The following is a 144,179-nucleotide window of genomic DNA, read 5'->3' on the forward strand; positions in this document are numbered from 1 at the left end:
CCTTTGTCGGATGTATCCCTGCCTACTTGAACTGTATATTATGAGCAACTACTCCATTTCAGCTCTTTCACAACACCCTCCCTGTAATATTTATTATCCTCACCCCTTTCTGCCTGTATACGTGTTTATCTTTGGCTTGCTCACTAGAAGCCACCTCACATCCGGTTGGTAAAATTATTTTGACGCAAGACCAATTTGTGTGTCTCACGACATGCTTGTGTTCTTATGTCCGGTAATCGCTATAAAAAGCAGATAGAGGGACGCTTAATTTACAGTATTTAGTCACGACTTAATATTAGTGTTTGACCCCTATATCGCGTAACAGTGTTTGTAGGTGCGGCTTGTTTCACTCTACTGTATTGTTAAGCGACGCACCTTTTAGGATATTTACGGTAAATAGAAACGTGGACCAATAGGAAGTTGACTGGCTGATGCGTCATTGGTTAACGCTTCAGGTCTGGCGGTGAAAAACTGTAAAAAGGGCAACTTGCTATTCTGTAACCTCCTGTACTCATTGTGCCTATTTTTGTTTATTTATAAGCTCAGGTAGACACGTATACACACACACACATAGGTGAAAAATATTTGTGCTATGTTGTTATTCAGAGCTGATTATAGATTTGAATAAAGCTTCCTGAAAGATTTATTGAAAAATTTCCTTTAACTTGAATTGTCTCTAAAGGTTCTGCGTGTACCTACCTCATGAATATGAAGGAATCCTGCATGCTGTCCTTATTGAGACATGCTGCATGAAATACAGAAATATCAACAAACATTTCAACATTTTTTAAGTTCTCCATTTCAGCCAACAAGTGCTTTAACCTCATGGAAAGCAAAAAGAATGCTATTCTTGTATAACAGATTTATTGACACTAAGCCGTACTGTAAACAGAAATAAGCTGTGGACTTTGTGTACTTAATCTTTCAGTCATTACAATTCACTGTCCTTTATGAGTTTACCACGGTGACAGTGTATTTTCACAACCCTTTACATCTAATAAAGGCTATTCAAAGCAATCAGCCATAGATAGAATGATTCCATGGAGAAAGCTGGATGGTGTGTCATCAGTTTTCATTATCAGAACAAACCACTGTGTACGGTGAATCCATCTGCTCACGTATGTTTTGACTGATTGTCGCCAATTTGCCAAGACCAGACGTAAGCACAGAACAATAAGCTATCGCTGTTATCAACTGGTAACTTAAAGACATTTTTGTTACCTGAAGTAAAAATAAAAACTTGACTTTAGAAAAAAAGAAAGAAATAGAAACAGTATTTTTACTTAAAACAAAAAGAAAAACAAGAGGAAAATAAAATAAAAATTCACAGGAAATGCCTTTGTCCAACACAAGCAGGAGATTGTTGCACACTGAGGTTATCGTCTCTATGCGACTGAGCCAAAAGTCAAAAATTTAAAAACAAAAACACTTAAAAGTACAAAACTAAAATTATTCCGTTACCAGACAACCCCTTTATTTCATTGAGCAAAGGAGGTCAAATTATTTATCAACATAATGCCTTGGTACCCACGCCAAACCCATCCAACATGCCTCCATAAAATTCATGAGTGCACAATATTGTTAATACAGTGAGTATGGAAAATACAGCCACTCTTACTTGAACACGAGAGTACAAACAAGAATCAATAATGATGGCGTCCACTTTCTGATTATATCATATATGACTACTTCTATTACGATAGATGTAACATTCACAATGTTGTTAGCTTATGGCATGTTAAACTTGTTCAGTGATTGATCTCCCATATCAAAAACTATCAGGTTGGCATACATAACTTTCTTAAAAGGCAGTAGCTCAGTGTTCAATTCTAGCAGTAGAGACTATAAAAAGAAAGCATGTTATATCTGAGTCTAATGGTAAACATAGTCATGTCTATATCTTTATTGTAAATATTTGACATTGAGACAACAATGTAAGAAAAGTGTTTTGTAAAATTTCAAATTGTCAGACACAAGGCAGAGTAGTGAAACAGTTCCGCTTCATTAAAAACTACACATATGGAGAAACAAAAAGTTATTCGTCAAACAATAAAACTTGATGCAAAAAAAAATTAACATTTGACAGATTCAAGCTTGACAATGGAGCCCTCAGTTCTTGTAGGTATTGTAGCATTGTCAAGCAGTAGTGTGTCCATGTCGTCACTGCTACTTGGGCATATTCTCATCTTTCTCCAGGTATTTTCTTGCAACATTGATGCCATTTCAACAACTGGATGCTGGCTGCAGGTGCTGTTGAATTATTAGCCAATCCCTTCCCAAAGTAAGTGTAAACAGTTCAGCCATTAAGACTGTTTTAAATTAGAAATCATTGAGGGGTTTTGGGGGCGAGGGGGGTGATTTTCATAACGGGTCTCCCAGGCTCTCACAAGTCCAGTATTAGGACACAGAAGAGATTGGGTTGAGAGGAGAACCCATTTGTGTTAGCACTTTGTCTAGCCACTGAAGCGGCCCGTGCAGGTGCACTTCGATCCAGCAGGGGGTGCTGGTGACATCCTGTCGATGATACTCTGCTCCCCAGCCCTGTGGAGGGAAAACACAAAAAAAAAAAAAACTAAAGGTACACCATATTACACAATGACAGTGACTGATGATGTTTGCACTTATTAAATCAAGCAAAAGTGTGGCTGGTATTGTTTTCACCGTGTGTGTGTGTGTGTGTCTCATCATGACTTAATGCAGACTAGAGAAATCTACTGTAACAGAAACTACCAAATAGGTGTACTTCTTGGAGTACTTTGGTAGGCTGTTTTTCTGACTTTCTTATAGCAAAAAGAAAGTCAGGTTTTGAAGTGCTTGTGGTCTGACTCACAATTAGTGAGGAATCAAGAAATTACCGAGAACGTCTTCATTCGACTTGTGTACAGCATGAAACCCTTACCTTGACAAAGCTCATCCTAATTGTACACATCTTGGTAAGCTCATAGACGGCCTCAAAGCCATGGTTAACCGACTGAGCCAGAAGTTGAGCAAACTCTTGGTTGTTGAAAATCTTCAGGCTACATCCACTGGGGATCTTGCACACAGTGGTAGGGTGGAAGCCGTGGTGGTAATTACAGTTACGACTCTGAACAAAAATGCTGGTGTCGCTGAGGCACTCTGCATACACCTCCCCTCCCACATAGTACAGGTGCACTCCTGGACGACAAACAAAAGTGTAAGAACATTTAATCACCATCATTTCCTTATTTCCTACTCTTACTGGGGTTATTAGTCATACCTTTGCCAATGTGTCTGCGGGTGTTCTCGATTGTGGAGTTGCGGTTGACGTTGGACAGCAGTCCGAGGCAGAAGCGGTTTTTGTTGTTTGAGGGGTCAGTGAAGCCATCCACGAGCACACTGGTGGATGAAGCGTGGTAAGCCTCTCCGACACGATTGTTAAGTTCATAGTAGACAATAGAGCACCAGTGACTGGGCTCCTCATACTCCACTGGCTGCACATCTGCAAACAATAGGTAAGATCAACAGATGTTGAACATGGATTTGAAATGAATTCAGACAATCCAGACAGTACACGACTGCGTGGTTAAATAAACTACGAGATTTATTAATTATTACGGTTAAAGAGGAAAAGTAACCAGGAGCAAAGCTCTGTTAACCCAACTCATGTAAAACTACATTCAATGAGGTTACCTCAACTAGCTCTAAAAGACCAGTCCTAACATATGGTCTACACCAACAGTCTGGTCAGAGATCATGCAAGTTTAAATAAATCCAAAGCTGTCACATCTTTCTTATTTCTGTAGTACAATGATGTGATGCTCCATAGAGGCTCTAATTTAGTCAACCTACATAGACTCACTCCCGACTTCAGCTCTCATAAACCAAATACTGCTGGTAGACATGAAGTGTAGCGATACTTGTGCTTCAGTAAAATGTTGTTATACAGAGATTTACAAGCACCAGGTAAATCTCAGTAATGTGTGAACTGTTTTTGGCAAGGGCCTGAAAAATGTCAAAGCCCTGCATATCAGCTTAAAAAGGTTGTCAAAACACCTTTTAAATGTGGGCACAGCAAAACACTGACAGAGTCAATAGTCCAAGTGATATTAAAACATCTTTTCCTAAATATAACCATGAATGTAACAGAGAGCTGCTTCGCACTTATCCAATAAGAGTGTTAAGTTAAATGAGTCAAAGGACTTGAAACTGTTATGTTTAGGTTTAAGCATAATAGCTTATAAATAGGGGGTCATGACAGCACATTGGACAAAACGTTTGATTTAGTAGAGTCGTACCGCAGCTGCCCAACCTCACATAACCCTCCTAGAGACTTATCTGGGTCTCAAACACGAGAACTTTCACACATTTGACAAATGGGTTAACTTAACCACTACAACTGAAAGATATAAACCAGGTTTAATGGAAGATTGTGTAAAAAGTGTCCCATAAACTAAAACGGAGACAGCACTACTTGGATTTGAAGAGAAAAAAAAAATGAGGAAGAAACAAGACCTTTGTAAATTAAACTCTGTTCATAATTTAACAGCTAGTTAAAGAGGAAAGGAAACTTATACATGAAGCTGAGATATACCAACAGGTTTGGTATATTTTTGCTACTGTCAGTATAACTGTGAGCACATCTCACCACCTCTGGCAATGCTCTGCGGTACCAGGCTGCTGTTCGTTTCCATGGACTGGGGCTCCTGGCCGATCGGCTCATCAGGGGGCATGTAGGCTGGTGGTGGGGTGTCAGCTGAGACATTAAGAGAGACATTAGTGGGACCAGTTGCTGCTGCTGACAAATGTACTCTCTCTCTCTTACGCACACAAAATCCCCTTAGACACTCCTTAGAACAATCATGACAAGATCTGTACCCCGGAAATGGTGTCAGATTACACACATCCCTCATTTGCTAAGCCACATGCTAACCCATTCCCGACAGATGCAACATGAGCTTTTCAAGCCCTTAGTGAGGCATACAGGAAACAAAACATCTACTTAAAACTGCAACAAGGACATTTCAGTGGATCATGATGCTTGTCAGCATTCAAAAAGCCAACCAAAGCTTTGCAGGATAAATAACTTAAATCCTAAATTGCTGTTAAAAACAAAAAACAAACAATTTAAAAACAAAACAAAAACCACCCCTTTTTGCCAGACTGCCTTAAATCACTGGATGTGTCAGCAGATCTGGAGTGAAGCAGAGTCTAGACCAGTGGTTCTTAACCTTGTTGGAGGTACCGAACCCCACCAGTTTCATATGCGCATTCACTGAACCCCTCTTTAGTGAAAAATAAAATATGATTTTTTTCAAATTCAAGACATAGATATGTTTTTTATTGGTGCACAAAATGAGCGGTGCATGTCACGGTGGAGGGTCTGCCGAACCCCTGAGACCGACTCACCGAACCCCTAGGGTTCGATCGAACCCAGGTTAAGAACCACTGGTCTAGACTAAGAGCATCAGTGCTGGTGGATGGAACTGGATTCGCCTGGCTACATCATTTGTTTTTTCACCATACAACTGTAAACAGACTCCTCCCCCCCCCCCCCCCCCCCCCCCTTGCATTATGCAACTTGAAAAACAGAAATCCTGAGAGACCAGTGTTTATCAAAAGTCAGACATTTGTTGGCTACATGACAGTGACAATTCAGAAAAAACAATGGTTTGGCAACTTTCCCAGGGTTAGGTGGAGGAGTGTATTTGGTGTACCTGGGAGTTGGAATGGACTTGAGGGCCCCGAACTGGCAGGAGAGTTTGGATAAGTACCAGAGCTGGCTGGAGAAGGAGGATATGGAGAGTTGGGAGAAATGGAAAAAGAGCTGCCGCCACCTCCACCTCCTCCACTGCTGCCACCCCCATTGTGCGGCTGTTGGAAGGACTCTGGATAGGTGGCATTCAGGGGCATGTGTGGCTCGTTGTGGGTGAGGTTACGGAACTGTACCAGCAAGCTGTGCTGTGGGTTGAACTCGCTGTGCCGTGGTACCAGGACAGGAGGAAGCACTGGATGGAAGAAGAAAAATGAATTAAACAAGTGAGAAACTGCACACATGATGTATCACCATGTGGAATTCACAATTCATGAAAACTAAGTTTTTAAGGAGTAGGGCAAGCCCAAAACAATTAAAATTTACATGAAAATAATTAAAACCAGAAAGCAGCATAGATTAATCTTGTAGAGGCTGAAAATACCTAATGTGTAGAACACTGTATATGCTGAGATCGTTATTACAGTATTTTAATATGATTTTAATAATGCTATCAAAAATAACTGAAGGAATTCCAACCTGTATGTTGAAATAGAGATGACTGAACAACAACAGTGAGTCTTGAAATGTTATTTTTAGCTCTTGATACATAAGAACAAGATGTCCTTCACATCTAATTTTACCCTTAAAAAGGATTGAAGGTTTCCCTTTGCAAGATATTACTCTGACTTTAAGAGTCCAGGCTCCAAGGCTGAAATATAGTCTTCTCACCGACAAGTGATCTGCATCTTTGAACCGGTCAATACAGACCTTGCAATCCTGAACCAGTGTAGTATCAGAAAGCCTGTATCTTTAGGGTCATCCATGGGTGTGTAAGTGTATATGATGGGGTGTGGGAGAAAATGGGGAAGGGGGGGTTAAGTGATGTGAAAGTGCTGGGAGTTTAGTCTGAGTGGTTTATGCGTTTAGTACACTGCTTTCTGATGCCACACCCAATCTGGAATGCCTGAGGCATATAATCTAATAAGACTCCCAGAGCTAGTGATATTGATTTTCTGTGAAATGGAGGGGGCGGGCAGAAAAGGCCTGTGTGATGACAGCCTCCTGACCTTTGTAGATTTGTTTACCAGCTCTACAGTTTACTGAGAGATGTGCACAGTTCTAAATTGCTTTAATCCATCTTGTATTTGAAAGTTAAAAGGCAAAAAGCAAAACGAAACAATAGGCTAGAAATGTTAGAAACACTGCAAATAAACCAATTATGTGATGACTATGCCTCACAGAACACAGGTTTAATCGTATATACAACAACCATTAACATTACATGTCTGTTTAAATATAAAAGCTAAGGTTGATTAAACAGAACCTGTTTAAGGTGAGAAAAATTACATACCAGGGCTCTCCACTCTCTTGTAGTGATATGGGTTTATGCACACCTCCTTCTGTTTGGAGCCAAACGGATACTCGCAAATGTCCAGAGGCTTGAGCTCATGGTGGGACTGTAGATCCGGCCAGCGCCACACTCTGCAGTAGATAACATGAGGAAGACCCTTCCTGTGGGAAACCTGCAGCCGGCCGTCCAGTGATCTTGGAATGGTAACACACTTGCTGGGCTGTCCAGGGCAGCTCAGCGCTTTCTCCAGGTCTTCCATGGCACCCTTCTTCTTCTTCAACTTTTTCACAAGTGCATCAACTGCCTTTTCTGCCCATTTCTCTTCCTCGTCTCCCTGTTTCCAGCCGAGCAGGCGCCTGACTGTCGGACTTGTGAAGGAGAACAAACTAGACATGGAAGTCATTCTGCAAGTTGTAGTGCAGGTAAAAGAGAGGAACTTTCCTTCGCGATGACACTGGGCCTATGCAAGGGGGCCAAAAATCAGTCAGCAGGTAATCTCCAAAGAACGTTATTAACCCAACACAGTCTGTGAGCGTGTGATCAACAAAAGAAGTTGCTTGAGAGGGTAATATAAGTGTGCAAGTATGAAAAGCCAACACCGATGAGGGGTGGGGTGAGGGGAGAGGAGATTTTAGCCTTGTCTGACCAAGGACAGGAAGCAGGGGAGGGCCAGGAGTGAGCAAGCAGGACGCAGCTGCTGCTGCTCAGGAAGGGCCCTCCAGCAAGCTGTCCGGAGTTGGGTCACTACCACTGATGGAGAGGGGGGGTGTAGTCTGTAGGAGCTCAAATCAGGACTTATGTTGAACTGATACACTGCAGCAGGCCTCACTGGTGCAAGTCTGACACACGTCTTATAAGGAAGTGCTCATTTCTTGAGAACTACCAATGCTCTTTTGGCTAACTTCATTCAAATCGCCCACAGTCAGGGTTTCCTCTGTCAGCCTTCTGCAAAACACAAAAGATCAGAGAAAGAACACATGTAAAGTTTGAAATTACTGTTATCTAGATGAACAAGCAAGCCTTTCTAAACATTTTTATAGCAACTGTTACAGTTTTTTGTTTAATGACATGAAACAGTCTTTATGGCAACCCACTTAGAGAAGCACTATTCTCGATCCATGGGGTGGGGGTTTGGGAATTCAAGAAAACCCTTTGTGCCATTTTTGATCTGACACATTTCCACAGAAACGCCACCATCACTACTTAGAGGACTCAGTTATGTGAAACGCGTGCCATCTCAAACTCGAGATCAATCATGCACATGGAAAACACTTAACAGCCATATGGCCTAAAATGCATCTAACATGATCATTTGTCACACAACAAGCAATTCTGCAGAAAGGCAGCTACAGAGTGCTCAAGGCCAACTCCCCATTTAAACAAAATAAGGAAAGCAGTTTGGATCGGGACCAAAATTTAATGAGCTCTTTTTAAAGTGCCACCTCTTCAAGTTTCAGGACATTCTGCTTTTGGTGGACTCATGCTTAGAGGCAGACACACAGCTGTGATCACACTGGCAGAGGAAAGAGAAGAATAGATGCTACAGTCGGACTAACAATGATTGCTGAACTGACTGGTACAAGTTATGCCACATAAGGGAAAAACTCTTAAGGCAGCATGTGGAGAATCTACTTTAAAAAAATAAATAAAAGAAAATCTGTTTTTTGCCTAGTGAAGTCTCAGCCAATTTTTGAACTACTTTTCAAATAAATAACATGACAGTTGAGACAAAATACTGACCTCTCTCTTCAGTATTTGCACTGGGAAAGGAAAAAAAAAAAAAAAGTAAAACTAAGAGTTGCTGATTACCCCTCACTACTGATGCACTGCACCAAGATACCTTTGTCTCAGACTGCTCTAGAGATGTTGGGGAGTTCGGGCAATTATGACATATAACACTTCAATCCCCTTCATACAGACAGAGCAGACAGAGGGTCAACACATGCAGCCTGCAGCAGCAGCTGTTTGGGCTGTGAAACTGGCCTTAGTCAAAAAGGATGTAACCACAAAGAGCTGCTTCCTCCCTCATCCCATCTCTGCCCAATCCCTCCCTTCCAGCTAACAGCTGTCCAACAGCACTGCACTCACTCCCATTACTCATTGTTCTCCACACACATGAAAGCAGAGAGAAACATCCTAAAGCAGGACACACACACACCGAAAAAAAACCCATATCAACATGTAAATGTTGGGAGCTTTTCTGGAAGTCACCAGGCCACATTAAAGCAGTTCTTCCTACATGTGGATAGGCCTTTTTCAGATTCCAAGTGACACACAAGTTCATGGTTCAGTTGGTAAAGACAAGTAATCAATTTACACATCCAAACTTGTGGATAAACACACTGTAGCTACAAAGACTACATTAAATAAGATTTCTCATGCCAATCCTTCAGATAAAGCTGAGCTTTTCAAAAGACAAACAGTTCACGACGATAGCTTATTCTCTGTGTCAAATCAGTCTCGACTAAAGTATGTTTAACCAGATTCAGACAGATATCAGTGGGCTGATATTGGCCTATCACAGATTTATCTGTAGTTTACAGTACTGGCATGTTAATAACAACACCATCGGTTTCCATTTTTATTACAACTAGTTCCATGTGCGTGCGTGAGAAGAATAGCAACAAATACATCTACGCCAAGATCCCCCCCCCCCCCCCTTTTTTTTTAAAACACCCTAAAAATACTACCCACTATCAGTTAGGGTGCTATGTATTTTACAACATCGCACTTTGACAAGTACTTATTTGTTAACCCTCAGTAAAGGTGGCTTACATTCTTACAAAAATGACCATGAGTTTACTCTTTGTGGAACCAATTTAGTATGACAGGGATTGCTTGCCAGATATATAAAAACTATTAAAGGGCAAAAACACAAAACAAAACACTACAACACCACACCACTGGGATTTCTTAACTAGTTGTTCCCAAGTAGAGTTTCATTTCCCCAAGCATAAAATACCTTTTTTAAAATAGCCTAATATAACAACCAAAGGTTAAGACTTGTGGATCAGTCGTGTTTAAACGGGTAGTAAAATCGTCAAAATCCCACTATGACCCAGGGAAAACTCTTTATGAATCACAGAAAATATATAGGTCATAGATGCATTAAGAAAATGCATATACACATATGTACATGGATACAACATTTTAAAAAATACCATCTCCAAGCATGGCGGGAAACAATGAGATGTACTTTAATAATAGGAAGTGCACCCCAGAAGCTTCTCAAATCGTTGATAGATATTCATCAGTTTGGGCTGCTCTGGATTACACGCCTGAGAAATTCCTTTAATCCCGTTTAAAAGATGTCTACATAAAACGCACACAGCAAGCAAAACAAAAAGACAAAAAAAAAAACTTCCAAAAAACTGGAAAACCTGACAACACTACTTTGTTTAACAGCGTGTAATCCGTCTTTAACGCTTGTCAAACATGAAGTAACACGGAACAGACAATATGGAAGGACGATTCAGTACCCCCCCCCAACCAGAGAAAGAGAGAAAAGGCATTCAGAAAGACGCATCTAATTATACACAGACCCCAGAAACAGCAATAAAAATAGCTTTTAGTACTGCTCCAAGTGCTCCACGAAAATACACACGGTCACAATATAATATAATATCCCACTGGCATTAGCTAACTCTGGTATGTAGCAACTTGATGTAAGTAGCATCGAGATTTTGCTAACTAGCTTAGCTTGCTTTCACAGAACACATCTTGTTTAGCGTGAAGTTTTTAATTAAACACCTCATAACAACCATCTACATAAGAGTCTACCATAATCGTTTTATCATCAAGTATAACTTGGGGAGTCATCGTATTCAGCCTCTTAGTAGTTTGACAACGTTTACTTCAGCCTTCCTCCTCTTCCTCCATTCCAGAAACTTTTTGAACTTCTCACAACTGAAGCTAAGCTATGTTAGCTGTTAGCCAAGCTCTCCGAGGGGAACGGAGCGCCGAGCCTCTGTGTCCTGCTGATGTAGCTCCCTGGAGTTCAAGTCTACTCTCTTATTTCAACCGTTAAATAACCACATACCTTTCAACAATGCGTACGAATCATGACAGTGATCTTTCTTGCAAACATTTAGCCCGTAATCCCAACTTGTGTATACATTTCTTTCGTTTTCAGAGCCCCTTCGTTCCGTCTCTCCGTGCCATGTCCTCCAGATTCTGGAGTGAAATAGTCTGGGAAGGCGGAGTAAATATCGCTCCGCTGTCCCAACAAACTAGTGCTCGCTTTGGTGTTAATGTCCGTGAGGATTTAGTTTCTTACTGCGAAGACACTAAACATTAACACTAGTTTTAAACAGCTTTTAATGTACCACTAAGCATGACCCACAATCGCTTACTTTTCTAAAAAAAAAAAAATCAGGTCACTTTTCTTGAGTATAGGTCAGATTGTTCCAAGTGAGCTAACTTTTCTCCATCTTGACATTTGCGACCCGAATATCGAAAATATAACGTTAAATGATACGCCGGCAGCTAAAAACGTATAAGAAATGAAAGTGAAACGTTTCCATTTATTCTTTTCTGCTTTTGATGTTTAAGTGATTGAAGCTGGACGTCTTACGGTGGTCGTGCTGCGGCTCTGGAACGTCTCACAAGTTGCTGGCTCCACTCAGTCTGGAGGGCTGCGGTTTGTTGTGTATTGTTGTCCTTTATAGTCACTTGTTCGACACTTAGCCAGCCCTCGCGATGTTAACCCTTTGAACCTGAGGAATCAAAACAGAACTAAATATTCCACGACGATTCCCGTAGACGAACCGCTACTTTCTCACAGGACAGTGTCGAAGCTGCGGATTCTTCATTCAGTCTGCGGACTCCGAATGAAATGCAGTGCGCGTGCTCTGCCACTAGCGAGCACCCGACAACCTCACGAGGAATATCACAGCCTACTGGTTTGCTTTATAAAGTGGGATTCTCCCGATTCCTTCCTCCCATCCCATTGGGATAGTCACTTCAACAAAGAAGTGTTCAAGTGAGTTAACCAGACCTACAGCATTTGTAAATAAAAACGTAAGATATATGTATTTTTTAAAGGTGGATTAATACTTTTCTTCACAAACTAAAATAACTTGATCGTTTGCTGATTGTCAGGCTGAGCTTTAATGGGAAATCAACCACAGTAGTTTCTGAGATTTTTTTTTTTATAAGACTCAACAGTGAGCATCAGTGACCTTCAGTGGGCCAGCGTGGGCAGCCAAGTCTGAAGTCACCTGTCTATGAGTTGTATCAAAGTGTTACAGGAAACACTATAGCAGTGGGTTTGGGGACCACTTTATTTTGTTGCTGACATCACTGCTCTCAGACAAAACACAACATGCTACATACCATCCAGACAAGATTACAGGCTGCCCCTAAGAATCCGTCATGCATTGACTCTGTAATCCTTTGCATGAGGAAAAATGACACACTCCTTCCTTCTCCGGGCTCTGTGAACGTGTCCCTTCTGGCTGTAAGTTATGCGTTCAAACGTGACCAGTGGAACTATCATATTTGTTTTTATAACAAATGGTAACCCCACTGTCGAACGGTTGCCGCAATGCAGCTTGGAGTTTACATTGGTCTAATTCAGTGGCGTGCACAGACATTTTGGGGGGCAAGTGCTCCAGGGGGAAAAAAGGGCACTTTTTGCATATGTGGAAAACCTTTTCTTTGTATAATAAAAAAATCGCACAGGTTAAATGCAATTTGACTTTTATTTTCTCCTTTCTCAGCCTCTCTTTCCTAGGCATTATGCTTGCTGAAATTAGTAAATAAATAGACCAAAATGTATGAGAACGAATAAGACTGACTGTGGTCATTACAAGAACAGGGCAGAATGGTCGTTTTCACAGGCAATTGGGAACTGCCTATTTTTCCTTTAGCAAATTAATGTGTTAATGTTGCCAATATGTTACACCAAAAAAAATTAACATGTCTAACCAGTGCTTCTCAAAACTTTTAACATGCACCACCCCCAACACCGTACCCTTCAAACTACCAATAACAACGTCACTGTTCTGTCACAATCAGGTCACAACACAGTGCGTAAATGTCTGCGAGCATCGCTGAGTCAGTAACAACCAGTTAGGCTAAAGACTGCATCTTTAGACAGTTGGACGGTGTTCTAACTTTCTCACAGGAGACACCTACTAAAGACAGTCAAAGACATTAATTTCAATCTTACCAAAGTAGGACAGTAGTTGACGTTAGTTATGGAAAGGCTAATCCACAAAAACGGAGAAACGTCCATAATTCTATTATTCATAATCATGTCAAGGTTTTAGGTTTTTCTGCAGTTCCATCTCTAAAAAGTGTGATGTCTTCCCGTCACTGACTTCAGTTTGAAAACTTTGTATTTATTCACAGATTTCCGTGAGATCATCCTAAAATTTGTAACGAAAAATGGGCTCAAAAGAGCCCTCTGCCTAACGGCATGTAGCCTTAGCCTATAGCATAACGTGATATTTTCAATAGTGTATGCAAAAAGGTCGGAATTGATGGAGAGTGGGGTTGCCTAAATGGTTTAGGTTACATTTTAAATGTGTCGTTTTTTTTGTTTATCCATATGGATGGATGGAGGGGTAAGCTGGCAAAGTTTGTCATGTGCAGTTTCTGACAGGCTACTTCACAACAAAACAATTGCAGGTTGGTCTTAGAGGGCAAACAGAATAATTTCACTCGATTCATGGGTTACCTGACTGGTTGGGAAGGGAAAGAGCTGCCGTGTTGTCCGCCGTGGTTCCCAGTCGCTATAGTCAGCCTACTATGCCTACTCCAAGTAGTCCTGTGTCATGCCGCTGCTACACGCCTCACAACAAATGAACTGCAAGCGTGTTCACGTGACACGGTGACAGTGAAAAAGCGACAGGGTTCGGGTGTCTTTGAAGAAGGGGCACAAATCAAGCCATTATTTTCACACCTTTTTAAATCGCGCAGCTTTAAAAAAAAAAAAAAAATCACGTCTTTCAAAAGGGCACTTTTTTGGACTGAGGGCAAAAGGGCAAGTGCTTCAGCACCACCTCGTCTCTATCTGTGCACGCCAGTGGTCTAATTAAATATTCACAGCGGATGGTGACGTGAGCTCAGTCTGGAAATCACACTTACACTTAAGCTTGTGTATCAAAATGCAAGATATTCAAGAATCAAATGCATTATTATGTATGTATTCCCTTAATGCTTTCAAGGCAACTTCTTCAAATTCCACCTGCAAATCATCATTGTGTAATGCTATTGATGCTTTGCAGGAGGAAAACTACTACTGACACTATTACAGTTCATGTCATTCAGGTGTACAAAGCTTTCTTTTTTCTATCAAAGGGGATATATTCAGTTTTTTTCTATTTTCTTATAAATATACACTTTTCAGAGATTTTGGTCCATACTGGCATATTGACATCAAAGTTAGTGGAGCTTGATTGCCTGCACGTTTATAACTAGAAGCTCCCGTTCTGTTACATCCCAAAGGTGCTCTACTGGAAAGAGTTCTGGTGACTGTGGAGGCCATTTGAGCACAGTGAACTCATTGTCATGTGAAACCAGATTGGAGTTTTGTGACATGATGCACTGTCCTACTGGAAGGAGCCATCAGAAGATGGGTACACTGTGGTCATAAAGGAATGAATATGGTCGGGAACTATACTCAGGTACGTTGTACCACCTCACGGCAAAAAGTGTGTCAAGAAAGTTTCCTCCACACCATTAGACCCACCAGTCTGAAGCGTTGATACGAGGCAGGATGGAGCCGTGATTTCATGTAGTTTCATGTAGTTGGCGTCTGAACTTGCCATCCAAATATTACAGCAGAAATTGTGACTCATCAGACCAGGCAACATCTATTGTCCAATTTTAGCGAGACTGTGTGAATTATAACCTCAGTTCCTTGTTCCTAGGTGACAGGAGTAGCACCAGTTGTGGTCTTCTGCTGCTGTAGCCCATCTGCTTCAAAGCTGGACATGTTGTGTGTTCAGAGATGCTCTTCTGTATACCTTGGTGGTAATTTGAGTTGCCGGCCATTCTCCTCTGATGTCAACAAGACATTTTCACCCAGAGAACTGCTGCTCACTGGATTTTCCCAGCAGTTTCTGAAATACTCAGAGCAGCCCATGTGGCACCAACAATAATGGCATGCTCAAAGACACTTTTTTCTTCCCTGTTCTGATGTTCCATTTGAACTTCAGAAGGTTCTCTTGACCATGTTTGACTATGATGGTCTATTAGACATGGTCAAAGCTTGAAACAATTAGGTCAGATTAAATTGAAGTATTCCCTTCAAGGCAAAGGTTCAGGCTTCAGACAGTTTCTCAGCCCTTTGTGATGTAATAGAGAGATGTTCCCAATGGTGCGGTCACGCCAAGCAGTTTTAGCTTGGCGTGACTATATGAAAAAGTCTATACAACGAGGCAAACTGAAATAAATTTGCACAGCTGTTGGCCATACAGGTAACTCTAGGATAGCACAAGTTAAAACACATTTAGCTCTGGTGAAAAATTCTCTCTGGCCTGTGTTACGAAAAACCATCAGCTGGGATTTTCCTATGGGCTGCAGATTCTCTTCTGACGCCACCAACAGCCAAAATGTCACTGTAACTAGACAGTTACCAGTTGTACTCCCTTTTTGTCCTGGTGGCTGTCAGGGGCAAATATTTTCAGGTTTCCAACAAAGCAGACTTCACAGGAGCAATTAAACCTAAACTTTGCTTTGCAGTTGGTGCGAGTGCTGTTTAAACCTTTTTGTGAGGGGCAGCCAATCATAAGAAAGCGGGCTTGTGATAGCAGCTAAACTGATGGGCTGCACCAACTGAAATAATGATGATTTTTTTGAAACTGGGAATCATGCAAAGTCATTCTAGTAGTCTCCAATCAATAGATAAAAATAAATAAATAAATGGAGCACAATAGATCAGCTTCATGGACAGACAGGAGATTACAGATATACAAGTTGTATTTTTCTTATCAATAGGAAGTCTCACTGTTCAGTTAACTGGCTTTCCACTCCTTTTGTGGTTATAAAAACTTTTGTAGGTTTTGCTAAGCCATCATCCGTGTGGTTCACTCACAGGTCAGCTGCCAGTGCAAGCAGTTTGATTGACAGGTGATCAAACAGGTTAAGTATACACTGTTCAGGTAGTATGCATTTGTTCAATATCTGTAGGTGATGAGCCAGTCTTTTGAACTGAACAAGCATGTAGTGTTGACATAGTTTTGAGCTGAACCCTTATGTGTCACACTGTTCTCTTTGACTGTCTGCCTATTCTGCCCGTCACAGTCAGCTACACAAATCCTCTTCCACCTTCTTCAAAAATAAAACTGCACAATGCATCACTTCCTGTTCAAAGGTTTTTTGTTTTTTGTTTTAAAAACCAAGCCAACGTCAGGCACATCGTGTTTAGAACAGCAAGTGAGTAACATATTCATGAACTGGCGGGAAGCTGAATCACAGCTGTGTTTGAAAACACACAGCAGTAAACTTGGTGGTCGGCCTCAAGACACCAAGGCGATTTTTGATTGGTTGGAGAAATTAACCCGTCCTGAATTTAGTCACACGCAAGACGATTGAGATCTGAAGAGTCGGTTGCTGCAATATTAGAGAGCTAGAAAGAATGCCACCTGCGGATTGCTGGGAGCAACCATTCAAGGAAAAAAAAAAAAATACTGTGAAGCCATCACTATCATCAATTTCTCCATGCACATAGTAAAAATGCTAGGTTATGTTTCAGCCAGCTACTTCAAATTGCTCTTTTTAAATCTACTTTATTTATTTTTTTGAAGAAAGTAAAACTCAGTTGTGCAACAAAGAGATACAAATACATTCACCATAAAATGAGTAGGTTTATTCGTTGTTCGTCCTTAAATGGATACCAACTTTTATAAAAATGATTTGCTGTTTTGTGGGTGAGTTTAGGTATCAATCAAGCCACTGACAGTGGTGGCTAAACAGTGCAGCATTAAAGAGAGACAAAGCCCCAATCCAGGTCTTATGGTACATCCATTCAGCCTCCACGTACGGTCTATGTTAAAGGGGATCTTTTATGCTTTTATATGCGTGTGTTGCAAATAACGAGGCCATCTGTGCAGGTAATCACTATGAGCCAAAAACGTCAGTGCTCTAAATGTTACAAATGCACAATGCTATTGTACAGGATGTATCAAAAAGAATAATCCCATTTTAAAGTGCTTTCATTCAATGTTCACAGGAAACAATCTAAACATGTACCATTTAGAAAGAGGGCATTCGTGAGTTTCACTTGGTTCCTGGTTGGTAGCATAACAACAACAGTGGCTGCAGAGACTGCAGACATACCCACAAAAGTAGGGCTCAAGTTTGACTTTCTTATGGATATAAAGTATGTGTCAGGTGTAGGGATGCATTGAGCAGTTGTGAGCATTGTGTGATCAATTTTACATTCAGCCATGCACTTTAAAGATTTAATTTTCTTCATGTCCTTTACTTTTAAAAATATAGCTTTTGGAAATCAGATGACTCTTTTGATACACCCTGTTCTCTTAATTATGTATAATGTCAGAAGTGGATCGCCCTAATATGGTTAGGTCATTTAAACAGGTCTGGCCGACACACTGTTCAAATCTTCCATTTATGAGAGTCAGCCAGTCAGAAGATAGTGTGCTTAATGAGACAGCGGCCATAAAGGGAGAGGCAAAAGTAAAAATTTAGAGCATAAAAGGTCCCCTTTAAATTTTGCAAACTACTTCTGTGTAGCCTCTCACTTACTACTTTGGTTTGTACTTTTGATTTTTTTTTGCCAGAAACATTTAAACATTCTGCCAGAGTCAAGTGTCAAGATTACTTTAAAAATTACAGATTACACACTCAGTTGGTCTGTAGTTAATGTACCTGAAGCTCGGGACTTTCTTCCCCCTCCATGATTTTATTTTGTCCCTTTATACTCAGAGTGACAAAGAATGAAGTTTTGTTCTTTTTAAACAGAAAATTACAGTGATGAGTCAAATATGCTATACTCACAACAAAACATAACACTGGGGAAACAAAAGGAAACAATATATTATACCACACTCAAATATTAGGAAGGAAAATTACCAGTGTCTCGTGTACACACTTTGACAGCAGTGCAAGTCAGTGGATCGGGTTCATTTTGGTAAAATCTTCTAAGATCTGAATCGACAAAAATCAACACATTGCAGGTGCACGCAGTAGGCAGATTTAAACTAATTAAAATTGATTAATGTGAAAAGCTATTTTCCCGACTCCAGTTCAACAACATGTGACAGGTTAAGATAAGAAGAAAAAGTAACGAAGAAGAATTAAAAGCCCCTTCCTTAATCAAAGCAGCACTGGATCACCGACGCTAACACCACAGGTTTGATCTTTTTAGTTCAATTTCAAAATATTGCTTTTAATGATTTCTTCTCAGATATCACTAAAAAGTTAGTTAAACACTCGGAACTGATTTGTCTCCTCCAGTAGGTTTAGGTGAATGATGCCTCCTGTTATACTCTGTAATGATTTCACTGTGCTTCTGAGCAAATATTCACACGATACTTGAAAAAGCCTGAATGTTGTTACAAAGTTACAGTTTGAGAAGTTTTTTTCTGTATTTGATCAGCATCATGACACAGTTTCATATGAGGGCTCTCAATTACAAGAAAGGAGGCTTATGACTTCAGCTGAGGGTCACCGCCATGAGCTCAGCTTTTTGTCAGAGTGCATGCACTGACTTCATATTTGTGCGTGCCTTTTTTTTGTGAGCGCTCATGGCTGACATGCAGTGTTCACCTGTGCTGTCTCGTATAGCTTGCTCCACTGATTCACTGAGAGATGGTTTCATTTTTCCTTCAGCAACCTTCCAGTGGAATTCACCTCCCGATCACGCATCAAAGTAAAGAACAGACGGATTTTCTTTTTTCCCTAATTTAAACTGCTTTTGTGCTTCTGTGGATTTTTTCTCTCTACATGTAAAGAAATCCAAGAATAAACCAGCCTTTTCCCCACAGAGGTGCTGAGTGAGGTGTTGGCCTCAGCACTGCACTTGGTCCCCAGGTACTGTTTGACTGTTCGCTGCTGCTAAATAGTTAGCATAGGTCAAATGCAAAGAACAAATTAGCCCGCTGGGATTTTAAAAGTACCTAAATGATCCAGAATGACTACTTTACCCACAAACTGTGAAAAATCTACACATTGGTCATTTTTCACTCCAATGTGTAGATTTTCCTGCACAATTACTTCACTCACAAGCACTGAAATGTGTCCAGTTACACCAGTCAGTATACTGGAGGGTCAATCTGCTAATATAATAACATTTCACACCCAGTTGGTTGGTGATAAATTGGTTTGTATACGATCACCTGGGTGCGTTAGATAAAAAGCACTTGTTGTACAATGTGTAAGACGGTCGTGGATACAACTGATCAGTTACAATTCATTAAATGGTCGTTTAGCAAATGAAGGCACTGAAAAAAATGAGTCTGATAAACGTCACCACACTGTTCTGTAGTGCAGAGGTACATACATGTTCCTGCAGCATCACAGTTTCATGACAGTATGAAGAACATGTAAGGAACGACATTTCCACTTCATGAGGCAAAAAAGCTGGTGAGCCTTGACGTGAGGAGGCGGGCCGCCAATGTCTCCTTTGGTGCTGGACACTATCTGTCTTGGTTGTCTGACCTGAGGCCGCAGTCCGAGGAATCCTCAGAGAGAGTGTCTAGGACAGGATTGACAAACCCTTCGAATTCTGCAGTGTCCTCTGGGTGGGTGCTCACAAAATCATTCTCCCACTCCAGTGCGGTGGAGTCCTCGGAGGCTGAGGTCGGCCCGCTGTTCATTTGCTTGCCGCCTGGCCTCAGGGCTGCGCGCAAGATGTCCTCCTCTGTTCGAGACCTCTCCCACACTGGAAGCGCGCGATTGATTCCTACAATGCAGAGACATGAGGTTTGATTCTGACAGAAGAGCAGTAACTGATGTCAAACAGCAGAAGGTCCACGGTGGAAGTCACAAACCGCATGTATTACATAAGTGTGCTGCCTTGAAACGTACACAGGAAAAGACTGAAAATAAATGACAGATGTAGCAGCAGAGAAATGAAAACAAAAGAGCAAAATATGTTTTCAAATAAATTAAAATACTCTTGGAATTCTATGAAAAAGAGGGCTCATCACATCATCACTATCCTAATCAAACTTTTCAACTTCAGTCAGAATGTTCTTACCTTCCTCATCCTCCCACTCCAGATCTAGTGAGGTACCGTCATCGTTGGTGGAGCGGGTCTTGGTGGTGAAATCCCAGCTGCACTCTGTGTTTGGAGTCATCACATTTGTGTCAGACGGGAGTCCTGGGAACAAACAGAAAGCATGTAAACCTGACCTCTCATGAATATATACTCGCAATGTACAACAAAACGATTATCTTCTCGATGCCGATACAGCCGGCAGTCGGTTTTTGCAGTTTTCAACAAGTTGCAGAGGTCCTCAGAGCAACCGCAGCTCATTCTTCTTTGGCAAATCTCTCAAGATCCTCCAGATTTGATGGTCTTCTAGCGTGGACCCTGGTGTTCAGTTCACCTGACAGATTTTTAAGGCAATGCTTTTGTGCAGCCCAGTCAGTAACGTTCACTTACTGACTGGCTCACTGGAGGTAGTTCTTCACCAGGAGCGACACACGTTTTGGGTCGTTGTTGTGTTTGAAGATAAAGAGACGACCCAGACCCAGGTTTGTTTCTGACTGCTCAAGGTTTTCTTTTAAAATCTTCACGTATCCTCCTTTCTTCATAAGCCTCCCACCACTGTGTTCCCCTGTGGGGACGGTGTCCTCTGAGTTGTAGAACTCTCACTTTTTTCTCTAAACATCAGCAAAGTGTCTGCAGCTAAAGAGCTGTAGTTTTATCTCCTCTGACCGAAGGACGCTCTTCTAGTCTGGATTATTTGTCTCCAGGTCGTTCTTAGCACACCTCAGTCTGGCTTGAAGGCGTTTCTTCTGCAGAAGTTTTTCCTGGTCTCTAACCTCGCAGCTCATTCCTGTGCAGGTCTATAGTGATTGTCTCCTTCAGACTACAATTTCAAACTTGACTAAGTCATTCACGGGTGTCTTGGCAGTTGTTCTCTCACCATTTTTCTTTCTAGAGTCTTTTGCTTCCCACTGCTGCCAGGTGTGCTCTGTGTTGTGTGTCTGTCTTTACATTTCTTGATGATACTCCCCACTCCAGTTCTTGACACTTGGAAACACTGTGATAACTTTGTATATCGTTCTTCTGTTTTCTTTCTTTCTTCTTCTGCCAATTCTCTCTAAGCTGATTTGTTTTGTAGGCTTTTTTTTGTATGATGCTTTCTCAAGTAACAGCTTGAACCCTCCATCAGGTTTTCATACTGTGTATAAATCGAAGCTAGCGCTCAGTTTTAACTTAATTGTACAAGCTTTGAGCATTAAAGTCGCAATTAAGGCAGAATAACAAGGTCACAACCCCGGTCACTTTTGTTTCTCTGAAATATTTCGTACATTGTGTGCAAACAGAAATAACTAATGCTTTCTAAAGAAAACTAGTATGTTTAGATACGCTATGTTTCTCTGCCCTGTTTAAAAAAAAAAAAAAAAAGCACCTGGGAAGAGGTTGACAAAAGCCTTAAATTTCATATAGATGGTTCACTCACTGTTGCTCCTGAAAGCTTCAGACTGGGCTTTAACATTTTGGAGGTAGGCATCAAAATCTTCCCCAGAGGTTTGTCTGAAACCAAAGAGAATAAGACGTGTTTAGCAGCAGTAAAGCACAGGAATCCCTCCAGTCCAGCGTACTTTCATTATTTCTGCTGCTTTCATGTGCAGTGAAAACAAATGAAGACGGACTGGACAGCTTGGAGCACTAAAATCTGCTCTGCAGTCTACACACTGTCTGGCTGCAGCCGCAAATATAATGTGCACTTCATCACACAGATGTGTGTTTTGAACCTCCACAAAAAAACAAAACAGACATGGTATAAGACTTTTCCAGGCAAATTCAGCCATAAATGTTAATGACTAAACAGTCGATTAGCTAGAGGCTGCAAGTTCTGGTTTTCCAGTCTTTCTTCAACAAACACATCGTTACTTAAATCCTCCTGCAGAGTCCCATGACCCGAGTTTGTCCTCAGCTCAACAACTACGCCGTTGTCTAATGAACTTAACTGACTCACTTTCTTTGCTGGGTTTCACCGCCGGAGCCATCTGCTTTCCCCCGTGTCCTCTGGGCAGACAGCTGCTGACAAAAACACCACAGATCAAGTAAAAAGATAATCTCATTAGAAATTTCACAGGATTGAAATACACACTGGATTCATTTGAAAGCCTTTAACAATTTTGGCATTATCAAGGAAAAATGTGATCAGACATTTTTGAACAGATGAAGAAGAAAAAGAAAAATAAGCAACACCAAAGGAGCAGTGGAATGTGACCACAGACAAATGGCAGTCCTGCTAGTTGTCCTTTTTTTCTTTAGATCATTGGTCCCCAGCCTTTTTTGCACCACGGACCGGTTTATGTCCGGCAATATTTTTATGGACCGGCCTTTAAGGTGTCGCAGATAAATACAACAAAATAAAACCAGTAATGGTACCAAAAAAAGAAGATTTATTCATACCACACGGGAAAAGACCCCGGGAAACCGAGTTAGCGATAAAAACCATAAATTTCCCACCCGAGCCTCTTAAGGCCCGGTACCAAACGACTCACGGACCGGTACTGGTCCGTGGTCCGGGGGTTGGGGACCGCTGCTTTAGATCACATGAGCAGAAGAGTACATATGAAACCACCATAGTGATGAAAATTCCTGCTTGATTATTGCTACATGCCAACAGTCTAGTTTGTCTTTGTAAAAACGTGCATGCAGGGACTGTAAATATCAGCCCTTTTATGGACCTTTTTTCTTATTTCCCTGCTTGACCCTAGAAATAAAGCCCATATCCAGATTTATATCCACTGGCACCTTTGCCTTTCTACTGTAACGCAAATAAACTCCTCCTAGTTTGTTTTGCTTGCTTTGCCAACAAGGTTCCTGCACCATTTCAAAACCCAGCCTCAACTAATGACAAATAAGAGCAAACAATGCTGAAAAGATACGCTTTGACTTTGTTATACATGCAATAACTACTAGTTGCCATACTATTCAGCACGTCACTACCTCAAGAATTAAAAGCTTTTCATTGCTGCACATGAAAATAAAATGAACCTTTATTTACAGGTACAAAACACTGAAGTAAAAGTACAGAAGTACATCTGCTTCCAGCAGCCTGAAGTGTGTCAGAGAAAACAACCTGATTCACACATGTACATTTCCTGTACAGGGTTTCTGCCTGACAACAGCTGACAGCAAGCCCCCACGGTCCCACCATTATTAAATGACCCCCACCCACCCAGCAACCAAAGCAAGCTCATTTATTTACTGCAGTTAGTAATTTTAGGTTTAGTCTTCTTGCTGCTACATTATATGTAGTTGAGATCTACTATGCAATAAATATATATATATATTTGGCATTTTTTCAACTTTTTCTACTCTAATGTATCTGGTTGTGCTAATTTCTCCCCCGGAGCCGTCAGACTCTTCAACACTCAGTAACTGGACTGACACACACACACACACACACACACACACACACACACACACACACCACTACCTCAAGCTACTTTTTGGCACAACCCATTGTCATTGTTGCACTTTTCTATTGCACAGTCTGTATCGCTCTGTTCTGTCTGGTGTTGCAGTGTCTATGTTTTGTTTTGTTTTTTGCCATTTTGCACACTTTTCTTGGGCTCTTTATGTAGTCCTGTGTTGATTGTCTGTTATATGTCATATGTAGCGCCACGGTCTTGGAGGAACGTTGTCTCACTTCACTGTACCACTGCACTTAGTTGACATGACTATAAAGCCACTTGACTTGACACGGAGAAATGGCCACATTATGCTGTGACCTTAGTGCCCCCTAGTGTTTCACGCCCTGTAAATCCATGCAAAAGCAAAAGGATAACAACAAGTGGCAACTAAACTTACAGGCTTTTCTTTTTTTCGTACGAGTCTTGAACAAGCCTTCTCCAAATTTAACAGCCGACCTGCAGCAAAGTTAGGGAGACATAAGACCTAGGTTTCCTTGGTTTTAATGTCAGATTCTTCAAGGACTTCATTGATCCACGGGAAATCAACAATCTCAAGCAAAGACAAACAGTATACTTCCATGAGCAGACAACAGTGATGAAGGCTGAACAGAGAAAGGTGGACTTGTGCAAAAATAATCACTGTGAGCTGAAATTAAGATTGGCTACTTCTTCTTTTCCTCCTGCCTGGCTGCTCCATCTTCAACATCTTTTGTCCAAAACATCCACTGTCCCTCCTCTGCACATTTCCAAACCATCTCAGCCTTGCACCTGCACCTGAGCTGTCCCTCTGATGTACTCATTTCTAATTTTGTCCATCCTGATCCTGGCAGAAACCTCAACACCTCCAGCTCGGCCTCTTGTCACTTTGTCAGTGCCACGTTTCCAAACCGTACATCACAGCAGGTCTCACCACCTTGTAAAGATTCCCTTTCACTCTTGCTGCTATACGTCTGTCACAAATCACCTCTGACACTCGTCTCTACCTGCTCCACCCTTCTTCACCTCTCGTGTGCTTTGAATGGTTGACCCCAGGTATTAGAACTCATCCACCTTCACTTCCTCTGCTTCTTGCATCTTCAGCTTTGTATCTGCCTCCCTCTCATTCATAAACATGTATTCTGTCTCGCTTCATACCTCCACCTCTCCAGACTCTCTTCATAGATTACGATGCCATCTGCATTCCTACTGTGGTTATATCAAGGACACAAACCCCACCCACCAGTCCACAATAAGAAGTATTGAATTTAGGGGAAAGAGAGCCAGAAGGGCTTATTTCACTAAGGCCCAGTGAAAGACAAATATTGTGACTTATATAAACTTATTATATTTCTGGTCAAGAAGAAAAATGGAGCTGGAAATGATTATCATAGTCCCCTTTAAAATTACATTAAAAAAACAAAACAGAAAATTGAAATCCTGGGAGGTCTCTGCACAGAGGGGCCAGCAGCTTAGAGGAGGAGGAGGAGCTTTAGCCGAGCAGTAAGGTAAAGAAGGCAGCGCTCAGTACCGCCTCACCTCCTTCAATTTTCGTTCACGTGCCAGCCTGGCGGCCTCACGCTGGGCGGCATTTCTAGCCTCCTCTTCTAGCCTCAACTTCTCCTCTTGTGCCTCTAACTGAGCAGAAATAATGAAATGAAACAAACAAGGAAAAAATAAATAAATAAAAAAACAGAACAGAAAATTACAAAAACAGAAAAAACAATGCAGCAAATTAAAGGTAAGCCAACATAAGTTAAACACAAAATGAAACAATGAGGGCTGTTTAATCTTGACGTGGACAGGTGGCCTCACCTCGGCTCGCAGCTTTTGGTCTATGACGATCTGTTTGTCTGAGATGGCAGCGTAGCGGTGCTCTTTGAGGTTCTTGATCTCATCATCACTGATGGGCCTGGTGGAAAAACAAGAACACATATTACTCTTTTTGTTTTCTTTTTTCATGCCAGAGATTATTAGCTTTTTCTTTACATCTGAGCAGGATCTCTTACCTCGGGCAGGGCTGGGGGCTCTCAGCCTGCAATGCAACATACACAACATACTTTTTAGCAAATAGCTCTGAAATCCACTAAGAAATGCATCTACCCTGCTGCACTGACTCAAGAAGTGCTACTCTGGGACTGAGCGGAGAGTAATCGAGTTACTCTCTGGGAGGAAAAATGGATGACTCCCATATCGCAGGGATGGCCACATCACATCGTTTTCTATCCATCATGAGCCGAGCACGGCAATAATGGACGGTCTGATCCAAGGAGCATAATCCAGCTTTTAATCAGAAAACAGCATTTTTTCACAGACTTATTTAGCTCATAAAATCTAAACTTACCTCATCACTTTCTACCAGATTCTCAAACTGAAAAAAGAAATAAATAAAAAGCACAGTTAGACTCATTGCATTAGCTTAAATAGTCATTCTTAAGAAAGGTTCAAATAAATAAATAATGTACACACCTCGATTGTGTAGTGCTCCCCTGTGGTGCTGCTGCGGAAGTATTTTGACCTGCAGCAAAAATGAAGAGAAAAAAAATTAATTTCAAACAGCAGGGGTACCAAACATAAGGCCTGCGGACCAGAATCGGCCCACTTCCAAGTTCCAGTTTTTTTTCCACTATGTACTTTAAATTTTTATTTCTGACAAACTCAAAAAAAACCAAAACATTTTTGTGAATTACTGTGAATTGTTCTGTTTTAGTTGCAATTACTACAATAACTTTATTTTCTTTAATTTTATAGATTTAATCAAAATTAAACATTTCTGTCATTTACTACAGCAGCATTTCGTTATCATGTAGAAAAACAGAGACATGCTAGACGTACTACTAAAACTGCAACTTTCTTCTTATATTAAATGGGATTAATTTAGTAGTTAAACACCTTTACACTGACAGAAAGGGCTGTTTCACTGGTTTGGCCCACGATGTAAAATTACTTTGACATCCCTGATCTAGAGTATAATGAATGAGACAAATATAAATTAGCATCAGCACTTTTCACTTTCCTGTCTCTTCTTCATATTGTTAAAAATATACACCAGGTCTATTCCTGATGCTTAATTTTCAAAATACAATTAAAATCTTCAAAATAAAAGGCCCAGTGTAAACTAAATACTCATTTCTTGAAACCTCCTTAGTCTGACACAAAGCCTTGTGAAGGTCTTAAAATAATGCTAGGGACTCATTTGTGTGGTATTAATTTGATGTTTGAATTCACAATGCCAGAGTTATTGCATCATAAACCAGGAGCAGTGGCTTCATAAAGGAAATGAACTAAAAAAAAAAAGAAGCATGAACCTATAGCCAAATCTCAAAGCTCTACAGGCTGTTCCACCAGTTTCATGAAAGAAGTCTCAGCTGTATGTAGGTAAACAGATATTAGCATAAGCAAACTCTATGAACTTTGTATTGTGAAATTTCCCACATAATTATTGATGCGTCACTGTCAGGCCTGTGAAATAGGAAACAGGTTGTTGAGTGTTGGCTGTTCAGTTTGTGTTCAAATGTAGTCTGAATCCATTATTTTGTGTGACTTTTGGGTGCTGCTGAGTCACCACAGCAAGCAGCTCCACGTGTTTGATTTGGCAGAGCTGGATGGCCTTCCTGACCCAACCCACATAAGGACTTGAGGCTAGTTGAATGCTTTATGTGGAACAAACTGTACATGAGAAAGCTATATTACACAGATGTAACTTCCACTAAAGCAGCGTGCTAAATGACATCTGTACCAGGAGCCCTGACAGCCTCACCTGCCCTGCATCAAATACTGCCAATTAACATTATTGATTTGAGCTGTGACCTTTAGGATCTACAACAGTCAAACCTAAGAGAGAAAAAAAAGCTGTTTTTTTCCCTTCATTTTAATGACTGTCAGTGAGAGTGTGACTTAAAAACTTAAAACCAGGGGCAGATCTACAGGGGGGCAAGCGGAAGGGGGGCAACTGCCCCCCTGCTGTAGAGCCTCGCCCCAACTTCTATGTTCCTAAAATATTTTTCGCCTTTGCAGGATTGCTATCGTTTGTCCAGTGAGCACTGCAGAGTGTGAGCAAAGTTTTTCTACTTCAAAAATCACCACGCTCAACCATTTTAGTTTATACCTAAAAATTATCTTAGAACAGATAATGATACAATAAATGTTTTGTTGACTGCATTTACATATTGGGGGATTTTCAGATACCTCACTGAAGAGGACACCTTTGTTGTAATGCCACTTTGGGCTAAGTTACAACTACTACTGTGGTACGAAGTGTTAGCTACTGTCAGCTCCATTATATAAATCTATGGATGAAAGTGTGAAAAGGCTCGTTGCTGGTAGAGTGAAAGCCTTCTCTCACCTTAACAAAGCACAAGGTAAAGTCAGACTAAAAAGCATCAATTATTTACATTCAACTGGGTGACACAACAGCCTGAAGCTAAGGCAAAAAACAGGCAATTAATCCCAGCAGCTAGCCAAGCAGCCAAACTGTCCATATATTAGTTTACATGATTGTGTGTGAGCTCTCCAGAAGCTCTGTCAGCTGTGCTGTCATTATCAGACCTTAGCTAAACTACAAGTCTACAGCTAAACTACAGGCTCCTGACACTAGGGGTGGGGTCTTGATTCCCACTGGCACTGGCTGACTGCAGGTACCGTACAGCTAGAGGCTAAACTAGCTGGCCCGTATCTCTGATTTACAACATCACCGTCTGTAATAACAGCATCCCTACACAGCTGCCCAAGTGCTCACAGGCAGACTGCCGTGTCAAACTACCGGCCAACCTTATCAGCAAGCAGATAACGCCGCTTCGGGTGATGCTTGCATGCTAGCTAGCTCAGGCAGCTAAAGCTCACAGTTGACTCACCCCCCTCCTCGCTGGATCCTGTTGGTTTCTCTCCTGAAGAGCCCCACACAGTATGCCCAGCAGTTACCCATCGCATTGTCAAATGTTCCTATGATCCGGCTGCCTATCGCCTGACAGCTGCTGGAGCATTAGCGTTGGCAGCTACATCTCCAAACGTACTCCTCTCGCTCCAGCCACTTCCTCATCCTCCTTTCTTCCTCTCCGGCTGGTGACAGAGCTCAGATGAAAGTGAAACATCACCACCTGCTGTCCTCTACGTGAAGTTTTGTGAAGGGCCAAAATAAAATCCAAATAAAAAAATAAAGAAATGACTCAGTGAGAAAATAAATGTGCTAGAAAATAATGCAAATAATATCTTACTATAATGATCATAGGGTATGTATTTTATGTTCTCCCACTCCTCCAAGATGCATCAATCAGTCTGAATCAAACCTACTTTATATAGACTGCTGAGGGTACCAGTATCATCAACATATATATAGCTTTTGGGAATATATTTGATTCATTCATGATTCATTAATTTGTTTGCTATGTGTGAACAGACATTTTTTTTCATCTGAAAATATACAGTGGTATAATGGAGATTAAAAACTAACATGAGAAATTTACACATGTGTTTTCATACATGAGCGAAGCAATTAAATGTCACACACCTGAGAAAACCTACCAGTGTGGTAGGGGTATTCACTTGACAAATTGTTTTTTTTTAAGGTTAACTTTGTGTTTATTGGCTAGAGTGAATAACTACTATTTTCTCCCATATTTTTAATAGCATTTACTGTATGCAGTTCTGCTTTTTCCCCCTTCCAGCAATATGGGAGGCCCTTGCTGGGGGTCTCATCCTGTTAAAAGGGAGCTCTTCCTTCCCACCACTGAAGTGCTGCTCATATGGGATTGTCCATGTGACATTAGCTTCAAACTCTAATATCACATGGTCTTCACATAAAGCACCTTTAAACAATTGTATAAAGAAACTAGAAAAAGCTTAAAAAATGCTTAAACATGTTTGAAATATTCAAAGCTCAGCTTTCTAAATGATCTTAATTGCATAAGATTAGCAAAATATCAGCGAGTTTAAGAATAAAAGGCAACAAAACCAAAACGTTTACCACAGTTAGATGGCTTTATTCTGCACTCCAACGCTAAATTTGTAGTATCTCAGCTCATATTGACTTACTGACATGTCATGATTGTGGCATCTGTGTGATAATACATGATCACTCATCAGCCTGTGCGTCTGAGGCATGATAGCACTTTCAGTTATTTTCTTTGTATTTTTTTTTTATCAGTCCGTGTTCTCAGGGCCAAAGAGGTGTTCGTGAATCTCATCTTGAGCTGGGATGCTGTCCATGTTGCTGACTTTGACTCTCTGGGTAACAGGCATATATCTGGGCATGAGCTTTTTCCCACTCTGAAAGAAAATCCCGAAAGTGTGCAACTGAATCAGTTTCTTTAAAAGTTGTAAGTCAGAAAAACTAAACTGGAGAATAGTGTTAATGGAAAAAGACCCACGATTTTCTTGGAGTCAGCCAGCGATCTCTCCGAGTACCTCCTCATCCTTTCTTTCTGTTTTTCTCTCTGCTCTCTCAGCTTGTCTTCACGCTCCCTGCAACATGTTGTAGAGAGAGTGGGAGGGTGTTTATATAACACTGCACTGTAATTTATGCTAAGACTGGAAATAATACATTCAAGAAGAAAAATAAACAAAAGCTAGTTTCTAATCAAGGAATTCTGTTTTTACCATAGAGCCTCACAGTTCTGCAGCTGTTACTGAAAATATTTCAAGTTTTTTTTTTACAGGTGAAAAATTCAATAGCCAAGTGGGCTGAGGGTGGAACATTGAGCCACTGAGGCACACAGTACCTGGTCCTCCTCTCGCTGTCCTTGATCTTCTTCATTAACTCCAGTTTTTCTTCAGGGATGCTCTCAAGGCTCTGCAGTAGTAAAGACAGCCGCTTCTCAATGTTGGTCAGCTTCTCCAAAGTGTTTAGTTTGGTCATCCTGTCATCCATGCAGCTGCGGTGCACCTCTGCCACCTTCTCGCTCAGAGCATCCAGTAACACATCCTGTGGGTAAGCGAAGTGATTACGAGGCCTGTAAAAGTCACCAAGTGCAGCTTGGTGCAGCGGTGTATTCTGTGTTACCTGGTCCTGTGTATTCAGGGACACGTGGAGAAGGACCTTCCGCTCAAGCCTGGCTCCTCTCGCCTTCTCCTTCTCGATTCTCTCCTTCATTTCATTTATCTGCATTGTAATTTGTTTTTCATCCTTTTCACTTGACAGAAAGAAAGCAGCAATGAGAAAAGAGGGCAGCTGGAATAACCAGAAAACAGTAAAACCCTGAGTGTTATAAGAGCTCTGAAGCTGCAAGCAAAAAGAGATTTAGCCACTGCGTAATGTAACAGAGCCATGTGACATGCTTACTGATTCTTCTTGGTTGTTTTCAAGGACTGTTGGAGCTGCTCCAGAGTCTCCTCCACCCTCGTAGAGTTCTGAATCAGGGACAGGTTCTGCTCCGTCAGCTCTGTCATCAGATCCAGCAGCTGCTGGGGATCAGTGAAATACAGCTCTGGCTCATCCTACAGAGAGGTGGGTAAGACATACCACTGTCAGTACTGGGAAGAAATATTCAAGCTGCTCCTTTAGTTAACGTAAGATAGGATCGGGAAAAACTGACCTCATAATCTGAGCTGTCACTGTCCAATTTAGGATCTGTGACTCTGCAATGTAAGAGTTTTACACCTGTGAGAGAAGTTACAGCAACACTGGAGAGGATTTTAAATGTGATCTTCTAGTTTTTCTTTATTTTGCGGTTGTTGTTTGAAATACAAAACCTCTTTCTGGCAGAATTGTTGCGACTGTGCTCATGTAGCTCATATATTGTTGCCAGTCACTGCTGGTCTTTCATTTTCACGTTTTTCCTGTACAGGTTGTGAAGGCTTACAACGAGGGTGGCTTGTTTCAGACAGAGGGTGAATTGAGGGTGCTCCTAAGTGCTTAACTACCACATTCAGCACTACATCAAAACTATGACACAAACAGTGGATGTGCAGAAATATTAAACAAAGCCATGAGTGAAACGAGAGTGCTGGTGCTCCCTTACAGACTGTCACTGTGGGCTGGGGACAGCCTGGTCTCCTGGATGGACGTCAGCTGTCTGCCTGGAGTCTCCAAACCTGCGTGCATGTTAATAAATGAAAGAATCATTTAAGTCAATTGCAGGACATTAAGCAGAGTACCGCCATGCTGGTCTCTGTTGCCTATTTTATGGTGATTTACTGGGCATTACTTGCCATTCCTAATAGCAGTGTCTTTAAGCTCCCTGTTCTGGTCCTCCTTGGTGCCTTTACAAGACATAACCTTTGACCTCTGGGCCTCCTGCCACTCTGGAGGAGACAGCTTGAATAGAAGGTCCTTATAACTCTTGTAGTCTACCAGGATTTCTTCAAAGCTGGCAAGTTCACTGTGCAGAAGAAAGACTACATTAAAATCTACACAACATAAAAACTGTATCTTCGAGGGAAACCACCTTTAGCGCCTCTGTGTTCACCTTCTGGATAAACATGCTGACGGACTGAGACACGGGTGATGCCCACATACATTTGATTTTTTTCAAGATGATCTGAATGCTACCTTTTTATGGTGAGTATTTCAGCAGTTAGCCTCCTGATTTCATTGTTCTTCTCCTGTGTTGACCTGGCCTCCTGTTCATACCTGGCAGCAGAGACAAACACAACTATTTGCAAAGGAACCTTTTAATCATCAGTACAGGTACGGCAGAAATAAGCGTGTTCAGGATTCTTTGCATATTTTTTTGCATACTCTTGCACATTGTTCTTTATTCTCCTTTTATGAGCTGAGAAACAACAACCAAACATTCTTATTATAAAAAAAATACTTATTTTAAAATCTATGAGTACTGCTGGTATAAACATCGACATCAGTCAGCATGATTTATGTACATCACAGTGGTGCATCCCTAAAACACTATTTTATGAAAATGTGATTTTAAATTGAACAGAGACGCTAACAGGATAGCCACTGTTTAATCCTTACAGTGTTCTGGCCTCCACAGACTTCTTCTCATTCTCCCTGAGAAACTCTTCAAATCTGACATTGTCTCTCTCAATGCTCCGCTCCAGGTGTTTCAGCAACTTCTCTTCCTTTGCTATGGCCTCGTCCATCCTCAAAATCTCAGACCTCTTTGTCATCACGGATAACTGAGGAAAGGAGGACGAGAAGAAGATGAAGCCAGACTTCTATAATCTTACATGATGCATATTATTGTAATAGTAATTAATAATAATTTCCCTATCTGTCTGTCTATCTGAGATGACTTTAGTAAGAGAACAGAAGTGGATCATTCATTCAAGCAGTCATCTGCTTGATCTAACTCATGGGGAACATTCAAAAGCACATACACAGAAGAAGATACACATGTGTGTTCAATTCTATTGTCATAATTTTCATAACTCATGTTGAAAACATTAAAAGCTGGTGGCGCTGAGTTTAAATGACGTGAACATTCACCAGGTGAGGTTAGAACAGTAGGCCTGACCCAAAATGAAGACCTAAAGAGGATTTATTAACCTTTTCTGCATTAACTTGACTTTGTCTCATTCGGCTGGATCTATAAGGCTACATCAGAGGAAAAGTTTTTATTTAACTAGAACAACCTGTTTTAGTTCAGTAGCTGAGTTTGGATGATAGTTATCCTCCATTAATACTAGACAGAGCGCTGATTCAAAAAACATGACAGCATATTAGCAACTGTTGAAATCATTTACCTCCAACACAGCTTTCTGTCGTTCCAGGGAGATTAAGGCATGCTTGTTGTCTTTTGTTACTTTTTCTGGGGACAGAGGACAAACAACATGTTAAATTGATCGTATCTGTTCACATATATTTTGAATTTTCTACTCCTCTTCCACTTACCTTGTTTCATTCGTCCACCAGATGTTTGCTTAGGGGGAACTGTCCTACTCTTGATTGGTTTTAGATTCGTCATCTTCTCATTTCCCCCCTTCTTCTCCTCCTCCGCCTCGTCCTCCACTTCTCCCACCAGCTCATTCTTCAGCTTGGCCGTCACTCTTGCAGCGTGGGTTGTCTTCTCATCAATTGGCAGAGCGAGGAATTTACGCATCTCCTGAGCACAAAGGGCGAACAGCAGCATGACTTTAACACAACAAAGATCCATTTTTCACTTTTAGAAAATGCTGCCATGCCAGTATAATGCGTGGAGAGAAAATCTGTCATTTGGACATACATAAATGTGCAAAAGCACGCTCACAAACCTCTTTACGGTCCTCTCTTTCGTTTACACGCAGCAGAAAAATGCTGTTGCCGTCTGGCACTTTGAACGGGCTCAGCTGAGTCCCTCTCTTCCTCCTTGTCCCTACACACGTTGGGAATAAAAGATAAAAACAACAAAAGTTGCAACACTTTCTGTTATTTCTTTTTATTCTACAACTCAGTTTTATTTTACAAATCTCTCTTCTCTCTGATGAAAACATATTTGAAATGCAGCACAAACCAATCATGATGCGCTGACAGTACACACACTGTAATGTGTAAAGCACGACTTTATAAAAGAAGCTTACTAAGCTGCGGCGATGACATATCTGAGGTGCTTCTGACATCAGGGGTTGAACTAGCTTAGCATTTAATGTGGCTGCAGGCTGGGAAAAGAAAAAGTTATTCTTGGCAGAACAGGAAGTTACATTTCTGAACGTTTCACACCGTAAAAGCCAGACGGATGTCCTCTGGTGAAGGCGTCCTGGCAATTTCCACCTACAAGATTCCTTAATCGTATTTATTTGTTTTACATTCTTTCCTAAATCTTAAAACGCCTCTTATAACCGACAGTTTTATTTTCAAAATACATTTACTATCATTAAAGGCATTGTGTGTGTTTTCATACTAATTGGATCTATTTTGGTTGGAAACGTGGCGTGATCTCTATAATGTCATCAGGCTCTGTGTAATGATACAAATATAAAGGTCAGGGGAAGAGGCCCAATCAAACATCTGTGTGTGGGTGAGGGGCTTAGATGATTAGATGATTACTTAAAGGATGTTATTCTTGTTTTCTCTATATTTTTTATATGTTAAATAAGTATTCTTAAACATGTATTCTGTATATATGTTTAAGTGACGTTGAAGGTGTCAGTTGGTATGTGTTAGTGCCAAATGGGCTGATGTGCTTTTCTTCTCACCGCAGGTTCTGGGCAAAAAAGTGTCTTGTTGACGCCAGAGATTAGAGAAGTAATTATAGTATTATAGTACTTGGCACACTAATAATGTTTTGCTATAAAACATTTCTGTTTCTGACCTTTTTTTTTTAGGAGTTTCTGGTAATGTGTTAAAGACGCTTTTCAAAAGTAAAGTATGTTCAATGTGTCATAAAGACAGTGAGTAAGTGAGTCAAATCCTACAGAAACAGTGTAAATAATTAATAAATTAATTTAAAAAATACACTTTTTTTTAATAACTTTACCCCTAAGTAAGGGCTCGTCTTTGCTGTTGAAATGTGACCGTCCTCCTGTGATTACACCAGCAGCAAGCAAACGCAAGCAAACCCTGCCAAACTACAGATAAATAAACGAAGTTAGTGATAAATAAAAAAGGTCAAGCTGCTGCAAAAGACAGATTTAAGGACATATTTTTATTGGTATTCATAATAAAGCTAACTCACCGTCTTATAATGCTGTAGGTAAACAGTATAGATCGCAGCTAGCCGCCCCGCTGGCTCTGTATACCGTTGTCATGGTGAATGTTGCCTTCAGGGCCTCCTTGTTATTTCTCCCTTATTATTTAGTCTTTTGTATAAATAAATAGGGAGGATGTCTATATTTGTATTGCTAGTTTAGTAAATGTGATGAAAAACAAACTAATTTAAGAGAACAGTTACTTGTTATTCTGAAACACTATAAGCATATTACAGGAAATGGTTTTCAAGCTGGCTCTTCAGTTCTGTGGACCATGTTTGTTCTCCACTAGATGGCATGAACATATCACAAAATCCATCTCAGGCCTCTCTGCACTGGATTGCCTTCTTATGAGGGACCCAGGTTCCAAGATTAAAGAAAAGAAATAAATGTTTGTAGCTAGAACCTGTTTCGTCCTTATTTAACTCCCCACCACTTTATCTTTCACTTCATCATGTGTATCAGTGAATATACTTAGAATCAGATACTGTATATTTTCTTCCCACGCATCCACACATGACCCTGCACATCTCCGCTCAACAAAGCAGCCCACACACTATGCTTGCTTGTAGGAAATCCCAGTGTCAGATTGTCAGGTTAAAGTAATGCAAACACATGGGGGAGTGTTGGCTCACACAACAGAAGGGGGCATGTTGTGTAAGAAAACAGAAATGGCGTCTTATTCACATTTGAAGGAATGGCTTCAAGAGCAGGGATAGATTGGAAATCAGAAAGAAGCAGAGGCTCAAGGCTTTTCTCCAAATTCCCAATGTTTCCCTTCCAGAATTCCTCAACTCTCCAGTAGAGAGGGGGAAAAACTTTCTGAAGTGTACAGCTGCACAGAAACATGATTTGTACTGTACATAAGACTACCATATAATGCTATAAGTGCATTAGAGTATCTTATGGGACAGTACAGATTACTTCTAACTCCCCCGCTTATGCAGCCCAAAGACAGTGGGTATTTGCTATTATATAAGAGGTGAACATTCAGCCTTCTGTGCAAGGCAAGACCAACAGCTTTCCTTCAATCAGAGTCCATGCAGCCACCTTCAATTAACCCAAACTATCTAACCTGAGAAATGATTACACACAGAACATATAATGATTTGAATACTGTAAGAACTGAGTCCCACCCCCATCTCTTACAGTTTAACTGAGTTGGTTGAGTAAAAAACAAAACAAAAAACTGGACTCCTGTCATGAAGCAAACGTTACAGCAGAGTTGGAGCTGCCACACTGTCGAGCAGCTGTTCAGAGATGCAGACTGTGCTTATGTCCATACGACTGAACAGCGGGGTTTCAAACGCAGCCAACATTTTATAGTGTGTGGCTGGTTTGTAAGCGTGCCTAAGCATTATAATATATTATAAATCCACTTCTGATCAAATTATTCACACATATATAAATGCTTTCCTATAGCATTTCATCATCATTCATATTAACAGTTAAATGGTTTAGTGATATCTGTGCATACTGCTGTAAGTATCAGTAAGGAGGTCTGCTAATGACCCGTGAAAGTGACATATTTTCATACAGATGTACAGCACAGTACAAATCTTGAGCGTCATTCCATTTCTTTATATTTTGCTTCCAAAGAGCTCGACTTTCCTGTATTTGATTAGTGTTTCTCCAGGACATCTGAAGGAGCATAAAAGAAGAGGCAGACCTTAAAAACGATCTACGGCAGATGAAGAGTGTCTGATAGTCACATTCTTAACGAAGAACCAAAAGCCCAACAAAGACCTGACACAGGAGCTGACAGTCAATCTGACCGTTAAGCTGATCCATCTACTGTTCCCCGAGGCCTCATCAGAAATGTTCTCAGTGGTGGCTGTCAAGAAACCGTTCTTAAGGAAGGGAAACAAGGAGCGAACCTTTGGTTCACGTTATCATCATTAATGGAGGAGTTCAGGAGAGAGGGGAGTGGGTGCAGACAATCGAGGGCTGCTTTTCAGACAGTGTTGTTGGGAGTCTTGCCAAAATTGCACTTATTGCAGTCATTCATATTCAGTTATTTACAAATCAATACATATTATCCTAATGTTGGTGTAGTCAAAATAGACATCTCCCATGCTACCCTCATCTAATTTTTTACTGCACTACAAACTTCTTAAAGTCCATTTAAAAAGAGCAAACAAAACAAAACAAATCTATAAAAAATACAACACTATTCCCTTCAAAGTAAATACTCCAGAGAGCTGCCTTGATGGGAGGTTTGTGCTTTGACAGTGCTTCTTGTTTTTTAATGCATTCTTGATAGCAGTAATTGTGGTTTAAAGAAAACACATGAAAAAGTGTTCTAGGGTACAAAAGCCTCTCCTTGTCTTCTTTGTGGATTTCGATGCTTAAAAAAAATCAAATTAACATTAATGTTCATTTGCATGATTTTGGATTAGACAAGTGTCAGAGCTTTCAGTCATAACCTTAAAACACTAAATGCACTGTTACCAAGATATCACCCTTTGCTTCAAAATCATTTTCTGCATGCATTTGTCTGCAGTGTGTGTAGTGTGTTGTGTTGTGTCATTGGGAAAAAGCTGTAGGACTATAAAGTCCAATGAGAAGTCTCACTTTTTCACTCTTACACACTGTAGAAGCATTTCAAATAATACTCATGTCATTTAAATATTAAATAAATCAAGGCTGAGATTGGCAGAGCCTCAAATGAAAATGCTCAATTGATTATATCAGAATCAGAATCAGAATCAGAATCAGAATACTTTATTGATCCCTGGGGGGAAATTATTTTTTGTTACAGTGCTCCATTTTAAACCAACATTAAGACAAGACAGACAATACGCTAACTAAGAATAGTACAATATATACATATATATACATACATACATAAGTCACTTATTTGGCATTGATTGTCTGTATCTAAAAACAATCTGGTTAATTGAATTAATTATTGCTGTGTGAACTGGGAATTCAGAAAGGCACTTTCTAAATATAGGACACTCCAAAGCATGTCTAATGCTAGTTTACACAGAGTAATAATTAAGTGGGAAATGAGCAAAGCTTCAACTTGACATAAAGCACAGAAAGAAATTGAGACATTATTCAAATTCTCCATATATCTATCACCAGACCTCGCTGTGTTTATACACTTGTCTTTCATGCAAAGATGGTAACAGCATTAACATTTTAATTTTCCTCTATTTGTGAAAAAAAAAAAGATCAATGAATGCTCCAAGACAGTAAGGACAGTAACTGACTGGACTAAATTAAATAATACAATATATTACATAGTTATAAATATAAGACATAGCTCAAATATATACAAATAACTCAATTATAAAAATCCAGAATATTACTGAGATTAAATATATATGATTTACTCTAATCTGTAAAACTTGGTTATTTGTTATTTTCACTGCAGAGGATATGCAAAGGCTATAACTATTGCACTGTGTATTGTGCATTTTGCATTAGAGGAGTTGTACAGGCAGGAATGATTTCCTGTGTCGTTCAGTGGTGCATTTGTGTAATCTCAGCCTCTCACTGAAAGTGCTCCTGTTACTGGCCAGCACATCATGGAGTGGGTGGGAGGTGTTGTCCAGCATTGACCGTATCTTGGACAACATCTGCCTCTCTGACACCACCTTAAGGGAATCCAGCTCCATCCCCACAACATTATTGGCCTTGTGGATCAGTTTATTAAGTTTGTTGGCATCTGCGATCCTCAACCTGATGCCCCAGCATGCAACAGCATAGAGGCTGGGACTGGCCACAACAGACTTATCAGCTCTCTCTTCATCACGACAGCATCCGCATCACTGCAGCTGCAGCACCAATCCGTCTGTCGATCTGCCGCTCCCTTCTCCCATCACTCATGAACAAGACCCCCAGATACATAAACTCCTCCCCTTGAGGCAGGAACTCGTCCCTGAACCAGAGAGGACACTCCACTCTTTTCCAGCTGAGGACCATGGCCTCAGATTTGGAGGTACTGATTCTTGTTCCCACCAGAACCGGTGACAAAGGGCAGCACTGGGTGAGCCCATCACCCACCGGAAATGATTCAGATTTATTGCCGGCTATGCGGACCAAACTCTTGCAACGGTTGTATAAGGATGGCCCATATGCCCATAGCAATGGGCCAGACACCCTATACTCCCACAGGACACCTCGAGGGACACGGTCAAATGCCTTCTCCAAGTCTACAAAACACATGTAGACTGGTTGGGCAAACTCCCATGCACCCTCAAGTATCCTCAAGAGGGTAAGCAGTTGTCCTCCAAGACCCACCACCTGTAAGTAGAAGGACAGTAATCACTCCGACCTCAGCAACCCAACTCTGTCTTTAGTCAGGGGGATATAGTAGGCCGTGGCCTGCACAGAGAGACAAAATATAACAGCATCATCATTATACAATTCACAGAGCAGTAAACTATCCATCATCATGCACACTCAGGCTTTTGGAAAAAAAGAGTTCAGAAGTTTATTTACAAAATCCACAGTGCAATATATATACAAGGTGTGGGGCAGAGGGTCAAGGGCTTCAGGGACAGGAAGGGTATCTACACACTTGACACACTCCTCTTCTTGCTTGCACACTCGCAAGTACCGGTCCGTGGCCCAGGGGTTGGGGACCGCTGGTCTGGACTTTCTTGAGATAGACCAGGCTGCACCCACCTGTCAAACAGGTGGAGGCTCACCAAGACATGCAGAACTCATCGATGAAGTCGTTGCCACCTCTCACCTCCTTCATAGAAACTGTCACTCCAAGAGGGGGAGGGCTGTGAGGCACCGCCCCTGTCCCCCCAGCACCCCCTGCCAGACCCCACCTTTTGGAAAGCCCTGAGAGTGGGGAACCTGTGAGTTTTGTATGTCCGCTCAGGCACAGTCCATACTTCATCTGTAGGCAATTTCCATCATAAGTGGTGGTCATGGAGGGGGTGTCAGGTGGCGGAAGGTGGTGCCTAAATGGCTCTCCTCTTCTGAGATTGTGTAACAACTTAGGTCAATGTAGTCTAAGCATCTTGGAAAGAAAGGAACTGAACGTCTTTTAATTTCTTGGAGATGGTTGCTCAAACGTAAGTATTTTATTGTGAAGCTGCTTAGATTGTCATGACCCCACATTTTCTTTTTGTTCTCTCTCTCTTTCCCGTGTGTGTGTGTTATGTGTGTTTGTGTGATGATCGGAAACTTATGTTGGATCTGAATCTGTTCCTGGATTCCTTCCTCCTGGTTGTCATCCGTCACAGCCCATGTAGAAGATGGAGAAGTTCATTGCCCATAAAGGGCTGATAGGCCAGCATGGATGCCTAAGTTTGTGTATGATAACTTGTGAATGAAGCGACGTATTATTTTGAAATTGATACTGTAGGTGTATCTATTAAAAATCACAGATGTGTTCAGATATCAGTGACCTCCAACCTCAACGTGAGACGTCAAGGCAGAAGTGCTAAAAACTGGATGGCCACTTGAAGCTTGGAGAGTCCCTGTAGAGTTCATTGTAAACTCAAATTGTAAACTTTGAAGGGTAAAAAAGAAAAAATCTTACAGCCTGTCACTAAAAAGTGTTTACAACAACTTTAGTTGTGAATTACGAGTCCAGTTGCTTTGAGTGACAAGTATCCCATCAAAAGCTTAGCAGAGCCAGGCCTGCACAACCACAAGCATGAGCCATGCAATGTGGTTCATGCTTTCCATGCTGTCAGCATTCACAGCCGTGTGCGTATGCAGATATGAGGTAACAATTAGGAAGTTAATAGATACATTGGAGATGCTCACCTCAGTACTGTAACCGGCCTGTATTTTTGACAATTTATTTGTTTACTTACATGTATCTACATTAGCCTGAATATACTTCACTGGGCAAATACTTTATCACAGATTATAAACTGGTTTGTTGAGGCTGTTGAAGCGCTTTCTGGTTACACCGGCATAGTATACCGGGAGGAGACTGATTGAGCTTATAATAGGGAGATTATATTGCTTGGCTGGCTTGGGAATGCCTCGGTGTGGATCTGAATTGTCACGGTGACCCAGTATGTGTAAATCCTAGTTAAAGTTAATATTCTTTGATTTATTGTTATTCATAGTTTTGGTTTATTGTTTTCTGCTTATGTTATACTTATAGTTTGATGGCCTTAGCGCTCTGTCTCTGTGAATTCCCTGTGTTCCACATTTCTCTTTTAGTTACCTTTGTTTCTGAGATCCATGCCCCCTCTGGCTCTGTCATGGTCATGAGTCTGTGATCCAGTGTTTTGTGTTTTTGAATTATTAATATTCCTTGATTTCATTGTTATTTATAGTTTCTAGTCTCTTGCTTTGTGTCTCAGTGCCTCCCCTGTGTTCCATGTGTTCCTTCTGGTCTCCATTGTCTCTATGTTCGTGTATTTCCTGTTTTACTTTGACTGTCTCACATCATATGTTAGTGTGTTCAGTTTTGCTTCCTCCCTGTCTCATTAGGTATGTCCGAATTCATAGGCACCATCCTTTGGAGGACCCGGCCCTCGCGGTCTACGTGGGCCGGGTCCCAGTGTTGCCAACTTAGCTACTTTGTCGCTATATTTAGTGAGTTTTTGGATCCCCTTAGCGACTTTTTTCTAAAATTGAGTAGTGACAAATCTGGTGACTTTTTCTGGTGTTACTGGAGACGACTTTTTGACCTGAAAGCACGTACTGCCAGAGTGCCTATTTTATCCAGACAAAGGAGGATGGTTGGAATTGTGAGATTAAAAAAACAATAATTGCTAAAAGAAATTTAATTTGTAGTTCTAAATATATTCTGAATGCTTTTAGGGTGTTTTTTTACTCACGTTATGTTTCTTCCACAATGTTATTTCTCTCTCCTACACCGTCTATTACAATTACATAGGCATGACCAACTATGCCAATTAGGCGATGACGACTTCTAGCGACTTTTAGGGCAGGTCCTTCAAAGACCGAGCGCACCGGAGGTACGAGGCCTTCAGATTTGCGTCACCAGCTGTCTCGGTGGAGTTGAATAAACTCAGCCATCTGCTCCTCGCTCACTAAAATATAAAGGACATTGAAGTAAATTCTCGACCATCTCACGCTTCTGTTTAATCTGTTTTCTGTTTGACGTTTATTCAGTTGAGTGAAAACTATAACTTTAATCTCAGCCAAACTGATTTACTCATGAACAAATAAAACACTGAAAAAAGCCAAACACAACATTTTTTAAGTTATCTAAGTGACTTAAATATTGTGTTTAACCTGAGTAGCGAAAGACTGCGGGAGGTCTGAAAACGATGTGACGGGAATTCGCTATTCTCCCCGGCTCTTGTGAGCCTCAACCTCCCTGTCAGCTTCGAGCTGGTGGGTAACAGACGTCTCCGAAAACGTCGGAGTAGTTTTGTAAATATGTGGTGTCTGGGTAAACCGAGCAGATATTTGAAGTTTACACAGCTACATTCTCACCTGAAAATATGTTAGAAATTTATTTTGTGATCCAGAAAGAGTAATAAGAGTAATATTCAAACTTAGTAGCTGCCGCCATTGTTGAAAACTGTAATTGGCTGGGCCGCGCTACGAATTCTGGGATAGGTTGGGTGTTACATCCCCCAGGTGGATGTTTCTTATACATGAATACAAATGGATGGATGACAAACTGAGTACATTTTTCAGCGTAACTTTATGGATGGATATATGTGATGAATGACTGTACAAGGAATAGATACAGTATGTTAATCCTTTGTCCCTGTCACCTTGTTTGCAGCCTTTCTGCCCTTTTGTGGATAACAAAAATTAATTATTGCCTTTAAAGAGGACAAAAAAGCAAAACACCTGATTGGTGCAAGAAAATACTACTCTGAGTGAAAAGATTTTAAAGATTATTAATAATGGATTGCATTTATATAGCGCTTTTCGAGAACCTCAAAGCACTGTACAATTCCACTATTCATTCACTCTCGCATTCACACACTGGTGGAGGCAGCTACAGTTGTAGCCACAGCTGCCTGGAGCAGACTGACAGAAGCGAGGCTGCCATATCATGCCATCGGCCCCTCTGGCCATCACCAGTAGGGGGTGGGTGAAGTGTCTTGCCCAAGGACACAACGACCGAGACTGTCCAAGCTGGGGCTCGAACCGGCAACCTTCCAATTACGAGACGAACTGCCAACTCTTGAGCCACGATCGCCCCCGACATTGCACAGACATTGCACCTTTACCCCAATTTCAGCCTGTCCATATATGTTACATTAGTCCCAGAAGTTCTAATGAATTGACATGTTTTTATTTATATATATATTTTTTTGCATTTGCAAATTTTAAAACTTGTAAATGAAATGTACCTCTGTCAGCGGGAATGTACAACTAAATATTCGGGGGATTCGTCCATGCCTGTCAGCTTTGATCCCAGCAGAATTAATCCTCACGTAATTAAAAACTCGTTAGCAGACAGACGTCTGGTCTTGTCTGGAGGAAAGGCTATTTGTATTTCGATAGTCGCGGTGTCAGTTTGGCAGCAAAAGGACATCTTAAAAGGAAACGATTAACTGGTTAGCTGAAATGAAAAAGACATGGATGTTTTTTTTAATTCCTTCTGGCAGCTTTGTGGGGACCACTCTTGTGGCAGATGTAACCTATCCCTGTACAGCGTTGCCTTGTGCGTCTCTGCCTGATGAACAGCGGACTATTCACAACTTTAGTTTAATATACTATGAAAAGACTTTAATAGTTGTAAATGTGTAGTCGCTTGTACCTCAGGAAAGATAATTGCCACAGAGATTGCAGAGAATTACTGGATCCACCTCTTGGACCAAACCTCTAATGACGAAGGATAATGAGCTCTTTCACCTTGGCCCACAAATTTCCTTCATTTAAAACCAGTAATCGTTCCAAATCTGGAATCGTTTGCTCTGTGAGGATAATAATAGTCTTTGATACTTGTTATTCATCTGGGGGGGATTAAAGAGATAATGTGATTGACTTTGATCGTTTGGTGTCCAGAGTTTTGTTTGGACACCACAGGACAGTGTGAAGACGGATAACGGTCCATATTTGGGGAGTTCAGTGCTTCGAGAAAAGCTCAACACGTGGAGCTGCTTTTGCATTAAACCACCAGTGATGCAGTTCAAAGCCAGGCACTTTAACACCTAGAATTTAAATGTCAAGAAAGGTTTTTCCGCCTCTAATAGCTGCATGGTTTGCAGCATGAGGCCGCTTGCTAATGTCCATCATCCTCCAGCTATACGGACTGGTGCTCTAAGTGCACAGTTTAAAAGTCGACTTATGGCAAAGAATTTCTCATCACTGAAGTGTAAAAATAGATTAGGATTTAATCAGAAGACAACTGCATGCAAATCATTTTCCCTTGAAGTGCTTTGCCACTCAAGGGACTGAAAATGAAGGAGATTTGGGTTAGACTCCTTATGGCGGGCATTTCACTCCTCTGAGATTTTCCCGTTTTTTTTCCCTGTCTTTTTCTCTTTCTGCCACACACAAAACTACAGCAACTCCATTCACTGCTTAAAATGACCCCATTCATTGTTAAAAACAAATGTACGACTCAGTGTGGTGTAAAATCAGTGTTCCAAAGGTTTCGAGGTTGTATTACTGAAAGTTGAGGCACACATGAAAAGCCCAGTGGGCCTGTACCTGTAGAATATCATTACTGTTAAAGATGCACATTTGTGTGGGGGCTGTATTAGTGGAGCAGTATAAATCAGTTTGACATGATGAAGCACTGTGGAAATGTGGTCAGTACTGTCATGGTTACTCTGCGGCCTTCAGTTGAAAGATCTTTTTTTCCCTCCAAACTGGACCATTATTTTGAAATGCTGCACACATGGCTGCTTATAACTATAAACATTCTTCATTCAGTGGCGACCGTGGCTCAGGGGGTTGGGAATCGCATCTGTAACCGGAAGGTCGCCGGTTCGATCCCTGGGCTCTCTGTCCTGGTCGTTGTGTCCTTGGGCAAGACACTTTACCCTACTTGCCTACTGGTATTGTAAAGCGCTTTGGGTGCCTAGCAAAGCGCTATATAAATCCAATCCATTATTATTATTCAACAAAGTAGAGCATGGGAAATTTGAACATCTTGAGAATTACAAGAATTCTTCTGGATATTAAAATTTTGCCAGCAAGTGCCTCTCATCACTGCTGAGTTGGACTTCCAACCTGCAACTTTTGATTTATTGTCTGCTGTCACTGCTCTTATAAGCATTGCTTTATCAGGAAAACCTCTCCAATGAATTCACTGTATTTTATTTAGTTTTATTTATTTACTCTACAGCATTACAGTGAGAAACCCATTGATCAAAAGATCCTTTGTTAGCAGCGCTTAGTGATGGTGAGGGAAGAACTCCTCTTTGACAGGAAGAAACTTCCAGCAGAACCAGATCCAGTGAGGAGCAGCCAGGAGTGGCTGCAGCTCTGGAGGTAGAGCAGGTCATCTACTCGTTGGTGGTTCAATCCCTGGCTGCCCCAGTCTGCATGCCAAATATGGGGTGAGATACTAACCCCAAGTTGCTGTCCGATGCATCCATTGGAGTATGAATGTGTGTGAATGATAGGAAGCACTTAAAAAGCATGCTTGTGTGAATGTGTGAATGCAGCATGTTGTATAAAGTGAGTGCTCTGGGAGACTAGAAAAGCGCTATTTAAGAATCAGTCCATTTACCATCTGATGAAACTGGTTTGGAGATGAGGAAAAGTGATGTCATTAGAAGGATAATCTGTCAGGAGTTTAAAAAAAAGAAAAACAAATTGAAAACGAAAAATTCATTATTTACATTCGCAAAACAAAACATAGAACCGTATAAACTGTAGTTCCTGGGATCATTGTGCTGTTGCATGACCCAGTTTGCCCCAAGCTTTATTTCTCGGACAGATGGCGAACATGGTCGACTTGATGACTGCAAGGTAACGAGGTGCTGTGGGTGTAAAACAAGCCTATATCATCACACCTCCACCACCATGCTTGGTATGAAGTCGTAAAGTCTCTCTGGTAATCCTTCCTGACAAGGCATAATGGCTTTGTTAGGAAGGATTGGCTGATGCTATTAATTACTAGTTATTAGCATTAGCTAGTTATTAGCATTAGCTAGCATTAGCTAATAACTCCAAAAATACATCATATGAAAGAGGCATGGCACATGAAGTATTTTCAAATCTACTGTATAGGATATATTGTTTAGGGGAAATCATGAGAACATGTCCAGGTACAACCTGAGATGCTAGCAAACAAAGAAGTTATTGCTGATAGAGTTTTCCCCCCTCAGTTGTAAAATGTTTTTAGGGTACTGTATAGTCACCCTGCTGCACAAATAACTGGAGAATGAGGTGGCGTAGGATTTTCAAATGATATCGTAAGTATCTACTAAAAATCTTGGACGAGTTTGAATCTCGATGACTTTGAGGTTAAGTTTCTGAAAATCTTATGCACATGCTAACTGGAGAAAGATGAGGGTTAGCATTGGCAGCTGTTTAGTTATTTACCATTCACTGTGCAACATTTTGCAGGCAGTTTGTTAAAACCATCAAAAAACATCAAGAAACCTGCATTTTGAAAATGTTATAACAAGGAACTGCACAGTCATCAGATATACAGTATGACAGATATAATTAGATTCTGTGAGATCATCATTCATTAAAGCCTTGTAAATAGCATTGATGTCTTCAGGGGAAAAACATGTCTGTTTGTGCACAACATAATTGCAACAACATTACTCAGAACAGGGTTCGTGATGAACAAATAAACAGACCTGTGTAGACTGTTGAAGATAACAGCAATGGACGTCATGGCACACAGCAAATGAGGCATAGAAGAGCAAATGGGTAGTAAATGAATAAATGTTTTGGCTGCAGGAGGAAATATTTTTGAAACAACTTTAGTGCATTAAAACTGGTTGCAAAGTTTCATATTTGAACACCCCCCCCCCCCCCCCCCATGATGTTAAAAGATTTGAAACTTCTGCTCACAGCTACTTTTTACCAGGGATTCCACAAAACATCATTACGATCCAGATGTCTGTCGTGTTCTGGCCTATATCTCAGTGTTGGAAATCTGGTCGCTGGTCCAGGCCCCCCCTCCTGAGAGGCTCCTCTGAGAGTGAAGGTCTATTTCCAGTGTGCCTATTTTTACAGTGCCTGTCTCAAAAGAGAGGCAAAATGAAGAAAAATCTTCCTAGCAATCAGGCCAGGAAAGTGAAGGCTTGGTGGGAAAACAGCTTTTTAAACTCAGCAGCATTGCAACAGTTCCCAGAGTCACCTAATCAATGCAGCATCCCTTCTCTTATTTATCTAACCATAGAAAAATCTAAACTAAATGCCAAGCAGTGTTGTCTGTAAACGCCTGCACAAGTGACAATTAGCATGTAGTCAGGATGTCAGGATAAACAGAGCACTAGCAAGAGAATAGCAGGGACACACTGATGTGCACAGACTCAGGTGAACATGGTAAAAAGAGCACTTTCTGCCTTGGTCACCAGAGGACTATATCTTAAGCGCCCTTAAGCGTAAATTCCAAACACTGTAACTCATTAGGGTCTATTTTACAGAACCAGGTGATGCATGTGCTGGAGACAGTTCTAAACTAAACAGTACACTACTTCCGTTTCAACAACAAACTAAGTAATAAGAGCTTTTCTAAATGATCCCAACCATATTTTCTTCATTTTATAAAATGTTTTTATATCATTGAGCACCGTAAATGCCCATAAATATGGAAAAAAATACTGGGACACAACAATAAAGTTGAAAAAGTTGATTTGCAGTTGAAAAAAAATTAGTAGTAGCACTGTAATACTCAGAGATGGAGGAGAGGAAGAGAGAGCGGGCAATACAGTTATCTGCTTTATTACAAATATCATATCACACGGTACTTTTTAAATTTAAATCAGAAAAACTGAAAAAAGTCTCAGGTTCGAACCTGAGACTTGAGAATTACCTGAGAATTATTTTATACAGGCATCCAGTCAAAATTAGCTGCTATCTACTTTCTGAGGAAAACTTAATAGAAAGAGTTTCTGGCTTAGAGATGACACTTGCACATTAGAAGAAGGATCCTTTTACAGAAACTGAAGTCATCGATGTCCTGGCTCAGGAGCAGTCTTTTTTCCCTGCAGTTGAAGTCTCTAACAGGCTGCTTCAGGCTACTCCGGCTAAAATTCCTGGAGGGTGCTGAAGCGGTCTGTTTGGTAAGTTTTCAAACAAACTCGGCTTAGTTTAGGTGTGAATGTCTTTCTACAAGGAAAAGACAAATTACAAGAAATCCAGCAAAGCTATTGGTAGGACTTGCACATAGTATCATTCATTGGCTGTATTTTTAGACTTTTGGAAAGGCCCATAATGTTGGTATCAAGCTAATGAAACACCCCCCCAAACTGGCACCAAACTGCTCCCATGACACGCTGCCTGCCGAGATTAAAATGATGACACGGTTACCATAGTGACATGCTAAGTTTGTCCTTGTGTGTGTGTGCATGCGTGTTGTTTCAATGATAGCAAGGTTATGTGTTGTCACCCTGTTTCTGTCGCAGTTATCATAGCTCAGCAAAATGGCTCAGTAAAGTGTTGTGGCTACATCTGCTGCTGGTGGTAGGGGGCTTTGGCTGCTGCGGAGACGACTGAGGAAGCGAAGCATGAGCAGACTGGGACCGTGTTTTCCATTATTTCCTCCACGAGGATGTGCTGTGAGCCCCATCCAGACAACTAGGCACTGTTCATTTTTCAAAGAATAAATTGTCATTAAAGAGAGTCAGCCCAATACAAGTGTATGAAATTTGCGATTCCGATGTGATTTTCGATGAAATGTTCACATCTTAACTGTTTACTTGCTTTTTTTGCGTGCAGCACCAGTAATTTATTCAGGAAAACCACACTTGCATACATGCACAGAAACATGCGCTCACACACGCACTCAAACATCACTCGCTGTAGGGCAAACATTCTCCCACCAACATTTATGCTCTTTTTGTATCTCCCCCCGGCCACATCCCCCTGCAGACAGATCCAGTCATCACCAGGAATTTTCTATAAATGTGTGATCGCCTCATTTCCATCTGTTTATAAAAAAATAAAAATTCCTCCACCCACAACAGCGTTTCTCCTTTGCTTGCTAGATACAGTATGTTTATGTGTCTGTTTATATATTAAATATTTAAAAAAATATTTCAATTTAAAAAAAGGGATAAAGTGTGTTAAAAATTGAAAAAAGAGAAGTTTATGTAACTGTGCTATCTTCAGTTCTATTTAGCAGAATGGATTTTGAACATTTTTAAGAGAATCAGGTGGTGATATTTTCCACATTTGTGCTTTGCTTTAATTGTCATACACAACAGGAAGTAGTCTGCTTCAGACACATTCAGACTATAAGACTGCTTGTTTGGATAGAGTGTACAGATGGCAGTTATCATAAAACCTGGCTAATAACAACTAACGTCACTTGACATTTGCATTTTTTACATGCACCTGTGTCGGGTAAAGCAAAGCAGAAATCAAACCTGCCTCTTTAAAGGATGCTTCTGCTAAGCTTCAAGTTTTAACCTGGAATGATTCATATATATCCTCCTTTCTGGTTTGCAATTTAATGACAGGTCTGTCCCCTTTGAGTTAAGCCAGGTCAAATTTTAGTGGCAATGTCAGTAGATTGCAACTGAATTCTGCTTTCTTACCCCTTCCAAGTGCAAAATGTTTTTTTGGTAGCTGCTGTAGGACAGATCAGCTTTTAATCAGATGACAGATCAAAAACAGAGTATCCTCCATAATGACCAAAGTTGAGCTTGTTTCTTTGTCTGTTTGTGTATAAAACTATATTTTAACATATCTAAATATCAGCACCTGGCAATAAATCACAAAAAACAGATATGTGTTAAATAAATATTTTGCAGCATTTTATGTTTTTACCTTTGAGTCAACTCAAAAGCTCTGGCTGCCATTTATCTGTAGTGAATGTAGGCCATCAGTCTACTGTTTACCTCAGCTGTCTTCAAATCTCTTTATTCCAGAGGAAGCTGTAAAACTTTGTGAAAGGAGTCCAGTAAAGGTTGTTGACTGAGGAAAGTTCACTCCTGTCTGACAAAAGCGATAATGAGGTGAGTTGTTGAAGATATCCTGATCTTTTCTGTTGGTAAGTGGTACTGTTTTTGTTGCTGTTAGCCTCTGTTAGCTGCTGTTAGTGAAACCTTGAATGTAATCAAACTGTTAATCAGAGTAAAAGTGTGACTTTCAGGACACTCATGGCTAACATTAGCAACTATATTGTTAGCTTATAACCAGAAGCTGTTGTTGTTTAGCCAATTTGTTGTTGGGAGAAGGGAGGGCCATATCTTTATCATCAGATGTGAAGAGAGGTACATTTCAGTAGGATTTTAATGTTTGTTCAGTTCAAGTCTAACAAAAAATTGAGCCTAAATACACCTAGAGCATTGTACGTTTGTTACCTGCGAGTTTTTATGGATTTTTGGCAGTTCTGGAAACGTGTTGTAACAGTTGCTGTTGTAATGCAGTGTACCGCCGCATGGTGGCGCCTCCTGTCTCATGACTGGTGTACTACCCCCTTTTTGTTCTTCTTCGCACCATCTCTGTAATGGGTTCTTCCATGTGTACAAGGACTAGTGTGCTCTCAAGTAATGTGTGGTAGAGGTAACACTTAAATTTTTGATATTTTAAATAAATGAGTTCTTGTGGAAAGTTAGAAGCTGTTGCTCATTCCCTATCCATCTGCACACCTCCACAGCTAGCTTCATCTCCACATTACAGTGTCACTGTCTTTATCCCATTATTCATTCATCCACTACATATGGTTTCCAGATTGTATTTAGGCAAAGGCATTTAATATGGACCTAGGCCAGCCAAACATCCAGTTTTGTTTTTAATGCTGTTTTTAATGCTCATTCAAAATCAACAGGCTCCTCTCTTTGCCTGCAGTCTGCATGCTGTCGCAATACAGCTACACCTCCAATTCGCTATACAAGGCAACATGCATACCTGGAGGTAAAGTAGGGAGATAAGTGATAATGTTGTAAGAGAGAGGCCTGCACCACTAAGGCAAAAGAGAACAAGAAAGTCCAACTAGAGAAACTTAAGTAATAATGTCCAAGGATGAAGCCAGAAAAGAGGCAGCTCTCCATAGCAATTCCACAGATGTGATAGCCAATCACATAATTATATGAATAAAATAAACAAAAAGTGACACTTGGGTAAAAATAATTGGTTGCTGAATATCATTTGCCCTGAAACACCCACTGTGGCTCAAGCAGAGGAAAAGGAGCAACTGTTGGCCCAAGATAAGAAATTCACAGCAAAGAAAAACAAACACGAAATACTACAGATTCTTCAGCACTTGTTGGGATAGTGCCAAAAAATGTTATGACAGAGATGACATAAGGCATTTTAGTGAGAGATAATTTAAGACTGAAAACTGAGCTTTTTAAAAACTCTTTCCAGGGTTAACAATTTCAGAGACTGCTTTTACATGGGGAAGAAATAGCAAAGATTTTGTTTTGCAGCGTTAAAGACCTGCTTCTTTAGCTCCTTCTTTATTATTAGACTGTGCAGAATATTTGCATGGTTTCTGATTGGCTAGCTTTTCAACAGCCCTTGACTTAATATTTTTTGTATTTTGATGTGGCCTTAAAAAAAGGTTGAAAACTTCTGTGTCTCTGCCACTGTGGCCCCAACACACATACAGTCAGTACACCACCTTTACTGTGCTTACTTTCTTTATTACTCATTTTGTTTTGTTAAAGGTGTTTTTCCAGACAATGTCAGCTCACTCAGTTCATCGCATCATTCTCCTGGTCCCAGCGCACTACTGCATAAAGAGGAGAGACATAATTAGACAATGCCTGACAGCTGTGCCAGCCAGCCTCTCCTGGCACTGCCCCCTGAAACCTCTGCTCCACCCCTTCACTGCAGCTGAATCAAAACCATCCCTCACCATCGCACTATAGTTTGAAAAATACCTGTGGACCAAAAACTATAAAAATGTTAGTGTTTTGTAGTCATTGGTGTGAAAGTAGTGTGAATCAAGCAGCAACCTACAGGGCAGAAAAATGAAGCCAACTCAAAACTGCTAAATACTGGGGATCCTTGAAGCCCACAAGGCTGCCTCCAAACGTGAGGCAAACCTCAAACAGTCCCATGTTAAATTCCAAACTTTATAGCAGAAATAGGCATGCAAGTGTGCGACAGTGTGCGACATCAGGTTATAATCATCTGGGCAACACTTATTGATTATTTGATGATAGACAGAAACAAAACCAACAAAATAAAAAGAGATGTTTCATGAAACACTTTTGACTTGAAAATAAAGATAGCCTTACTGCTCGCCTCTCTGTCTGACTTTCACTTGCTTGAATAGCACAGACATAAACTTCACGTAAGTGTGTCAGAGCAGCGAAGTGTTGAAAAAGAGGGAAATTTGCCATCTGTATATCACAGGGCACTCAAGTGTTGTCAAGTACTTGTATGTAATGTGTGGGCAGGCTTACTGAAGTAGATAAGAGGACGCCGGGGCAGTGCAGAGCAAAAAATGACTCCCAATCACTCAGAGTCACAAGTGGATAATGGCTCAGGATGATGCCTCCTTTGCATTTGGATGGGACGACTTCATTTGTCATGATTGTGGACAGCAATGACAGAAGAAAGAGCACTTCATAAGACATGAAACATTGGGCCGCTGTATTCTGAGTGCTTCTCTGAATATATCTTGTTCTTGCCGGACGATTTAGTGCCTCAGGATCTTTTTTTTTCTTTATGCAGCTTTACTGTTCATTTCTACAAAGTGTTAATAAAGATAGGAACTGCCCAAGAGCAATATGAGCTGTGAGGTGGGAACTTGAACCTTGAAAGTAAGAATTTATGTCAATATTCTTTCTTAAAAATGGATGAGTGGAAAATGCAGTTTATTTTTACAGGCTTGCATGTCAGTGAAGATGTCATACCATGCTGTTTGAACCCTGAGGGCAGACTCTCTTTTTGGCTCCACCTCCGCCTCTGCAGGGAGGTCAGAGATCATTGACGGCTACCGTAACGGCATCCGCATCCTCCAGATGAAGAGCGAGCATCTTCACTGATGTTTGCTTGAGCGCATACAAAATCAAACTGGGGTTTCCAAGCAGTGTGCGGAGCTTCAAGCTACAGTCTGAGTGGATAAATTCACCCGTGATCAGTGTGAGCTGTGAGAGTTTAACATGAGACAAATGGAGTGCGAAGCAGTTTGGACATTAAGTTGCATAAATGTATCTTAGAAGGAGAGCTGCACTGGAGCCTAACTTCATGACTTTTGCACCAGGAAGCTCTGTGTCAGGAGACGTGACGGACAGATCACACGGTGGGAGGGGCTTGTCCACACTTTATCCAAACTAGGGTCTGAATCTGTATCAGTTTATCAAGAAAAAAATAATTCATGACTTTATGGCCACACTGGGAATTTAGGTTCACATCAGGGCTGCAAGTAGTTTATTTACAGCCTTAAATTAACCCCCCAAAAGTTTAACAGCTTTGATAGCATTGTTGAATGTCCCATGTGACCTCAGTACATATAATTTTGTCAACATAAAAGGGTCAAGAAAATAGACAAAAATGGAACTTGTGTAGCTGATATACAGTTGCGCTCAGACATTTACATACACTCAACATGGGTATGACGAGTGTATGTAATTTTTGACGCATTGCAACAATCGTTATTATGGCATAGCTTCAGTAGGCGGAGTCTTTCCATCCCAAGAATGTGCTGCTGTATTCTCTCCTCCTTGTGATGAAAACCTTACGCTTGTAACAGGCTGACGCAGTCAACTTCTCGTTCCCAGGACTTGTATGACCAGATAGTGTAGAGCCAAGGAGACCTGGCTTATTATTGCCAAATAAATGCCTATTGTTCTACCTACCTGACTAACGAGTTGTCCGGTTAAATTGCCAGCTGCACACCTGCTAGACCTGCTAGCTGCTCCTCCCTCGCCAGACCTCCGTTACGAGATCTGAATAACTTGCATACAATTGCTTGAACTCATGATCTTGGAATCGACGATTGTTCAGAAACTGCTCCAAGAGACCTCCTTTGGACTTCCCCATTCTTCTGAGTAATGGTCAATTCAATGAGTGCTGTCAAATAAATCCTTTCTATGTTGGCAAAGAGAAACTACCATTACTAATGAGAAGTAAAAAGGCCTTGGACTTTTCATCTTTAAATACATTGTAGAACCTCCAGCACAACTTTTATTAATAGATTTAAGTAAGTGTATATATCTGTATGTATACAGGGTGGGCCATTTATATGGATACACCGTAATAAAATGGGAATGGTTGGTGATATTAAAGTCCTGTTTGTGGCACATTAGTATTTGTGAGGGGGCAAACTCCTCAAGATGGGTGGATCGAAATTGTGTTGATATCTGGTGAACGCAGTAATCGGGTCATTGCAGCATATTTCAATGCAAGACACCCTACGAGACCACCCATCTCCCATGCTACAGTTAGCAAACTGGGGTCTGGAGTGTGGGGCCTCCCTGCTGCTGCGGAGTCGGGGCGGTCTGCTTCTCCCCACCGCAGGGAAAAGGGTAACACCACCTGGGTCTGGGTGCAGTTCCCCCCTCCAGGGGCAAAGGTATCTAGACCCGGTTCTTAGAGTACACTTGGGTAGTGTGATCGTGTGTACAGTGTATCTCTATGTCTGTCTCCACGTTGGTTGAGTGTGGAGTAAGTGCATATGAGAGCATGAGGGTGGGAATGGATGTTTGTATCTGTGTGTGCCCGTATGTCTGTGTCTATATGTCAGGTTGGGTATCAGACGCCACCTCTCTGGGGACATCTCAGGCCCTCCAAGGTTTGGAGGCCTATCTCCCCCCACCACCACTTCCCCTGCCGGTGGCAAACGCCCTCAGACATCGGTGCGTTGGTGGTTCTTTGCGTCCGGGGGTGGGCGCCTGGGTACACACCGGCTCACTCCTTGGTGGCTGCTTATCGGGGCCTGGAGCCTGGGGCTCGCTCAGGCCACCTCGGGGGTGGGGTGCCCTCGGCCTCTCGGCCTGGGGCTTGGTCACTCTGGCGCAGCTGGCTGCCGGCGGAGCTCACGGGTGCGTCACTGCAACCCCCCCTGGCTTCTGCTCCGCGGCTGCTGAGTGACCCCTCATCTGGGACTCTCCTCAGCTCTTACTGGGACAGTGGCGCGGCTGCCCCTCTGTTGGTCTTCCTTGGTCTCTTGTGTTCTGGGGGCCTCTGGATGTCTGGAGTCTTGATCTCCTCCATACCTGCTTCATGCCCTGGTGGACGGGGCAGTGGCCCCCCCACACCCTCTAGCAGATCATTACATGAAGGAACCTTTTAAAAAACAAAAAACAAGCGCGTCCATGCTCACAGGTGTACACACGGCTGCTCACACACACAAACTACACCCTTTTTGGCTCCTACCTCAAAGCACACTGTGCGCTGTCGATCTTACGTGCTGCACAATAATGTTTAATATTTAGTATTTACTGTCATATTCCCATATATCATCGTGATGTTGTTTATTGTATTGCTCTCATTTTCTTCTGCTTGTTTTCTTTTTTCTTTCTCAACAGGTGATCCAGGTGATTGATATATGCATTTTTTTTTTGTCTGCTTATTTAGTTGGTTTTTGGGGTTTTTTTTCCCTTTATCCCCATCACTCTTCTCCACCTCTTCCTTTCTCCCTTTTCTTTTCCTCATTCAAGTCTGTCCCGTATCTAGCAAGTGAAAATAAAATAAATAAATAAAAAAAATAAACAATAAAAGATTAATCAAATAGACCATTATGGCAAGGCTGGGATGGTCAATTTGGTAAAGTAAATCCGTTGGGCATCTTTCTTCGCCTTTAGACAATAATTCTGATGGCAAAAGAGCCAAACGGGACAGGCAAAAAGAAAAAAAAAAAAAAAAAAGCAAACTGTTTGCTAAGTTTCGTGAAACTGGTTCAGTGTTGGATTTGCCAAAATGTGGATGCAAGAAAACTGTCACAAATGAAGAAACATCAGGGGCTGTCCTAGCTTCTTTCAGCAAGAGCCCACAGCGTAGCGGTCGCCGCATGTCACTGGAGAGTGGCATTATCCGAACATCCCTTCGGCGGATATTAGCTACTCAAAGCCCCAAATTACCATGACATTCGTTACCCATGTATGTAAACAGCTGTACCATTTGGTGCTACACTCATTCACTACATTCATGTGAAAAAGAAAGTCTTCACAGGACTCCACATGGCAGGTTGTGGCATTGTATTAACAACCCCCTGAATGCTTCAGACCAGAGCACTGACAAAAGCCCTGTCTTTATATAGGTGCTCACACTTACTGATGATCAGTGAGTCAAGTGCATTTGATTAGCACATATGCTCTTAATTCCATGGACATGGGAAGGGTGTCTCTAGTTTTACACAGTTCTGACATGAGCTTTCTTTTCTTATGCGCACAACAGTTAGTGCAAAGGTAACAAAACACATTCTTATGTAAACTCAAGATAATCAATCTGTATTTTTTGAACATGACTCAACTCAATAATTGTGGGAAATTTCAATAAAAGTAAAATTAAAAGATTTTGGATTATGTACTATATAAAGGCGCAATATATTCTAGCCCTCTAGTGTGAAAATAGATGTATGTAATCCAATAAATCACAAATTAACGGCTAGATTTGGCACCAAAACCTCGAGTTTAAAAAGAAAGTATTCACCACTCTTTCTACAGTTCCTTTCTGTAACGAATATTCACATTTTCAAAGCTGTATTAATCAATATTCCCTGTTGACAGCTGCTAATTATGCTAAATGTAACAATATAATCAGCAATCTTAGCCACTCTTCATTTTTTTTCCTGGTAGGTGCACAGCACCAAACAGCAGACTAACCAAGAAACATGTGAATATAAATTAGGATTTAAAGTGCCCGTGGATGCTGGATGTCTAAATAGAAAGATGTTCAACATAACAATTTGATCTTCCATTGTTCGGTGGGACAGATGTGAGTGACAGTCTCTGTTTAACATGTGTGGCTGACGAGTAGAAAGTAAAGTTGAGAGTATTCTCTCCTGCTGTGTTGGTGTTGATTAAAGAAGATGATTTGAAGAGAAACTGTAGCCCACTTAACACCCACAGCTCAGAGACTCTGAATAACACTACTAACAAAGGAATCAGGGTTATGTCAATAGATAAACTTAAAAGTAAAGTAGCCACACATGTTTATATTATTCAGTACTGATCAGAGTCAAGAAGACATGTTAAATTATGAGGCACTATTTAATTTCTTTGCTTTTATTTTTAAAGGTGTGTATTCTGTATGTGTGTGTGTATAGTACTGTACTGTAAGTGGTGATTCGCTTTCAGATTATTGGTAATTTGTGGATCGTTAAGCTGAAATAACTGTTGTAGAAATGAATTACTGTTGAAGTAAAGCAGTGACATAAGCGCTCGTTCTCCGGTGTCTCATTTTCAGTCAGCCTGTGTCTCTCCAGTAGCATTTGTTTGGAGTTGAAGATCTCACGTTGGGTTTTTACAGGGAGGGTTGGTGGCGGCGTGATTTCCCAACAGCTTGACTCGTGGTTCTGACTCATTAGCTTCCTGCACTGCCACAATGAGCCTCATCAATCGTAACCCCCAGCGCAAAAGAGCTACTTTCTCTCTACCTGGCCTTTATGGTTCTCTTTGCTCAGTAACACAACCAGGAAGCTGTGCGGCTTTTCTAGGACGTAAATGCATAAAGGGATATAAATAACTCAGAAAGGAGTTTTTAATATAAATACAGTCAGAGATAGAGTGATGTACAGTGCTCAACAAATGAATCAGACCATGTCCCAGTGTTAGGGTTTTGTCACAGATGTGATAAATTAACAGTGTTGATAATAATCAAAATCATTGTTAAGAAAAAAGCTGAAAAAGAAAATCACATTATTTATTCATTTTTTATTAAGATATCAAATTACATTTCATGCCACCAGAATAGATGCCAATCTTTGAAATCTGAAACCCAAAAATGGAAACAGTGGCATGAAAGCTTATGTCGCTTTTATGATTATATAAAAAGACATAAAAAGCTCCACTGAAAGCTAAAATACCAACATTAAAAAAAGCGTTTAACAACCTTAATAAAGAGATTTGTTTACACTGACTGACCTTTTTTGTTTACAGTGTGTGTGTGTGTGTGTGTGTGGGGGGGGGGGGGGGGGGGTTCTTCAGTTTCTTTTCGATGCCACTGCTTTTCAATTTAAAAAGGTCTTTTTTACACTTACGCATTTTTCTCTAGAAGCTTCAGATGAAAGGACAGCGGGACTTCCTGTCATTGCCCCAGGCCTTTTCCATTAGAATAATTTTACTGCACCAATGAAAACACTAGGCTACCCCCAGCTTCTGGCTCATAGGGGGAGTGCATCGCAAGGACGTCAGCTAGCTAATGCAACCTAGCTAACATTTCCTCTCTAGCTAGTTAAGAGTGAAGCAAGTGACAAGAGGAAAGGACAAAAAATCTTTACATGCTGTTTAGGAGTTTACGACGCTGTTTAGTTGGATCTGAACTTGAAACATTGTTGTTGAGTTGCTGAGTTAAGATGGCCGCTAGTAGGTAGTACCTGTGAAACCCCGCCTCTCGGTCTCAACTATTAGCCCTTCCCACTGAAACTGGGATGCTGCTACATCAAAAAGAAACTGTAAAAATGTCTATCAATCATGCGGTTTTCACCAAAGGGGAAATTAGTTATAGAGACAAGTGTCTTAGTAACAGGCTGCAAACATGGATATTTCTGCTGTTAATTTGTTCCTTTTAACCAAGGAGTCTGTGGGGACTACCTCGCTTGTGGCTCTGGCCTCAAGTAGCCATTTGTGAAACTGCAGTTTTCAGCTCATGTGGTCAGGCTTCATTTTTCAGTGGCTGATGCTCCCGCTTGATTTCCACACATGAAGTCAGCTGAAATCCAACCAGAGATGAGAGCGAGCTGAGGAGGTGAGGAAGAGACACACAAAAATTAGACATCCTTGCCTCGCAGCGTTCATTTTAAAGCAAAGTCAATTAAATATGACGTTTGGCACAGCTGCATCATCTGTCAGTTGTTTTGTTACAGCCGACTGCTGTATGTTATGATTTCAGATGCCAGAAGAGCATAACAGTCCTCATGACAACTTTTATTTTTAGAAGTACTTTAATTAAATTCACAATGAAACTCAGTCTCTCGTTCTCTCTCTCTCTCTCTCTCTCTCTCTCTCACACACACACACACACACACACACACACACACACACACACACACACACACACACACACACACACACACACGCACAGCAAAAAGCAGAATCATTTTAAATAACTGAAATAAATTATGAATACACGGAAACATTGTGTACAATGCCTCTTTTATCTATGACGTATAAAAGCACTTCCACGGAGAATACAACTCAAATACAGCTCCTCTATTCTCAATCGACTGTCCTCCAGATCCATTTTATGAATTGAAACATGCTTCAGCATGGTGCAGAGAAATTGCTGTCTGGAGCACAGGCATGAGGATGGGGGGACAGAGGAGCCAAGGAGGTACAAGGCAGAGAAACGACAAAATACTCGATACACACCAGAGAGTGAAGGCCAATAAGGGACAGGTAGACTCAGACGCTAGGGAGGGTGGGAAAAGAACAAAACAGGAAAGTAAAAGCCATGTGAGGAGCCTTCAAAATAAAACAGGAAGTGAAATTGAGACAGTAAAGAGGAGAAAGGAAAGCAAATCAAGGAGAAGAAACGAGGTAATAACTGTCTAACCGATCATGTTCTCTGTAATGCAGAGAACATGATATGAGTAATAATGGTCATATAAGTTCTTATGGAGTGAAAGTGATTTTTTTGTGGTGCTTTACATGTTGATACCATGTAACAGTGACGTGCTAAGTAAGTAAATGTCACTTTCCACTGTAAGAAAAGAGCACAGAATTACTGTATGATCTCACCACTCTGGCAGATTAAGTGAAACACAGTGAAGACAGCAGTCTTTCACATGTGCTGAGCTTGAGTTAACAAGCCCTGCCGCAGCAGCTGTAGGTGTGTGTGTGCATGTGTGTGTGTGTGTGTGTGCGCGCGCGTGTCATCGGGCTGGGACTCTCTGATGGCTGCCAGCAGGCCCTGCACGGCTCCTACAGGAGGTAATGTAATGACCCTCTGTTGGCATGCCCCTCAACCCGCTTTCAACACACACACACTGACCAACAATCAGAGCCTCATTGCTCCTCCTCTACCCTCCTCCTTCTCACACACACACACACACACACACACACACACACACACACACACACACACACACACACACACACACACACACACACATGCGCTCACACTGTTAAAAAACTGGGTTATCGTCGCAGTTTTTTGCTGCTGCAGGGCATATAGCTTACAAAGCAGAAGAAACAGTTTCAAGGAATCACAGGGCAAACAGTTTCCGAGGCAAACACACGTGCACAAAACACAACCCACAGGAGAGTCCAATAACCAAAACTAAATTAGAGACCTCTTGCAATTTTCTTAGGGTGTGTGTGTGTGTGTGTACGTTAAGGGCACAAATGTTAACACAATGATGCACCAGGCACAGTAATTTAAACACTGGCCATACTCACAGGAAAAGGTCATCATTGCATAATAAGGCAAACGTTACTTTTCCTACAACTCTACATCTGATATTTCGAGGCATTTGCTGAATGAATATTGTTACACCCTCTTTTTTTACCCTATGTCCAAAGTGCTTCCATTAAAAGAGCAAACTGCAATAAAATGTCTAAAAAGAAAGAAGGAAAAAACACACACACACGCTGGACGAAAGCCGGGCCCCACAAAGAACACACGTATTACTCATCCCCCACAGAGCCGCCTTGCTTTAGTGTATTGTGGGAGGGCTGGGGTGGGCGGCTGTGCAGGGGATTGGGAGCTGCGGTATAAGACTGCATGACTTCAGCCTGCATGTAATATATCTACATGATGTTTTTTCAGCTTTGCATTGCACTAAGTGGCTTCTGTTTCAGCTAAAATTAAAAAAAGTAAAATGTGCATGTGTGCGTGTGTGTTCACTTCAAAACTAATCAGGAAAGCCAGTGTGGTGGAACCCAGACATCTTGTTTATCCTGAGATTTACCCGCACTTCACCTTCAGCTCCACACACACACACACACACACACACACACACACACACACACACACACACACACACACACACACACACACACACACACACACACACGCTCTCAGTTTACACACCACACACACACAAGTGAAGGTCTTGTGCTTGTCCCAGGTGCAGAGAAATCTGTGAAGCAGCATGTGGCTTGTCCCAGTTCCTCTACAGTACCTGTGTGCCTTCGTGTGTGTGTGTGTGTGATTGCGTATTGCGACAAGACTGACCCATTTGAATCTTAATACAGGCGCTCACCATTGCATTCCTGAAACTAGTTCAACATGTAGGCTATAGGCTGCGTGCGACGCTGTCACAGAGCAGCGATGCTGAGGTCAGAGTGAGAAGATCTTCATTTGTTGGAGATTTGGTGACTAAAAAAAGTACACTTTTTTCTTAGAGCTGGAAACTGAATGCAAAAAGATGTTGATGGGTGGAGGCGGAGGGGCTGAGATGGGCTTTGAGGAGATGGAGAAAGCCTCTGCTTCCTGCTTCTCCAGTTTTGACAGCAGGGTGAAGTCAGAGATGTGACTCTTGTGAGCTTAAGCTATTTCAAAGCAGCGCACGTCTAATCTGTGTCCTGACCAAAGGAGGTGCGCGCGTGTGTGTCTGAGAGAGAGAGAGAGAGAGAGAGAGAGAGAGAGAGAGAGAGAGAGAAAGCGGGAGAGGAGGGAGAGAAAGAAGTGAGACACTGAAGCAAACAGAGTGAAGAAGAGAGGGAGAGAGGGGAAGGACTGTTTGTGTGCCTGGGTGCTGAGCAGCAGCAGAGCAGCTTAGATGCGGACCAGAGGTGACCAGGGCTCGGGGTGAAGGTGTGTGCGCGTATGTGTGTGTGTGTGTTTGTGTGTGTGCGCGCGCGTGCACGTGTGAGTTTGTGTTGCGCGCCTGGCAGAGAGACTGCAGGATCGGGAGGAAAAGGGCTCTCAACTTCCCTCTTCCTCTCTGCGCCGCTCTGCCCTGTGTCGCTCCCTGCCTACTGCTCCTCTTTCCCTTTTTTTACTCCGGGACACAGGCAGCTGCTGCCGCTGGTAGTGGTGCTGCTGCTGCTGGTGCTGGTGGTGGTGAGATGTGAAGAGGCTTGAAGTATGGCATGCAAGGATGGTTTCTGCCAAGAAGAAGGAGATGGTGACAGCGATGCGCCCCGCGTTTACTCGGACCCTCTTCTACTTTTTCTGTTTGCTGACTTGGTGAGTCTCTGTCCGCGGTGCTGAAACCTGCCGCCGAGCTGTGTTTTCAGCCCTCAACTTACAAGTATCCCGATTTTCTTCTTCTTCTTCTTCTTCATAGTATGAAGAAAATCTCTGCGCAGACAAAAAAGGATGAAAGGATCTATCCGGAGAATTTCACTCGCATTTTGGACCGACTTCTGGACGGCTATGACAACAGGCTGCGACCTGGATTCGGAGGTATTTTAGAAAAATGCGCACTATTTTTGCGCACTATTGAGAGTGTTCTGCAATAAAAGTAGTCATATCAGCTATGTAACCACTCGGAAATATCCAGAATCTTCAAACCACCAGGTGAAATTTTATTTCTTCTGTAATTTATGCTACTTTTTAAAAATTTATTTTTAAAAGCCATACCTCGTAGCTCTAACCACATTATCGAGTAATAAAAGCATCCGGTGACATCTTTAAACCACTAAAAAGGGAGCTTCGCTTGTTATTGGACTTTTTAATGTAAGAGAACGTAAAATGTACTCTAAAGATAGCTGCAAACTCACTGCTGAGCAACAAAACACCCCATTAGTGTGGTTTAAATCAAGTCAGTTCCACCCATAGTAATCATACTACACCCCTGAAGCGCTCTAAATGAGCAGAGGGAACAATCCACTTGCTGAGGGAGGCTAAAGATTTCAATTTTGCTGTATTCTATTTATATAGCTCACAGCTGCAGTCATCTCAAGGCACTTGATACTGTAAAGTAAAGCTCCTGCAGGGGTGGAGAGAGAATGTCATTGATCTGTGAACAAGCACTTGGTGATGGTGGGGAGGAAGAACACGTTTCTAAGAAAAAAACATAAAATGACCATCAAATATGCCATAATTTAAAAAAAAGTGCACTTTTATTTGCACAGCCTAACAGTCTACAGCCTGAACCATGAAATAATTGCCAGAAAATTCCAAGTTTTTGAAACTGGTTTTTATTGAAGCTGAGAAATTTTATGTTAAATGGACGGCTACTTGAGCACTCAGAGCACTTTACACAACATGCCTTATTAATCCATTCATACCCATTCATGCCAACACCTTTCTTTTTCTATGGCAAAGTGTTTTCTTTTTAACATCCATACACATTCACACTCTAATGAGGTAATCTAATAATAGGAAGGTTGGTGGTTTGATCCCTGGCTGCTCCGGTCTTCATGGGAAAGATGCTAACCCCAAGTTGCTCTTTGATGGATCCAATAGAGTCTGTCTATGAATGTTAGACAAAAAGCACTTAACCAAAGAAAAAACAGTGCTCGCATGTGCTTGGGTATGAATGGGTGAGGCAAGTTGTATAAAGTGCTCTAAGTGCTCAGGTAGAGTAGAAAAGTGCTATACAAGAACTAGTCCAGTAACCATTTACCAGTTAACACTCAGAGAGCAACTTGAGGTTCAGTTTCTTGCCCATGAAGAAACTGCCCAAGAGTGAAGAAGCCAGGGGTTGACCCACCAACCTTAGTAGACAGCTCAGCCCAGTAATTTGCATCAGATTTGCATCAGACTGCCATTTCTATGCAGCTGTTTTAGGTTTTTTTGGGGGGAAAAATGACAGGTTTCTAAAACTCATCTGTCAAATATGATGCACTTGGCATTGCAGGGTTAAGACTGTGAAATGAGCATGAACGCCTTAGTGAAACTCTTTAACAGCATGGGGGAAGTAGAAAGCCAACGACATGCATGACATGTTTTCATGGGAACATTATGGCAACATTTTAATGACCTTTTTCTCTACAATGTTTTATGTGATTTGCATACGCAACATACTGCTTTGTGGTTTAGTGTATCACAACACGAGCGCTGCTGAGTTGTGCACAAGCCTGGTAGTTGTGCCCACTGAAGATGGGCCTCTGAGCTGGCACGTTTGAGTGAGTGTGGTTACATAATTGTGTGTATGTCAGCACACAAACGTCCTAATGCACAGTTCAAGTTCTAAAAGTACAGTTCTGGGTTTCTACGGCCATATTTCTCAAAGAGATGCCTCACTGCTGGTTGTAAAGCAGCCTGTCAGCAGAGATGTTCAGACATGCAGGCGTACCAGCTTCGCTTTAAAGTGAACAGAATGGAAACAGCAACAAAGGTGCTACAGCTCTGGAAGAGATAAGTTACTGCAAGGCTTTTAGATTGGCTAAACAAGTATGAATAGGACTCCTGTCTTTTTATGACCGCGACACTGAAGGATTTACACCAGTAAACGGTCATTAAACGTGACACTTGTCTGTTTCATTATCTCAACAGGTCCTGTGACTGAGGTCAAGACTGACATTTATGTGACAAGTTTTGGGCCTGTCTCAGACGTTGAAATGGTACCTATCCTATCTCATGTTTGTTTATGACTTTCTTTTTGTTTATTCTAAATTGAGTGTCAAACTACAGAAGACACAGAGATCAATACTTGAAGATAATGACTATCTTGCTCAACCAAGAGCCACTCAACCAAGCCTGCTTTATGTTTGGATGAAAAACCGAAGCAATTTCTTCCAGCTGGTCTTATTTTTGGTCCTTTTTTCCCAACGTAGGAATACACAATGGACGTATTTTTTCGCCAGATGTGGGTAGACCGGAGGTTGATGTACGAGGGCCCGATAGAGATTCTCAGGCTGAACAACCTGATGGTAACAAAGGTGTGGACACCGGACACCTTCTTCAGGAACGGCAAGAGGTCCGTCGCTCACAACATGACGGCGCCCAACAGGCTGTTCCGCATCATGAAGAACGGCACCATCCTCTACACCATGAGGTACTTATATATTAACTCGAATAATATGCCAATCTACAGATTGCAGCCAGCTCTAATTTTGCATCCATCTAAAAAGCCTGCTTGTGTTAGTTACACTTCATGTATTTGTTTTCTCTTTTTAGTGTTTTTTGCTCATTAAAATGGGATAGGAGGGATGACAGACTTTGTTTGTTATAAAGCAATGAAAGAGATTTCCTGTGAAATCAAAAACCCGCTCTCGCTGTGTACACAGTAGAGAGCTGTGTGGAGGCAGTGCACATGCCAAACTTTCACATTCATTCAGGAGAGCAGTTGATTGTTTGATAGTAATTGGCCTTTTTTATATAAAGATCAGCAGAATCAATGATTGCATAGCAACAATTGAAAAACCACCTTTGTTTGTTTTAAAATACCTGAACAAATAGAACCATGTAGGCAGTAGTTTTTGGTGTACCTTTAAAAGAAAGCCCTTATTGCCTTGTTATTGGTTCTAAGTCAAACGCTTCTCCTCTGTTCTGCAACAGGCTGACGATTAGCGCCGAGTGTCCCATGAAGCTCGTGGACTTCCCCATGGATGCACATGCATGCCCCCTCAAGTTTGGCAGCTGTAAGTTCTTTATGTGTGAGTTGGTGACATCAGCATCAGAAAACTTTATTGACACACAGTTTGCACAGTTGCTTTGTTACAACTGCAACATATATAGTTTATAAAAGGGGGAAATTAAGTGGAAGTAATAGTAACAATATGACATATAAAAAAAGCATTTTTCAAACATAAACTTATTGAAAACATGCAAAAATATGCAAACAGATGAACAACACTTACAACACCAGGAGTTTAGTGTAGAGTACTAATGTAGATAGATTAGATGAAACTTTATTAATCCCTCGGGTGGGTTCCTCCGGGAAATTCGGTATATGTACAAAGTCAGTATTTTATCCATCCATCCAATAGGATTTATTATTAATATTAATGGTATTATTTAAATATAAACTAAATGGACAGAAGCTGAGATGAGGAGAAAGACATGATGATTTATTTTCTTTTTATATAGCTACATCATGACAGGAAATAAACGGTACCATTTTAGTGAGCCTCCTTTCAATGTTCTGGCTGTGCTACAAGAGAGAAAACAGGAAGAGGCTGCTGATTAGGTCTGACAGGACAAAGTGATCCAAACATGCATGTAAGATTACTGTTAACCTCTAATATTCCTGCAGTGCCTTTGAATGAGGAAAAGGACTCAAAGTTTTTAAAAAATCTATCATTTTATCAGAATGTGAATTCTGTTCGTCCTCAATGTTTTGTCAAATGATTTTATTAATAAGTCATTATCACAGTGAAAATTTGTACCTGAGTAATAACATAACATAACAGCATTGTAGCATTGTAAGTCTGTTAGTTTGGGAAGACGCGAGTAATGTAAGTATAATTTTTAAAATTAAATACAACAATTAGTGATTTGTAAACACAATCAATATCCAGTCATTGTGTATTCTCACTCTGTTGCATGTTTGAGAGTCTAACATAAAAATAAACAAAACGCTGCCTGAGCAACTCGACACAGAGTAACTCAGTGTGACAGAGAGTGTAGAAAATCTCAGTTAAGATTTTTAATCTAAAGCTGAAATCCTGGAATTTCACCAGCACTCCCACTTAGGACTTTGCAATACCAAAGAACAGCTGCACACTATGGCAGATGTACACAAAAGAAAAAGCACTCTGAAATGATCATTTCTAAATGGAAAGTGAACCATCAAAATACTTCCAGTTAATTAAAAAATAATCAGTTTCATCACCTCAAAAAGGAAGAAAATGTCACAGCAATGTAAAATACTGGAGTAAGTCAATTCAGTTAAATTAATTTTTGAGCTAAACATACAAGAGTACAGTAGAAGTGTAAGCAAATAATCCACTTCTGGTTCTTTATTTCTTGTAACTCAGATAAACTTGCACATTAAAACAGGTGGCAGTGTAATGAGCGTGTAATACGCAAAGATCTGATGTGAGTTACCTGGATGATTATTTTGTAAATCAGTTGTATTCCACTCTTACACAATTGAAGTGACTTTATTGAAAGGACAAAAAAAGCTGGATTCTAAGATGAATAGTGTGATTCTATTTCAGGACGCCATGCTTCCTCGGCTGGACAGCTGCTGTGTAGCAGTCGGTTAGGATAGCGTGACCACTTTATAAACAACCAAATAAGAGCGTTTAGACTGAATCTGAATCTAAACTAAGCAGAGTGGGTAAAAAAAGAGAAAACACCAGTGGAAGGCTAAGACAAAGAAAATATTGTCCTAGCTCAGTTCATGAAGCCACTTTCCTCCTCTTGGTACTGAAATGGATGCTGTGCTGAAAAGGAGCGCTAAAGAGCTGAGCAGAAAGCGACTAAATGCTATAGTTAATAATGAAACGTTTCATTCTTCATCGTGAACAATAAACGCCCAACTCAGCACCAGTGTTCACAGTGGGCCCACTGGTCAGCAGAAATGACTTATTTCAAATAAAGGAGCTTCTCAAAAAACGAGCAGCTGCGTCTTATCAGAGAGCAGCAGCGATTTGAAGATTACATCTGCAAGAGAAAGGAGAGGAAAAAAGACAACGAGTTTGCCTCTACACCCGCTGTCAATTACCCAATCTGGTGACATTGCGGAGGACAAATTCACATTCCTCGGTTATTGTCATCCCCCCTCCTCCCGTCCTTTCACCATCCTGTGCTGCTGCTGCTAGCCTCCAGTCAGGAGGAAGCAACCATGGATCTGATGTGGCCTGAAGCGAGGGAAAGGTCAGAATCCCTTCCTCTGCCTCAGGATAGCGCAGACCTATGCAGCTATTTTCCATAGCCGGTGCATGTGTCGATGTGTGCCTGCGTGCTAATTTTCTCGCTGTCTGCCCTGCCTTCATTTTTCCTCCATCTCTCCCCCTCTCTCTCCTCTCACCGTCTCCTTTTTCTGTTTCTCCATCTGGACTTGTGTGCACAGGCACTGCGTTCCACTCCATGACACACCAGAGTCATTTCATTTTGGCAGCACAGTTGGTATCCTGCCGATACGGAGTCCCATAGGGAGTGGCAGGCCAAGACAACTGGCATTTTGTTTTGCATTCGCACTCTGGTCAACCTCGCCAGTGAGAATACAGAATACAGAAAAAAAACGCACAAAAAACAAAATAAAACAGAGAGGAAGCAACAACGGGGAATAAACAAACTTGTAATATAATGTGTGACTGTTACAACTTTAATTAGACACAAAGTGGCAGCTTGAGTCTTTACTAATTGGACAGTTTTACTGTTATCATATATTTTTACTTTCATTTGTTCTGATGTCATGGTGTGGTCCACAATTACCAAAATAGATTGTAAAACCTGCACTGGAATCATTTTCTTTATGCAGATTAGTGAATTATTCATGCTTGAGTGGAGGTGAGATGATGAGTCAATCTGGTAGAACCAATAAAAAAATTATTCGTGAAAAGTTTTTGGTGGAGACTTCTTGTCTGTTTTTGTTGTGATTCACTTAGAGGGGACTGTCTACATTTTTACACCTATAAAACCTGTTTGAAACAAAAAGATATGTTTTTGACAAACTTTACATTTTCATATGTAAATTTGAGCTGGCACACTGAACTTCTCTGAGACTAAATAAATCGAGCATAACATTCAGCCACTAAAATGTTTTTCTGTTCAGAAATACAAGCAAATAATTGCAAAAATACATTTTTCTGCTTTTTTGTAAAACAGTACATACAAAACATAAAAATTTACTTTGGTAATTACCAATTTACTACTGTTACTGTAGCGCAGATGAGGCATAAACCTCACACAGGATGGTGATCTAATACGCTGCATATTTTAGTTGCATTTTACTCAAAATGATTGTCTCATGTTTATTAAGGGTGAAGAAACATATTTTGAGTGTAACAGGGACATTTGAGGCCCCACCCAACTGCTCTTTTCTGTTTTGAGAGGGCCAACCAATCAGCCAATCAGTTCCTCCAAATTTTCATTTCAGACACAGGATGAACTGAGGGGCAGCACTAAGGCCCAGTGTAAGACAAATAGGGATTGATTTTAATTATGAGTCATGCAAAGCTACTCTAGTAGAATCTAATAATAAGAATATCAACTTTATTAACAGGAACCTTTAAAGACCTCAAATGTAGGAATATTGGACACCACTTAATTAATTGAATTATCTATAACATATCCTACTTAAAGCAAAAAAAAAAATTATTATATTAATCAATTATTAGTTTATTATAATATATTTAAGCATTAACATTAACGTTGATCTTTTTTTGTGTGTGTGTTTGTTTGCTTTTTGTGTTGCTTCATGGGTGGACATGCAAATCAATTTCCCATTGGGGACAATAAAGTTACCGTTGAACCTTTATCAACAGACAAAGCAACAACTGTAGAGATAAAGGTTATTATCAATTTGAGTTAGTTGTCTTTTCTTTAAATTTAGGCAATAAAATAAAGGCAATATAATACATGCTGCATATAAAATATATTAATTCAACTTAGTTTCACTACACCAACCCACCAAGGAAGTAGAGCTTGTCTTTTAATGGGAAGGTTGGTTCACTTCCCAGTTCTTCCAGTAAGCATACTGATGTGCTTTTGAGCAAGATAACAAACTCCCAACCTGCCCAAGCATCTTTCAGAATAAAAGGCTTGGAATAAAAACGCTCTGAGTAAAAAAGTGCTACATACAGTTAGATCCACAGGTTTGTGGATAATGACACAATAATAATTTTGCCTCTGTACATCAACACAGTGGAATTAAAAGCTGAAAGTCTGCAACAAATTCATCTTGGATTTTTGAGTTCAAGTTCAAACAAAATAACTGGATTCATTACTTTGGAATGATGGCCATTTTTATACATAATCCCTCCGAAAACGTATGAACCTAACCGTAAGCAGCCACGTCACCAGGAAAATGAAGTCCGGGTAAAAGCTGGCTAGTAAATGAAAACTTGTGTTGTTGCACCGGCCCAATAAATGCAGATGTTTTAAGTTTAGCAGCAATTTCCACAACAGTTGACAATAGACAAAATAACTAATGTGTAGCTCGTTCCTAATGGTTTCTGGTTTAATGCACTTTTACATAACAATATGCAGAATTTGTTCCAGGAATAGCAACCCCATTATCTGAGAAGGAAAAGCAGAAGTGCTAGAGGATGTAGCATTTATCACATATACAAACAGTGTGAAGAATGGCAATCCAAAGGAAAACAGGAGAAAAGTGGTAAAGGGAAAAAGGTGCTATTAACAGCTGGTTGGTGACAAGAAGAAATCTACAGTGATGATAATGTTTCAATTATATCAAAGTAAAATCCTGCACACATATGGACAGTTTACAGTATACAAAGAGCTGCTTTCTTCTGAGCATCTTGTTTTTCTGCTGCACTGCTCACAGCTTACAGTCAGTGACTCATGTCGGTGTGGCTTTGCTGTCTGCCCACAGATGCCTATCCTAAAACGGAGATGATCTATACTTGGACCAAAGGGCCTGAGCATTCAGTGGAGGTCCCTCCAGAGTCCTCCAGCCTCGTTCAGTATGATCTCATTGGCCAGACGGTCTCCAGTGAAACGATTAAATCCATCACAGGTGAGATTTGCTCATCCTTTCACCGTCCTGCTTTATCAACCGAGTTACAGTGAACGCTCGAGGAATAATGGGACACTGCTGTTCATTTATCACTTTTACAAAAGAGTCTGCTTTTTTATGAAAAGAAAAGATCCACATCTGTCTGAGCGCATTATATTGAATCATACTTGGAAGATTTGCCAAGTCTACACTGTGTTTCCACAAGACAGATTTGGGCGTCGCATATTGGGGGGATATAGAGTTTTGACACTTGCACAGACATGACAGTGGGTCTACTGGACCATGGCTAGCACACAGTCTTGTGAAATGAAACCCTCAAACATCATGCGTTGAGACATTTCAGAGCCAGTTGGCTCGCAAAAATACTGAAAGCCCCACACACCACACCAAAAAAAAAAAGATTTTAGCAGCAGAAAGCTACAGCAGAGTGCAAATGGACACAATGTAGAAGTGAGGGGAGAAAACCAGATCAAATGTGACATCTGTCTGGAGCTGCATTAATGAAATCTGTCAGCCTGCAACTTCAAATTCTTTGTTAATGAAACTAATTCATTTCTGTTGATCCCCCAGGTGAATATGTGGTCATGACAGTCTACTTCCACTTGAAACGTAAAATGGGCTACTTCATGATTCAGACGTATATCCCCTGCATAATGACAGTAATCCTCTCCCAAGTGTCCTTCTGGATAAATAAAGAATCAGTCCCAGCGCGCACAGTTTTCGGTATGTAGACTTCACACAGCATTCATGCTGCACTGCCTTTCTGCTCCTCTCTCTCTCTGTTTATTTGGTGCCTGCATGCCAATGGAGCAATCAGAGCTGGAGTATCTATTCAGTCAACACAACAAGGCGATGCTTCAGCACGCGGTGATTACGGGAAACAAAAAGTTTCCCATTCTATTTTATTTTCACCTCTTACAGTAATTCTCTAAAATATGTTTGGCTCAAAAAGCATTTACAAGCAGTAATACTGCACGTGTGGTTGAAATAAACATTTTTAATCAGATGGGGAAAGATGTCCTCCTTATTGTAGTTGCTAATGACAAGCTTTATTTTGGCCATAAATAACTTACTTCAAATACAAAACTAAACTGGAAACAAACCAGGACCAGTAACTAGGAAATGGCTGAAAACACAGAGGAAAACACACCAGGGAGTAACGAGGGAATGGAAAACAGGAAGAAAGCACAGCTGGGGCTAATCTGAGGCCCTTTCTCAATTCTCAAGTACGCGAGTACGTACTCGCGTTCTCGGCAAGTACGGACTCGCCGAGAACGCGAGTACGGACTCGCGATTTGTACAATTGGAACACCCTCGTACTTGATGATGTCACACACAGGTCCGGAGTTTTTACTGCCGTCCCCTCTTAATTTAACTGTGAGTAATATGTTATGAAGCTTAACTTTAATCACAGCCAAACTGGTTTACTCAGGAACAAATAAAACACTGAAATAAACCAAACATTAACATTTAGAAGTGATCTAAGTGACTTATATATTATGTTTAACCTCAGTAGTGAAATCTCTATTAATAAAAATAGTGTACATGTACATACGTGTACATACCTTAATAAAAACAAGCAGGTGAGATGTTAGAACGCTTTTATTTTTATTGTAGTGGACACTCAATACAATAGACAGCTACTGGGGATTGGGGTTTGTTTAACCCGAGTAGCGAAAAGACCGCGGGGGGGGGGGGGGGGGGGGGGGGGGGGGGGGTGTTGAAAACGAGACTAGCAATGATAAATCATGATGAAATCAACAACAAAACACAAAACCCTGGGTCACCGATCCCGGACCAGGACAGCTACAGTCACACTAAGTCACAAAATTACTGCACCAGTATGGAACAAACTTATGATGTTTTTGCCTTTGAAATGGTTTATTTAAAGACCAGGTCCACAATTTGGTGCATCAAGATGGTGATAATTAGGTGGTGTTAGTGTGCTATCAGTTTGAATGGAGTCAAGTTGGCAGCTACGTGCAGTCTGTTTGTGGCGATACAGCAATTAACGTTCACAAATTAGTCCAAATAACAAATCTGTTGCTTTCTGCATCGACTGAAATTCACATTGACTAAGATGCTCATAGATCTGAAACAGAAAGTCCTCCACAAATAGTGACGTAGTTGCTGCAAAATGCAGATTTAACTGCAGAATTACACACAGCAACCTTGCTTTTATATAGGAACATAACCAAAATACAACCAGCTGAGTTGATGGACTGATGGACACAGACCGACTCAGACTGACTGAAAAAGTTGTCAATCTGCGTTTATGCGTTGGACAGAAATTATTTGCAAATGTTTGAGTCCAAGGGGGACTTTAATTTTGTGGAGACAGGTTGCCTTCCAACAACTACCCGTGCAATCACATTGTGACCAAAAGTGGTCTTCCACAGATTGAGTGTACTACTTGCAAAAAATGCCATGCAGTCACCGGGTAACCATGAATTTTTCCTAGATGCCGTCCAGTTTTGTCTCTAGTGTGACTAAGTCCTTTACACTCTGTGGGATTTCCAATGAGCTTTTCTTGTCTTAAGCTCTCTTTTTCAGTGCTGTGAGCTTTAATCTGATTTCCTATTGTGAGTCATGGGTCGGCCATTTGTTTGTTTGTTTGTATTTGTTCTGTGTTGTCTAAGAAAATATGTGTTGTCTAAGGTCATATGGCTTGTTGATGAATTTCACAGTCAGCGCTAAGACTACCGGCCCTGTTAGCGGTCACGTTAAAAACCTCCACTGTCAAACTCGACATGATCAACAAACTTCTGTTATCTTTTCATTTGTTCTGTAACTTAATTTATAGCTAATTTTATTTGTTTACAGTCAGCAAAATAAGAAACTCCTTCTGAATTCATAATTTAAACGGTTTGTAAAGAAGTGAACAGTCTATTATTTAAATTTGATTAAAAAAAATAAAAATAAAATAAAGTGCAGCCTTACCTAATGTCCATCCGACTGTTACTCATTTTATATTAAGATTTAAAAATCTAGTCGGTATTGGTATGAAGAGTAACCTTCAATAATGGTAATAAATCACACAGCAATAGGACATTCATGTAGTTGTAAAAAGCATGATAATATATTAAGTAATCCAAAGTATTCAGAATACGTTACTCTCATTGAGTAATTTACCTGTATACGTTACAAAATACATTTTGGGGCATGTAATCTGTAATCTGTAGTGGAATACATTTGAAAAGTAACCTTCCCAACAGTGAACATGACACATAAACCAGGGGACATGGATAACTAACTAATACAAACTAATAATAATACTAGGACTTAGTGTTATCTCCTAAATAATACAACCCTTAACTTGACAATAGCACATGATATTAACATAAGAAATCAACAATTCAAACATAACCCAAAATCCCCCTGACAAAAAATTACTTCTCCTCAGTCTCCTAAATTCAGTGCATCCCTTAGAAGGAAAATAAGAAACATAAATAAAAAGAATTGTACCAAAACGTAACACAAAATGAAATTGACAGGGGAGTGCTTTCAGTTTTGCAGTGTGCTGCATTTCTGTTAATTAAAACGTCTTTGCAGGCGACACTGCATTTCTTCAATTGGCCTAAGTACATCTAAAAGCAAACAAATAAAATAAAGGCCATACTAAATTCATTGTTGATGTAAATAAAACTCAAAGTAAAGTACCTGACCTATCTACCCCTGCTTTGTGTACTGCACATGTTTTGTCACTTAGTTGGGGAGGGAATAACATCTTTTTCCAGTATGTTGACCATTTTTCTGAAACCTTCTAGGGTCCAGCTCTTTGCCTTCTTTTGTGGCAGACATTTGAATTTTGTTGCATAATCTGTCTTTGAATACAGTGGTACTCCTCCAGACAGAAAACAAGCAGTGCAGTGCAGGGAACAGCTGTGATTGGCACATGCAGACTTGAGGTGAGGCGCTGATGTAGGGAGCACTCGATTTACTTTTGCTTTCCATTTTCAGTATCGCTCAGTAACTGTGGGAAGCCAAAATCGTGATTGAGATTAAACTCTGATTAATTGTGCAGTCCTAATCCTTAAATACTTGCCAATGAAACTTTCGTTCGATAATATACTTGATCCAAATTCTTGCTGGTCAAAAGGGGATTAAATACGTTTCTCCCTCACTAAAACTTGGATGGGTTGAGAACGACTCTGTGTCCCCCAGATGAGTTGGAAGAGGTGGCCATGGCGAGTCTGCTTTGACTGCTGCCCCCGCGACCTGAACTCAGATAAGCAGAAGAAAATGGATGGACAATCCCAGATCACGTTCTGCCTGTAGTACAGTCATTAAAATATTGCATTTTCACACCAGAGCTACTCTATCATTAAAGTGCTCTAAAGCAGGGGTGCCCAATCCCAGCCCTCGAGAGCTACCGTCCTGCAGCTTTTAGATGCATCCCTACTCCAACACAGCTGAATCAAATGGTTTGATTACCTCTTCAGCATGCCATCAAGTTTGGCAAAGGCCTGATAACAAGCCATTCATTTGATTCAGGTTTGTTGGAACAAGGATGCATCTAAAAGCTGCAGGACGGTAGCTCTCGAGGGCTGGGATTGGGCACCCCTGCTCCAAAGTGTTGAAGAAAAAAGTCTTTAACAAGTTATATTTTCAGTCAGTGAGTGCATCTTTTGTATCTGTTACTCCGCCCCCCCCTCCCCTGTAATATGCAAAACTGCACTGGTTAAAACAAACAGAATCAATGTGATCATAGAGCTTTTTGTTGGTTACAGTAAGGTAGTCACAGGTCAGCCATCAAGCAAACCAGTTACTTTATTGATCACTATATTTGATTTATGAATATGAATTGAGATTACACCCAAATATATAGTGTATATAATATATGTTTGAGTAAATTATAAATAATTAGTTTGCTACCCATACTAATATCTTGCTGTAACAGTAAAAATGAGCAGATGTTCGTCAGACTTCACAGAACTGCTACAGTTCTTGCTAAAATGAAGGTGCATTGATCAAAAGCCAGACCCAATGGAAGGGAAAGTTGGATGAAATTAGCACAAAATCCATCTGTCTTCCTAAAAGCGAAGTGGGCGAGATGAACATTACAAACAATAGCCTCCCTGCATGCTGGCTGCTCATAGATGTGCTGCAAAACCTGCTTTCAGTTTTTAGCCTGTAACCCAGTTGCGTGCTATCCATACTCCCTTGCTACACTGTTTGGGTTTGCCCTAGAATAGACTAATTAGTGTGTGACAATAGACATGTTGTCTATTGAATGATAGTGGCACTGATGCTTGCCGCTGTTTGAAAGTATTCCTGCATTGCTTTCAAGAGAATTAGCATTAACTCATCACCATGACTAATGACAAGCTAACTAAGAGAAAAACAAACAAGTGTCAGTGGTGATTAATGATTCTGATTTAATATGCTGACCGTTCATGATGCTGCACAGACGTCTGCATAAAACCACACGTGGGTTTATACAGTAGTACTGACCCCATGTATGAAATCCACACATCTCCTCTATTGACTGGCATTTTGTTAGCTAGCACTCTGTCAAATCATCATAACATACTCAGACACCAACACAACCAACAACCCACCCCACCATTTGGTTTTAATAAAGGTGTCACGCACACTGCAACATCACCTCTAAGCATTCATTTGGTATAGTGAATGCTTTTGCCATCAGCTGTTGAGTTGCTTAGTGAAAAATGATGCTGTGTGGCTCTCTCTCTCTGAGTGTCGCTCAGTGTAATATAGCACGAGCGAATCACTGCTGCTCTTCTTCAGCGGACAATGTATCTGACAGTCCTGCTGCTCTACCCCTGCCTCCCCCGCCCCAAACTGTCCGGCATGACAGAGGCATCACAGCAGCCCAACTATTGACGCATGAGTCGAGCCTTTGAGACAGTGGAGTTCTGCTGTTATCCGCTGCTTTTCAGCCGGCGCGTGTGTGACTGTTTGGGTTGGAAGGTGGTCTGTGTTTGGATTTCTCCTCTTCTTCCCTACAGCCTCTGTTTTGACTTCCTGCCTCTATGACTCCACTGCAGTGACCTGTTTTAAGCCTAAAAGAAGCGGTTTGTCAAGAAGACAAACAGGAGTGGAGTGAGGATTAGAGCTCAAGCTTCATGGTTTCAAATAGAGTCAAGATAAAAAGTACACTTAAAGTAAAACGAGTGTTTCTTAAAGCCTCAAATTATAACTTTCTAGACTTTTGACATTTAACAACTCCAGTGATTGTCTCAAATCAGAGTTTATGGCCAGTAATCGTTCTGGAAGTCCCAAAGTGTAATTGTCCTTTGGTCTATGAAGAGGCACACATTTATGATCCTACAGTACATCTTCTCTGTGAAAGTGAAGACAAAGGACCATGAGTTTCGATTAAGAGGTTACTCTTGTGACATCAGGCGCATGTTTCCTTAGACACAATAACTGGTCACGAGAGAAAACTATGCGTTCCTCGACGAGTTGGAGAGTCGTGCCATGAGGTTGGTGGCTGCTTCTGGGAGAAACTAATTGCAAAGAAGGTGCTACACCAAAAACTACCCTGTGATTGTGTTGATTGCAAGAGTAGAAGACCCAAGTGCAGACAGAGGCGAGGAGACAAAAGTGGACTTAACGAAAAGCGAGCCTTTATTTAGGGCTGAAACTCACGAAAATACAGTAAGGCTAAACTGCGGGAAAACCTGAACATAAACTGGGAAACTATGACTATGACTTGACTGGGAAACTGTGAGAAGGGGTAGGGAAGGTAACACAAACAACGCGACGCTGAACACAGGAAGACGGAGGACTTAACTACACACATGAGGTGATGAGGAGACACATGAGGACACAGCTGACTAGAATGAGACATAATGACAAAGGGCGAGTAAGACTAAACATGTAGTAACAAGAAACACAAGGTAAAAGTAAAACAGGAAACATGGAGACTAGACATGACAACACAAGTTTAACAGACCTAAAGCACATGACAGACTAGAAAAGAACCCAAACACAGATTGCTGCGGTCTTTTGTATTTTGCATAGAACATACCAACTTCTCTGCAAACTCTCACCAAATAGTAGTCAAGCAGCAGTAACAACAAGTTCAACATAATCTGGAAATGCAGACCATTCACCTTCAAAGTAAAAGCCCTGTCGCATTTTTTCCCAGTGAGCAATGGTTGTCAAATAGTAGGACTATGTAACTGAAGGCTTATTAATTCGACCCTACATGGTCACATGTCCAAAATGAGGGAAAAGCAAACATTAGCAATCACAACACCTTGCCCGACTATCCTATGAAGCATACTAATTCATGCAATTTACTGTATCTTCTTATTTAGCTACATAAGTAACAGTCTATACAGTATATTCAGATATATGCTGCACTTGTTGTTGCACAGCTGCTTTCACTCTTTCTGCTTCCTGCTATAAGCTAATAACCTCAAAGCTTTATGTTCCTGAAGTACCAACATGAAAAAAACATCTCTCTATGCAGCGCTTGGAACAATCAAGTATCCAAACCAAGCATAATTATGGTGAAAGAATGGCTTCCGGATAATTTCTCTGATTTCAGCGACCCACACCATACTTTGCATTATATACATAATGAGTTCCAGAGTCAGTGAAATGTTTCCACGAAAGCTTTAATTTTAATTTTAATAGAAAACACCCACTGTTTCATTCTTTTGGCTATGTTAAGAAAAGCTCTCTATTAGAGGGTAACGTCCTCAGTCTGTGGCCTTGAGCTGCAGTTCACCTATCAATGTCATCCAGCTGCTTTTGACTGACAGGTAATTATATGGCGGTCACGTCCGGGCAAAGGAGACATGCGTTTATGTTGGGTAAGGGCTGTGACGCACAGATTGTTCCAGATCTTTGGCATAAAGGGGATTTTCTCCAAATCACATTATTGCTATTGGTTAATAGTACCAAGGGCGAGTGACGAGCGTCAGGCTTATACGGTGACCTTCTGTTATTGTAGAAGCCCCGCATAACCTTGGGTGCTGGTCAGACAGGTGTCTTGTTTTATTTTTATGGTCCCTCGCTGGGTAGTGCAGCGACAAATAAATGAGAACACATGACATTCAGTCCCGGTGTCTGCATGAACCTCAGTCAATGTGTCCTCTAGCTCTGTGATGTATAACCTTTCTTTATTTGAATTATTTCCACAATTTGAGAGTTACCAGTGTTAATGTGATATACAGGGTGGGCCATTTATATGGATACAATTCCATTTTATTACAATGTATCCATATAAATGGCCCACCCTGTAGTTAGGAAACTGCAAGCTCACAGTGGCATAATATAAGTTAATGCTTAGTTATATAAACAGTATTTCGTTAGCTTCATAGCATAAGTGCCTAAGTCATTGACTTAGTCAAATGACTTAGGCACTTATGCTATGAAGCTAACGATTTGGAGGTAGAGCATGCTGACCATTGCTTAGATGTCTTAATTCATCTGCTGTATAAAGACCTTGACTATCTTTAGCAGGACTATGATATAAGAAATTAAGTGGCTTGGTACCAAATTATTGATGGAAGTGATTGCCAATGAGACTGGAGAATACAGGGAGTGCAGAATTATTAGGCAAATGAGTATTTTGTCCACATCATCCTCTTCATGCATGTTGTCTTACTCCAAGCTGTATAGGCTCGAAAGCCTACTACCAATTAAGCATATTAGGTGATGTGCATCTCTGTAATGAGAAGGGGTGTGGTCTAATGACATCAACACCCTATATCAGGTGTGCATAATTATTAGGCAACGTCCTTTCCTTTGGCAAAATGGGTCAAAAGAAGGACTTGACAGGCTCAGAAAAGTCAAAAATAGTGAGATATCTTGCAGAGGGATGCAGCAGTCTCAAAATTGCAAAGCTTCTGAAGCGTGATCATCGAACAATCAAGCGTTTCATTCAAAATAGTCAACAGGGTCGCAAGAAGCGTGTGGAAAAACCAAGGCGCAAAATACCTGCCCATGAACTGAGAAAAGTCAAGCGTGCAGCTGCCAAGATGCCACTTGCCACCAGTTTGGCCATATTTCAGAGCTGCAACATCACTGGAGTGCCCAAAAGCACAAGGTGTGCAATACTCAGAGACATGGCCAAGGTAAGAAAGGCTGAAAGACGACCATCACTGAACAAGACACACAAGCTGAAACGTCAAGACTGGGCCAAGAAATATCTCAAGACAGATTTTTCTAAGGTTTTATGGACCGATGAAATGAGAGTGAGTCTTGGTGGGCCAGATGGATGGGCCCGTGGCTGGATTGGTAAAGGGCAGAGAGCTCCAGTCCGACTCAGACGCCAGCAAGGTGGAGGTGGAGTACTGGTTTGGGCTGGTATCATCAAAGAGGAGCTTGTGGGGCCTTTTCGGGTTGAGGATGGAGTCAAGCTCAACTCCCAGTCCTACTGCCAGTTTCTGGAAGACACCTTCTTCAAGCAGTGGTACAGGAAGAAGTCTGCATCCTTCAAGAAAAACATGATTTTCATGCAGGACAATGCTCCATCACACGCGTCCAAGTACTCCACAGCGTGGCTGGCAAGAAAGGGTATAAAAGAAGAAAAACTAATGACATGGCCACCTTGTTCACCTGATCTGAACCCCATTGAGAACCTGTGGTCCATCATCAAATGTGAGATTTACAAGGAGGGAAAACAGTACACCTCTCTGAACAGTGTCTGGGAGGCTGTGGTTGCTGCTGCACGCAATGTTGATGGTGAACAGATCAAAACACTGACAGAATCCATGGATGGCAGGCTTTTGAGTGTCCTTGCAAAGAAAGGTGGCTATATTGGTCACTGATTTGTTTTTGTTTTGTTTTTGAATGTCAGAAATGTATATTTGTGAATGTGGAGATGTTATGTTGGTTTTACTGGTAAAAATAAATAATTGAAATGGGTATATATTTGTTTTTTGTTAAGTTGCCTAATAATTATGCACAGTAATAGTCACCTGCACACACAGATATCCCCCTAAAATAGCTAAAACTAAAAACAAACTAAAAGCTACTTCCAAAAACATTCAGCTTTGATATTAATGAGTTTTTTGGGTTCATTGAGAACATGGTTGTTGTTCAATAATAAAATTATTCCTCAAAAATACAACTTGCCTAATAATTCTGCACTCCCTGTAGTGCTGACAGACAATTCACAGGAAGGGGCATATACAGTTAGGTCGACAAGTTTATAGACAGTGACAAAATGTTTATAATTTAGACTTAATTTAGTCTTTACATCATCTTATGGATTCTAAATCAGACGGTCATGATGTGACGTTTTAGGTTTAATTTGTCACTTAGTACAATTTTTACTTTTACTTACTTTTTAATTGTGCAAGCAATAATAATGAATTGCATTTATATAGCACTTTACAATTCCACTATTCAGTCACTCTCACATTCACACACTGGTGGAGGCAAGCTACAGTTGTAGCCACAGCTGCCCTGGGGCAGACTGACAGAAGCGAGGCTGCCATCGGCCCTTCTGGCCAACACCAGTAGACGGTAGGTAAAGTGTCTTGCCCAAGGACACAATGACTGAGACTGTCCGAGCCGGGGCTCGAACCAGCAACCTTCCAATTACGAGATGAACTGCCAACTCTTGAGCCACGATCGTACCGCAAGTGGTTGGCCATTACACATACTTTTATACACAGTCCCCCATTTTCAAGTCAAGTCAATTCAAGTTAAGTTAAGTGGCTTTATTGTCATTCCAACCATGTGCAGTGGTACATACATAGTGAAACAAGACAATGTTCCTCCAAGACCGTGGTGCTGCATATGGCATATAACAGACAATCAACACAGGACTACATAAAGTGCAATTTGCAAAAATTGCAACCCCCCCTGAAGACAAAGACAACAACACCAGACAGAAAGAACGATACAGACACAGCAGTGCAATAGAAATGTGCAGAAGACTGAGCCGTATGGGCACCGGTTCAGCTCAGTGCGTTGAGCACTGTAAAGTAACTTTGTCAATCAATCAATCAATCAATCAATCAATCAATCAATCAATCAATCAATCAATTTTATTTATATAGCACTTTTAAAAACAAAATTTTTTGACCATATTACTGTACAATAAAATAATCAGATAAAATTTAAAAGGAAAGTAAAATAAAAGGTAAGAAAATAATAAGAATAAAATAATGACAGACTCATACAGAACTAAAAGCCAAAGAGTAAAAATGGGTCTTTAAGCGGGTGAATGAGTCGAGTCACTGAGTGTTCAGGAGTCTGACGGCTTGGGGGAAGAAGCTGTTTCACAGTCTGGCAGTGACGGCCCGAATGCTCTAGTACCTTTTGCCAGAAGGCAGCAGTGTTTTTCAGGGCCTCAAAAGTAATTGGACAATTGACTGACAAGCAGTTTCACGATCAGATGAGGCCTGTTCCTTTGTTTTTCCAGACAGACTGATTAAGAAGTTAAAAGATCTAGAGTTGATTCCAAGTATTGAACTTGTATTTGGCAGCTTTTAGCTGGAGCTCTTAATCTGAGGTCCACAGAGATGCCCAGATGCAAGAAGAGGAGGCTGAAAAATCAAAATAAAGGTACATCAGCGACATCAAAGAAGAAACTCCACAGAAGACAATGGATAAAAACTGTTCTTTCCTAGGTTACGAAAAAAATTTCACAACATCTAGCCGAGTCAAAAACATCGTTGAGGAGGTAGAGTGAGTGACAACAAAGAAGGTTTACAGCAACAACCACTGGTTACAATCAAGAAACTGATCATACAGCGCTCCACAGTCCAAATGACCCAAAGAAAGTACAAAAGAAGCCCAAGAGTTTTTCAAGGCAAAGAAATGTTCAAATTAGTTACCAGATCTCAACAAAATAGAGCAGCTTTACAGATACTGAAGACAAACTCGAGAGTGGAGCAACTGAAAGCAGCTGCAATAAAGGCGTAGCAGAGCAGCTCGAGGGAGGAAACAGTAGTCGGTGATATTCATGAATGGTAGACTTCAGACAGTCATTGATTACAAAGGATATTCACCTAAGTATTAACCACAAACCTTATGTTAAAGTTATGCTGGCTTGTCCAATTACTGCTGAGCCTCTGAAAATTTGTTTCTATGTATAAAAATGTTTGTAATGTTTGTTTGTTTAAAGCTGAAAGTCTGCATTCAATCACACCTTGATTGTTTGATTGAAAATCCACTGTGCTGGTGCAGACAGGCAACATCAGTCCTCAGAGTACAGAGTCGAGTGAAACTCTCAGAGTAGCTCAAGTGGACAAATGCTTTTTGTGGTTCTATTGTACATGTTTCTATTGCAAAGCTATACTGTATACTGTATATGGTTCATTATCCTTCTGCCTTCAGTTAATGAAATCTCCTGATGAGAAGAACATAATATATGGGTTATTGAACACATCTGGTTTTCTATTCCGATCTGCAGTGTTAAAATTCATACCGGTCTGTGGTGAAGCCTCAGTTTTCCCAGTGAGATGGATATTTTTGCAACTCTACTTACATTCAAATTGAGTCAAATTCAGACTAATTATGTGCTTTGATCAAATATGAAAGAATTTATGTCAACTCCCTCTTTGACACAGGCTCATGTGTTCTTTTGTTTTTATTTTCCCACAAACCAAGGCATCACCACCGTCCTGACCATGACAACGCTCAGTATCAGTGCTCGCCATTCCCTCCCCAAGGTCTCGTACGCTACTGCGATGGACTGGTTCATCGCCGTCTGCTTCGCCTTTGTCTTCTCCGCCCTCATTGAGTTTGCCGCTGTCAACTACTTCACCAATGCACAGATTGAGCGCGCCAAAAAGAAGCCGGCCAAATGTCCCCCGGTGCCCCAATCCACGCCTGTCAAGGTCAAGGACGCAGAGGAAGTGCTGCAGGTGACTTCTGTTTCTCTCAAAGTGGCTCAATAATCTGATCACACTTTATTTCAAGGAGCACTCACAGAGCATGTCCCTTATTATGTGCTTACTGCCTTTAGCCTACACGTTTGAATCATCAGAAGTGGTTCCTGCATGTGAGAGTAGTCAGCTGAGCTCCTGCTTACAGGGTGTTAAGGAAAGCTAGCGAAACCTGGTCCCAGAACTTTACAAATGAAATCTTGCTTGTCAAATTAAAAACAACTGCTTGTTAAAAGACAGAAAAAAATGTGTGTGAGAGAGAAAATAAGACGGGTCTGAAAACAGCTTCACAGCACAGATGTTTGGGAGTAGTCACGAGGTGTGCAACCTTTCTTTTGAAATTATACGTGCATGAACTGACATAAGCGTCTATTTCTGTGTGACGAAGTTTAAGCAAATTGCATCGACACCATGGCAAGTTACATGGATTCAACGAGGATTCATGAATATACCATGAAGCTATTTTAAAGCTGTAAGTCAGATATGATGAATGTGTTGCAGTGCTGTTTATGTAACTGTAGGAATGTGTTCATGGCGCCAGATAAACACGTGCGATGTATTTGTCTCAGCCTGCATAATCTTCTGAAGAGTGGAAATCATAGGTCATCTGTTAACCGATCATTGAAGTTGACGTAACCCACCAGCGGATATGCCCGTTTTACAGTAACTACTTTAAGTTGTTCCCTTCTGCCTAAATCCCAGTGTGGCGTAATCATGCCTGAATGCAGTATAGTGACAACAGCGCTTCAGTGGATTAGGGGGTTGCCATGGCAACGCAGTCCGAATACATCTGTATAGGTTTCAGGATAGCTCTGGCAACAGGGGGGGAAATTAATACTCTCTTCCTCAGGAGCAGGTCCTGTTACCAGAGGGCTTGGCACATGGGTCACAGTGTGTTGATGGTTCCAACTCCTCAGCATTTTACCTCCTCCATGTTGAGACACAAACTCCACGCACACGCACACACTCCTCCTCTGCTGCACACGGGACACAATAACATTGGATCCTTTCTAATTCAAGGGGTGGGGGTGGTGTTGGTGGATTATTCCTGCGAATGCCTTAGTACCAGCATCACACTCTGCTTGAAAACATCAACTTTCAAAGGATAAGCTCCTTTGACGCTACAGTGCATTACCCCGATGCGGTGCTACCTACTTTCTGTCTTAAGCTTGTGTGAAGTGAGTGAAAGCCATGGTAAGTGACACCTGTATTACGCACAGTCTGGCGTCTGCCTTCACAAATCAAGGCCATCTGTGTCGGGGGACTGTGATCAGATCAATATGACAAAGTTTGTGGGGAGGAAGTAAACTTCACCTATCCTGCAAACTCCTTCAAACAGGAAGAAGAAAGGAGAGACGAAAAAATTCTTTGCACAAAATATGTTTATTTTTTTTAACACTCCTTTTTTTTGCTAACATCAATTCAATGGTTTATATTTTAAGATTAAGCTTCTACAGTAATACAGAGAAATAATCTCCCGAATCCAAACTGAGAGCTGGTTTCAATAACAAACTCCATCAAGAATTCCAGTTGGATTTGTCCAGTGTTATCAATAAGTGGTGGCATGGTGTTACAGGGGTTAAAACTATTGTCTGTCAGATGGCTTTTGGTTCAAACTGGTTGGGTTTCCTCAGTAAAGACATATCGTAGGATAAATGGTAATTCTAAATATAAAGGTAGAGGTGGATAAAATGCTTAAAGTGCATAGAATAAAGTAGTGCATCATTGTATTATTAAATCTGGCCTGTTGTGCAGAGGGCTTTGGGGGCTGCATTTGGAAAACTTTGAACATGGTGATAAATCTGGAAAATTCCTTGCTAACCACTTCAAGCTAAATACAGAAAAAAACAATTTATTCTAGAAAGGACTGGGAACATTATTTACAATAATACACAACAAATAAGCCTTGGCCTCTGTTGGACATGGGCACGGAGGGAGGAGTTCACCATCCCCATCACTCCCCGCTGGGATGCAGGTTTTTGTTGGTTCCGGGGACTGTGGCTGGATGTTCTGGTGTCGTCACTGACCCACTCACTCGGTGGTCTTGGAACTCCTTCTGTCGCTTGGACTTCTTCCGTGGTGCCAAGAACTTCCCAGGCAAAGGTACCAAGCGGTTCTTGGGCACCTGGAGCCTTGATCTCGACTCACACTAGGGTGGGCAGCTCCAGTGGGGTCGGCTGCCCGTCGCCACTGGTCCTTTGGGACTCCCACCCCTTGGCCATGCGGACCCCATCTAGGGCCTTCCTCATTCTCCTGCTGGAATGAGCGTGCAGATATTGCAGAGATGTGTGGACTTAGGTCTTCAGAACTCTTGAGGGCTGCGGATGGCATGGTTCTTTCTCTCTCTCTCACCACCCCCCCACAAGAAGATTGTTGATTTATGTGCCTGCGCATTTTCAAATTTTTGTGTTCCAGGTGTTGTATGTTCGTTTTTTCTTACAGGTGCAGCAGTTGGCGATAGATTTGTATACTGAGTGGGCCATTTATATGGATACACCGTAATAAAATGGGAATGGTTGGTGATATTAAAGTCCTGTTTGTGGCACATTAGTATATGTGAGTGGGCAAGATGGGTGGTGACCATGGTGGCCATTTAGAAGTCGGCCATCCTGGATACAACTTTTGTTTTTTCAATAGGAAGAGGGCCATGTGACACATCAAACTTATTGGTAATGTCACAATGAAATGTATTTCAAGCTGTTAAACTGAACTAAAACACGAGGAACAAATTTAAATGTCAGTGTCAGTTTCACTTTCTTATCAGCCTGACTCAAATATGGTTATTCTCCTCTCTCGCAGCAAAATCCTGATACGAACGGTAATCTGAGGAAGCGCATGAATTATATCTCCCACCAAGAGTCGAGCAGTCAACAGAGAGCCCAGTCCACCACCAACATTGCAGGAGTAGGGCGAGGAAGGCCGCTGCGACCTTTAGCCGGTGGAACCAATGGCAGCTCCTCCACCCTCTCCCGCTCCAGCCCAAAGTCTGAGAGCCTGCTCAGCGTTGCGTCTTCCTCAGCGCAGCTGGTGAAGAGTACGCCTCAGGGTGCAGCTTCTACGCCAGACGTAATGGCGGGGACACCGTGCAAGCAGAACGCCAGCACTTCCTCTCTGCAGCATCTGCTGGGCCCGAAGCTGGAGCGCATCCAGATGATGGGGAACAAACTGGAGCCGAAGCAGACGCCGTGCTCCCAGCCCACCACTGCTGGTATGGGCGGAACCAGTAAAATTGACAAGTATGCACGGATCCTCTTCCCCGTGTCGTTTGGCGCATTTAACATGGTCTACTGGGTGGTTTACTTATCAAAGGACATGATGGTGGCTAAAGGTGGCTAGACGTGTCTTTTAACACATGGGATTACTGGAGTTTGTGAACATTATGTAGAACGTGTTGTTTTTGCCAAACAGATGAACAAAATGTGCCCATAAAGCACTTAAGAATATATTTATTTTTTTCTTCCTGAGTCCTGAAACTGCAAGCATGGGAACAAGCGAGCAAAATTAGAAAAACCTGACTCAACATAAGAAGGAACACCTGCACACTGGAGTATGCTACTGTCCTCTTTCTATTACATCATGCTTCATTTGACTGAAAAGGTCCTCATCAGCTTCAACTGATCTCTTCTGGCCTGCAGTCAAGATAAAGCATGGATTTTATTCATTTTCCTATTTTTGTACCCTGCACCTGGCAAGATGCGTGGACGTGTGTGCCATTGTTCTGAACTCAACTGCACCAACACTGTAAATATATAAATTTATTAGGATAAACAGATTTATATTTAATGAATACAGTTTACTTCCTTTTGAATAATTAAGACGTGTTGCTTTTGGTGCCAGCAGGTTAGAGGTTGCAAAATTAAAACGAGGGATTTCAGAATGGAAAATTGTTGAATGTTGGCCAAAAGGGTTTGAAAGTAAAATGGATTTGGCCAGAATGAAAGTCCTCAAACCAGGCTGAGTGGAGCTTTGGCCAGGACCTGATGAACCATGACCTACTGCAAAGCATCTTTCACATACAAGAAGGATTAACTAATCTGAAATAGCGAATATGAAATTTGTGGATAAGTCGGGCAGAAAATAGTAAAGACAAGTTATGAATTCATGTAACAGTAGGCTTTAAGCTTCTTTCCAGCCGTAACAGATTGCGAATAGCAGACAAAGATTGTGTAAGTGATTAAAAAAGAGCCATAGCATGAACAAACACAGGGAGCAGAACACAAAGCCATTTGCTCGTAGACCACTGTGGCAATAAAATAATGAGCTGGTTGTTTGTTTCGAGACATTTCGGCGTGCTCAACAAAAGAATGTGACTCAACAGCAGCTCCAGGGGAGAAACACAACATCTAACTGCTGTCATCCACATTCTTAAATGTGTTTCCGTGCACTTTGATTTTGGGCATAAAACATTATTTAATTACTCTTCATGGGAAAGATCTCTCGTGTGTGTCTATGGAGCACACTCACTTGCTATCAAAACTACAGCAGATACACAACACGTTGAGCACATTTTGAAGGTTGAAATAACTTTTTCTCTCCTGTTTGGTAACCCCAGTGTCAGCTGACGCAGGGCTGTTGGTCACTAAGTTGACAGCTATTAGTAGGTTATGGAATTTATTAGTGTTTGCACTGATAATTGCTACAATTGCTACAACCACATTAAGTTATGGATGTGGTTGATATTTATCTGTTGTGTCAGATCAGTTAATGTTTAAAGATAATGACGAGTCATTTTCCATAGGGGGTAATCAGTTTGCACCTAATTTACTTCAGCTGCAGTTTATTACCAACCAGAAAACGATTGTACTGAAAATCAGAGTGCATATCTTTGGAAGTGTAAAGGCCTTTTCACATAGGTGCGCTTGTGCTGTGGTGTGTGCGAGCCATAGAGAAGAGTGGGTTTTAGAGCAGTTTTCACATTGTATGGGGAGGGTCTTAATACATTCTCCTGTCGTTCTGAATTAATGGGAAAATGTGTAAAGAATCTTACTTAAGATTATTTTCATGAGTAATATTGGCCTCTACTCGGTTTTTATTTCAGTTCAGGTCTTAAATGCTTTGAGATGCTGGCATCTTCGTGTAGAGCCCCCATGTACTCAGGCTGAAATTTATTTTAGTCGCTTCATCTCATATCCTGAAACCAGATGTTTTGAAGTGATCCTGTAAAAACACTGCAGTATCAAAAAGTCAAAGATGCTTCAAGTCAGCAGAGGCTGTTGGGATTCATTTATAAATTCAGAATTAGATGTGCTGACAAATAAACACTTTGAAAACAGTGGTCATAATAGCGAGGAGTGAAGCCCTTTACACACCGGACATGTAAAATTCAAGCTAATATTTCGTGCCTTGAAAATATTTTTCGGGCTCATCTATTTTTAATGCAGCCATTCGCACTGACCGATTTTGCATGACAAATTTGGGGCTTTTTTTTTTAAACCGAGCTAAATTTTTCAGATCCAAATAAACAACAAGCGTGCTCGTAGTTTAAAACATGCAACGGCTTGATGATGTCATCTTCAAGTTTTTAAAAAAATTCATTTTCTGCAAAAATGCTTTTGGTGTGTATCTGTGTAACACGACAAGTTTGGATCAGAAAAATTCTGTTTTCTGATCCAAACTTGCTTCTTTGCAACGCGCTCGAGGCGTAATGGCCTTAACTCAGAACTTGAGCTCATCTTAATCTACACGCTGGCTACTTCAACACTTGCTTAAGTATTGTTTTTTAAAATAGAGATTTTCTGCCTTCATTTAAAAAAATCTGTGCATACAAGCATTGATTTGAAAATATTGTCCATCTACATGAAAATGCTGAAAACAATAACAAATACTGGCCAATCAGAATCTTTAATGGAACAACTTTATTAGGTGAACAAAGATGGGCATAACAGAAATGTTTTAACTGAATGTGGAATGTAGAAATCTCTTTCTAAAAACACAGGAGCGTGAGTCCTTTGCATGTGTTAGCATCTAAACGTGCATAAAAAGATAAAGCAATAATATTTTGTCATGCAAGCAACACAGCACACAGTCTGATGTAAGAGTTAATAAAAGGCAAACACCAAGTTTCAGAAAACTCTGTTTTCAGTGACATAAAATGTGGACAAAAGGCCAAAATGGACAGAAAAGGCTAGTTATCAAAACAACTGTGTTGGGTTCATTTTGAGAGAGAGAGAAGACAAATATGCTCAAAGTGCATTTTCTTAAATTTATTTAGCAATTAAGGGTTCAAGTTTTAAAAAAAATGGCTGCAGTGTCTCTCTGCTCGCTCAGGAGACCCAAACGAACAAAGAGCCCCACACCCAGACAGTGAATGCTTTTTATTATGTGTGATAAACAGGACACTAAGGTGAAAGGTCAAAAGTTCTCCTTGTGTGACTGAGATCCAGTACTTACGTTTCTTCTTCTGCAGCTTTCTGTGCACTTCAGCCTTCTGCTAGCAACACTACCGTTACCATGACAACCACCTCTTATCCTCCGGTCAGACCTGCATAAAGACGGAGCTAGGGTGCGTTCCATAAGAGCAGATTTATGACCTTGTTCTTGTGAAGGGGGTCTTACTATGTTACACTGTGGGCCGTCAAAGACAACACACAAATAAGTGACGCTACTTATGAGATATTAGCCGTACATATAAACATAAATCCCAACAGTATGTGTAGAAAGGCCCCAAAAGGTAACCAAACGCTGCTACTTCCTCGCACCTACTCTTTAAATTACTCTAAACAGAAGCTAGGAGGTCCGTTAGCCAGGCTAGCTGCTTCCAGCTCTGTCTGGTTATTGTGCTAGGCTAATCAACTGCTGGCAGCGTCTTCATATTTACACTTTATGTGTCTATAATCACTTTCAACTCTTTGGTAAGTGATGAAAAAACTTTATTTCCACAAGTCAGAAATGTTTAAACTCAGCTATTAGCTTCTACACATGATATATATGTGCTAATTTTTTCTTTTTAGACATTTTGAACCCTCAATATTAGTATTAGTGCTGACACATTTTTGTACTGTTTTTGTACAAGTAATAATCATATTTGGAGGAATTGAGGTCTAAGTTGTCAGCTACCATTAATCCAAGCATGCTGATAAAGAGAAGCTTGGTCATTTGGAAAGAGGTCAGAGTAGAGCTCCTAATCTAAAGGAGCCAGCTGAGGTGCTTCAACATCTGACCAGGATGCCTACTGTGCAGCTCCTAGGTGAGGTTTTGTCACAGCAGCGTAAGACCATGGAGCAGATTCACAACAAGCTTAAGAGATTACATCTCTCGGCTGGATTTGGAAAGTCTTGGTGACCCTCAGAAGAGAAGAGGGATAGAGGTGGACTATCAATCCAAATATCAATAGTATCGATACTATTGCTGGTATTGAACTGATACTAGTTCAATAGGATCGATAATTTGTTTCTATCCTCTAAGTTCAGTCCACTGATTTGTGTTAAATAAATATTTTTTTTAATTACTTGTAATTGGATCAGTACCAAAACTTGCAGTGTTGCACAGCACGACTGGGGGAGTGGGCAGGGAGCCGCAGATCCAGATACGTGGCAGAAAGTATGGATAGTCCCAAGAAACAGATAATATAAATGATAATATAAAAAAAAATTACAAAATAAACCTGAAACTTACTGGATGGTCTGGACCACACAGCAAGTTATATTATGTGTCATAAAATTCCATCAAAAAGTGTCGATGTGCAGTTTAGTGACTTGGATTATCAAAGATGAAGCCTAACAGTCACTAACTGGCTGCAGGCTTACACCTGCATAGTCTATGAAAAACGCTGTTCTCTTAACTTTAAATCTTCTCAGTCTTCAAATGGTTGAGCTTCGAGAAAATTCACTATACACCACTGCACAGCTGTTTTAACCAAAATCAAATGGCCCCTCTGGGAGGACATTCATGTTTGGCATAGAAGTGTCTGATTTCAGTCACTAACAGTCTGACACTTTTTCCCCACATAGTGAATTTTCATTCTAATGCATGAAAGCAACTTTCAAACATGTTAAAGGAACAGAGGAAATCCAGTGTGCTTCCAGTGTGATCAGGACCTTGGTGCAGTTTCAGCCTCTGCTGACCTTTAGAGGTGATGAATCTGCCGGTAATTGAATCCTTGAATAGACAAAGGACACCATTATCTTGATAACACACAGCACCACAGCAGAAGATTGTCCTCCCTGCTGTCGGCTGTTGCTGTTCCCTAACTGGCTGATAGAGGTGAAGCAGGGGATGTTTTGTCATTGAACGCCTCGTCTGGACAAAACTGACATTCGGCGATGACGTTGCTAAAAAGTGCACAGAAGAAGTCTAGAAAATATCAGAAAATTACAGTTATCGTCCATAATTAAGCGCTTTAGCAGATTCTTTTTGCAAATAAATAATGTGTAGGTTAGCGTCATAATAGGAAGGAACAGAACTGACTCATCTTGAAGAGTCTATAATTATAATGTACAAGATCTCATTTTATATTTCCATAAAAGAAGCAGAAAAATCTCACGTGATAGATATATGTATGGTTCTTTTTGGCCTATTTTTCTTCTTGTTGGAGAAACTGGAGGTTAAACAGTTGGCGGATGAGCTCAGCGTCACTCCTGCAGATAAAGATGTCATATGTACAGGGTGTGTGTGAGTGTGTGCGTGTGGGGGGGGGGGGGGGGGTCGTGATGTAGTAGGTGCCTAGTTTCTTGCTCTAACAGCCATATCATCCATGTAGTCATGGTTGTTTGCCCTCGGTTAGTCTAACAGGAGTTATGATGCTGCCACTGCAACGAGAATCACGCGGGCTGATGGACAGATCAAGATGCCCGGCGCCACTCACCTCTCCTAAATGCAGTCAAGTGTGAAATTGATTTTGCCGTCATTACCTCCCCGTTGGTCTCTGCTCTCATGCTCTCCCCATTCCTCTCTGTTTGCCACAACAGGCTACAAAATGCATCTCCTCATAAAAAAACAACAATAAGAACCCCCACAGACCATCCATGTACCAACGAGGAGCCAGTCAGCAACAGATTGATGGTCAGTGTAAATATGCTGTATCTCTGCGCTTCTAAATGTGTGCATGATTGATGGAGCAGCCGATGCCAGGTTGTGGATTTTCTGTTGTTGTTGGTTTATCTTTTTTCCCATAAACGAGCAGTGCTAGACAACAGTCGAACAAGCTCGCTTTGCCCCTTTCAGAGTTTACTCGTAGTGTTTGTGGAAAGTGTGAGCACTCCCAAATGATCATCATCAGGCTTCCTGAAAAACCACACAGTGCAGTTTAACTGGGCAAAAAAGTATATTTATTGTCACTTCAGAGCACTTTTGAGGTAAAACATGGCATCACGCTCCCTCTAGTGGCTCAACTGAACCCACTTTTATTTCCTACACAAACTCACAGAGCATGAGGCAGCTCTGTGCTTACTGAGTTAGTAAGTTACAGTAATGAGCAGAGTGATGAGACGCTTTTCACGAATGTGGACACTTTAACTCCTCGCAGAAATCAAATGAAAGATTGGCTCTGTCCCCATACGTTTCCAATTTTTTTGACTGTTGCAGATCATTTTCAAAATAAATGTACTACTTGCATCCTTTACTGATATTCTACAGAATAAAACTATAAATGTATTTAACAAAAAAATGCAATAGTTCAAAGGTCACATGTGTGGTATGTAATAACATAGACTGTATGATGTTATTAGGTTGACATTGATGCACTGTTATTGTAGCTGGTTTCACTTATTTTCTTGCACTTTTAAAGATTTCTCTTATCTGTAACTTTTTGACTGACCTCTCAGGTATTGATTTAAATTAAACAGAGCCACGTGATAGGAATTAAGATTTGCCGATAATATAACCTTGAAACGTGAAAGGGCTCAGAATGAAAGGGTTTGAGTCATTAGTAACTGTGCTGTACTGTAACACCCCCTAATAAATAACTGTAGTGAAGTGAAAATCACAATATTCATTTGATAAAAGGTAGCAGAAAGTGGAAACTTGTAAGAACCTTTAATTCCTCCTCACATATTCCAATCATATGGAAATGAACATGTCTGCAGCTCACCTTTAAGGCTGTTTATTGTGAGTCCTCTTTAATGCAGTAACCCGGGAATTAAAGCGCACGTCAAAAAGCGTCCTTTTTTCATGTTGAATCTCTGTCTTATTTGCATCAACATGAAATATTATTGTATAAAAGTTTTACAGTCTTTTGGGTTCATTTGAACGAGTTCATGAAGGACCGTGCACTCACACATTAAAGTAAGAGACCTGGACATGTAATAGGTTGTGTCTAATTCCTGACATGATCCACTAGAGGGAGCAGCGTGCCATGATTTTCTTCACTTCAGAACACAGATGGTACTTTTAGATGGGCCGAGGTGCAGCCTGGACAAAGAGGGTGATTTGGTTTTGCTTTAGTGTCTAATTTCTGTGATTCTAATGGGAGAGATGTACTGATAGCATTTCACTGTGCTCAGCAGAAGCCACACTCTGAGAGTGGTTTGATTCCACCAGCCTAATCATTTATTTCATTTCATGAGCCACTCTCTAGAGATTTGCATAATAACAATGAAGGTCTGCCCTCCGTGTTATTATTCTTATCACTCATCTGTCGTCGTAGATGAGAATCCTTCAAATCCTGCAGTCAAGGGGAGGCAGCGATTCAGGGTGGGCATCTCGGGTTGTTTGATGTAAATAGAATACCTTTGCAACCGGAAAACAACTGACTGACTTGTTAAGTCCTGAATTTGGGTATATGTCTCAGGTTATTGGGTCAACCCAAAAATAATGCCACAAGTACGTCACAACATCAGTATCTCCATTCGTTGGATGGATTTCAACTACAGATTGTGTACTGATAGAAATGTGCGTTGTTTTGTTGGGTGTGAAGATTATTCATCATAATCTTTTCTCATATTCCTTTGAGCACGCTGCTCATGCAGCCTGTGTTTCATTCGTAATAAGGTCTCACTTAACCCAGTTTCTGGACTACCACAGGCCAAGATAATTAACATGTAGGCCCTTGGTAGTTAATAGGATAATACATTCTCATTTGTATTATACTTTCTAGCACCCGTGCGAGTCATTTGGGCGGATATTAATCTTCCCGGTGGAGAAGGACAGCATGATTCCAACTGTTTGGTGTGTCACAACACAGAAAATGAAAAAGCCTAAAAAATCCACCTCTAATCTGCTGGTGCTGTATGCACCCACAGGTCTCAGTGATGTGGAACAATGATTTCTAAATATTATTTATGGTAATACTCAATAACAGAAGTACCAATTACAGCAATATTTAGACCGTTATATAAGCCACAAACAAAAGCAATAATGCATAGAACAAGGCATATATTCTATACACTACCTTAACACGGCTTCCTGCTGCACCAAAGGACTCGTAATTTTCTACAACGCCCTCCCATTGTGTAAGAATTTAGCACTTTAATCAGTCAAGCTCATAATTAAGACTAACGGACCCGTATTGTGTTTATATTTGATCAAAATTTCAGTCGCACTGGATGAGATGAGTGAAACAGGCTTGTGAAACTGTGTGTATTGTGTAATAGTGAAGCCACCGTGAGTTTATCTAAATGGTAACAACGTACTGCGGTACTGTACATTACTGTACTCCAACTTGAAGTGTTTGTCATCCTGTCAGGTTGTTACAGTCAATATGCTGATAAAATATTTTTTGAACTAACGTTTCATTTACCAGTCCTTATGCAATGCACTGTTTTGGACAAACACGATTAAACATGTTAGAGAAATACTCACTGCATGTGGCAGCTTTATTTGAGGAACTGGCGATGAAAGCGTGTCGCGTGTGTGATGCAAAAAGGAGACAAAGACCATAAAAAGTGTAAGTCTTTGTACTGGTAGACTATTACAGGGTGCATCACATACTAATAACCTGACTGTCTTTTACCTCTGTCTGGTCTCCTCCAGCTCCCGAGGGAAACATCTGGCTCTCAGGTCTATGTTTTCTCCAGTTTCTTAGTGATTCACGGGGAATTACGATCAGTGAATGAATTAAAAGGAGAGAATAATTCAGTCAGGAAAAACTCTGTTATGTTTGTCAGGACTTGAAATAGAACCTAACCGATATTTAAGACTGATACTGATATTTGTTGATTATTTTTTCTTTCCAACACACAAAACATAAACAGGTTTCCATAACCCGCCCGACTCTCCTTGGAGCAGATAGTTGTTTTTTGTGGTGTTCCTAACTGACATGCTGACAACCAGGAAGTTGCCGTGCCCTCTGCTGGACACACTACTTAGCATCAACACTTGAAACATGGTTAGAGTGTATTTCTTCTTGTTATTCTTTGTTATTTTCATTTATTGGCTGTTATATATCAGAAAATACATAATACAGGCCAATAACATCGGCCCACAGATACATCAGTTGAGCTGTAGTGTGAAAACAGCCTTCTGCTGCACGTGGAAAAACATCATGAGCAGGTACAAATTAAAATTTGCCTCCCAGGCACCTAAAATCTGACAGGTTGCTTTTCCTCTCCTCGCCATGCTATGTATGTGGTCAATGGTAGCATCTCTAACTACATAAAATGTGATTAGGTTAAATGGCGATGTCCATCTTGGCAACTGTATCCAAGACTGCAGGGCAACATGAAGGCTTCCACAAACTGCTTTTATGTATTTTTAATGGATTAATTTTAAGTTTATGAGAATGCATCACTTTGTTGGACTATTGTTGGAAGGTGTAATGTACACACTAACCAGTGTATAAGTACCATGTTCTTTTTCTCTGTTAAATAACAAAACACTGACTGACTGACCATTCAGAGTGTTTTCTGAGCTAGACTACATTATAGATAAGCTAGCTGCATTTAGCTAAAAACATGCATGCTAGATAGAGGGATAAAGTGATAAGCTTTCATGTAATTGTAGGTTTTAACTAAGGCTGGAAATGCATCTTTTTGATTAGCATTAGCATGAAAAAAGCCACTAATTCTATGGCCTTTCTCTGCTTTGCTAAGTAGCTGTTAACTTCATTTACAGACAACTTCAGTTTCTTAAACGAGTCTGTTAATGGTGAAATACTATGAGGTTTAATTTATTGAGCTCCGGCAGCATTGTCAACAAGTATTTTTTCCTTATTGAAAAAAGTAACAGCTCATAGAAATGTGATATTTCTCACAGGCTTGTATTTGATAAAAGTCCAACATCAAAGATGCCTAAACCTACATGAGTTGCCACATATCCAGTAATCCACACATCTGTTGCCTTTGTGTCAGGTGGAAGCAACACACAAAATCCCTTATGCATTAAGATAAAGAACAAAACTGAAAATAGATTTGAAAAATGTCACCATAAGATGCAGAGATAAAAAGACAAATCCTTCCATGTGTCCATGCTGGGACAGCAGCAGCTGGTGAGTTGCTTTGCAAGTTTCATGTCACAGCCCTTGATATGCAAAGCCGATGACTACTGTTGACAAGACACCAAGAGAAACTGCATAATGAGAACACTTACTAACTTTATTATCATTCTCCTGTCAGATAAATAATGGTAATTGTTAGATCTGAGGCATAAAAGAAACTGTAAATGTACTCTGAATGCAGAAACCCCCCAAAAACAAAACAAAAAAACATAAAACCTATCTATAATTACAGATAGTTGAACATGATCTAACAGTCCAGCAAAGAGCTGGCGCAGGATTTGAGAGATGCATCTGGCCCTCAGTTGATCCATTTCCTGTTTTCTGAAGCCCCATCAGAAATGGTCTGAGGTATGCCAAATTACACAAGAGCTGGAGTCAAAACAGCTCTTATTGGGTGGTGAATCCAAATTTGAAATTTTTGGCTCAAATTGCCAACAATATGTACAGAGGAGGCCAGGAGAGCGGTACAACAGTGAGTGTCTGCAGCCACCGGTAAGACATAGTTGAACTCAAACACGACAACAGGATCCGGTTACTCTGAAACCAGTACATGAAACGAGACTAAGAAATCCAGCAGCCTAACAAATCACGTGAAAATGAGCAGGAATACAAAAATTAAACCCCAGCAGAGACCCAAACTCAGAAACTCTTACCAGAAACTAAATAGTACAAAATCCCAGCATCATGATTAAATGGGCTTCAAACAAATGGTGTTGCCCAGTGTATATTGGATATGTAAATCTGAAACAAAGTCAACGTTTTAAGATGAAAATGTTTCAGTGTTCTGTCTCCAGCTTGATCTCTGTTGCCTTAAGTAGCAAAAAAAACCTCTTGTTGACATGAAACAGCCTTTTTACAGCACAGCTAAGCAAGTCCTAAAGAAGCATTTTCATTTGTTTTAAGAAATGGCCACAAAGGAAGTCTGGGGAGAAACTTTGGTTTAGATTTTTCTCTTTAATTACTGATTTTGCAATTATGATGGGATGTAGATGGAATATTGGAGGTTTAACGGGTTCACCTGGATAATGTCTGGACTGTAGCAGCAAGCTGAGAGCCAATGCAGTACACCTCAGTACAGATGGAGTGGTACGGCAACAGAAACAGACATATACATTGGTCTCATGAAGGCATCTTTCTCTGTTTGTGGGGACTCCTGATGGGGCTGCCACCATTTCCTCCTAGATCCTTGGCTGCCACAATTAACCACAGTCTTTTTATCCAGACCTGTTCTTCCACCCACTCGCTGTCAGATGCTCCAGCAGTAGCGGTGTTCAGGCTCTCATCTTCTTTCCTTTCTTGTGCCTTCCTGCACTCTGACCCAGATCTCTTGGTGCATGGGGTATTTTATGTGTACAAGCCATCTGTTTTTAAGCTCATAGGATTCTAGTCTGTCTGCCTGGTTTTACTCAAGTGTCTTGAGTATAGCTTGGGTTGGGTTTATAAAGGTCCACCTCTGGGTGGGCTTGCTGACCTGCTGCTCATCAACAACCAGTCTCTGCCAGACTGCCTGCCTCTCCAGATTGTTAACCAGACTCCTCTGTGGCTGTCCTGTGGTTTTGCATATTCTTTCTGCTAAACTTATTGTTTCCCGGCTTTACAGCGCTTCAAGTGCCTTCTCAGTTCAACTTACCTGTTTCTGCTGAACTGGTCTTATCCTCCCTGGCAATCCTCCCACAGTTTTGGACGCTTATCACTGACCTGCCCAAAATATCATATCAACACGTACTGTCCACTTACCAGCACTCGTATCTTTTCAGGTAGTCACACCAAATATACTCCTTCATTTCTTTTAACTTCATACTATTTTAATACCTCAGTATAAATCTATCCACCTACAGGTCCCACATGTAAAAACGTTCCTTTTTGTGTCTGTTTCTCCACTGCACCGTGACGCTGGGATGTTCTTCGGCGTGTGACAGTAGAAAGCAGGTGCGAGAGCCCACGCTTTATCTCGTTGCTGTTTGTACACCAGCTCAGTGGTTAAATTTAGCCACGGTTAAAAAAAGACAATTACAGCAACTCTGGAGCTGAAGATGCAATATGACCAGCAAAACACAGAGGGCCGTTGAATTGCACTCAGTTTAGTTTCCCTGGTAACCTCAGGGAAATTAGCAGCAGTGTGAGCAGAAAACTTGTGCCACATAAATAACACTGTCAAGGTCATGAAGCTGGCCTTTTAATTTTTATAAGTTAAGCATGCCTGTGATTCAGATGCTGAATTATATAATAGAGAAGGGAAAAAATCAGACCCACTGATACAGCATGAACTCAAGCTGAACTTTTATTTGTCTCCATCTCTGGTTGTCTGGAGTGTGTTGCTGAGTTGTTTCTGCACCGCACATGTCAGTCAAACACCAAAGTGTGTTGAGGCCATTACATCCCTGCTCCTGCTCCTCTGTCCATTCATTCTGACTTTCCTTTCAGTCTTGTGGAGTCTGCAAGTGCAATTATTACTATTTTTGATTAATCATAACCATTCCTAAACCTGGTGATTTGTTCTCCTTTAGAGATCTTTTAATATGCCATTCCAACAGTAAAGATACTGACTTGTCACCCACACTTGTAACAAATAAAATCGCCAATGCCTACATCCCATTTCGGTGTATTATTGCAACGACCCTGTTGGAAGCCAAAAGGACTGAAATGCAGCAGATGAAACAACATCTGTGCATTTATTCTGCCTGTTACAGAATCGAAAAATATGCTAACCCCTAGAAGCAAACAAAAAGGTAACAATGTGACAAAGAGAAAGACTGTGGACACGGAGGGCAGAAAGTAGAACAAGACAAAGGTGGAGACAATAAAGGCCGAGCAGACAATCACAAAGAAAGGAACCCATACAGGCAAAAAAATAAGAGACAGAATAGGAAGTAAGACAAAGACAGAAAATCAAGGCACAGGAGACATAGAAGGAAGAATAAAGAACCAAATAAACAGGAAGTGGAAACAAGAAAGAACAAATACATACAGGGAAAGTCAAAGAATCACTGGGGACACTAAAGACTTTCACAACACATATTTGTGGAAGTCATGAGTGAATGAAGTAGATTTAAGTGGATTTAAAGAAAGTTGTTGATGGTCACCAAGATGGAAAATGCTGCAAAACTCAATCAAAACTCATCAATCCACAGACGGACAGATTATGCTTTACATCACTGCTAAGCTCCTCAGGAGTGGCCAATCGCCCAAAATAGGCCTAATGGCTCTGACTGTGGTCGGTGCTGTTGGGTTTAAGACACAAGTGTGTATATAATATAGTTTTAGTTTTTACCACCAGTTTAATGATGCATTAGTAAAGAAGCTCAGAGATTCATAGATCATACAAAGTAAAGTGTTAACACAGTTTGAAAAGATGAGACTTTGTGGTAAAAACAAAGAAAAACAAAGAAGAAAGCTCCATGATCTCCATGCTTCTTGTCCTCCTGTACCAGTGCTGATGTATCAGGAGCATACTGCAGTGAGTACTTGTGCCTCAGCTTTAGTAGAGTGTTGTGGTGACGTCACTGTCTGCGCACAACACGACCGATGTGGTGAGTATAGCGGCGAGTAAGTGAGTGGTGTGTATCTGAGTTGTAACAGATGAAACCAGAGTTAAAGGCTTGTCTCAGAGTGGCTGTTATTACTGTTCCTGAGCGCCAATCAGGACGATGCTGAGAAACAATGGTTACAAAGATGAAGCCAGTGCAGCTTGTAAAAGATCAGGTCAGAAATAGTTTTAGTTGATGAGGCCAAAGTAAAGTGTTTTGGTGTAGATGTCCAGTGTTCTGTTTGGCTAAAAACAAAAACCCTACTTCAGGTATAACAACCTTATCCCATCTGTGAAACATGGTGGTGGTAGAATCATGGTTTGGGTCTGAGCTGCTGATTCTCTACAATGACAACTTGCTATCATTAATGGAACCGTTATTTCTAATTGATATGAGGAATTTTGATATGAAAACATTTGGACATTTGTCCTTGATCTGAATCCCAAGAGACGGTGGGTATAAGGGCAACACCTCAAACCATACAAGCTCCTCTACCAAGGAATGGTTATAGGAGGATAAAGGTAAAGGCTTGGCCTTAAAGTGGTGGAATGGCCCGAAGAATGCAATTCATGCAAAAACATGAATACTGAGGAAGTTACCTATAGCTGCAGTTATTGCTGCGCAGTGACATCACACCAGACATTCAAAGTAAAGGTTCAGATACTTTTGCCCTTAACAGGTAAAATGATAAAAGTTGGATGATGTTTAAGATCATTCTTCACCATTAATTTAAAAGGGTTCAAAAACTCCCAAGCACCTCTGTAATTATAGGATAATACCTGTTATTGGTGTTGCAGTATCGTGTGATTTAAAAAGCTTTAAAAAGGCTTTTATCCACACCCAATACATATCTTTGCATCTGTTTATTCCAATCACATCTGAAAACCCTCTAAGAGTCAGCTAATAAAAATAAATTTATGCTATTTGTGTAATTGTGGGGAGCACAAGGAAATCAGAGGAGGTCTGGAATAATTTCAGGCAGCTTGGCAGCTCCATGAACCCAAAACCGAAAAAGGCCTGTGAACCTTTTTTCAGCCAGTGAGCAATTTAAATGAAAGAGCTGTCATCTTGGAATGGGCGATCCGTTTTGTTTTAGTGCATCCATCATTTGCACATGAATGAATAACAAAGCCACAGTTATTAGTTCCACCTATATTTCCCACTCGGTTTGTTGTTTGCACCTCTCTTAGCATTTTATAAGCAGATACAATAACATTACACTATAAATATTACAGTTTTAGTTGACACGTTGAATCTAGGTCACCAGCAGCAAGCCGTGGATTGTAATTTAATTCGACTGAGCCTTAATTTACACACAATGAACGACAATGAACATGAGAGCTGTGTGTCAGCCGGTTTGGTATTTTCATGAGCAGCATGTGTGTGACAAAGGATTTCCAAGGGTGACCTATCACTTTAAGAGTGTCAGAGCTCCTCCATGGACTCCTCATCTTTTTTCTCTCACAACATCTTTCTTCTGCCATGCATGGCTTGTTGCCGAGGTAACAGGCCCAAGAATGGTTTAGCATTTCCAGCATTGCCTAGTGAATCGACTCGTGCTGACATGAAACTGACAACGGCACAGTCGACGACAGGCTCAGGTATTTTCTTCCCAAAATGTCACTGGAGTCAACAGCCACCTGCTGTGCTGTGGTTCGCTCTCATGTAGGAATCATATGAAAAGCTGCGCGGTCTGATATCACGTTCAGCTGCTGTGTGTGTGATCACAAACGCAAGCAAAACCGAGCTGCGTGCGATGCTCTGACAGGGTAAAGCGTAAAATTCGATCCAGGTGATGGAGACATGTTTGCAAGCTGCTCCAGTCACTTTCTCAGGTGTGAGTTCCTGGATGTCTCCAGCAGAGTGTGTGTGTGCGTGTGTGTGCGTGTGTGTGTGTGTGTGTGGGTTTATATCTATACATGTGACTCATATCTCCTCATATAGCTTTTACAATTTATTCGAATGCATTTTACTTTTGGTTGGCAGAGAGCTAATATCAAAGACTTAAAATTCTGAGGGGAGATGCATCTATAAGCATCTCATAGCTGCTCTGACCGGTGGGAGGGGGCCCTCTTGTTAAAATGTTAAGCAGCAGAAGCACTTTTTTGTCACCTGCGTGTGTGTGTGTTTTCTTATTGACCAGATCATCATTGAGCTATTTCCCCGCTGACTGAAACCACATGAGTCAATTCCTTTGCTTGTCTCAAACTGCATTTGCATTGCTCCCTTGGCATTTGTGCTGTTTTCATGTAATCAGCGTACTGGAAGCAAGTAGCTTCTAACACAAAGGGTTAATAGGCAAGTCTGTGGTGCCAGCGAAAGAACAGATTGGAGTTACTCACCCCTCCATTAATCATGCTAATGATGAAATACTTTGCATATCTAGTCTTTCTCCCATCACAGTATTACCAGCACAAAACTGGCTTTTAACATCATTATGTAACACCCTGACTGAGGCGAATTTCAATGTTCACACGCAAGTGCCAACAAAACCCCGTGCAACAGGTTAAATAATTGTTTTATTTAAACCTTTGCTGCTACTTTTTAACCTGCGATTATTACCTTCCTCCACGTGGGCTCGATCAATATGCATTGTCACACCGAGTCCAATTGGGACACGCTCAGGACCGGCAGTGGGCTGGGTGATGCAACATCTTGCAATAAACATTGTGCTGTAAGAGTATGTAACCCAGCGGCTAGCAGCGCAAGCAAAACCCAAGTTCAGAGGAAAAAAAAGGAACATACGCACAGGCATGCACGCAGATTTGATTAGAATAAAAGACAAGAATTTGTTTATTTTGTCCTCGACGCCCTCGATTGTCCTCGCTTCCCGTTTCCTTCCCTCTCACTTAAGTTGGACTTGACTAAGGGCCCAGGGGTCACCCTTACTGAGATGACCCACTTCATCGATCACATGACAAGAATTAATTAAAGGGGAGATCAATGGGACATCCTTCTAGTTTGAAGTATAGCAGAGGGAGTCTGCTTGATAATGGTCAGACCCCTGAGGACTCAGTGTGTGTGTGTGTGTGCTGCTTCTTAAATGAGAGTATGTGCTGGGTTATCACTCACCAGCTCTTGTTAATGGCCCTTTTTTTCCAACCTGTCTAAGCATGTGTAACTAATACCTAGTTCACACAAATTGTTTACGCTGCAAAAACACAAACTCTGAGCTTCTCTGCCTCTTAAAATGCTTCTTATTAGGAATTTACAGACAATCTGAGTGCAAAGGATTCATAGCTGGATTAACCTTTTAGTTCATCACTTACACAGATAATACAGTAAAGCCTATAATTACCTTCTCAGTTGTGACATTTCCCCTCTTGGTTACTTGGTTGCTTCTTCTGTTGGTCACGTTAAATTATCATATTTTCAGGTAGTTTTTTGTGTGATTTCTTTTTCTTCACAGGCTTCTTGCATTTAGAGGTAGTTATGCAAAAGAAAAAGAGTGTAGTGAGAAAATGCCTGCCGCTTTCGCTGCAGCATGTGTGGTACTGAAAGAACAGCTCCCAAAGGCTGATGGTTGTAAAGGATGTTGCAAAAGTGCGAGATTTAGTGGTGGTTTTTATCTTCATGTGCTTGGTTAGTGAGCGTCTCACTTCAAGTATGCTTGAGAAAAATTGAATGATTGATGAAAATTCTGGCAATTTTTTTAGGTCACAAAACACAAAACTCACTGACACACTCTTGTGTTGGCTTCATTTTTCCAATCCACAACTTGCCTCTTAAGCCAACATTGGTTGCCCCTCCTAAACAAAAAGTTTAAACAGCAGGTGGGTGGGGCATCTCACAGCCAGGGCTCACTAAGGATAACTGCTCTGAGTGACATAAAAGAGAGCTAGGAGTAGGGAAAAAATCTGAAAGTGGGTGTTTAAAGCAGCCTGAAGTCTGAGATTTTGGCTCTCAAGGATGTCACTGGCCAGGTTAAAATGAGCACCCACTGTATCAAGATACAATGATTGAGCTCCATAATAGGTAGAGTAAAGATATAGGCAGATATAGCTTTGGTACCATATGCTATCACTCTCTATAATACAATACATCTGCCTGGCAGAATGTCATCTGTCTGACAATAAGAATTTATGTAATCATTTTTATTTATTTATTTATTACAACATCATTTCAACTGCTGTGATAAAATAATTACCCAGATAAAACATAAATAAAATAGGTCTTATCTTTCTACATATGTCTTAAAATAAGGGATTTTTTTTTCTTTTCCCAGTCCTTTTTATGTGCTTTGCTCCATTTCTCATCTTGTTTCCTCAACACCTGATGTGGGCCGATATCACCCAGCTGCTATATTACATCAAGCAGGTGTCCACCTGAGATGAGCTGCTCCATAATACCTGAGGCAGACGGTGTCTATCTTCAAAAGGTTGTAAGTACCATATCTGTAAAGGCAGGAGTCTACAGCTGATTGGGCCAAAGCTGCAAACCGTACAAAGGTGCCCCCAAGACTATCCAACACATAGTAGCAGGCTGTAAGTTTTGAGCTGGAACTGCGTGCACTGAGAGACACAACCAAGTAGGGATGGGTATCGTTTAGGTTTTATCCGATACCGGTGCCAAACTGGTTCTTTTGAAACTGTGCTTAAACGGTGCTCGAACCGGTGCTTAAAGAATGCAGAACACAGGCTTTGTCCAAAAAACTCTCACGTTCAGCTGGTTTTTGTAAAAAGATAACAATGTTAGCCTTTTCTGCAGCTATGGGGCATATATGGCATCACTCTTGGCTGGAAGCAGTGCTTAAACAATGGAAAAAACACAAACTTTGTCCAAAAACCTCTCATGTTTAACTGTTTTCCACTTTTTCTTTGGTCATTTTAGCCTTTTTAGCCAGGGTGAAGGGAGTATCTGCCATCAAACAAGAAGACAGCCGCATGTAGCTATGATGATGTTTGCTAGTTCACCTTACATGCATTAATGTAATAACGTGGTTAGCCTACTCAACGTAAATTACACACGAACAACATTAAGCTACTCACGCAGAGAAGAACGGCTGCTGCTGCATCATCATCCGTCATCATTTCTGCTACACTGGCAGGGCTAGGGGCCAGGACTCTATTCTTCGGGTTTTTGGGGGATGTTGCTAACTCCGGGTCCGATAACAGGCACCACACCCGCAGTAGATGTGCACGGTGTGAGATCTCGCAGCAAGCTATCAAATACGGCACATTTCTCGGCTTTTAAAAAAAACATTATGCGTTGCCACGTGTTTCATCGGATTCGAGGTGTTACCTCCTTTGCACAGTATCACAGGATCAGCTTAAAGCACTTGTTGCTGCTGAGTTTGTATATTTTGCTGTGAAGTACAACCAGACTTTTGACCACTTTGCCTTGGGCATTTTTAATCTGTAGCTCTGCTCTAAAAGAACGTACGTACCTGGATCCGCCTACTATCCTCGGAAACGTAAAATGATTGTCTAGAATCTAAAGTGTATCACAGCTCAGGAAAAAAAAAGCACCGAAATAAAGCACCGAAATGTGCGCTGCTTTTCGGTCTGGTTACTACCGTTTATGTCAGATCTACCGGTACCCATCCCTACAACCAAGTGACTGAGACAGTACACAGATACATCTGTGCCATATGTGGACTAGAAGTCCTCAAGTCCTGATGGGAGACACCATCAAAGGTGGCTGAGAACAACAGTGCAAAGGTCCCGTGGGACTTCAAGTTCCAGACAGACAAGCAGCTGCTGGCCATCCAGCCAGACATAGTGGTAGCTGAAAAGGAGCAATTGTGCTAGATTCGACATTGCCTGTGGATGGTAACATCAGGAAGATGGAGCATGATAAAACAGAGAAGTACCAGAGTACCAGGGGCTGAAAGAACAACTGGAGCACATGTGGAAAGTCCAGATTGGTTCCAGGAGCGCACACACACACACACACACACACACACACACACACACACACACACACACACACACACACACACACACACACACACACACAATAACACGTTCACCAAAAAAATGTACCTCAAATAAAATGATCAACTAGATAAAGATTTTTTAAAAGAAAAAATGCATTTTCAATAACAAGAATTCCACGAAGCTGCACTCGTAATCACCGCCGTGTATTTGACTGTGAGTGGAGACAACATCCTCACATTCCAAGGTCTAGGCTGCAGGAAGGAGGCTCAGTGCATACAAAACCGCCTTTAGGACCCAGCGTGTCTCCTTCGCAGCCTTTGTAGTTTTCTGTAGAGATGAGGGAGACTGAGATGTGCTTCTTGCTTATCACGATTCACATCGAGGCTCTAACAGCTGAGGAGGATGCTGAACAAGGAGATTTGAAGCCCGGATCAGCTCTGACTGCTGCTGGTTTACATTTCACTTCATTTCATTAATTAATTAATTTATTTATTTGTTTATTAGAGACCTTTCCTCTCACTGACATTATTTTCTATTTAGCCATTATATTTTTTGGTATTAAATCCTGAGACACTGAAAGTATTTCGGGCGCATTCCTGCTGCTGGCTGGGACTATGATTTATCGGCGCTTGCAGCTTGGCTCTCATGACAGACTCGCTCTCACTGGGTCTCTTTCAGACGGAAGAGAGCGGTGAATTGTCTTTAACTTTCTTGAGCATCTTCGACGAATTCAGCTGCAGCGGGTACTTTTTGCACTTGAGGTGAGTTCCCTTGCATTCGCCCTCACGCACAAAACAAACGCTTATTTTCATACTGTCATTCAGGCTCGGAGAAGAACGCGTGGGAGAGAAGATGCATCCCTCTAACCTTCTTCCACGTTTCATCTAATCACATTTTAGTGATTATTTCCGCTTTTTTTTTTTTAAAAATCGATTGTATTATCAAAATGGCTCAAATCGGTGCTTCATATTTTTGGTAACAGTAATGTTCAGTGAGTGAAGGAGTGAGACGCGTCAGTGAATACTAATTACTGTCAGTTGCCCATCCACCCTCCCTGTGTTTATTATTTATTTATTTTTAATTGATTTACGGCGCTCTGAAGGGAATCCCCGGAAATCAGTGTCATAAAATCTGACTGTATGGAACACATACAGGCTGTAAATCCACTGGCATGTCAAGCCTGTTAATGCGAGGCTCCATTCATTGCAGCGGCTGTCCTGTGTGTAGGTGTGGAAGCAGCCATGTGGAGCAGAGAGAGCGCTCCTTTACTCCTCGTCTGCCTGCTGGCTCTCACAGCCCTCTGGAAAACCAGGTGAGTGTTTTGAATGAGAGACCCCTTGAAGTGAAGACATGCCAAGAATCACACACTTTGTCTCAGGGGGCCAGCTCTGCTTATCTCATGGGTTTTTGTTTGTTTGTTGGTGGTGGTGGTGGTGGTGGTGGTGGTGGTGGGGGGGGGGGGGGGGGGGGTGTATAAGTAAAAGGCTCATCATTTCGATTGTATTTGAGTAATCCTCTGTTATTTCTTATGACTGGGCTAAACAATGCACAGTTTGTGTGGTTATTAATTTCCATTTACAAATTCCCATAGACATCAATGTTTTGAAATGCATAAATAAATAGATGGCTTTAAATCTCTCCTGTATGCTCTGCGCCCTGCTGCTGTGTGAGGACGCCTCACATTAGGCGCTCAGGTGTGAAGGTGTGTTTATGATATTTGCCCGAGTGACAGATCAGGTCAGTCAGGCGCTTACAAAGAGGCAGCCAGCGTCAGGAGCAGGAGGGGCGATTCAAATAAGGCCACGGATTTCCCCTCCAGGCTTCAGGATGCCACTGATGCACTGATACTGAAAACTGGACTTCGTCATCTATCTCATCAGCGCCTTTATGTTTTCAAGACATTTTTCCACGTCCAGACTGCAGATAGTAGGACTAACAGGGTGAACAACAAATTGTTTGGATACATCAGTTGTTACATTTTAGCTAATTATTGTTATTGTGTTGTTTTGTGCCAAGCGAACTTGGAAATCTCTCATTGTGAAACACTCTTTAAAATCGTTTCATCTCTTTTTTAAAATTTGGATTTTAACCAGCCAAAACCAATGTGACACAAGTAAATGTAAACATCTTTAGCACTCAGTGAGGTCAATATGGATGTTTGAGCGATTTAATCTGTGTCATTTTACTTTCATTTCTAGTTGCAAGGTCCTGATTTTATTTATGTGCTGTGATTTGATTGTCACACCATGGTTTCTCATTGGAAAGATTAAAACTGACTCATTTTTAATATGATTAGTAACATCTGGACTTTTCTTACTACAAGAAAAAAAATCTGCGGAGCATATTAATCTGAGGCTGTTGTTGATGTTTATTTTCAGCACTGTCATTGTCAGTTTGATGTGCTGACAAAGGAAAAAATGTGCTAAAGTTGTGTAGACCCAATCTGCAAAAAATGACATAAGCAAGCATATATATTAAACTTTTAAATGTTTTAGATCTGTCAGAAATCTATCAAAACCAGGTGTCGCTAGCAACAGCTGCAGCATTATAGTGCTATAGTAGTGATACAACATTACATCACTGGCTGTAATCTCAGGTCAAGTATAAGGAGAAAACTAGCCTAGGAAGTGTTTTCCCTGGAGATTTTAAACAACAGCATAACATGACATTTTAGTTTAAGAATAACTAAAGAAATGTAATCTTGGAAGTTGTCAGGAGCTGCACAATGTTGTCTTATAATAAAACCGAAAAACTCCTGTCCTCTGGAGTGCAACAGGTGTGCGCTCCAGTGAATCTCGATGGAGTCAATATTTTTACTTTTGCACATCGCCAGCTGCTCGAATCCCCTCCTTCCTAGCCTGCTTCTACTTATTGGTGTGTTTTTGCCTCAAGTGGTGAAACATGTTTGTTGAAGCTTGTTGAAGAAGATCTTTTTATGTGATAAATTCATCTTCACTCATGTGAGGCTGACACTTTGCTCTTCCTCTCAGACATGCCCCTGCTTGTCTCGCTGTTTTGCACTCTAGGGAGACTATAAGGATGGCATTGCTTTAGTAATGATAGCATTACTATAGAGAAAAACTACTCACAGCAGGCTTAACTGTAACATGGTGTTATAACCAGTGTTGGGACTAACGCGTTATTAAGTAACGCGTTACAGTAACTACGTTATTATTGTGGTAACGAGCACGGTAACTAGTTATTATGCCAAAACCAGGAACGCGTTACTCGTTACTGGGATTTAGATAGGCTCGTTATTCGTTACTTCGTGTGGTGGCTATCGCAGAGCTTCCACAGATTCAATAACATTAGCAAGTGGTGGAAGCCAGCAGGTGGATGAGAGAAAGGGAGGCAAGAGGAGAGACCCGAAGCGGCCGCTGGTCCGAGAGTGTCAGGTGAACTGAACTGCAGGTAAGAAGTTATGACCTGCAGTCATTCTGGGTCAGATATGAACCAAGTTTAGTTGGAGTTTATTTTCGTTGTGCTGACTTTTTCGTACTGCGTGCTAGCTAGCATGACGGAGTTTCTATACAGCTGGGTGGTGCTATGTTACTGATGTTGAACTTTATTTTGTTCATAAGGTTAATTATTAGAGTTGCCAACCGTCCTGTAAAAAACAGAATCGTCTCGTATTCAGAGAAAATATTACGCGTTTCATATTGAGGTGAAAAGGAACAGTTTGTCCCGGACTTCAGCCACAATGAAAAAGACACAAAGCTGGAGTTACTGTGTGTTTGCTGCACAGCTGCCTCTTCTTCTCTCCTGTTTCTGCTTCAATCGTAAAACTGATCGATGATCAGCTGATCGGCTTTTCTCTCTTGTTTATTTATCGCCCACTTTGCGCCAGAAAGAGGAAACCAGCGGATGTCGCGCTAAACAACAGCAGCACGTTTAAGCTTGATCAGCTGTTGTTAGAATTTATTTAATATTAATTTCTAGTATCAGCTGATGTTTGCTGGAGCCACAGCTGTAAATCTGCTGGTCATGATATCGGTTTGGTTATGTGGTGAGAGGGAAACATGAAGATGAAACCAGGAGATGTCCTTACTGAATCACCAGAGCTGTGATGGAGAAACAGGTTTACCTTTAAGGTGACATGAATGAGTTGAAGGGAAGTTATGAACTGTTTCTGAGAGACAAATAACACCAGGATCCTTTTCTAAGTAGCTGACAGCTGGTAACTGTGCAGGGGCGGGTCTAGCAAAGTGTTGCCAGGGGTCCATGTAGGGCATTAAAAGGGAAAGGGGGGCACAAGGAAATACTTTCTTATTCTCATTTAAAATGTCTCACTTTTAAAAAAATAATTATCTGAGTCTTACAACAAACAATTGATAGATTGATACATATATACCATCAGATCAGTGTACATCACTGTCACAACAGTGTTTATTTTCATTCAAAGGCTTTATGGTTTTTCCTATAATTGTGGGCCGGTCTCTAGTCAAAATGCCCGGGACGATTTTTTTGTCCCAGTCCAGCTCTGTATGCAGCTCATCTGCAGTCTGTTGTTACCTACATCTTCCTATTCAGAAGGCAGAATTTCCGAGTTCTGAGTACAATCGAAAGCACCACGACTGCAGTTTTTGTGTTGGATGTAAAAAGCGAGGATAGAATGGCTAGGATAGAATCAGGCGTGGGATTTCTCTCGTGGAAGTGTGCACATTATTTTTTCCTTTCTACAGGGAGTGCAGAATTATTAGGCAAATGAGTATTTTGTCCACATCATCCTCTTCATGCATGTTGTCTTACTCCAAGCTGTATAGGCTCGAAAGCCTACTACCAATTAAGCATATTAGGTGATGTGCATCTCTGTAATGAGAAGGGGTGTGGTCTAATGACATCAACACCCTATATCAGGTGTGCATAATTATTAGGCAACGTCCTTTCCTTTGGCTAAATGGGTCAAAAGAAGGACTTGACAGGCTCAGAAAAGTCAAAAATAGTGAGATATCTTGCAGAGGGATGCAGCAGTCTCAAAATTGCAAAGCTTCTGAAGCGTGATCATCGAACAATCAAGCGTTTCATTCAAAATAGTCAACAGGGTTGCAAGAAGCGTGTGGAAAAACCAAGGCGCAAAATAACTGCCCATGAACTGAGAAAAGTCAAGCGTGCAGCTGCCAAGATGTCACTTGCCACCAGTTTGGCCATATTTCAGAGCTGCAACATCACTGGAGTGCCCAAAAGCACAAGGTGTGCAATACTCAGAGACATGGCCAAGGTAAGAAAGGCTGAAAGACGACCACCACTGAACAAGACACACAAGCTGAAACGTCAAGACTGGGCCAAGAAATATCTCAAGACAGATTTTTCTAAGGTTTTATGGACTGATGAAATGAGAGTGAGTCTTGATGGGCCAGATGGATGGGCCCGTGGCTGGATTGGTAAAGGGCAGAGAGCTCCAGTCCGACTCAGACGCCAGCAAGGTGGAGGTAGAGTACTGGTTTGGGCTGGTATCATCAAAGATGAGCTTGTGGGGCCTTTTCGGGTTGAGGATGGAGTCAAGCTCAACTCCCAGTCCTACTGCCAGTTTCTGGAAGACACCTTCTTCAAGCAGTGGTACAGGAAGAAGTCTGCATCCTTCAAGAAAAACATGATTTTCATGCAGGACAATGCTCCATCACACGCGTCCAAGTACTCCACAGCGTGGCTGGCAAGAAAGGGTATAAAAGAAGAAAAACTAATGACATGGCCACCTTGTTCACCTGATCTGAACCCCATTGAGAACCTGTGGTCCATCATCAAATGTGAGATTTACAAGGAGGGAAAACAGTACACCTCTCTGAACAGTGTCTGGGAGGCTGTGGTTGCTGCTGCACGCAATGTTGATGGTGAACAGATCAAAACACTGACAGAATCCATGGATGGCAGGCTTTTGAGTGTCCTTGCAAAGAAAGGTGGCTATATTGGTCGCTGATTTGTTTTTGTTTTGTTTTTGAATGTCAGAAATGTATATTTGTGAATGTGGAGATGTTATATTGGTGTCACTGGTAAAAATAAATAATTGAAATAGGTATATATTTGATTTTTGTTAAGTTGCCTAATAATTCTGCACAGTAATAGTCACCTGCACACACAGATATCCCCCTAAAATAGCTAAAACTAAAAACAAACTAAAAACTACTTCCAAAAACATTCAGCTTTGATATTAATGAGTTTTTTGGGTTCATTGAGAACATGGTTGTTGTTCAATAATAAAATTATTCCTCAAAAATTGCCTAATAATTCTGCACTCCCTGTATTGGTAGGTGGCACAGTGCACTTGTGGCAAGTAAGCAAGCTAGAAGACTGGCACTCTTGCTGGGTATCCAGTTACGGAAGCAACACATTAACAAGAGAATTCTGAGTTAAACCAAAGTTACTTTCCCTAGTAACTAGTTACTCTGAAAGTAACGAGTAACTTGAAGTAACTGAGTTACTTTTGATAGAAGTAACTAGTAATGTAACTAAGTTACTAATTTAAAGTAACTTACCCAACACTGCTAACCCCACATAGTGTACAATACTAATGACATTAAAGGTGCTTTTCAGTATTCAGATTTAGAATATATTGGTTTCTAGAAAGAGAGCAACAAATAAAGCCATACACAATAATCCATAAACATATATAAGTAGAGCTTTGTTGCATTCATTGCATTTAACTGGACTCTTGCAGCAAATTAATCTACCTGCATTTGTGATATTATTTAGCAAATTTTATTAGGATTGTTCTGATTTGCCATTGAACTGCTTTTTTTGCACGCAGACTTGGCAGCCTTGTATATCATCTCTCGTAAAACAGGTTTATGTTGATGAAAGCCTTAAAGACAAACATCTCCCACTATATTCAATGCTAAGCATGTCTGCTGTCACCAACAAGCAAAGAAAATGTAAACATACTAAACTGCTGTTCTTGAATTAGCTGAGTCGGCTGTTTGTTTGTTTTTTTAACATTTATTTTTCTCAGTGTAACTATTGCTACCAGTAATGGTAGCCATTTTGCTGCTGTTTTATTATCTACCTCATTTCATTAAGTGGGAGATGCTGCTGCATTGTAGAAATGTACTGTTAGCCGTTGTCCTCAGGTTACATATCAAATATATATCGATATACATCAATATAAACATGTATCAAATATCAAACACTGCACTGTAAGGCCCAGTAGTGATTGTGTATCTATAGGTACGCTAGCAGGATGTTGTTAGCACAACATCTACAATCATCTGTGTTTATGGCTAAATTTGATACTTTGTTTAAGCTAAAATAGCTAGCTAATCAAACTGCTAGCAGGATAATGTTAGCACGTCTACAATCATCTGTGTTTATGGCTAAATTTGATACTTTTACTTAGTTAAGCTAAACTAGCAAGCTAATCAGACTGCTAGCAAGATAATGTTAGCACGAGTACAATCATCTATGTTTATTGCTCACTTTAATAATTTTTTTAAACTAATGGGTCAGTTAGTTGGTGTAGGTTTCCTCTACAGGCTAATTTAAATTTTTTATAATTTTTATGACTCCCCGCCCAACAAAGCAAAAAAGAAAATCAGCATTTTGGTATACTCATATGATTGTGTTTCTTATGGCTTTAATACACAACCTAGAACATACTTGAGAATAACAAATCAAATATTTATATGCTATTTTGGCCTGTAACATAAATATGAAGGCTACATTAATCTAATGCTTTCAGTGAAGCTAATTAAAGGATTGTGGTTCAAACAGGAAAAAGAGCTAAAGATGGGGGAAAAAATGATTAATATTGTTTATACTTTCCCAGCGACTGCTTAAAGTAAAATATGCCCATAACCTGAGGCTGTTATACCAGAGCTGTTGACAGTGGTGATTAAGTAGAGCTTTAATGTGGGACATTAACTGAATTTATTTACCATGAATCTCTGCTGTGATTTGCATAGTCAGTTGTGTTTTGACTCCCAGATCAGATGGCTGGAACTGGGTCATCCATGTGCATGAGAAACATGGTTACGTGTATATCTGTGTTGGTATGCAGTCTCTGCCAGCTACAATAAGCACTCCTGTGCTTTTCATAAATCAAGCTGCTGAGAAGAACTGAATCTAAAATGTAATCAGAGTACTGCTGAAGTGTCCCCTTGTTGTTTTCATGTCTCTGCTTACTAGATCGGTGAATGCAGATGCCACATCTGATTCCTTTAAAAACAACATCACTCTGTTCACACGCATCCTGGACAGCCTGCTGGATGGGTATGACAACCGTCTACGGCCTGGTCTTGGGGGTAAGCAGAAGAAGTGCAGACATACAGTTTATAGAATCTAAATGAACAAACGCTGTTACGAAACAGCACGTGTGTCTTTTTTGTTAACGGCTGACGGCTCATTTGAAGTGAGAACACTTCATTTAACATCAGCTTTTCTAGTACTGATAACCTTTGGCAGCAATCCCCTCGAGAATAAACTGACAAACACACTCTGTGCACAAAACATTTAGATTATATAATGCTTCCCTCCACTTCCTGGAAAGTAACAGCAGCCAAAGTGGCCACATTTAACCCTGCAGAGAGTTTTACTCTTGCTTGACTTTTTAGGGAAAAACCAAAGTGAGAATATTTGTGTAAAACATAAGGAAAGACACTGTATGTGTGGATAATGACACTGTGTAGCTGGTTTGTGCTGTCTTAGTGTTTTGTAGCTGCACTGCACAGTAGGAAGGTGGCTTGGAATTACATGGTATGGTTACATGTATAAATGGTTGATGTCCTCAGATGAGTAAATTAAAAAGTGTTAAAAATAAAATATTTAGATCAGAATATAAACACTTTTGGTGTATGCTCTGATGCTGGGGCCATTAAAAAGAGCTTCCTGAGAGCTCCCTTAAATGTTTGATAAATTTAAATTTTTAAAAGCATAACAGGCTTTTGGTATTTTTTGCTTCACACTTTCTGCAGAAGGCAGCGTTTGGATTTTGTTGTTTGAAGAACCACATCGCCTCACGCACGCAGCAGCGCTCCACTCGTCATTCTCACATCTCCCGTTATCCTTCATGTTTGGGCATTTCCAGCTGGCCCCTCAGCCCAAAGCTGAGCTCCTCCCTCAGGATTTGGTGCCATTTGAAATTCAAATTCCTGGGGCCATCAGCCCAGCCCAGGAGCTACCATATGTGGAACAGACCTCCTTTAACTTGGCAGCACTCAGCCTATTCAAATGGCCCTACAGTAACAGTCCTGCCAGCTTATTTACTGTGCAGAAAAAGCCCCAATGTATGAAGAAAGCTCAGGTATCTAGAAAATGCAGAAATATAGAATGTATCTTTGTGTTTTTGATATTTCACAAACGCTTGATACACCAAAACAGACTGATAGGATCGCGCCAGTAAAAACCTGATGCTTTTGGACCAACAGCTAGCAGTGAATAAGTGTCTGTGTAACACACAGACTCAGCGATCTGACGTAAAACACTTAAATAAAACATTAGAGCATAAATCAGAAACTTTTGAAGTGTGTTCCTCTACAGGAGCACAGCCTCGTAACGCTCACAGTGTAGTAGCACACTGTACCCATTAATGTACGGAGGAAACAAACAGCTACAGAAACGACATCCGATGTTTTCCACACGGCAGAAACATTAGATCTGTATGTCTCATCTGTGTGTGTGCGTTGGGGGAACACATCGTGTTAACGCTTCACTGGACTTTGGCTTATGACATATTTATAACAACTGAAAAAGAGCCTCCTCACAGCTGCACGAGCATGCTCACTCATACATACAGTAAACTCAGGGTCAAAGGGTGAGTGTTTTTGACAGTTCTCATGGTCTAAGCATAAGCATTCACAAAGAAAGAGAGAAAAAGGGAAAAGCAGCTTGAATGCCAGTGTCATCAAACATTCAGTCATTTATGTAGAGGCTAATTACACATGCAGAGTATAGTATAAAATCTATTTTCTCCCTGTAGCAGTTTAAATGTTTCACTATCCTCCATCATTAAAGATGCTTAGAATAGTTACAACTGTGGACATAACACGGACACAATGCAAATCAATGAATAACTACAGCCTGATAAACCAGGGAGGTATAGGTATGGTATTTTACAGTTTGTAGCAATGATTATATGATAAAGATTGGGAAGATGAACCCACGTTTCCCTTTGTGGGGTTTCAGGGGAGAAGAAAAAAGCAGCTACAATTTCTTTAACCATGAGTGAATAGCTGTGTGGGTTTAGGCTGCGAATGTCTCCAGAATTTACTTAGAACAAATTTACTTAAAGCAGGCTTTCACGTGCATAACTGTGTATTTTCTCTGATATAGATAATGTAACTAGACTGTGGACTAAATTGTTTTAATCTGACATTTATTTTTCATACTTGTCATCTGTTTCAAGTGCTCTTTTGAAAATGCAGCATTTTTTTCCAGACACTTTCACTGAAGTTGAGCCAGGCTGCAGAAAGTGAACAGAGAACACACAGTTGCTCCTCATCATCATTAGTGTGACTGTGAGGAAGCTCACTTCTGTTCGTATTCACACTTCTGCCACTAATTTGCTTTTCACCCCCTCCAGAAATTTGTCACCTATCCATGACTTCATGCTCAGCGCTATACCTATCAGAGACAGTTACATGTCAAAAGGTTTTTATTGTCTAAAATCGAACATTTCTCATTTACTGGGAAGTAACCATAGGCAACAACAAAAAGTCCTTTTGATGTTTGGGACCAGTTTTTTTTACTGGAGATGACCAGAATTCCAGCGCTGTCAATCCTGACTGGTGATTAACCGCTTAGCCCCACACATGTTTGATTATAAACCAGTCCATTTCATGTGTGTGTAACATCAACATGTTGTAAATTGGAAGCTCTTTCACTATTAAATCTCAAAGGATCATCAAGAAAATGTTTGCAACGATAAACCTAATCATGGAAACTTTAAACAAGCTAAAAGTAGCTAAAGCTAAAGTTATCCAGAGCTCAGAGCCATCCACAGGCGAAGCGGCCTTGGTATGAGCAATCAAAGCAGCTAAAAGGGCAAAAAAAGTTAATGCCCTGTTATCAGGTGTTATCCTTTTATCCTTATTTGCAAAAGATGTAAGTACCTGGGATTTTCTGGTAATGTAAAATATTTTTGGATAAGGGTGAGGTATAGGTGCAGGAGCCAAGTTTTGGTTGTTATCTTATGCGTGCCGCTAGGGGTCAACTTTTGTGTTTTTCGGTAAGGTGTGTTTGTGTGAATGTATGTAAGGTAGACACGTAATTAGCGGCAGGTGTGTTGTTGTTCAGTTTGTGACTGTTGTGCTGTTATGATATGGTGATGGATAAAGAAAGCTGTTGACACAAATGCAACTGATGGAAGAGCAATCAAGATTAAATACGAATAAGATAGTGGTGGTGGTCAGAGGGCCCGGTGGCGCCAGTGTCCGGCAGCCTCGCCTCTGTCAGTGCGCCCCGGGGTGGCTGTGGCTACAATGTAGCTTGCCAGCACCAGTGTGTGAATGTGTGTGTGAATGGGTGGATGACTGGATGTGTAAAGCGCTTTGGGGTCCTTAGGGACTAGTAAAGCGCTATACAAATACAGGCCATTTACCATTTTTTCAAGATAAGTAGCTGGAGTTATTGGACTGTAACAAGTTTAACAAGTTCATTCATATCAGTGGCATCGCGTCAACTTGAATTGGGAATTGGATATTGTGAATTCACAAACTTACTAAAATGAAATTAATATACAGGAAATGTTCTAGGTTTTATTCCTTCTTTAAAATTTGACGTTATGACCTGAGATGTTTTGAGTTTGTCATACCTATTCTGAAGAATACTGCTACACAGTAAAGAAAGACTAAAACTAATAAAAACTCAACTGAAACCAAACATTTCCAAACAACAAAGACGAGTAAACCCCTTCTGGAAACAAACTGAAACTGATCCAATCTGAATTAAATAAAAAATATCAAGCTATAAAAATTAATATAATCACGTCTTGCGTCTTCTAATTGGACTCTCATTTTTAAATGATGCCAATGCCATGGTTTCTACTGCTTTGTGCTAAAATGTCAAAAAAAAAAATTATAACTGCACAGACCAAATAGTTCACCAGTATTATTCACTGCAGCTGCAACAGGCGTCGACGTGTGAAGAGGGTTAACTGACCTTCCTTCCTCACCTGTGTGACGGAGTAATCTGGATGAGTTTTTACACAATGCTAATTTATGAGCTGCTCCTAAAAAAATGTAGTGCTTTGTTCATTCAAGTCAAATCTGTTCCCTCTAACAGTCTGTCATTTTGCTGCTTCTCTTCATCTCCATTGAAACTGGCAAGAGTTAAGTTGACATTTGGATGGTCTCACAGTGGAATGCACAGAGTCTCTAACACAGGCAGGTTGTGTCTTACTGATTAAACATGGTTCAGCAGGCCCATCTGTACCAAATGATTCAGATTATATGAAAAGCACGTGTTTGTGACTGCTGCTGAATAAATGAACTTTAGGTATTGTCCTTGCGCCCTTAAATAAAATATTCTAATGTCCTCGGGCATTAAATGCACTCTTGATATTTTTAAATAGTAAGCACGTATTTCCCCTGAAGGCAGTGCTTTTCTAGGTTTGCTACTAAAATGAATAAATAAAAAAGCTAGTTTTGCTTTTGAAGTTGTCCCACTGGTACAATGCAAATGGAGTGCAGCTACCATTTGGTGATGGATTTGGTTTTTACAGACCTGTGTTTGTTTATTCTTGAGGGGCTTTTGATACTGGTTTGTGATTTCTTTTTGTGTGTATGTGAGAATGAGTGTGTGTAGTCGTATAGCAAAAATCCTTTACTTTACTTGATTAAATAGTTTTCTGAATCAGACATGATAAATGACATTGGGCCTGCATTTGCATATAAAATGTTCTTAAAATGAAGAGCCAGCTCCATGAAACCAACAAGACAAGAGGGTGTTTTTTCTCATTTTCAAGCACCCTCTGCAAAGTACGCTCAATACAAAAACACAATTACAATGAATAATAATAAAACCCTCAAAAAACAAATCCTGATCATTAATGGTAAAGCTGTAGCCTCCCGAAATCTTGAAAAGAGAACAAAGGCTGTCTCCTTTCTGTTGTAAGCTCCATCAAAGTCCATCTAGAAGTCTTGCTTCTCAGCAGTCATCTTGAAACTCCGCCCCTTATTTGTTCAGTTATTTTGAAGTCCGATATACATGATCTTTCATTTTAGTGGTCAATTGGAATTACAGTAAACTACAGCAAAGTTCTTGCACCACAATGTTTGCTGTTGTAAAGTTATCTCTTTTGAGTCCTCTGGTATCTTTTTAAATGTCTTTGATCCTTTGCACCACACAGAACATGTATGGGCTTTATAACTGTTATAAATACAGTGCTGACTTGCAACAAGAATAATTCTCTAGGCTTGATTTTCAGTTCATTTCTTGTGTAATTTGACATACCCCAGCCTCTTCTTTCTGTTTTCTTTTCTTAAGAATGAATGGCTTCTTTACAGCCACCTTTCATTTCTAAGATTAGATTTCCAGTGCGGCTTCAGTAAACAGCAGATGGATCAGCCGAAGGGACAGATCCATCTCTCAGGTCCTGTGTCTGGTCTTTGCTGGGGTTTTTCCCCTGATTTCTTAATGACATGACTTTCAGAAACTGTTCATCAGCTGTGGAAAGGGTTTTAGATCTGCCACTTCTTCTTTTGTCCAGTTTCCTCAAATTGTTTGATAAACACAGTGCACCCCATACCAGGACATGCCACGTTTTCAGCTAACAGCTCGTTTGGAATCACCTTGGTGGAACAAAAAAATATTGTATTGTCAGTCTGTGTTTTCTTTGGCATTTTACATAGATTCAGCCAAAAATGGGAAAAAATGTGTTAGTGACAGGTTGGTAGTGCCTAAAGACATAAAATAAATTGTATTTTTAGTAGTGCTGTCAGTGTTAACCTCGTTAAAATGACGTTAACACCATAACTACACCAACGCGGCAAATCTCCATTAGTAAGTTAACGCAGATCGCCCCGTGCGAGGGCTGCATGGCGCTAACGCGTTAACAAGCTAACCGCGCTGACGCGTTGACACCGCGCAGGAACTCACTAACGGAGATTTGACGCGTCAATTCGGTTATGGTGTTAACGTCATTTTAACGAGATTAACGCTAACAGCATTCATTTTTAGGGAAATTGGTTCTTTGCTAAGTTTTCTGTTATGTGCAGACACAACACAGGTTCATCGCTTAGGTTTTTATGAATGAGTGACTGATAGGTCAATGTGAAGTGGCTTAACAAACAAAAACTGTCACCTGACAATAGTCAGCTGCAAGGACTGGACTGGAAATGAATAGAAATAGCAGCCAGTGTCAATGTCATTGGCTCAAGACTAATAAAAAAAAAGTCTCTTCAGAACCAAAATATGGAGAAAAAAGGGATGGCACAAGAACTCTGCACAGTACTGTGTGCCAAAAGCATCAGCTTTAATAGTAAATATCACAACTCGACAAGACTCTGTAAAAAAGAAAGAAAGAATGGATTTACAACAAAGTACAAAGAATAACTACAAAATACTAAACAGTGAAGAAATGCAATGAGACTTCAAGGAAATTCATGGCAAACACTAACCTCCATTAAAGGAAAAACAGCCAGGAACAAAGAAAATGACAACATTATTTTTCCATCATATAAATAGCTAATGAAACCAGCCCTCAGCCCTGATACTATACAGAAATTATTAATAAACATGATAACTGATAGCTTCTTTAAACAGTCAAAAGATTAAGTAAATCACAATGTCAGGTGGCGAAATCATCCCTCATGAATTTTCCCAGTCTTTCTGTTCATCTTGTGTCATGGTGGCTCCTGTTAGTAATTCTTGATTGTACAATACTTTTAATATTACGTAGCAAGCTCAGTAAATGGTATAGAGATGAAACATTCACCCATTACAACACATGGCCAGCACACTTGGATTAAACAGGATATATAGTGTCACAGCCATTGAGAGACTCGGTATATTACAGTGCATTAAGCCCTTATGCTAAAATGCACCATTCTTTGTCACAAGAGAAAGTAATACAGGATATTTTTACTGAGGCACAAATGTATTTACAATTATAAATCAAACAAATGAAGGTCTCTGTGGTAGAGTAAAAAAAGTAGATGAATCTCAGTCTGCCTTATTTACATTCCATAGCCTGGTTTACACGAATAAATGCACCCAGTGGCATGTCTAGCTAAATAGATTGAACCTATTACTCCTCAGCCTGCCGCAGCCTCTGATTTATGTTATCTTATAAGCAGGTGAACGGTGGTAATATTTTATATTAAGCCTGTGATTTATAGAGTAGTTTAGCTGCATGAATGTTATCAAAACGCTGACTGGTTTCCACCGATGCTCAAATTTAGGTGGAAGAAAACATGTTTATTAGAAGCCAGGGAGAAACATTTGGCCTTTTTAAACACGTATTACTACTGGAGACAACACATACCTGCAGGGAATGAAATGTGGGTGACACCCTGATTGGTAATATGTAATTTAGTGACTGTCAACAGTCAAACTGCAAACTACTGACACTGTTATCAACCATTTCTGTGATATGTCTCAGAGGGATTGTGGATGGCAGCTCACCTTGCCATGCATGAGAGAACTTTTCTTAAAGTGAAGTATTTTTTAGGTGGTATGTAAGATGTTTTTCGCTGTGTAGAAGAGAGCGTAGTATGAAACATGGAAGCTTTTTGAATCGACCAAGCACAAGAGATTTATCTTCAGTAAATATTTCAAAGAGCCGGAGTGTAGAGAGAGCGAATGGAGCTGATGCAGCAGCGCTGATGCAGTTGCACATTGTCACTGGAACGGGAAACATGCGAGGCCTTGCTTTTCCATAGCTGTGAACATTTAGGTCAAATTTGAACTTACATGTTGCTTTGATTCAATACATGTAATCTAACAGAGGTTGAGCGAGCATTTCAAAGGTCACGTGTACAGTTGTGTGATAAAGAAGGCACACCTTCTTACAGTTAAAGGTTTTACATATCAGGACATAACAAAAACAATCTGAATCAAAAATAAAACCATGTTATTGTCTATTTAACATGAACTAAGCCAACATGCAGAAGCAATGTCTGAAAAACTAAGAACACCTGATTCAAATAATCATTTTCCACGTGACCGTATGGGTCTCTCACATCATTGTGGAGGAATTTGGACCTGGATCTTTACAATGCTGCTTCACTTTAGCTCTGCAGGCTGCAGGCTTTTGTCCATCCACAGCTCCTTTAAGGTTTTATCATTTCAAAGCATTGCAGCATCTGGATTATTTCCTTCTTCAGCCATTCTGCTATAGCTTTGCTGTGTGCTGGGATGATTGTCATGTTGCATGACCCAGTTTGGCCCCGTATTTGACAGTAGACTATTTTTCCTTATGGTCGACTTATAAACACAGTGTATGGTGCTGTGCATTATGGACAAACAGCTCCACTTTGGTCTAATCTGTTCAAAGGAGATTGTTCCAGAGGTCGTGTGGTTTGTTCAGATCCATGCTCCCATGTTTGTTTTTGGAGAGAGGAGGCTTTCTACCAGCGGCTCTTCCAAACAAGCCACACTTGTTTAATATTTTCTGATCATGAATGTTAACATTTAATATGAACAAATAAACAGTTGCAAGGTTTAATATGTCATGATTGATACTCATTAGAGTTTGCTGAATTTTAAGATCTTATGTCCTGATAGATAAATCTTTGACAGTAGGTGAGGTGATCTTGCACATAATATAGTTCTTTCTGTATGGTAATGATGACAAATAACTTCCTGAAACAACATCACACAAATGGAAATAATAACGACTAAAAGCCACCCCGAGTTTAGCTTAGTAATTGCTTTTAATATGTGATTACAGCAGCAGCAATATCCATGTAGCTCTGAAAAAGCACTTACTTGATGAAGCTCCGATAAAGTATAAGATCTTTGTGCATATGGCATTATGACTCCAGCCCAGAAATGACTCCACGTATCCCAGCGCTTGCATATAGAGAGGTAATTACTGATTATAGATACACTGATAAACTGAGTAGCTATTCCTGAAAATGGAAGAAAAAAAATCAAAACTTTTGTTTAATACTCTGTAAATCACCTCAAGCTTCGAGGATATGTGGCAAACTTTTGAACAGTACTAAAAATGAAAGAAAGTTCAGCGTAAACTCGCTTCTTTTGTGTCTTGATGTCGTTAACAGTTTTTCTCTGATCCAGACAGAGTAACTGAGGTGAAAACAAACATCTATGTTACCAGCTTTGGACCAGTTTCAGACACGGACATGGTGAGTGCAGCAAACGGACGTTTATTCACTCTGCTTACTGTCATTTCTCTCACAGCCTGCTCGTGCTTCAAGAAGAAACAATAATTCTTTTATTTTCACCTTCATTATGTCTTCCCCTCATAAAAACACATGCAAACACTACAGTACTGTAGTAGGACAAGTAATCCTCACTGTGTCACGATGTCTATTCATCTGACAATTTTCATCTCATAAATTATTGAAAGTCTTCTTGTTATTCAAGTCACTGCTTTGTTTATCCTGGGCTTTCCTGTTTATCATTCTGAAACACGCACCCACCTTCGCATCATATCATCAGCCTCCCTTCAATTGCTAAAGGCTCATTTTTCCAAGTGATTAATTCATCGATTCAGCAGTTAAGTTCAATGCAATGTTCTCTGAAAAATATATGAACAACACGCCTCTCGGCCAAACATAAATCAGCACTTATAGAGAGTGGGACAAAGACACCAAATAATAAATCTTTGAGGCTAAAATTTATTTAAATGTATTTATTTATTTTTTAAATCATATGGCAAAAATCCCAGATCCAAATCACCACCCACATCTCATCAGCTAATTGGCTCAGAGGGTGATCTGTCGGCCAAATGATTTCTGATGTCTCCTTTTAAAAACATCTTGAACATAAACAGATGGACAGACAGACAAACAGCTCAAAGGAAAATTTCCTTTGCTTCAGTTTCACTGGCAGAGGCCGTCACTGATGACCTCGCTTATAACCCAAGGAGGAAGTCACTGCTAAAATCATCCCTTATATTCAGGTTTGGAAACACATAGTTTAAAGTATATTATTTATCTCAGGCTCTGCTGTGAGATATATGCCTCATAAAAAATGAGAAACAGGATGAAATATTCTCATCTGATCTGTCTGCTTTATTCAGATACTCTAGAGAAATTCAGGCGATTGCTGAGGTGGCCACATATAAGATTTATATAAGGTCCACCGAAAGGAAGAAAAACAATAAGATGAAAAATAGAAAAAAATGAACAGTATTTACTTTAGGGGACTTAGTCACAAAATGAGCAATCTATATTTATTATAAAAATGAAATACAGATAGAGTCAGATAGCATAAGGCTGCCAGCCCAGCATTTGAAGTGTACCTATTATTCTCATTTTCATAGTCAAAAAGCAGAAAAAATTGTAAACACAGAGACGTCACATAATAGTTAGTTACTGGGTTTTTCTGATACGTGATAAACCTGAAAATTCAGTTTGTTATTTTCCTAATAAATAACAGTTTCTAAAATATTTATATTTTATTGTGTTTTTTATTTATCACAGGTGGAATAATAAATATATATAACTGTCTAAGAGTTGGACTCCAACTGTTTGGAGACAGGTTGTCTCTCCCCAGGAGACCTGTGCAATTACTTTGCAATTAAAAGTGGTCACAGACAGGCACGTGTTGCACAAATAACCTCTGAGTGACCAGTCTGTTGCCTCAACTACTTGAAATCAGGCTTTGACAACAAAAGAATTCACCAGGCAACCACAAATGTTTCATAGTTGCAAGGTAGTTGTCCTATTTTTGCTCTAGTGTGATTGAGCCACGATCACTAAGTAAGACTACCTAGTTCACTTGCCTACTGTGACCATTAAAGGCTTTTATCATGTCGAAATGTAGAAATAAAATTGACATGAAGAAAAAAATCATACTAGGTGCCATTGAGACATCATCCAGAAATGGAAATTCAGCTGATGTCACTGAGAGCCAGGGGGGAAATGTATGAAACTGAGTATTTTTGATCAGTCTGAGCTTTTTTCCTTGCTGGCATTACAAACAATGACCTCATCGTTTTTAAACTTCAGCCATGTTTGGTACAAGAATTATCTTCGTATCTTATGAACAAAAAAGGTTTTTAAAAAGGAAAACAACCAAAAAAAAGCTCTTATTTTGTAAACCAGCTCCATTTTAGCTCCCAGCAAAAAGGAGTAACATTGTATTCTTGTCATGGATTAATGCATAGTGCTTACTTTAGGATATCACAGTGGTATATGTAGGAGTTACCCAAAATAAACCAGTGTGCACAAACATCAAAGTGAAGGACCAGGCTTCCCAGTCTGATGTTGAGGTGGATGAATGTGTTTTTAATAATTTAGAAGGATGCAGAATGTTTTAGAAGAGAGCTCAAAGAAAACATTTACAGTTAGCCTAAACCTATGTGTCGTAAGAACCACAGCTTACTGACCTCATTTATGCTCCGTCTTTCAACAACCACACTGTTCACGTTCAGACATTTTTTTTAATGACTTTTTGCTAAACTTTACTAAATGAGACCTGAACTGAAATACTAAAGCAGGCCCTCTCAGAGTCCGAGCTGCTATACCGTATAATCCACAGTTTCAGTGTCCCGACATCTAAATGTCACAGGCTTTGCAACTATGACGAGTAAAAAGAAAAAAAAGTATCTCTTTCTGCTTCTCACCCTCACTTGCTGTGTGTGAATCACACGGACACGAACATTCACACGTATACACATTTCACGGTGCACTGATTTCTGCCCTTAATCCTTGCTGTGTGGTGTCTTTTGACAACACAGTATTGCAGGTTAAGGGGGTCATGTTGGCCTCAGAGTCAGCTTAGGAAAACAGCAACTGAGTAAGCTGTGAAGGAACAGGGCGAGTGTGGGTCTCACCTTCATGGAGACTCGCTATTTGGAAACGGGGATAGGTTAAGGTTAACTTCACCTGCCAGCTCTGTAGGCAGAGCTGGCAGGTGAAGTTAGTTGTGATGAACTGCCCATCAGTGTGCAGTTTAGCATTTTTTGAGTGGGAATGAGCCTTGTTTTAATACATGGGGAACCTAAGTCATAAGAGAAGTAATAATATAGTGAGATTAATTCATGAACGTATCTCATCTTTTCTCAGGAGTACACCATAGATGTTTTCTTCCGGCAAAGCTGGAAGGACGAGAGGTTGAAATTCCATGGACCAATGAATATTTTGCCCCTGAACAACCTTATGGCGAGTAAGATTTGGACACCGGACACCTTCTTTCACAACGGGAAAAAGTCTGTGGCACATAACATGACCATGCCTAATAAACTGTTGAGGATCAAAGATGACGGGACTCTGCTGTACACCATGAGGTAACTCAAGGCACAGAAGCAAAAAGACAGAAACAGTGAGAATCGCGTGGATAATATACGTTTGCTGTCTAACTGAGGGTTACTTAGAAACACTGATTACATCTATAAGGCAAACATGAAGCTCTTGCTAGCAATGTGTTAGCTTATGTTTACACGTAATGTCACATCATCACTGGAACCTGAAAGACTAAACGAGGCATTTCTCTGCTGCCCAGCACTGCATTTAAATACACGTCTTTAACCCTGCCATACAAGCTCAACAGCCAGAGCTGCTTCCAGTCGATCCATCCTTCTCCAGAGTCAGTTCAGACTGGCTCAGGTTGGATTTGGAAAAGTAAGTCAAAAAAATGATGATGGAAATAGACTTAGATGTGGATTGTTGATATTTTTCACCATAACCATAGAAACTCGACTCCAGTCACCGTGAAACTAACAACAACTGAGCCATTGTTAAATGGTTAGGTAATGTTAGCGCCTCCTCTCCCCGCACAAAAACACAGATAACTACATGTTTGAGACATGAACCCAGGAACTCTCAAAGCCAGGCTGCTGGATACAGCTTCATATTTGCCTAAGAGACATGAGAGTCCACAAATGTTCCTAAAATAGAGAGAAAGAAAAAGAGAAATGACGTGGATGGAACGCTTTTCTTGCTAAAGCAAGCGTGAATACAGCAGCAACACAGAATCCCATTTGTTCAAATGTATTTTTTATGCCTCCTGTTTCTCGCATTCATTGCTGTGCTTGAATGCTATTTCAAAAAAGTCAATGGAAACATACATTTTTGTAATAATATTAATTATAATAAATTGCTTAACAAATTCAGACCACTTGTCAGAAAAACAAAAATGACTGAGTTCATTGCAGGAGATTCATGTTTTTATACCTAAATTTGTGCCGGCACACTGGACTCTGAGGAGTGACATTCAAACGGTAAAAGTAATTTTTCTATTTAGAAACACAAACATGTGTAATTTGGCATCTCAGTAAAAACTAAAAATGTGCTTTACTATTTTTTCTGCTTTTTTGAAAAATAGCCAAGTTGAAGATTCATGGATAACAATAAGAATTACAGCTCAGCACTGAAAACATTATTTTGTTTAAACAGCCTGTCCTGGTGGATTAACCGTTATACATTAAAAAAATGATTTTTTGTAATTACCAGTATTGTTAATTTCGTCAGCTGTGGCATGAACCTTACATTGGCTGCTGGTCTGATACATTTGTAAGCACTGAGTATTTTTGCAGTGGTTGGATATTGTCTTAAACAGCACACAGGTATGCGGTTTCTTAGCACAGAGCTAACCTACAGTGTCACCATCTCTGCTGGTCTCTGCAGCACCTCGTTTGTTTTGCTCCGCTGATTACATTTAAGATGATTATTTTTGTTTCAAGGCATTACAGATGGGAAGTGTCTTGAATAGTGCATGAGGCTTGTGAGTTTATTTTTCTTTCTATCTCTGCTGTATACTTTTCATGCATTTGCAAAGTCTCCTCCATTTTCTGTGAATTGGATGCAGGTTAACTGTGCATGCAGAGTGCCCAATGCATCTGGAGGATTTCCCCATGGACTCTCATTCCTGTCCACTAAAATTTGGCAGCTGTGAGTAACTCTGATGATGATAGTGCCTGAGGGAACTCAAAAGTAAAATGCTGCTTTGTTTCTTTTTTTATTTTTTCTTTCCTTCCTTCTTCTCACTGGTCCTTTGGCGAGAGAGGAGCCTCAGGAACAAGTGAAGCTAGAATGCATGGCTCAGTTTTTTGGCAGTGGCACAAACAACACTACGGATAGAGGACTAATTGGAAACGTCCCTGGGAAAAATGGGGAAACCAATGCTAAGCTCATCCAAATATTTTTGTTGGGTATTTAATTCTGCTAATGCTTCTTCACATTTGGATGGAATTTTTTGCTTTAAGCTGTTTCAAGATGTTGCTTTAAAAGCAATAATTATCCTAACTCAGTGGGTCATGTCTGAAATGCCTTGATGTCCTGTCTTCTTTATGTGGTGATCTACAGTATTTCACATTTCACGTTACTGTGCAGCATGACTGACAGAATATTTCAATTACTGAATGTACTGAAGTAAAAATGTTCCCGTTTCATTAGACATTCTCAGGTCAGCAGACACACTCTCATATCCCATATTCAGTAAATTCTGTGGCTGACTGAAAAGGGCAAATGTCACTATGTATTGATATCTTGTTGGTGTTTCACAAGTGACATCATAAAGCAGTGAGGGGCTTTGTTTCTCTCAGCAGTATCATTTAAACACTGTAAAAGGTGGCTTTTCATTTGGATTTTAGAAAAATGTATCAGTTTACCTCCAATGAGTCTACCCTCTTCCTCTTTTTAGATGCCTACACAATCTCAGAGGTGACTTATGCTTGGACTCGCAATGCTTCCGAGTCTGTTGTAGTGGAAGGGGAAAGCTCTCGGCTGAACCAGTACGACCTGCTTGGGCAAACGGTCGGACAAGAAACCATCAAATCAAGTACAGGTAAGAGTCTGTCGAAGCCTGTTGGGAATCAAATCCACCTCTTGATCCTTTTTTCTTCTCCTCGCTGACTTCATCCACAGACATTTTCAAATACTAGAGAATAATGAACATTTGCCAGATTGGTTCCAGTGAGTATTTCTATTACACCCTTTGGTGACTAAACATGGCAATAATCTGAAGCCGTAAGAATCTGTTGTATGCCTTCCACTGCATCCACTTTGTGGAGTCAGCAACCTGAATATCTTTCTCACTTCCAGTGCGTTTTAGTGTGAAAATCAAACTGAACTGTGATTTTGTGCTTGTTTGGGAGGATGTTGAGATTGTCCACCTCCTACATGTTGCAGGAGGCAGCCGTAAGCCCGCTGTGACACGCTTTGCTAAGTTTTGTCTTTATATTACTCACTTTATTTGGCTTGGAAAATGCAGAGACATCTTTGCTCTGGCTTTTGCATGGAAATCATTTGACAAAACGGGAGTTTGGCATTTTCTACTGCACTGGTCTATATTTTGTTATTGTGTGTTTATCCTGGTTTGAAGACCCAAAAGCTGCATGGCAGGTGAGCTGTTGCAGTGACGAGCCTTTTTACTTGTTTGGAGAACAAAGACTGGCCGTTTATTTGGGTGGATTTTTTGCATTTACCAGTAAAAAATAACACATGCTGATGCATTACTAGAAGCAACAACTAACACGCATCTGCTTTAGCAGTCAGAGACATAACAGAGATTCTCTTGGAGAGAAGAACAACTTATGTCTTTCAGATGTCCTTTGGTATGTTAGTATAAAAACACACAGAAACTGAAGTGTCTGACTAGAGTGGAGAGATGCATTAAAGTCTAAAAAAAATCTATAATCTACATTAAAATGAGTAGCTTGCTTACTAGGTTTTATAAGGAGGCTTTTGACTCATCACGACTCATCCTTGCAGGTTTTAGATGTCAACACACCTGAATCACATGATTAGTTCATTACCAGGCTTCTGGAGAACTCCAAGACATGTTGAGAAAGTAATTTATCCATTTAAATCAGCTGTGATGGATCAAGGACACATCTAAAACCTGCAGGGACACCGGCCCTCATGGACTGGGATTGGGGACCCCTGATCTAGAGCAACAGATTGTCACATTTTACAAATCCCTCGCACAAATCCTTGAAACATCAGCGCTGAGTAGCAAACACATGGCTGTTCATCAACATCAATATTTCCTCCCATCTCCTATCTGAAGATTTGCAGAGATGGAATACGCCACATATGGCTCCTCCACAGGAAATGGAAGAAGAAGGCTCAATTTCATCATCAAAGTAGACTGTAGTGGACTATTTAATTTTTAATCTATTTAGTTGTGTTGTACTTTGAGATGGTTTCCGATGAAATTTTTAAGTCGCCACACCTGACTGAATGATTCTTTCTAAAAAGGGGATTTAGATCCTGCATTAAAATAAAAGTTCATGTCTTGCATTGTTAGGTTTGATTGCATCCCTTATGTCCACAACAGGAATTCTAAGATGGCGCCGGTGAGGTCGGCTGCCGTCACGACTGCTCCGACCACTTTTTCTTTGTCTTTGTTTTTTAAGTTAGTTTTCAGCGTTTCTAAATCGGCAAAATCATCACCATTGGGTACATTAGGTATGACAGTGACACTCTTGTTTCTATTGGTATACAATGTACTCACAATTCGAAGTTTTTAACTCCGGATCCGAGCTGGCCGAGTGAGATCTCGAGGGAGAACAAAGGGAAGCGGCGGCGGCCTAGAGGGAAGCGAGCCGGCGTCAGGAACAGGCTGAGAGCTCGTGCACACCGCACACCTCTGCCTAGCATCCTGCTCGCCAACATCCAGTCACTGGAGAACAAGCTTGACGACCTCAGGGCCAGGATAAAGTTCCAGAGAGACATTCGGGACTGCAATCTCCTCTGCTTCACCGAGACATGGCTGAACCCAGCGGTGCCGGACCACGCCATCCAGCCGGCCGAGTTCTTCTCGGTTCACCGCATGGACAGGACACGGGACTCGGGGAAGTCAAGGGGAGGCGGCGTGTGTTTAATGGTGAACAACAACTGGTGCAACAGTGCGAACGTTGTTCCTCTCACACGCTCCTGCACACCAAATCTGGAACTACTGTCCATCATGGTTCGTCCTTTTTATCTACCTCGGGAATTTACATCGGTCATTGTAAGTGCCGTTTATATTCCACCACAAGCGGACACGGTCACCGCCTTATGCGAGCTGCATGAGGCACTTACACAGCACCAGACACAACACCGGGACGCTGCGCTTATTATGACGGGGGACTTTAATAGCGCCAACCTCAAACGCGCAGCGCCGAACTTTTATCAACACATCACCTGCCCCACCAGGGGTGAAAGGACACTGGACCACTGCTACACTACGGTCAAGGACGGCTACAAGGCACAATCCCGCCCCCCGTTTGGCAAATCTGATCACGCCGCCATCTTCCTCATGCCAAAATACAAACAAAGGCTGAAACAGGAAGTTCCGGTTCAGAGGAAGGTCGCGCGCTGGACGGATCAATCGGTGGCCGCGTTACAGGACGCACTCGATGACGCAGACTGGGGCATGTTCAGAAACAGCTCCGACGATGACGTCAACGTGTTTACGGAAGCGGTTGTGGGATTCATCGGGAAACTAGCGGATGATACCGTGGAGACAAAGACTATCACAACGTTTCCCAACCAGAAGCCGTGGGTGGATAAAACCATCCGCGACGCTCTGAGATCCCGCACCGCTGCCTACAACACGGGACTCATGACGGGGGACATGGACCCGTACAAAGCCGCGTCATATAACGTGCGGAGGGCGGTGAAAGAGGCGAAGCAGCGCTACGGGAGGAAACTAGAGTCACAACTCCAACAGAGTGACTCTAGGAGCCTGTGGCGGGGACTAAGGACAATAACGGACTATAAAGCACCAACAACCAGTATGACGAACGCGGCCGTGACTCTGGCAGACGAGCTGAACACTTTCTATGCTCGCTTCGAGGCTGCAGCTAAGGTCTCCAACAATGCTAGTGTTAGCGGCGCTAACGGCTGCAGACAGGAAGATACTGCCAGCACCGGAAACGTGCTCGTCATCTCCGAGCATGAAGTAAGGAGAGCCTTCAAGAGAGTGAACACCAGGAAAGCAGCAGGGCCAGACGGCATCCCAGGTCGTATCCTAAGAGACTGCGCATACCAGCTAGCTCCTGTGTTCACTGAGATATTCAACATCTCTTTATCTCAGTCGGTGATCCCCACATGCTTCAAAGAGTCCATCATTGTTCCTGTCCCGAAGAAACCCCACCCTGCTTCTCTCAATGACTATCGCCCTGTAGCCCTCACCTCAGTAGTGATGAAGTGCTTTGAACGCCTGGTCAGAGACTTCATCATTTCTTCACTACCAGACACACTGGACCCACTACAGTTTGCTTACCGTCCAAATCGTTCCACAGACGATGCCATCTCTCATCTCCTCCACACATCACTCACTCACTTGGACACTAGAAGGGGGAATTATGTTAAAATGCTCTTCATAGACTACAGCTCTGCATTTAACACCATAATTCCCTCCACACTCACCACCAAGCTGGAGCATCTGGGACTCAGCTCATCTATGTGTCAGTGGATCTCCAACTTCCTAACTGGCAGACCACAGGCAGTAAGGATGGGCGGACATGTCTCAGCCTCCACCACTCTCAGCACTGGAGCCCCCCAGGGGTGTGTTCTGAGCCCCCTGCTGTACTCTTTGTACACATATGACTGTGTGGCCACTACCAGCTCCACCACCATCATCAAGTTTGCTGACGACACCGTCGTGGTGGGCCTGATCTCTGATAACAACGAGACGGCCTACCTGAAGGAGATTAGGAATCTGGAGAACTGGTGCCAGAGGAACAACCTCCTTCTAAACGTCAGTAAGACAAAGGAGCTGATAGTGGACTTCAGCACTAAGCAGGAGAGGAACTACCAGACCCCCGTCATCAACGAGTGCCCAGTGGAGAGAGTGGACAGCTTCAAATACCTCGGAGTTCACATCACGCAGGACCTGTCATGGTCCTGTCACATCAACACCGTGGTGAAAAAGGCCCGACAGCGTCTCTACCACCTCAGACGCTTGAGAGACTTCCAACTGCCCTCCAAGGTGCTCAGGAACTTTTACTCGTGCACCATAGAGAGCATCCTGACGGGAAACATCTTAACCTGGTTCGGGAACAGCACCATGCAGGACAGACGAGCTCTACAGAGGGTTGTGCGGTCAGCTGAGCGCACCATCCGCTCCGAGCTCCCTGACCTGCACTCAATCTACAGCAGGCGGTGCTGGACCAAGGCCAGGAAGATCGTGAAGGACCTCAGCCATCCCAACAACAGACTGTTCTCTCTGTTGAGGTCAGGAAAGCGATTCCGCTCCCTGAAGACCAACACAGAGAGACTGAGGAGGAGCTTCTTCCCGCAGGCGATACGGTCTCTCAATCACACCACCACACAGTACTGACCCACACATACAGTTCTTACACACACACTGGACTTTCTGGACTTTGGTTTTGCACAACACTGGTCACTATATTCTTCATTTCTGGTTAATACTTGTACAGCTGCTGTTATTGTGTATATATTTATTTATATTTAGATTTCTTCATACATTCTTATATAGTTCTATATTGTGTATTGTGTATTTTGTTGTACAGTTATTTTATTTTCAACTTTAATTTATATATTTATCTTTATCTTATTCTTCCCAGTTAAATTTACCCTTCATTCTAATTTGTGTTGTACAGTTATTTCATTTTTAACCTTAATTTATATTCTATTCCTTCCTAGTTAAATTTACCCTTTTTAATTTTTCATATTTATTTCCTATCTTATTCATAGCCTTTTCCTTTTTTGTTTTCTTTAGGTCACGAGCAGTTGTCCAAGCATTTCACTACATATCGTACTGTGTATGACTGTGTACGTGACAAATAAAATTTGAATTTGAATTTGAAAACTAAAACTAAAAATAAGCAAAATATAAAATATATTCTAATTCTGTGTTTTAGTTATGAACCTACTTGGATGAAGTTCTTGCTTATTTTATAAATACATTCACTAATGTATGCTTGTCTGCTCTAATGTTATTGGCTTTACCATGATGCTTGCATACTATATCATTTATACAGGGTATACGGCTAACTAGCTTAACATTACTACTGTATTTAAAAGACAGGCCTGGAGTTTTCCGAAAACAAGAAAGGGGTAAGAGCTGTGCTTGTAAAAACTCACTTGCTGATATCAGGTCTTATTTTTAGAAGCATGTTGCTGATTTTGTGGTTATGGTCCCATTTATCACTAAATAGATGGTAAACTTCTGTTTACCATCTATTTATATATAAACTTCCAAGGACAAGAAGTATTTCACACTACATCATTCTGTATGGTTTTAGGTTGTAAAAAAAAATAATTTTTAGTTGGTCTGAGAGGTGTGTGTTCAGGTGAGTTAGGGTGGACACTGACCAATCAGAAATAAACCTTCCCCATCTGTACAAATCAACTGACTGCCCCCCAAAATGCTCATCAAAACATAAATGGAGCAAAGAGCCCTTATATTCAAATTTCACGACTGAGACTGATATTGGTGATTTAAAAAAACTGATATATTGGCCAATTTTTTCTTCTTTCGGACACACAACTATGCATCATCCACACACGTAACATGCTTGAAGTGTGTTTTTGTAAATTCTGAAAACAGTTCTCTTGTTACACTCTATTTTTCTTTGATTATATGTAGAATACAAGGAGTAAATACATGTTTTCATTCAGGTCTTCAAGTTTGAGCTGGGTTTTTAAAGCACAAGGAAACATGGCAGCAACGAACATGTTGTCTTGAAGCTTTGCTGGCTACACACAGAAATAGAAATATGCTCTATCCAAGGTAATCGGTTGTCAAGTTAAGTTATTTCAAAAAAGTGTTCTAACAAGCATATCGTTGACAAAGTTCAGAAAAAAAAAACAAATCCATACAAAAAAAAGTAAGAGATAATGAGGATTAAAAATAGAAGCAATACACTTCTACATACGCCAACACAGATGCCAAGAAACAAGATTGAACTTGTGTGTGTGTGAAGATGAAAGCGACACCATCACTGTCCAAGATGTAGGAAACACAAAGCTGGTTGTAAGATGGGGTAACTAAACATGCCGCAAGTCTGAATTTAAATACCGAGGCAGTGTGAGGCTACCAGGCTTCTTCTAAAAGGATGAGAGGATGATGGCAGCTGTTTTCCTTCAAACGCTGGAATCTGACTTTGCGATGGCAGATGATGTGATATTGGTGATAAGCAAATCAGCCATAAAGGGTATTTAATGCACTGTAAGTTAGTGAGACGAATGATATGTTCTTGTCTTGGTTTTGTGAGGATTGTGTTCACATAAAGACAAGAAAAATGTACCTTATATTTCTTTTTATATCCTTATTATATTATTTTTTTAACATTACATTTGATTCTGTCATAAACTATAATGAAAAGTGGAAATCTGAATTATTTGGGGAAAATGGCCCCCTGTTGGTAAAGCTGCCTGCTGTAGCAATACCGTGTAGCAGAATGAAATTCACAGCATAGTGATAAATAACATGCAGGAACCATTGCAAGTAATCCCCCAAGAGTTATTAATTTAGAAATAAATACCCCCCAGGGTGCGTACAAACAGAGCAGAACCAAAGCAGGTGGAGGCTGGGTGGAGTGGAGCAGGAGTAACATCGACAAGCATAAATAGGCCGCCTGATCGGTGCAGTGAGATGTGATGGGGTGGATGTGGTTGGTTAGTTGTTGTAGCAGAGTGGGAGCACTGTGGTATGAGAAGTTAATGCAGTGCTGTTTATCACCGAATAAACAGCAACAGTCATGTAATAATAATAACAACAATAATGATAAAAAATAATGACGATGTCAGGGGTAAGAATGAGTGAAGCAGAGCCTGGAGGATGACAAAACAGACCTGACAGATGAACCAACTTCAGCGGACGCACAGTTTATTATGGTGCATGTTGTCATGGTGACAATGGATGTTGCCATGGTCGCATAAGCATAAACTTATCAAAAAGTACCTATATAGCACTATTCCAAACACAAGTCACAAAGGGCTTAACAAGCAACGTTTAAAGAAAAGTGAGAAAAGTATAATAAAAGTAAAAAAAATAGATGTTTAAGAAGTGATGGACTGGCTTTATCATAGCAACTTCTCGTCTTACTGACCGATTTCTTTTCACTGTTTTATAAATCATACATAACCCTAACCCTTTTAAAGTTAGTCCTATCTGGTAATAATTTTATTTATATAATGGTGGCTACAATTTTTAATAGAATTATGTAAATTTACAAAATAATTATTAAGTAGTCCTTTATAATAAATCTAGTGAAATACAAGTGCAGCGTTGCCCCCCCCCCACAAAAAAAAAATAGTGGCATAAATGTAAGAAGTGAAATAACATACTGGGTTATTATAAGAAACATTGGGAACCACAAGTTTGCCGTCAAATTTAATGTTTCATAGTTACAGAGGCATGTCCTTTATGGCACTGGCATGATAGAAAAGTATTGATTAGCCTTAAAAGCTACTTTAAAATAATACGTTTACCCAACCAATTAGAATTACTGAATGTACTTTCTACAGCATTTAGCAGAGCAGCATCTGTGGTGTAGGTCAAGTAAATTGCAGAGGATAAGAGATCTGAAAGCATCCAATATACTCACTGTCGCTGAGTGACAGCACTGATCTAATTTTAGTAATACTACTTCTGAGGAAAACCTGACAGAAGAAACCTTTCTGGATTTGCAGCTTTTGCAAGATGATGATAGAAGTCACGGTGATTATAGTGCTGAGAATGGGAAAGTAGGCTGTAATTGCTGGAAGGCTGACATCGTCCCACCACCACCACCTTTTAATTCTGTATTGTTTGTACATGGACTGATTGATTCTGGCTATTTAAAGATAAAGTATTGTCAGTTTAGATTAATCAGTTTAAAGAACGCTGAAACTTCCTTTGAAAATGTATCAGCCCTAGCAGGGGCTAAATTAGCTAAAAAGGGGGAAAAGCACTGTTTTGAACTTCTCAGGGAAGAAGGTGAGATCAGAGTGGAAATGTGAATAATGCCTGGGATGGATTATCACAAATGTAAAGAATGAGTTACATTTGATGATCATGCAAGAGTTTGAGAAATTTGCTCCTGTGGAGGATACTGACCTGAGGGTTATCACCTGCAGACTTTAAAGGTACACTTAAGGAAAGAGTGGGTGGTTTACAAAGCTTTGCTGTGGAGTTGGATGTCTTTTGTATGAGCCTGAGCGTGGAGAGTGAGTCCCCCTTTTCTCACAAGATGTTCTACTTTTTTCATTTCTGGAACTTTTTCATGCTGGAGCTTCGATGTATTTCAGGATAGAGTAGGTGAAAGTATTGAAGGAAAAACACAAGATCTAAACCTGTGTTCTTGTATCAAAGTCTAAGACCATATTTACTGAAATATGTGTGATCGTTCTGCTTTTAATAGAAATAAAAAAGGACTAGGTCTTCCTTTCTTTCTTTCTTTTTTTAATTAGTCAGCAGTGAATTTAAATACAGGCTGAAATTATAGCTGCAATGTTGGGTTTTAGTTTGAAGTTACACCGGAGAATGAATATGTGCATGCTACTGCATCCCTGAGTGTTCCACCAATGTTCCCTTTAGGTATCAATTACCAGTACACAGTATTTCCCCAGTGACTGAAATCCCCCATCAAGGGAATCCCTTCTGCAGTTTTATTATGTAAGAATACCCTTACATGGACTAAATTTTCCTATATAGGTTAAATGGTGTTTGATGCCTTGGTGGAAGGCAGAATGCCTGCCAGTGGCTGTTTCTCTTGTTTAGCTAGTCACTCCACATTATCTGATTGGCTGACTTTAAATTAATCATTCATTACTAGTGTGTCAGTGTGTGGTGTAGCGTACTTGCAAACTAGGTCATTTGGCACGAACTAATGCACTCTCTGGCTTTACAGAGACGGACATCTTGCATAAGCCTGAGAATATACCAAGACACTGTTACAAGAATCTCACAATTCAAAATATATGTTTGTTGTCTCAGGAACATCTTTTTGTTGAATGCATTATTCATAAAAATCCAAGCCTGAGCAGAGCTGAATGTAGTGATGCTTTACTTCACACACAGTGTGGAAAGTATTGTACTACTAAAGGACAGCTTAACTAAAGTGTTTTTTCTTGTTTGTTAAAATGCCTAAAATGCTTTCCCCTTCCCCCACACATCCAGCCAGTACTGATTAAAAATAGCATTCATTTAGAGTTGTTTCTGTACATTTAGCAAATCACATACTCTTAGCTCTTAAGGGACTCCTGGGGGGTACTTCTGGCTCTTTAGCTGCTAAATACTCCACCATATTCATTAGCAAGCTGCTAACTTCATCATTTTGTTGGTTTGTTGCTGGGCAACTTGTAGTTTATGGTGGCTTCTCTGCTGATACCAGCTGCAGGCATACAGCTGTCAAAAACACTACTAAATCAGTAGCATTGTGAGACGCCTTGTAACTCACTAGTTAGAGCATGCATCCCACGTACAGGAGCTCATACCTTAATGTGGCATGCTTGGGTTTTGATTTACTGTACTACCCCACTCCCTCATCACGCCTCCTGTGTTATCTGTAACTGCTGCTGTCGAATAAAGAAAAAATAAGAGTAAAATTGTGGCTTTTAAAAAGTGTTAGTTTTGAGGCTCAGCATATTTTATTTTGGCGAGTGACCATATTTGGAGAACAAAATAGAGCAGACATATTAGTAGCTAATGCTGGCTATCTAGCTTAGCTAGGTAGTCAAAGGGACACTAATAATGCTAGGGATCCTCCTGAAGGCCTCTTGTTGTAAAAAGCTTCCAAGTTGTATGAAAGTGTATGGCCTTGTTGGTGACCCCTTTAATCAATTTTCCGTTGACTTCATGAGTTCAGTCTCTGTATTCAGGTCATACTGATAGGAATTTTTTGTAATATAAGGCACACTTAAAATCCTTTAATTTTCTCAAAAATCATCAACGTGCCTTATAATCCAGTGCGCTTTATGTATGAATTCTAGTTGTGCTCACTGACCTCGAACTGATTTTATGTGATACACGGTGCTCAAAAATCTGTCAAAAAATGCTTTAGTACGACTTTGGTAAGCTACGAAGCCGCACTGCTTGATGGATTGTTGGAAATATTACCTAGTCAGGAGCCTCGCTGAGTAATCTGGGTCCAAAACTCCGTCAGCTTCAGGTCAGGTCCCAAAGTCAAACGAACACTGCGACATCACTGAGAGGTAAAAACTGCTGCTTTATCAGGTGTAACAATTAAGTTTAACATCCAGGTATCTGTGAAAACAGAATTTATTAAATTTAACGGAGTTAAACATGATATAGCATATTCTGACTGAGAGATTTCTGAAACAAATTAAAATGTACAGCTCTGCTATCACTTCCGACATAAATAAAGACAGAAAACTAAACAGCAGTGACGTTTGTAGCGTTGCTGAAGTTGGGCTAGCTGGTATATAATGATGTGCTCAGTGTTGCCAACTCCTCAGTAAGGAAAATCGCTATTGGTTGTCCTAAAAGTCGCTAGAAGTCGCTAAATGATGTCATCGCCTAATTTGCATAATTGGTCATGCTAATGTAATTGCAACCTACGTTGTTGGAGAGAGAAATAACGTCGTGGAAGAGAGATGAAGTGAGTCCTAAATGCATTTAGAGTTTATTTAGAACTACAAATTAAATTTCTTTTAGCAGTTATTGGTTTTTTTTAATGTCACAATTCCAACCCTGCTCCTTTATCCGGGCTTGGACGAAATAGGCACTCTGGTGGAGTTACTTTGTGTGTGTGTGTGTTTTTAAGTAGTTTTAAACCTTGTGATCCACAAAACAGCATAAGAGTAAAAGAAGAACTGACTGCGTTACAGTCAGTGCGGGAGCAGTGGCTTTGCTCATGTGCGATTCATTTGCAGTTTGGACGCACAGGTGTGAACATCTTCTGCAGTGATAGCAGCGTGGGGAGGACTATCCTCCGCCTGTGAGCACTTTGGCACTCGAGGTGCCCACGGCAGCAACCGCTGCTTGTTGACAGTAGGAGTGATACTTGCGTTCACGTCAAAAAGTCGTCATATATAAGTCTCCAATAACACCAGAAAAAGTTGCCAGATTTGTCGCTAGTCGCTTTTTAGAAAAACAAAGTCGCTAAGGGGGTCTGAAAACTCGGTAAAAACACTGGATGTGCTACGTGATCGCTAGCGTCACAGCTATGTTAGCATAACATAAACACAGTGAAGCTGGAGGATGAACGCTAACTTTTTTCCACTCGATAAAAATTAACGTGAGGGTTCATGATGGTTAGGGACAAATGCAATCACATGGCAGGATGTTGTAAACGGACCAAACTTCAGTCAGGAAAACAGCTGAGATAATCCAGCCACAATACGAGGTTAGTCGTTAATGTACTGCAACTACATGGGAATAGAGCAGCTGCCAGAGAATTCAACATTAATGAATCAATGTTACAGAAGTGGAGGAAGCAAGAAGAATGAGTTGAGTAAAGTTGTTTCGCTTAATGCGCCTTATGGTCCAACAAATACAGTAGGCTAATTTTAAGGTTATTATTAGAGTCAAAAAAGGGAGAATATCCAGGATACGCTCACTGGGTAAAAGTATGTCAGTCGTGTTGTGATATTTTGATACCATGGTAGCATTTGCTGAGTATTGTTTTTGATGATATTATACAAAGGACCCTGTTTCTGCAATGCCCTTTGTTTGAACCTCATCTCCTCTTGCTGTGTCAACTGAAGATTTTATGGTGTGAAAGTAGATACTAAGGTTGGAGGGAAAACACCAACAAATCACTCTTTTACTTATCACTCCCTTGCAGAAGATGTTTCTGGGTTGTGTCAGAACTCACGGATGTAGGAGACTTCTGTATAAGATTTATAGGCCTTGTGAGTGCATCTTTATTGCCCTTGCTGAACAAAGGATTCCAACTGTCGAAGGACACCACCCCACCCAGTGGGCAGGGTCTGAACTGAAACTTGTTGTCTGCCTATAAAATCTGCTGCACAAAGAATAAACTTTGAGTTAGTTTGGGATGACAATTTAGAACAGTCTCCGCGTCTTTTTGTTCTTCCAAACTGCTCCCGGTACCCCGGCTGGTGCCGTAATCAACCGTTGATCATACTTGAGAATATTTTAATTGTTATAGGTTAAAGGATGAACTCTGATGATGAAAGCCCACGCCTCAGAGAAACCCGGAATGGAGTTTCTTACAAGTCAGAAGTATTTGGCCAATAATGTACGGTTTCTGTCCATTGTGTCATTTCATGGTAATTTTGCAGAAAAACAAACAATATTTCCCATTACTCATTTCTTACACTGAATTTTTTTTTATTTACGCTGCACCTACAGTTTAATTATTTCTTTATTTCCTGTAATAACATCATTTGCTATCCCTTTATTCTAATGTACTTATCTAATTATAGATAACTATAATTGCATATTGTAATAAAAAAAAATACTGAAATTCCATTCAGTTACAGGGGAATTACAGCCTTAGTCGTGGGCCAAATTATAAAATGTTATCAAAATGTTATCCTTGCCTGGAAAACCATTCAGTCTGACCAACATGATGAATGTATAGCATCAGTTGTTCGAATAGTATTTCTATAGCATTTCCAAATAACACATATTCCTTCAGTTTCCTTTGTATAGCACGTTCCCAGAGACTGAGGTGTTCTCATCCATTTAGAAGGGAACATTGTTTCCTACACTTGTTTTGTGCTTCAGTGGGCAACAGTGACAGCGCCAGAGTGGCGCTGTCACTTGGTGTTCGCTCGCTTTGTGGTAGAGTATCACTTCCTGTTCCTGCTCAAACACAGTGGTGTTTCTGAGTAGCTTTTCTGCTTAGCAATTTAATTAAAATCTTTTGATACATTCCTTTTCATAGTATAATCTTCATGTGCTTCATCTGAAGCACCCTTTCTGTGTACTCACTACCTAATTTATAGCCAAAGTATTCACTCACTGTCTCTGTACTGTTTTGCTAGCTTAGCTTAGCTCATAGCCGACTCGTTAGCACCATGGCTACTTCACCTGTCCCTCCTGCACTTTCCTGCTCATTGTGTCAGATGTTTAGTTACTCCTCGGCCTCCTTTAGCAGTAATGATATCTGTAACAAATGTAGCATATTTGTAGCTCTGGAGGCCAGGATTACTGAATTGGAGACTCGGCTTCGCACCCTTCATTCACCCGTAGCTAGCCAGGCCCCTGCAGCTGGTGCAGCCGAAGATAGCGTAGGCCCCGCTAGCTGTTCCCCGGCAGACCCCAAGCAGCTGGGGAAAGAGGGCGGCTGGGTGACGGTGAGGAGGAAGCATAGTCTTAAACAGAAGCCCCAGGTACACCACCAACCTGTTCATGTGTCTAACCGTTTTTCCCCACTCGGCGACACACCCGCCGGGGGTCAAACTCTGGTAATTGGTGATTCTGTTCTCAGACATGTGAAGCTAGAGACACCGGCAACCATAATCAATTGTCTTCCAGGGGCCAGAGCAGGCGACATTGAAGGAAATTTAAAACTGCTAGCTAAGGGTAAACGTAAATACAGTAAGATCATAATTCACGTCTGCTACCCCCCCAAAAACCCACCTCCCTTGAGACCGTGTCAGCTCCCAAAAAGACAAAAAACAAACTAAAAACCAGCAATAAACAACTTAAACATAAAAAATTACAAAGAAAGAACAATACAGTATCCACATCTGAACCAAAGAGTAAAACAGTGAAATGTGGATTATTAAATATTAGGTCTCTCTCCTCCAAGTCTCTGTTAGTACATGACTTAATAATTGATCAACAAATCGATTTACTCTGCCGTACAGAAACCTGGTTGCAGCAGGATGATTATGTTAGTTTAAATGAATCAACACCCCCGAGTCATTCTAACTACCAGAAACCTCGAAGCACAGGCCGAGGTGGCGGTGTGGCAGCAATTTTTCACACCAGTCTATTAATTAACGAAAGACCAAGACAGACTTTTAATTCATTTGAAAGCCTGATGCTTAGCCTTGTCCAACCCAGCTGTAAAACTCAGAAACCAGTCTTGCTTGTTATCATCTATCGTCTACCTGGCCTTACACAGAGTTTCTGTCTGATTTCTCAGTTTTTATCTGATTTAGTGCTCAGCTCAGATAAAATAATTATTGTGGATGATTTTAACATTCATGTAGATGCTAAAAATGACAGCCTCAACATGGCATTTAATCTGTTATTAGACTCAATTGGCTTCTCTCAAAATGTAAAAGAACCCACCCACCACTTTAATCACACTCTAGATCTTGTTTTAACATATGGCGTAGAAACTGAACATTTCACAGTGTTTCCTGAAAACCCTCTGCTGTCTGATCATTTCCTGATAACATTTACATTTACAATAATTGATTACACAGCAGTGGAGAGTAGACTTTATTACAGTAGATGTCTTTCTGAAAGCGCTGTAACTAAGTTTAAGAATATAATCCACCCACTGTTATCATCTTCAATGCCCTGTACCAACATAGAAGGGAGCAGCTATCTGAACGCTACCCCAACAGAGGTCGATTATCTTGTTAATAATTTTACCTCCTCACTATGTACAACTCTGGATACTGTAGCTCCTGTGAAAACTAAGGTCTCTAATCAGAAGTACCTGACTCCGTGGTATAATTCTCAAACATGTACCCTAAAGCAGAAAACTCGTAAGCTGGAGAGGAAATGGCGTGTCACAAATTTAGAGGATCATCATTTAGCCTGGAGAAATAGTTTGCTGCCTTATAAGAAAGCCCTCCGTAAAGCCAGAACATCTTACTATTCGTCACTGATTGAAGAAAATAAGAACAACCCCAGGTTTCTCTTCAGCACTGTAGCCAGGCTGACAAAAAGTCAGAGCTCTTTTGAGCCA

General features: G+C 40.8%; 6 protein-coding genes and 1 long non-coding RNA gene across 14 annotated transcripts in view; 3 read left to right on the forward strand and 4 right to left on the reverse strand.

Moving 5' to 3' along the window:
• The window catches only part of syvn1 (synovial apoptosis inhibitor 1, synoviolin), a 13,164-nt gene extending 13,008 nt beyond the window's left edge, over positions 1 to 156 (reverse strand). For both annotated transcript variants that reach the window (XM_085419537.1, XM_085419532.1), the window contains exon 1: positions 1 to 156. This exon is cut by the window's left edge. The gene's annotated coding sequence lies outside the window, so the exon portion shown is untranslated.
• Positions 157 to 1,002: 846 nt separating this feature from the next.
• On the reverse strand, positions 1,003 to 11,872 carry smad5 (SMAD family member 5). 3 transcript variants are annotated; one of them, XM_085419553.1, is made up of 7 exons: positions 11,638 to 11,872; positions 7,065 to 8,009; positions 5,676 to 5,966; positions 4,607 to 4,714; positions 3,239 to 3,460; positions 2,900 to 3,156; positions 1,003 to 2,541 (listed from the first exon to the last, which is right to left on the reverse strand). In XM_085419553.1, exons 2-7 carry the CDS (start codon positions 7,465 to 7,467, stop codon positions 2,398 to 2,400), a joined length of 1,425 nt encoding a protein of 474 aa, XP_085275679.1. In that variant the 5' UTR covers positions 7,468 to 8,009; positions 11,638 to 11,872; the 3' UTR covers positions 1,003 to 2,397. The 3 variants fall into 3 exon arrangements, with proteins under 3 accessions (XP_085275679.1, XP_085275686.1, XP_085275671.1); XM_085419560.1 differs by lacking the exon at positions 11,638 to 11,872 and adding an exon at positions 11,104 to 11,262 and having other exon boundaries at positions 4,610 to 4,714; XM_085419545.1 differs by lacking the exon at positions 11,638 to 11,872 and adding an exon at positions 11,104 to 11,262.
• Positions 11,873 to 11,918: 46 nt separating this feature from the next.
• Positions 11,919 to 16,367, forward strand: LOC146677236 (uncharacterized). Its single transcript, XR_014913450.1, has 3 exons — positions 11,919 to 12,045; positions 14,517 to 14,695; positions 14,942 to 16,367. It is a non-coding gene; the product is annotated as an uncharacterized LOC146677236 (long non-coding RNA).
• A 1,522-nt stretch (positions 16,368 to 17,889) lies between these two features.
• ap1ar (adaptor related protein complex 1 associated regulatory protein) lies at positions 17,890 to 28,673 on the reverse strand. Of its 3 annotated transcripts, none has more exons than XM_085419586.1 (10): positions 28,472 to 28,673; positions 26,088 to 26,136; positions 25,963 to 25,989; positions 25,628 to 25,653; positions 25,434 to 25,530; positions 25,158 to 25,256; positions 22,190 to 22,251; positions 21,671 to 21,744; positions 20,236 to 20,358; positions 17,890 to 19,938 (listed from the first exon to the last, which is right to left on the reverse strand). In XM_085419586.1, exons 1-10 carry the CDS (start codon positions 28,540 to 28,542, stop codon positions 19,673 to 19,675), a joined length of 894 nt encoding a protein of 297 aa, XP_085275712.1. In that variant the 5' UTR covers positions 28,543 to 28,673; the 3' UTR covers positions 17,890 to 19,672. The 3 variants fall into 3 exon arrangements, with proteins under 3 accessions (XP_085275712.1, XP_085275704.1, XP_085275719.1); XM_085419578.1 differs by having other exon boundaries at positions 22,190 to 22,254; XM_085419593.1 differs by lacking the exon at positions 25,158 to 25,256.
• A 783-nt stretch (positions 28,674 to 29,456) lies between these two features.
• cfap100 (cilia and flagella associated protein 100) lies at positions 29,457 to 35,227 on the reverse strand. Of its 3 annotated transcripts, XM_085381504.1 has the most exons (16): positions 35,165 to 35,212; positions 34,967 to 35,057; positions 34,071 to 34,148; positions 33,765 to 33,865; positions 33,406 to 33,616; positions 33,258 to 33,322; positions 32,527 to 32,690; positions 32,104 to 32,184; positions 31,764 to 31,933; positions 31,574 to 31,646; positions 31,148 to 31,190; positions 30,895 to 31,049; positions 30,616 to 30,745; positions 30,335 to 30,537; positions 29,984 to 30,077; positions 29,458 to 29,882 (listed from the first exon to the last, which is right to left on the reverse strand). In XM_085381504.1, the coding sequence occupies exons 3-16, from the start codon at positions 34,087 to 34,089 to the stop codon at positions 29,757 to 29,759; spliced, it is 1,635 nt and encodes a 544-aa protein (XP_085237630.1). In that variant the 5' UTR covers positions 34,090 to 34,148; positions 34,967 to 35,057; positions 35,165 to 35,212; the 3' UTR covers positions 29,458 to 29,756. The 3 variants fall into 3 exon arrangements, with proteins under 3 accessions (XP_085237647.1, XP_085237640.1, XP_085237630.1); XM_085381521.1 differs by lacking the exon at positions 34,071 to 34,148 and having other exon boundaries at positions 29,457 to 29,882; positions 35,165 to 35,227; XM_085381514.1 differs by lacking the exons at positions 34,071 to 34,148; positions 34,967 to 35,057 and having other exon boundaries at positions 29,457 to 29,882; positions 35,165 to 35,215.
• Positions 35,228 to 62,340: 27,113 nt separating this feature from the next.
• gabra4 (gamma-aminobutyric acid type A receptor subunit alpha4) lies at positions 62,341 to 86,942 on the forward strand. The gene is made up of 9 exons (XM_085381533.1): positions 62,341 to 62,429; positions 62,530 to 62,648; positions 64,686 to 64,753; positions 64,967 to 65,187; positions 65,691 to 65,773; positions 70,639 to 70,782; positions 71,353 to 71,505; positions 83,329 to 83,585; positions 86,406 to 86,942. Exons 1-9 carry the CDS (start codon positions 62,341 to 62,343, stop codon positions 86,940 to 86,942), a joined length of 1,671 nt encoding a protein of 556 aa, XP_085237659.1.
• A 19,832-nt stretch (positions 86,943 to 106,774) lies between these two features.
• On the forward strand, positions 106,775 to 130,527 carry LOC146677240 (gamma-aminobutyric acid receptor subunit alpha-2-like). Its single transcript, XM_085379485.1, has 8 exons — positions 106,775 to 107,142; positions 107,591 to 107,693; positions 114,497 to 114,612; positions 123,548 to 123,615; positions 126,505 to 126,725; positions 128,246 to 128,328; positions 129,080 to 129,223; positions 130,448 to 130,527. The coding sequence occupies exons 2-8, from the start codon at positions 107,623 to 107,625 to the stop codon at positions 130,525 to 130,527; spliced, it is 783 nt and encodes a 260-aa protein (XP_085235611.1). The 5' UTR covers positions 106,775 to 107,142; positions 107,591 to 107,622.
• Positions 130,528 to 144,179: the final 13,652 nt, after the last annotated feature.

Source organism: Rhamphochromis longiceps, linkage group LG2 (genome assembly GCF_057381845.1).
Source record: "Rhamphochromis longiceps isolate RC_006_pf linkage group LG2, R_longiceps_female_GT1.1, whole genome shotgun sequence".
Taxonomy (NCBI): Eukaryota; Metazoa; Chordata; class Actinopteri; order Cichliformes; family Cichlidae; genus Rhamphochromis; species Rhamphochromis longiceps.

Coding starts and splice junctions, on each gene's coding strand:
- smad5 (XM_085419553.1), bottom strand. CDS start 7,467: ATGACTTCCATGTCTAGTTTGTTCTCCTTCACAAGTCCGACAGTCAGG. Junction 4,715..5,675: donor AAGTCCATTCCAACTCCCAG/GTACACCAAATA, acceptor TTAATGTCTCAG/CTGACACCCCACCACCAGCC. Junction 3,157..3,238: donor CCGCAGACACATTGGCAAAG/GTATGACTAATA, acceptor TTTGTCGTCCAG/GAGTGCACCTGTACTATGTG.
- ap1ar (XM_085419578.1), bottom strand. CDS start 28,542: ATGGGTAACTGCTGGGCATACTGTGTGGGGCTCTTCAGGAGAGAAACC. Junction 26,137..28,471: donor AGGATCCAGCGAGGAGGGGG/GTGAGTCAACTG, acceptor TTTTTGCTGCAG/GTCAAAATACTTCCGCAGCA. Junction 21,745..22,189: donor GGTGAAACCCAGCAAAGAAA/GTGAGTCAGTTA, acceptor CTTTGGTTTCAG/ACAAACCTCTGGGGAAGATT.
- cfap100 (XM_085381504.1), bottom strand. Junction 31,647..31,763: donor AGACACTGCTATTAGGAATG/GCAAGTAATGCC, acceptor ACATGCACGCAG/GTTTGGAGACTCCAGGCAGA. Junction 30,078..30,334: donor GACAGCGAGAGGAGGACCAG/GTACTGTGTGCC, acceptor AACATGTTGCAG/GGAGCGTGAAGACAAGCTGA.
- gabra4 (XM_085381533.1), top strand. CDS start 62,341: ATGGTTTCTGCCAAGAAGAAGGAGATGGTGACAGCGATGCGCCCCGCG. Junction 62,649..64,685: donor GCTGCGACCTGGATTCGGAG/GTATTTTAGAAA, acceptor TTATCTCAACAG/GTCCTGTGACTGAGGTCAAG. Junction 71,506..83,328: donor CCCAGCGCGCACAGTTTTCG/GTATGTAGACTT, acceptor CCACAAACCAAG/GCATCACCACCGTCCTGACC.
- LOC146677240 (XM_085379485.1), top strand. CDS start 107,623: ATGTGGAGCAGAGAGAGCGCTCCTTTACTCCTCGTCTGCCTGCTGGCT. Junction 123,616..126,504: donor CAGTTTCAGACACGGACATG/GTGAGTGCAGCA, acceptor ATCTTTTCTCAG/GAGTACACCATAGATGTTTT. Junction 129,224..130,447: donor AACCATCAAATCAAGTACAG/GTAAGAGTCTGT, acceptor TCCTATCTGAAG/ATTTGCAGAGATGGAATACG.